We start from the raw sequence: 144,179 nt of genomic DNA on the forward strand, positions 1-144,179 counted from the left end.
TTGTACATAAGAATAAATAAACCAACGCATTTTGAAAGGTATTCCAGACATTAACATTAGCATATATACAGTTGTGCTCAAAGTTTACATACCCTGGCAGAATTTTTGCTTTTTTGGCCTTTTTTTTTCAAAGAATATGAATGATAACACCAAAACGTTTTCTCCACTCATGGTTAGTGGTTGGGTGAAGTCATTTATTGTCAAACTACTGTGTTTTCTCTTTTTAAATCATAATGACAACCCAAAACATCCAAATGACCCTGATCAAAAGTTCACATACCCTGGTGATTTTGGCCTGATAGCATGCATAGAAGTTTACTGGCTACTAAAGGTAACATCCTCACCTGTGACCTGCTTGTTTGTAATCAATGTGTGTTCATAAAAGTTAAGTGAGTTTCTGGGATCCACTGACTCTTGCATCTTTCATCCACCTCGTACTGGCTGTCGACCTGAGCTTGACAGCTGCATAGAAATACATCATACTGTCCTGCTCAGGTCAGGAGAGCCGACTGCCAGTCCAGCAGTCTGAGGGTAGAACACTGTGCCCTGCGGGAACGGTAACCTAGTTACAGTTCTGGATAAATCTACCCTACTGTGTGTAAGAATAGACGGTAATGAGCATGTCCAATCATTAAAGAAAGACAAAAACAAAAAAGTAAGGCTTGCAAAATATTTTATTAGAAATGATAAGAAATGTTAAAGAAGAAACCTACGAGCTGTCCACACAGCCTGGAAAATGTCCTAGACCCAGATGAAGAGAAGCACATACGCCATTCAATTCTTATAGTACATACTACGTCTACCCCATCAGGTCGAATGCTGCGAGAGCGGAAACTTTACATCAAATCGATGGAGGAAAAAAAGACAAACTATATATAGATAGAGTACCAAAAATCCGGATATATACAAAAAAAAGTCATCTTCATAACATAGCAGTAGTGATATAAAGCACAAAATACTATTGCTTAGGACAGCGAAACACTGTTTAGTGTGTGGTGATTCATTGGGAGAAGGCATGCACTGAGCAGCGTATATACAGTGTGTATATATATATATAACTTTAAAGGAGGTATCAACTTTTACATTTTGCTCACCTCCCTTGGCCTATTAATAATGGGTTATCCAGTAGTGGACAACCTCTCTAATCAAATCAAGCATATAAAAAGTTCAAAACAGGTTGTACAAAATTAGAATAGTTTAACTTAACCAGAATCAGCGTCCCCCTTTGTCCAAGGGTTGTGTCTTGTATTGAAGCCCAACCCCATTAAAATAAATGTAAGCTGTCCTATTACACACCGTTAATGTGCAAGAGTAACGCTGTTCATAAATAAAAGACAAAATGCTTTTTCTAATCTTTTACAACCCCTTGAATATAAAGGGGTCTTCCATTTTCAGGAAACTTGTGTCCCCATGTGCAGTTTGTAGTAAAAAATAAACTGTACTTTACTCCCCGTTCGGGGGGTTTAGAGCTGCCTCTCTGCTGTTGCTTCCAGTGTTTTTTTTGTCTGGAGTGTTGATACCATGTCGACAGCACTGCAGCTAATCAATGAGGTCAGCACTATATGCTGTCTACACGGGCAGAGCCACTGAACTCAGTGATGGCCTACAGCGCTGTTGACATGTCCACCATGTACCCAGGTAGAGTAAGTAAATAACAGTTTGTTTGTGGTTACAAATAACTGTGTCTGGGGACACAACTTTCCTGAGTTATCCCCTTTAATACAGATATTTGGGCACCCAAAACATTTCAAAGTCCTCAACTATAGGAACCACACTTGTTATATATAGTGGATCCATGAATGAGGTAGGCATGGACTGCATCTGCCCCATTTGCCATAGATAAAATTTGCTCTTGGGTACCAAATCACTATGAAAGCTATATGTTGAGCTGTGAAAGAAAATGAGAAAGCCCTTTATCATTTGGCTTGGATTATTTATTGATCAGTCTTACCCGTCTCCCAATGAAACTTCTGAGGAGTGTGGTGACATCAATGTCATGACATTTATTACTCTAGAACAAGGACAAGGAGCATGTTCCAGTAGACCTAGAGATATTGCACTAGGCATCCAATGTACCAAGGCTCTGTCTGCTGACAGCACTGTGTCGTGGGAAGTATCACTGCATACAGTAACCGTCTCATTCTAGTTTACCACCATGATAGCCCTAAAACTTCACAACACTCTCTATTACACCAGTCTAGGGACATGCATTTCATATTGCTTCAATCAACAGAAGACGCTACATGTTGTATAGTTTCAGCTGCTCCTTCATTTCTCCTTCTGACATCGTTCCAAAGGTTTCTTCGTTGCTTTCCATCATCTTAAAGATGGCACCCAGTTGTTCCCTCTGTATCCTGGCAATGAAAACACATGATGTATCTCAAGTTAGGCAGACTAACTATGGGAGAAGGTTCTCACCTGCTGAACCTGCAGAGCTTGCAATCTAACTTTGGCTGGGTGGAAGGCCAATATGGAGTCATGTGAACTGCACAGTTAGTATACTGTATGGTATATGGAACATTTGAGAGAACAATTTTTGGCTTTGCAAATTTTGGGACTGATGAACACACATTAATATCAAGCTGTTGATATTTGTTCTTGGCAATGTGAATTACCTGCTGTTTTACCAACTATAAAAATGGCAAATTCCCTGTTCTAGTCCCATGCAAGCAATTGGGGTCATGAACCTATAATAGGGATTTAAAGAGGACCTTTTGTAGAATTTTTTTTGGGGGGGTTACTACTAAACTGATTCTGGAACAGTTTTTGCTTTCCTTCTGTGTCCTTCCAGTCCAAAGTTATGACCCTGGTAATAAAGATGTAAATTGTCCCGTCATCCAACTTTGCGTGTAACAAAGAGCTTCTAATTGAGAGTTTTGCTTTATCGCCTGTGATGGAGGCCAATCAATACACGTCCGCGACCACAGATAAGTTCTGTACTAAATGCCCAGTTGCCCGTTGAAGGGACATTTTGCACCATTATTACCGATTTGCATAACTTTGGACTGGAGGGGCACAGAAGAAAGAGAATCAGAGGGGCAACACAGCTTAGAAGAGTTTCATTGGAAAATTGTGAAAGGTCCTCTTTAAATGGGTGACTGGCTTAAAGATGGAATGGCAACCAAGCACATACAAGTTGTAAACACTTCATTACTCCATTCAGTAATAACGGTGAGTTACAACAGCCAGAAGACAGTAGACAATGTAATACATGGGTGGCTATCAAAAATATTTTGACAGATGTTTTTAAAACTTGATTATCCAATATGATTTTATCGCATTTGACACATATCTGTCAACTCATCCCTCTTCCCTGTCAACTCATCCCTCTTCCCAGACACCCAAGATGAATATTTTGGATTCATTTCATGTCAGAATCATTGATGTAAAGCTACAGCCCAGGTATCTCTTGAACATCAATGACATATTGTCCATGGGCAGTTTTAGATCAAGAAAGCGTGAAGGTCCCATAAGCAACGTTCAGTGCAGTCATGCAGCATTTTACGACGTATAGAGCAGTGTAAATGATTGGCAGTACAGGGGGTGCTGGGGACACGTGGAAACACAAGGCCTTGTCGTAGCTTGTTATGTTCTTTAGAGGGTACTAAACTTTACAAAGCCCACCTAGCCCATCTCAATTGTATGTAAGCTTCAACGAAGGGGGCTGGCACTGCAATCTGTTCCCTAGTATGCCTTTTAGACATTACGCTAAATATATATGTCAACATAAGGCATTGCTTGCATAGTTTTAAGACAGATATTGCACTTAAAGTTACTTTTAAAGCAGGGATACAATCTAATCCCCTTAAAATGAGTTATGGATGCCAGGCAGTCTTGCAGATTCCCTTAAGCCTTTGTAAATCTTTTCTATATAGTGCTAGGAAATATTACTAGAAGAAAATAAAATGTCACTATTCACAATATACATGTCTCTGTAGAAGACCACGCATTGTGTTTAGGGATCCCATCTTTCTCTCAACTACATAGGATCGGTTATAAAGGTATTTATTTTCCATTTCCCCCGTATTGGTTGCCGTTTTTGGATTGCTGACATTATAGTGTTGGATTGGGCAGATCTGATCCTTTCTGTAAATCTCTTTAGCTGGACTGTAAGGGTAACTTCTTATCATCTTCGGCTCTGTAGAAAAACAAAAACAAAAGGGAATGACTAGATATATGTGACATATTTTTAAAAGCAGGGCAGTCTTCCAATATATAAGGCCTCATGCACATGACAGAGCCATGTACCCCGAGGTTCCATAGAGGCACACAAAGTCCCTGCAGCTCTATACTTAGGAGTAGTTGGCAGTCAGGGTGCTGCCTTATGGCGCCACAGTACAATGACATGCTACGGTGATGGTCTCACCTAGAAGATATTTTTCCTCTAATGGAAGATAGCTTTGTATGCTATTAACGGCTATTAACTTCAATTGATTTAATTTCCAATGATCGCTGTTAGCACGCAAATTCCTAAAATGTTATAATAGCCTACATCTATGTCCATTGCTTATAGTTTGATGATTTTATAAAATGTAGGTATAACATCAACCAAGGTTGTAGTAATATCCAACATAGAACACAAAGAGCAAATTGGGATTTTGGAAGTGATAAGTGTATGGTGTGTCAATATGATGGTGGGCACTAGAGATCTGGTACTGTGAGAACTACACTGCTCAAAAAAATAAAGGGAGCACTAAAATTCCACATCCTAGATATCACTGAATGAAATATTCCAGTTGTAAATCTTTATTCATTACATAGTGGAATGTGTTGAGAATAATAAAACATAAAAATTATCAATGTAAATCAAAATTAATATCCCATGGAGGTCTGGATTTGGAATGATACTCAAAATCAAAGTGGAAAATCAAATTACAGGCTGATCCAACTTCAGTGAAAATGCCTCAAGACAAGGAAATGATGCTCAGTAGTGTGTGTGTTGTTGTCCCCACAACACTTGGACATGTTCCTGCTGAGGTGGCGGATGCTCCTGGATAGTCTGTGGTGCAACATGGCGTTGGTGGATGGACAAGACTGATGTCCTAGATGTGCTCGGTTGAATTCAGGTCTGGAGAATGGGCAGGCCATTCCAGTCGCACTGTTTCTAACCGTCGTTGACATTTTTTCATTTTCTAAATCAATAGTACAACTCCAGCTCAACCTCAAGCTATATATCTCAAACAACAGCTCTAGCATTGAAAGTTTGAGCCGTAATAGAAACAACTGCTCTACACTTAAAGGGCATCTGTCAGTAGGATGAACTGTCCTAAGCCATCTATATGGGCATGTAGGTCATTGGAAGCTGAATAAAATGATACCATGATATCTGCGATTCTATATCTTATTTCAAAGAAATCCATGTTTTTCTTAATATGTAAATGAGCTGTTAAGATGTTTGGACTGGGCACAGATCTCCTGGAGAATCTGCCTCCAGAGCTTATTATAAATGAAAGGGGGTGTTATCAGTGTGAGACATGTAAAGCATTAGAGCAGACTGTCAGTCTTTTCATATCTAACACTCGTAATGCCCACTTTCATTTATAATAAGCCCTGGATCCAGATTCCCAGGGAGAGATGTGTCCCACTCACAGGTCATAACAGCTCATTTACATAGAAAACCATAGATTTCTCTGTAATGGGACATGGGATCACAGCTATCAATGTACCTTTTTATTCAGCTTCCTATGACCTACATGTCCATATAGACAACTTAGGAGGGTTGATCCTACTGACTGATGCCCTTTAAGTGTAGAGCAATCATTTCTATTACAACTCAAACTTTCAATTCTAGAGCTGTTGTGAGAGATACAGATCTTTATGTTGAGCTGGAGTTGTACTGTTGATTTAGGAAATGAAAAAATGTAAATGACGGTTACTTGTTGTTCAACCATCATCTGCCTCTAATAGCTACGAATGGAGCGGAGCTCTGCCCAATGCTGTTAACCTGTTAAATGCCACAGTGGCATTAACAGCATGTGGCACGGGCGCGCTCTGTTCCATGCTTCCTTCGCCTTCCCACCTCTGCAATGCAATAGTAGGATGCCGATACAATGATGTTGCAGTATATAGTGTAGGTGATCAGATGATCAAAGGTTCTAGACCCCTAAGGGTACTGCAATTAAATTTTTAAAATATATTTAAAATATATTACATAACTTAAAAAAACATACAAATTTGAATCACCCCAGCTTTTCCCCCATTAAAAATAAAGATAATAAAAAAGTATTTAGAATCACCACGTCTGTAAAAGTCTGATGTATCAAAAAACTGAGTAACCTGATCGGTAAAATATGTAAATAACAAAAATCTGAACAACAGAATTTCGGAAAAAAAAAGGCAACAATATTTAATCAAAACATCGTACCATCCCATGAGTCTTATCTATAAAAACACGAGCTCAAGGAAAGAAAAAAAAAACAATCGCAACACAGCTCCATTGAAAGAAAAAAGAAAACATCATGGAAAATAGCGACAAAACCAACAATTTTGTTTTGCTATTTAAATAAAAAAATAAATTAAAATTTGGTATCACTGTAATTGCACTGACCTGGACAATCGTATTACCAGGTGACGTTTACCAAACAATGGATGCTTTAAAAAATAACACCTAAAAGCAATTATTGAAATGTGGTGGTTGTTTTTTTTTTTTTACCACACTTGGAAATTTTTCCTGTACATCACATGGTAAAAGTTACTTCAAAAGTTTTACTTGCTCTACAAAAAAACAAGAGTACATATGGCTACATAGCTGGGAAAAAAAAAATCATGGCTCATAAAGATGAGGAAAAAAAAGAAAGTATGAAAATGTATCATGGAATTCCAAGTTGTGCAACCACCTTCCATAAGTTAGCTCTCCAGCACTTAGAAGACCCCATACATTACACAGCTAGCCCAAAGTTTTTGAATGGTTGCTGTTTAAAGAGGTTGTCCACTACCTGATCACCCTCTTTTTAAATAAAGTAGGTAGTGGACGATCCCTTTAATGCTATGTTTTCTCAGTAGTGATGCTACAGGAGAAGTGAACCAGAAAAGAAAAAGATAAATCTTTTAGTTATTTTAGACATTTTATGAATATTTTATGGCTATTGAATGACTTTTTAAATATGACCCATGAGTTTATATGAGCCATGAGATCATTTGTAGTACTAAAGCTCTTCAGACTAGACATTGTTCTTAATCCTGGAGGAATAATTAGCTAACAAGTACAACTCCAATTCCCCAAAAAGGTGATATGTTGTGTAGCAAATAAAGAAAACAAGAATGCAATGATTTGGAGATCTCTTATAGCCATATTGTAATCACAAAGAAAAAAAAAACAGAACTCAGATCACAATGTGAAAGTTTGACATTTTTCCATTTCATTTGAAAAAATGAAATCGTGTAGAAATTGATGACAGCAACACATCTCAGAATACTTGGGACAGTATTAACAAAAGGTAAATTTGAAGAGATACTAATGAAAAACAGCTGGAGGATCAATTTCAACTAATTCACATGACCTGACATAAAAAGAGCACGTTACAGAGGCAGAGCCTATCGGAAGCAAAGATGGTCAGAGGGTAACCAATCTGTTAATAACTGCATCTAAAAATTGTGGAGCAATTACAGAAAAATGTTCCTTATTGTAAACTTGTAAAGCCATTAACCCCTTTCTGACTGGGTATATTTTCCATGTTTATGTTTTTATGTTTGTCCTCTCCTTCTTCCAAGTTCCATAACTTTTTGTTATAGACCAACCTGGCAATATGATTCTCCAGGTCAGTACAATTATGCTGATTCCAAACATGTATAGTTTTGTTTTATTTAAGCAGTGAAATTTTTTTTTTTTTAAATTTGTAAACAAGAATAAAATAAAAATTCCATTGTCGCCATTTTCCGAGACCCATAGCATTTCCATTTTTTGCGTCCTGAGCTGATGTTTTTACTGATACCATCTTGGGGTAGATATGATGTTTTGATCGCCTCTTTTTGTGTTTTATTGCAAAAAAATGCAACTCTGGCATTTAAATTTTTTTTTTCATCATGCTGTCTACCAATTGGATTAATTTATGTCATATTTTGATATATTGGGCTTTTACAAATGCAGCTATACCAAATATGTGTATTTTGGGGGGGTTTAATTGCTTTATTTTTAAATGGGGCAAAGGGGTGTGATTTCAACTTTTGTGTTTTTTTTATTTTCAGCATATTGTTAAATGCTGCTGTCAGAGATTATCAGCGGCATTTAACAGATTTAAAAAAAATCAGCCATCATTTGCCTGGAAAGATGAGGGTTTGACATGCAACCCGCATCAAAGTCAGGGAGCTGGCATATGACGTACCAGTACGTCGTATTTCAGTAAAGGTACCGTCACACTAAACGATATCGCTAGCGATCCGTGACGTTGCAGCGTCCTGGCTAGCAATATCGTTTAGTTTGACACGCAGCAGCGATCAGGATCCTGCTGTGATATCGCTGGTCGTTGAACAAAGTTCAGAACTTTATTTGGTCGTCAGACCGGCGTGTATCGTCGTGTTTGACACCAAAAGCAACGATACCAGCGATGTTTTACACTGGTAACCAGGGTAAACATCGGGTTACTAAGCGCAGGGCCGCGCTTAGTAACCCGATGTTTACCCTGGTTACCAGTGTAAAATGTAAAAAAAACAAACTACATACTCACCTTCGCGTCCCCCGGCGTCAGCTTCCCACACTGACTGAGCGCCGTAAAGTGAAAGTGAAAGTACAGCACAGCGGTGACGTCACCGCTCTGCTGTTAGGGCCGGCGCTCAGTCAGTGCAGGAAGCGGACGCCGGGGGACGCGAATGTAAGTATGTAGTGTTTGTTTTTTTTACATTTTACACTGGTAACCAGGGTAAACATCGGGTTACTAAGCGCGGCCCTGCGCTTAGTAACCCGATGTTTACCCTGGTTACCCGGGGACCTCGGCATCGTTGGTCGCTGGAGAGCGGTCTGTGTGACAGCTCTCCAGTGACCAAACAGCGACGCTGCAGCGATCGGCATCGTTGTCTGTATCGCTGCAGCGTCGCTTAGTGTGACGGTACCTTAAGGGGTTAACCATTTATAGTACATAATATCATCAGAAGATTCAGAGACTCTGGACAAACACATGAGCACAAAGGACAAGTTGGAAAGTTAATATTGGATGGCCTTGGTCTACGTGGTCTCACTTGGAACTGCATTAAATAGAGTCAGGATTCAGTCATGCAAACCTGTACAAGGGCCAGGAACACGGCCAGACCTTTCAATAGAAAATATTTGATGTTGAGCAGCTGAGAGTCCTACATCAGACAAGAATGGGACATTCCTCTCCCAAAACTCCAGAAATTGGTCTCCTCACTTCCCAGATGGTTACAGACTGTTCTAAAAAGAGGAATGGATGCTGCACAATGGTAGACATGGTCTGCCACAACTGTTTTTTTAGCTTATTTGCACCTTGAAATTTCTAAGTTAGTTTCTTAATTTTTCTAATAAAATTGAAAAATGTCCTTCTGAAATGTGCCACTTCTCTGTGATCTGTGGTGCATAAAATATGCTTAGGAGATTCTCAAATCATTGGCTTCTTGTTTTCTTTACATTTTACACTACGTCCCAACTTTTTTGGAATTGGGGTTATGCAATGAACACGTATGTTTGTCTATTTAGTAACAGTGGTTATAACCACAAGCTGACAATGGCTTCATGATTTCAGCTCTGTAACGTCAAGTGATCATCGGATCTCGGCAAAGAATCAGGTTACTGAACAAAGGTTTAAAGGTGCCCATACACAGAAGAGCAAAGCTAGCCAAGTCTACTGGTTTCAATGGGATTGGTCAACTATCTTAAGTGTATGGGGGTGTGCAGACCTTCTACTGATAGAAGATATTGGGGGGAAAGGATCAAACATGCTGGATTTCATCAAGCCTAATCCTTTATCTTCAAGGAAAATAAGAAGATTCAAAGGTGTCTAAGCTTGATCGGTCAAACCAGGTAGAGAAGAATAGCAATAGGTCAAATAAGTGCTGTTGAAGATATACGGCCAATGGTCTAAGCAAGTTATCACCATTTTATTATCATTTATAGGTGAAAACTGTGACATCGCCATGGGTCCCACTATTAGGACTCCCAATGATGGACACAATGGGGGACTTCAGCAAAGCCACCGAAAGGAGGAGTTGAACGCTCCATTCAAGCCTGTTGTGCTGAAGAGTAAATAGAAATAGCAGAATTCTGCACTGTGCTAGATTTAGCTATATCTCTCATAAAATAAATGTAGGATCAATCATGTTCCCACATAGAGGCATAACTTGAAGCACTTATACCCTTATGTAAAATCTGCACCAAGGCGTGGCCCAACAAACTACCTTGTCCACTTCTTACATACATCTTCTTCATCTTGGCAGATGGGCTGATGGCTCATGGTTTATTTGCCTCTCCAGGTCCCGTACTTACACCACTGATCTGGGACAAAACCTTCACAAAAGGCTGACTTTGTCACCTTTGTGTATTGAATAGGATCACACCATCAAGCAATAGTGTGACATGTGATGTGTCAGGATTGCTGTCTTCTCCATGCAATGCATTAGTTTACACTGTGCATATTGTGATCAATGGCCTGATGGTGATTTATCCTACTATAAAAGTGTACATAATCAGTCTAAAAACAAAATTAATTATAACAATTAAAAATAAGTAAATCACTAGTATACCTTGTTTATTAAGATGGGTTGCATGGGTATTGATTGGGGCACTGAAGTGGTAAAGGTTCTCTTTAATTTCTTCAGAAATTTTTGTGTAGTGACACATAGTAAACACGTGGGGGTGATAAAGCATCACTTATTCATCCCGCTAGAGGCGTTTAGCAGCATAATAAGAGATACTGCCTTTAAGTACTATGGTAGATTGTGGCCACAACAGCACCCGGGGTTGGTATATTTTGCAACACACATGGTTATTTGTCCATGTAACAGTCACTATTCACTGAAAAAGGATAGTCTACAGACAGTATCTACGCGGAAATTAACATAATTCAAAGTGACTGATTCCTATAATAAGATTATAAAGGAAATTGCCAGAAGCGTACTATGCAATGGGTAGATTCACAAAGCTTCATTGCAGGTACTTCGCTATAGAAAATGAGAACCTTTAGCATTTCCAATTCTAGAGATATAGTAGTAATGGTCATAAATGGAGGGTAGGGGGGTACAGGGTTATGTAACAGACACGTTAATGAGTTTTACTGGAGGCTATTTACTAACACATGGGTTGTAATGTCTTACCACATGTAACAGTGCGTGGGCACTGTACGTGTTACAGGGATGTGAGATCAGAGGTCAACTCAATCCTGAAAGGCAAATGCACGATGCTTACCACAACGTTGTGCATCTCATCGGGTGCACATATCAAACAAATATTCATGGACATGACAATTATGGAATATCAGTGTTACAGCCATTATATAACCCGGAGAGGGGAGACCAATAGCAAAAGTCATAGTGGGAACCCCTTTTGTTATCAACCCCTATTCCAGGAAAGAAGTACTTGGTATATAACGACTTCACCCTTTGGTCAGTTTATCATCTTATATGTTATGTTACCTAGGTGACTGTGTGCATTCACACAACCTACTGAATAGGGGATTTGGCCAACGTTATTTGGGGTCTATCCCTCCATGTGCCCTACAGCAGTTATATAAAGCCCCATTTATGTTGTAACCAATTTGGAAAGAAAATTGTAAATTGGTAGCCTAAAGACTTTTCCAGTCACATAATATCTGTATTCATCTAGTACCACCAGGCACACTGTACCATAGGGCCCTTGCACATGGCATTGTTGGTATCATGGGTCTGTATAATCTGTAATATGATATGGATACCCTGCAGGTTTGCTGTAATATGGCACCCAATGGAGCATATTATGACCCATGTGTGGCTTTGTAAAATAAGATCGGGCCGTTTTTTATCAGCCTGAGGGTATGTTCACACTGAGTTTTTGGAATTTTTTAAACAAAAACTGAGCACAAACTTTCCAAATCCTCCTGAAAAACTCACAATTCTTCAAATACTTGGAGTTTATGCTTCCAAAAACTCAGCAAAAAGACTCATTGTGAACATAACCTTTAAAAGGGTTCTCCAAGAATGAGATAAAATGGCATCACTGATATAATTCAAACTGCAGATGGGCTGCTAGCTTTCCACATCTTGCCACTGGGATTTTTGCCCATTTCTCAAGGCAAAACTGCTCCCACTCCTTCAAATTAAATGATTTCCTCTGGCGAAGAGCAATCTTCAAGTCTGACCACAGATTCTCCACTGGATTAAGGTCTGAGCGTTGACTAGGCCATTCCAAAACATTTACATGTTTCCACAGTATGCTTTGGGTCATTGTCTTGTTGGAAGGTGAACCTCTGTCCCAGTTTTAAATCACTTACAGACTGAAATAGGTTTTGCTCAAGAATATCCCTGTATTTTGCAACATCCATCTTGCCCTCGACTAGGACATTTTCCCGGTCCCTGCTGATGGTGTTCTTTGGGTGATGAGCTGTGTTGGGGCAAAACATAGCGTTTACCTTGGTGGCCAAAAAGTTCAATTTTGGTCTCATCTGACCACAGCACCTTCTTATATACATTTGGGGAGTTTCCCACATGTCTTTTGGCAAACTCAAAATGATTCTTACAATTATTGTGTGTGAGTAAAGACGTTTTTCTGGCCACTCTTCCATGAAGACCTCTTCTATGGAGTATATGGTTCATTGTGGTCATTTGGACAAATACTCCATTTCTTACTATTTGATGATAATGGATTTCATGGTGCTCTGGGGAATCATCAGAGATTGGGATATTTTTCTACAACCCAAACCTGACTTGTACTTCTCAACAACTTTGCCCCTGACTTGTTTGGAGATCTCATTGGTCTTCATGGTTTTGTTTGGGTAGTGGTGCCTCTTGCTTAATGGTGTTGCAGCCTCTGTGGCCTTTCAGAAAAGGTGAACATGCTGACAGACCATGTGACACTTAGACTGCACACAGGTTTTCTTTGTCTCGCTAAGCTTGTGACTTCTGAAGGTAATTGCTTTCACCAGAAGTTTTTAGGGGCTTCATAGCAAAAGGGGTGAATATATTAACATGCCAATTTTTATTTATTTTATCCCATAAATGTAATTTATGCCTATAATTTTCTCACGTCACTTCACCAATTTTATCTATTAGTGCTGATTCATCCCACACAAATCGGACTACAAAAATATTTAAATGCAGGTTCTAATGTACCAAAATAGGTTAGAAGCCAAGGGGGTGAATACTTTTGCAAGCCACTGTATGTGTGATGCTACAGATCTTGTCAGTTGAGACACACATCTCCAGAGCTGTATGTCTTTAGTCTGAAGCCCGCACTAACATGTGACTAGGACGGGTTGCAGTTGGAATAATATCAGGACTCCATTTTATCTCACACTTAGAGAAGCACATTTAATGGACTACTTGTACCACACAGCATTTACTGACATTTACTGAATTATTTACTGACATGTATTATTTAAGTCAGGGACATATGTGTAAATGAATAGCTGGAAATTCGTCAGTATTCAAGTTGATTGCAAGCTCTTGTGCAGGGTTGTCAGCATAACAGAATACTTTCCTTATGCTAGGCCATATATCAAAAAGAATGGTCTACAAAAACCAACAAAATCTGATATGTCTCTGATTCGCAACCATCCATCTGAGTCAAGTTTAGTGCATGACATGCAAAGGGTTCCAGCAATGAATGGACTTACCTCTGCTCCTCCTCTAACTCCTCCTTTGTTAGCATGCTCTCATAATCACTACCTCGCAGTTTTCCTGGTTGATATTTAAAGGAGAATGCCTCATCATCTGAAAATAGAAAGACAAAAAAGAGCGTGACATGGAACTTCCCAAAAATATTCCAGTTATTTCATACCAGATTTGAGAAGCAAAGAACAAGTGGTAATATAATATGGAAATACATTAGAAAAAACCTTACCTCAAGTAGATCATTTGCTAGAATTAGAAAAAAATCCTAGCCACATGGGCCAACTTGGCCAACTGGGCCAAGCTAAGACTGAATCATTGATGACCAAGTCAATACATACCAGAACGTCAGGTTTGGAAGTATCATTACAATGAGGTCCTGCTGAGTGTTATGTTTTCCCATATAGAAAAATACTGAGCTGTAGACCACTGGGGGACAGGCACTGGTAAAGCATTTGTACTGCGCCCAATGACTTCTGTATGGGTCAAAACCAGTATTCTCTGTTTTATATCACTCACATTCCTTCAGAGTCCTTTTCTTTTTTAAGTCTAAGTTAATGTTCAGTGGTTTTACATTAGTCTTTGATTTCACATCTCCGGGGATATAAGACATGATATTCCACCCTTTTGTGCCCTGTGATGTGATAACTGAAATAACTTTACAAAGCTCCAAGTCTATCAACTGTCTAATAATATCCAATTCACTAGAATCATTATAAGTAGATCAGTGCCATATGAAATCCAAGCTCACAGGTTCTCTAATAGCAGAAACACACACCACTCAGAAATAAGGGGTTAACTAGCGCTGCGGGTTTTTTGCCATGTTCCTTCCCTGGATAGAGCAATACTGCATAGCCCTAGATAATGGGTGAATGGGTACTGCACTGTACAGCCAGTGGGACATTCACACCTTTGTCCTCAGGATTGAACGGGACACCAGAGGTTAATCATGAAAGAATGGAATATCCTAGTATCTCCAGACTGGATTTACACTATATGGATAACAGTATGGGGACACCTACACATTACACCTACAGGGACTTTTATGCCATGCCATTATAAACCCATAGGCAATAATGTAGAGTTGGTACTCTCTTTGCAGCTAAAACAGCTTCCACTCTTCTGTGAAAATTTTCCTCGAGATTTTGGAGAGAATCTATGGGAATTTTTACCCATTAGTACAGAAGAACAGTTGTGAGATCAAACACTGATGTTGTAGGAGATGTCCTGGGTCACAATTTCCTTTCTAGTTCATCCAAAGCTGTTTTTTGCTGGAGCTGACTTCAGGACTCATGTCATGTTCTTCTACAGAAACCTGGTATCGGGTTGGAGAAGGATCTTTTCTGTTCGAGCATGCCTGGTACCCCTGTGTACAAAGCTGGAAGCATGCAATTATCCAAAATGTCCTAGTATATAAAGCCTTTAAGATTTCCAGCAATGGTAGTAACCATGAAAAACAACCCCATAACATCATTATCCCTTCTCCACCTAATTTTACAATTGGCACAATGCAGTCAGGCAGATAATGTCCTCCTGGCATTCGCCAAATCCTGATTCTTCCACCAGATAATGTATTATGATTCGTCACTCTACAGAACACGTTCATGGCCTCATAGAACCCATTCATACAATAAAAACACAAAACGCTTTAATTGTGGATAAAAATGGCCGTGTAGTTTATTTAGGGTTACATAAATTAATTAATCACCAATAAATAAACTCCATAAATTATAAAACCAAAGTACCAAACTTTTCCAATAAACCAATCCACCCAGACATGGGTGATTTTCCCACAATTAAACTACACGACAGTAAATTTACAAGAATTCAGGGGAGGGAGGGTGGGGTCTTCTTTATCTTCTTCCGCTGACAGAATGACCAGATACCACAAAACAGGTGTTTATATATTCAAAAAAAGAGCGGCAAAGCTGCTTACAGCCAATAGAAAACCGTTTCAATAGCTGCCAAACATACCAGAAAAAACTGGATAAAACCAGTGTCACACTTTCAGAGATGACTGACCTGACCTTTATTTGACCTTTCTTCTGACAGAAAGTCATATTAAATGACAGGGTCCATGAGGCCATGAGACCCCCGCTATATTTCTTTCAGGTTTACGCGGGGGGGCTAACATTCTACTCCTGAGTGTAGTGGTGGCTTTACACATCCCCATACGATGCCTGGCATTGTGCTTGATGATGTAAACCTATTTCGCAGCTGTTCATCCATGGAAACCCATGCCATAATGCTCCTGCCATCATTTTTGTGCTAATGTATAAGCTAGAGGAGGTCTAGACTAAGTGATTGAGTCAGCAGAGCGTTGGTCACGTTTATGCAATATGCTCCTCAGAACTTGGTGACCATGCTCTGTGACTTTTATCAGGACTGTTACTTTGTGACTGAGATGCTGTAGCTCAGAGGTGTCAAACTGCATTCCTCGAGGGCTGCCAACAGGTCATGTTTTTAGGATTTCCTTGTATTGCACAGGTGATAATTTAATCACCTGCACAGAATGATTCCAGCACCTTGTGGAATGCTAAGGAAATCTTGAAAACACTCATGGTTTGAGGCCCTCGAGGAATGCAGTTTGACACCTCTGTTGTAGCTTTAAACTCTTTCACTTTTCTATGATACCGCTCACAGCTGACCGTGGAATATTTAGGAGGGTAGAAATGTCATAATCTGACTTGTCACAAAGATGACGTCCTACAAGGCCACAATCAAATTCACCGAGCTCTTTATATTGAGCCATTCTTTCATAAATGTTAGTAAAGACAAGGAGTGTTTTTTTTTACACATGTGATTATGGAACTGAATGAAAACCCTGAATTCAATGATTAAGAAGTGTATCCCAATACTTTTGTTCATGTAGTGTACATCTTTTAGGTAATTTTTAAGGCTCATTTAAATTAACACATTTTAATTCTCTGTTCCCTTCCATATTTTCCATCAAAACAAAGAGTATAACCTTTTCAAACATTTAGTTTTCTTACTTTTACTTTCAGATTTCCATTTTAAATACCAAAATGGATCCCATATATTGTTTACGACACTTAGTAGGGGGTCAATATAAAAAAAAAATGGAACCCCAAAGGGTATTGAACAATATTATTATCATTGTCATCCAAACTTGAGAGGAGAGCAGCAGATTAAAGGGAACCTGTTGTGTAAAATAACACTATTAGGCTAAGTTCACATTAGTGTTTGGGGGCTTTGCGGAGGGCTGCGTACGTCCCTGCCTACAGCATGATATAGCCATTTATAGTCACATAGGACTGAGCTTAGGGGAAATACTGACTCAATCATTTATATTGCTTCATCGATGGCCATATAATACAGCCTGAAGTATTTGGGCGACAAACATTGTGGGTTGTTGGTTATCACCAGCTAAATACAATTTTTTAAAACTTGACAGCAAACGACAAATGATTTCATAGATGAAGATTTTACCTGCTAATGTAAATGTGCTTAGTGTGATTATGTTTCTGGAAATGTGCAGGATGTACGTCACTTCCAGTAACATCACCTGCGCACAGTCCAAACCACAAGGGATTCACACAAATAATTAGTGTTAGCCTAGCAGGGCCTTCACTGGTGGCCATACACAGTGAAGGATAGTGGTTCATGAACAGTCAACATCAAGCCTCCTCGGGGAGCTGCCTCAATCATCCATTGTAGTTCATTTCATTTCCAATTTTCCATCAGATCCCACTAGAGTATAACTACTAATCAGCAGCGTTGCTATGGGGAGGTGGGACACCCCCAGCCCATGCCCATCGAGGGGTCCACCCGGAGGGACTTCCATTAATAATTGTATGGGTGTGTACAGCACACTAATACAGTTAGACCTTGCTGTAGCCTGAGATGGGCTGTTGGAGGCTGTATACATATTTTTTTATTTTTTGATGCATTATTACTTTTTAGTGGTAGAACTTAGGTCTTTTTTGCTGTATGATGAAGGGGGGACTCGGAGGACATTATCAGTTTACTGTATGTGGGTGGGACTCTGGGGGAATTATTAAATGTTAAGTGGACAACTTTTTCTCATACCTCTTGCTTGGCCCCCATAAAATAATAAAGCTTATACTCACCTCCCATGCTGGGGCCATTCCTGCAGTGTTGGCACTCCATCTACTGGGGCTGCAGTGCTGTTTTTGTGACATGTGATGCCGTCGTTCAATCAGCGCTGGCGTCATTGTCCCCACCTTCTGTTGATTTGAGCAGGAACAGGAAGTCATGTATCATCTGCAACCCTGACTTCCACTTCATGTTTGATTTTTTCGATGGTGGAGACCGTGACGCTGGCTCGTTATTCCCTTGACGAAGCCGTGGGTGACGCGGCAATACGCGTGAGGTTGGCTCCCAGACTGGTCAGATGGCCTTTGCAACTTTTGGCCTGCTATATCGTGGTTCTTATATATCGTGGTTCTTAGGTGCATCTCTCCAGGCAACATGTACCTCTCTCTACAGGTACCTTCTGGCTATGGCCAGTAACCTCTCCCATGCACACTTCATGAACTTCAATTGGGCTGTTTTTTCTTATTTTGGTAGCAGCCCCATCTACAGATCTTTTAATCTTGAGGTACTATTGCTAGTGTTTATGCCACACCCGCTAGGGCCGTGGAGTACTCGGAACCGAGTCGCACGGCTCTTAAAGGGGCAGTCACGGCATCAGTGACCTGGTCCATGGCCCTGGGGGTGCAATTAAAGGGGATTGGAAAAGAATAAATAGGAAAAGGGCATTATTTGTGACGCCACCTGTGGTACTCGGCCAGTGATGGCCGAAGCTGCTTAAAGGGACCGCTGGGGACGATGGTGTTGTAGCTGAGATGGTTTGACTCCCCACAGGTGGAGCGGGGCCCCGAGGTTACCAGAACAGTCTATGAGGGGTTGTGGATGTTGGGGTGCAGGAATACTTGGAGGACACAGGTAACAGGTGGCATTGGAGATCCGGGCAGCCATGAAGCAGTTCAGAATTCCCCTAGCCAGATGGGGTTGGAAGCCTCCCTACTGCGCTGCTCTCTGGGTTCCTGATGCTTGTAGTTCTCCTCAAGTCCCTCTCTCAATCTGTCCACTTAGTGAAAAACTACCCGCATGGCAGGCAGCTTGAGCCTTTTCCAGGTGTCACTCCCTCGTGGTGACTCTGGGCTCTGATATGTGGCTGTGCCTTCAGGTGTCAGTTATGGCTTGGAGACCTGCAATCTCCTGCCCTCCGGATTTGGTTGCGGGGCATGTAGTTCCCACACCACCACGGACTCCGGTGTCTGCTCTGTTGTGCTCAATCCTGGGGTGAGCTCAGTTGCAGCTCCACTCCCAGGCTCTCCTCACATGCTTCCTCTCCATTCACTGTCTCACACTGAACTCTCTAACCCAGCCTCCAGGCAAGAACTTATCACCCCCTGTGAGGGAGGCAATGCCACTGTGGCAACCGGACTCATGGGGTGCCACATTTACCATATGGCTTATTGCATTAGTGCAGCCTCAGACACATAGACACTGTTTCAGCAGGTCTTCAGTATCAGTACCTATTTTTGTATCTTTATCCAGCTGTTATTTTGTGTATTTGATAATAATATTGTTTGATACCTATTTATTGCAATATCTTGTAGCCTCTATACATATAATATCCCATGGGCATCTGGGTCTGTGATCCCATCGTTATGCTATTTTAATTGCTTTTATATTCACTTGTTTGCTGTGTCAGTATTAATAAAATTATTTCATGTTTTTATATTGTAGTGTGCATATCCATTGGGTAGTCGTTTTTCGTCTTGCTTTGTTATTCATTACTACTACCTATGTGGCTCCTCCTCTTAATACCTATCTGATTATTTTTACTCTGTGTGGTGCACCCTTACTCCATTTCTACTTATATCAGCTCATTGACACACTGACAACTTCCAGTTTTGTAAATGAAATATCACTTGATGAACAGTGTTATGTCCATTGGCCAAAATCTTAATTGATAAATATTCCTGTGACTGTCAAAAAAACAAATGTTCAATTTAGAAGGAAAAAAGTAATCTATTGGGCAGCTTTAGCCAATTTTGCAATTGTCTGCTGTCTAGACACACTTTAATTAGTGTCATTGTATTTGCCTTTACAACATTTTCTTTTAGGATATTATGAAGCTTGATTCCTCTTACTGTCTGAGATTTTTGTACAGTTCACAGACCAATTTTTATTTTTTGACTCCCCATACAGAATATATATATAAAAAGTCACCTCTAAGATTTCCTTTGCTCCAAGTTCAACTAACGCCATTTTTCTGTCCTTTTCTTTAAAGTAGTTGTCCATAACTCGGACAACTGGTTCTCAATTACTATATTTCCCTTTGTTAAATAAAAACAGGCTGTAATCACTTCCATTGCTGGCACCTTTCCAGTGATGTTGGTATCGATCTCCCAGGGCTTGCATGACATGACATTGGCTGCAGGGCTCACGTGACATAACAATCAGAGGACCTAATGGTCTGCTTCACTCTCACTTTTTTGTAATAAATTGACATCTGGAAGAAGTGAGAGAGCAGCAGCTGTTCTGACTTCCTCAAGATGTCAGTTTCTTCTGAAGGAAGTGAGAGTGAAGAGGAACATGAGCGACCGATAATTGGCTGTAAGGCTCAAGTGACAGCATCACGTGAGCCCTGGGAGACAATGCATGACATCACTGGAACAGTGTCGGCACTGAAGGTGAGTACAGGCTATTTTTATTTTAAATGGGCAAATACAGTAATTGAGAAGGGGTTGTTCAGATAGTGGACAACACCTTTTAGCACATTCACTGTACTATTTCAATGTATGTGTAGCGCCCCCACTGCCGCAGGGCCGAGGGGTACCCGGTACCGGGCCTCTGAGTCTCTGTTCTGGGGTTGTCACGGTGGCTAGACCCGGTCCGTGACCCTGCTGAGGGGCGTACAATGAAGGGTGTGGATGGAATGATGATGATGTGGTGGTGCGGTGCAGGTCGCAGTAAATAACAAGGACACCAGGTTGCAGTCTCTTTACCTCTTTACTAAAGGTCCCAGGATCCTCAGTCCGGAATACGGTTAACCGGGCTGCGCAAGTCCGGCCGGTCCGATGGCACCTCCAGAGTTCCCTTTGCAGGTGGAAATCTGTGCCTACCTTCTAGCGCTTGTGTGTTGTGGTCCTCCCCTGCTGTGCTTACGGGATAGTCCCCACAACTGTTGTGTCTGTTTCTGAAGTTCCCTCACAACTCGATTATGATGTTCTTCTTCGTCCCCCAGATGATATGGCTAGGACGCACCCGTATGACGGGTAGGCTCGGAGTTCTTCCTGGACCCTAGGGTCGCCCTTCTCCTATTGTTGCCCCCTGTGTCTTCGTAGGTGATTTGTGTGAGATAGCCCGCCTATAGCTGACTGTCCTGCCGTAGGTTTGAAGTATTGCTTGGAGCCTAGTACTTCCTCGGCGTTCCGGCCACCAGCTACGCGCCTCAGTAGGATGTTGCCTCGTCTTACAGCACGACTCCTACTGGTATTTCTCCTTGTTGCGTTGATCTCGTTTCTCACTCAGCACAATATACCTCGCTTCTTGTCCTTTCTTAGGGTACCGCCGCGATCAAGTGCAGGCGTGGTCCCGTAATGTTCTCTCTGTTCGCTAGGCCTCTGTCAGGATCCCACCCCTGACAGCGACCCCCCTGAGTCTCTCCCCGCAACACCCTCTGCCACAGGGTGTTGCCTGTTCGATTCCCAGTCAGCTTCTGTCTAACTTTCTGCCTAACCCCCAGTTTTACCAGATTGTGAGGAGTGGCCTAATACATAGCACCCTTAGCTCCCCCTGGAGGCCAGACTGTGAAGTGTATTGGTGACTGTGATACCTGGTCAGAAGAACTCCTTCAGTGCCATCAGACGTACCATAGCCCCCCTTAGCGGCGGAGCATCAGTACTGCAATGACCAGGACTCTGGGGCGCTGCACTCCCCCCCCCGGTTAAATCCAGTACTCTTGGACTGGGAAGAAAACAACAATACATATCAGCAAAAAGACATACAATTTTGAAATGCAATAACAATAAGCAAGTTTGAACAGAGCTTCCCTTTATGGGAGATGAGGACACTTGAACGTTACAAACATGGTTAAATACTTTAAATAACATACTATAAATAACTTTTCTTACCCAACCGGGTATTCTACTTAGTGCAAATTTCTGAATAATAATTTAACATTGCCTTTAAGGACGTACACGCTGAATCCACTAAAGACCTTCTTATAAAACATTATAAGGCTAATCAACTTTTTCTTCATTTTCCATCTTTACATCTGCAGGACCGCCTGTCTATCTGCCCCAGGCCTACTGCCTCTCGTTCTGTTGCAGGACCGCCCGTTTCCGCCCGGGCCTACTGCCTCTCTGCTACTATACACAGTATAGAACGTATCATCCATCTCTCAGTTCAAGATCTCTGAGCCATCTCTGTATGGCTCCTAGGAGGACTCACCGATTAACCCCGTATGGGTTCACTTCCTGTCCTCATTCTTCTAGCAACATCATTAAACATTTCTCACAATTAACTAGCTCACTACATATAACTTTTTTATACGTAAGCATTATTAACACTTTCTTTTAAAGCATCATCATTCTTTAAGCGCTATCGATGAACGTTCCCTTTAAGAAGGAACCAAGTCTCTATGAGGTAGTGAAACTTCTCAAGCTGCAAGTCCGTACGCAGCAAGGACTCCGGTACTGCTTCCAGGAACAGTTTCTTCGCAAAGAGTCCTTTCTTTTCTAAAACCAGTAGAGGGCACCTTTAAGAAGGTGCCAACTATTTACAAGGAGTTTGTAATCATGCAGTGTTCATGATCCAGCAGTTCTTTCAACAATGATAAAACAGGAAACAAAAACAAAAAGCAGAAGAAGGGATCCCGGGTAAACAAAGGGATCCCTTTAAGAGTTACCCTACTCGGGTCATAGCAGCAAGAGGGCAAACAGTTAACTATTTACATGTTCGGAAGATTAGAACATTTACTTGAACCACTCAGGAGGCAGCACCGGCGGAGGCAACCCCTTTGGATATTGTCCGCCGCCTGGTACTGCGTAAGGGGGAGTGTTGTCCCATCTGGGTGTCTGCGTACCCACCGTCTTCCGTTCTGGGGCAGCTGGTGCACTGACCACCTGAGAAGACGCCCCCTTGGCCACGACAGTGGTTGAGGTGACAATGTTGCAGGTCGTGGTTTTGATGATGGTGTACGTCGGAGTGACCTCGGTGGTCTTGGTGATGATCATGGGCTGACCACAAGGGGGCACTTTTACTACGGGGGTCAGCTTCACTGGCCCCTTAGTCGGGGGTGTCACGAGGTTTTGCTTCTTATGGACATTCAGGGCGAACCACCCCTTTTCCCCAAAGTGCCTGGTGTAAGTAACTTCGTCCCCCGGGTAGAGATCCCGGTCTGGGTGGCCCTCTCTGAGATGAGACTCCACATCCCGCTGGTTGACAAAGACTTCGGCGTACAGGCCCGGCTCCTTTATAAAGCCCCAGCCTCTGCGGAGCTTGAAGGCGACAACGGTGCCCTGCCTGCGCGGGGCCTGGTGAGCGATGGGGTCCTTGCGGGCCCGGTCCTTGACCGCCGAGTCCTTTTGGTGGTAGGCCTCTAGCCCGGCCTGGTACGCCCTTTCCTTCTCCTCCCACTGCTGTTCCAGCTGGACCTGGTATTCCTCCCAGCTCAGGGCCTGCACCATCTCCCCTTCCTGTGTCTCCACCCCGGGGAACCCCATGAGGTTGGGTCCTGGGTTCACCAAGCGGCACACTGTACGCTCCGCATGGACCTCACTCAGCGGGGTAATTGGTGGAATCGGGGCCTTCAAGAAGTGTTCCATACCCGTTGTCTCCTCCCACGGTAACAAGCGCTGGAGTCTATGGGTCCCAGGGAGAGGGGGTGCCGCGACGGGGCCTATCAACAGACCCTCAGCCAGCAGGACAGGGTCGGCGGACTCACCAGTCGGTGCGTGCCCCTCCTCGGTCGGCTCCGCTGGCGGTATGGTCAATGGGAGCGTCGGCTGGGTTCCGGCAGCAACGCAGGGTCCGACGTTAGAAGGTCCTCCGCTGGCGTCCCCGTCCGCAGCTGGAGGAGTTGTTCGATCAGGCCCTCCATCTCCATTTGCAGGAGGCCGGCCCCAATCGCGGAGAGCTGGCCGCTGGGCTCATCCGGGTGGCTGGGGGAGTCTTCGGCTTCAACCCCGCATTCCTGGTCTGAGCGACTCGTCATGGCGTCCTCCGCATGGGTCGCTTCCTGGTCCTTTTCCCGCTCTCTCCTTCGTGGGCGGTTTCGTTTTCTCTGTCTCCGCCCACCATTGAGAATCAGGAGGCGGATCTCGGCTGCTGACGGACACGTCCTCACAGTGCAGAAATATTTAGACTGGGCGGCCATTGTCTTTCGCGCTCTTCAGCTGGTCCACGCCTACTCCACGCCCCTCTTCTTCTCCTGCGCTCTCCTCAGCGCTGTAATGGCGGCGGTTTTTGGCGGCAAGTGGCACTGCACAGTCTTTGCAACAAGTCACAGTCCAAGCACAATAAAGCACAGTTCCAAGGCACACATGACCTGATTCTTCAGGCTTAAGTAGATCCTGTTCGTGACGCCAAGTTGTAGCGCCCCCACTGACACAGGGCCGAGGGGTACCCGGTACCGGGCCTCTGAGTCTCTGTTCTGGGGTTGTCACGGTGGCTAGACCCGGTCCGTGACCCTGCTGAGGGGCGTACAATGAAGGGTGTGGATGGAATGATGATGATGTTGTGGTGGTGCGGTGCAGGTCGCAGTAAATAACGAGGACACCAGGTTGCAGTCTCTTTACCTCTTTACTGAAGGTCCCAGGATCCTCAGTCCGGAATACGGTTAACCGGGCTGCGCAAGTCCGGCCGGTCTGATGGCACCTCCAGAGTTCCCTTTGCAGGTGGAAATCTGTGCCTACCTTCTAGCGCTAGTGTTGTGGTCCTCCCCTGCTGTGCTTACGGGATAGTCCCCACAACTGTTGTGTCTGTTTCTGAAGTTCCCTCACAACTCGATTATGATGTTCTTCTTCGTCCCCCAGATGATATGGCTAGGACGCACCCGTATGACGGGTAGGCTCGGAGTTCTTCCTGGACCCTAGGGTCGCCCTTCTCCTATTGTTGCCCCCTGTGTCTTCGTAGGTGATTTGTGTGAGATAGCCCGCCTATAGCTGACTGTCCTGCCGTAGGTTTGAAGTATTGCTTGGAGCCTAGTACTTCCTCGGCGTTCCGGCCACCGGCTACGCGCCTCAGTAGGATGTTGCCTCGTCTTACAGCACGACTCCTACTGGTATTTCTCCTTGTTGCGTTGATCTCGTTTCTCACTCAGCACAATATACCTCGCTTCTTGTCCTTTCTTAGGGTACCGCCGCGATCAAGTGCAGGCGCGGTCCCGTAACGTTCTCTCTGTTCGCTAGGCCTCTGTCAGGATCCCACCCCTGACCGAGACCCCCCTGAGTCTCTCCCCGCAACACCCTCTGCCACAGGGTGTTGCCTGTTCGATTCCCAGTCAGCTTCTGTCTAACTTTCTGCCTAACCCCCAGTTTTACCAGATTGTGAGGAGTGGCCTAATACATAGCACCCTTAGCTCCCCCTGGAGGCCAGACTGTGAAGTGTATTGGTGACTGTGATACCTGGTCAGAAGAACTCTTTCAGTGCCATCAGACGTACCATAGCCCCCCTTAGCGGCGGAGCATCAGTACTGCAACGACCAGGACTCTGGGGCGCTGCACATGTATCACTTTTAAACACCAGTTCTCTTGTACCTTTTTGAGAGTGAGAGCACCAAAAAATGCAGGACCATATTAAAGATTTTTGGTGCTTCATCTACCTAAATATACAGAACACCTTCAATATAACCAACCAATTGTGGTGATAAATATACAACTAATACAAAGTGTAACACAATAGATTCAATATGGTGAAGTATAGAAATAATCAACTAAATTTCTAATTAGAAATAAACTGCAGCAATCAGTAAAAGCCACTACACAACAGGCAGCGGTGGTCCGCCCTATACATTGCTTACATCTAGCCACTTCCATACCAAATATCAGCTGACCAGTCGGATGGCTGGAGTTGAACCTATAGATCCATTTACACTGCATGTTTATGCAAGGAGTGTCCTAGGAAATCCGTAGCGTAGCTACTGGGGGGTAGAGGCGGTAGTCTCCATGGACCCTGCGCTCTGAGGGGGCCCACCTCAAGCTACACCACTGTAACTGTATCGGCGAGCGCAGCACACCAATACAGTTACATTCTGCGGCAGAACAGGGAGAATCGATCTCCCTGCTCTGCCACCCGGCCGCTATGGGCCTCTGAGCAGGTGGGGGGCCCGGTGCCAGCAGTGCACTCCCCCGCCCTTGATCGCAAGATCAATTGTATCGGCTGGATGTCGATACAGCTGACCGCATTGATGAGAGAAGGAGCGTTATGCTCCCTCTCCCATCATCCCCCTCTCAGCGTCTGACGTCACCGATGCTGACGCTGACACTGACAGGGGGTTGCAATGACATCACTACTCGGTGCCTGCGGTCCGGAGATGTGCGGGCGCTCGGAGCAGCGGAGGAACCAGGATGAAGAGAGGTGACTATTGGATTTATTTTTTTAATGGGGCTGCATTATACTATACAGTTTGCCTATGAGGGTGCATTATATTAAGAGCTGCATTATGCTATAGAGCCTGTCTGTGGGGGTGCATTATATTAGGGGCTGCATTATACTATAGAGGCTGCCTATGGGGGTGTATATTATATTAGAGTCTGCATTATACTATAGAGGCTGTTGTGAATTCCGTTCTTGGGCTCCCTGTCATGATCTCCATGGCCAGAGAACTAGCATAAGCCTCTATAGGAACAAGCTCTTGGAAGATGTAACTATACTGACCATGAACTAAACCTACCGCATCATCTAGAAGTAGCCAGGTAGCATGTCCTACTTTTTATCCCTATATGCCCAGCGCCGGCCGGAGAACTAAATAATGCTAGCAGAGGGAAATATAAGACCTGACTCACCTCTAGAGAAATGCCCAAAAAGGAGACAGAGGCCCCCCACATATATTGGCGGTGATATGAGATGAAACAACAAATGCAGCAGGAAAATAGTTTTAGCAAATTTGAGGTACGCTTTCTAGATAGCAGAAGACAGAAAGCATACTTTCATGGTCAGTAGAAAACCCTAACAAAACACATCCAGAAATTACTTTAGGACTCTGGCATTAACTCATAATACCAGAGTGGCAATTCCTGATCAACAAGAGCTTTCCAGACACAGTAACGAAACTGCAGCTGTGAACTGGAACCAAAATACAAAAACAAAACATGGACGAATGTCCAACTTATCTAGTAGATGTCTGGGAGCAGGAACAAGCACAGAGAGGCTTCTGATAACATTGTTGACCGGCAAGCATCTAACAGAGAAGCCAGGTTATATAGCGACACCCAGATCTAATCAGAACAGGTGAACAGGGAAGATGATGTCACAAGTTCAATTCCACCAGTAGCCACCGGGGGAGCCCAGAATCCAAATTCACAACAGTACCCCCCCCTCAAGGAGGGGGCACCGAACCCTCACCAGAACCACCAGGGCGATCAGGATGGGCCCTATGAAAGGCACGAACCAGATCAGAGGCATGAACATCAGATGCAGTGACCCAAGAATTATCCTCCTGGCCATATCCCTTCCACTTGACCAGATACTGGAGTCTCCGTCTGGAAACACGGGAGTCTAGGATTTTTTCCACAACGTACTCCAACTCACCCTCAACCAACACCGGAGCAGGAGGCTCAACGGAAGGCACAACCGGTGCCTCATACCTGCGCAATAACGACCGATGAAAAACGTTATGAATAGAAAAGGATGCAGGGAGGTCCAAACGGAAGGAAACAGGGTTAAGAATCTCCAATATTTTATACGGACCGATGAACCGAGGCTTAAACTTAGGAGATGAGACCCTCATAGGGACAAAACGAGAAGACAACCACACCAAATCTCCAACACAAAGCCGAGGACCAACACGACGGTGACGGTTGGCAAAAAGCTGAGTCTTCTCCTGGGACAACTTTAAATTGTCCATCACCTGCCCCCAGATATGATGCAATCTCTCCACCACCGCATCCACTCCAGGACAATCCGAGGATTCCATCTGACCGGAGGAAAATCGAGGATGGAACCCCGAATTACAGAAAAACGGGGAAACCAAGGTGGCAGAGCTGGCCCGATTATTGAGGGCGAACTCCGCCAATGGCAAAAAAGCAACCCAATCATCCTGGTCAGCAGACACAAAACACCTCAGATATGTCTCCAGGGTCTGATTAGTCCGCTCGGTCTGGCCATTAGTCTGAGGGTGAAAAGCAGACGAAAAAGACAAATCTATGCCCATCCTAGCACAAAATGCCCGCCAAAATCTAGACACAAATTGGGTTCCTCTGTCAGAAACGATATTCTCAGGAATACCATGCAAACGAACAACATTTTGAAAAAACAGGGGCACCAACTCGGAAGAAGAAGGCAATTTGGGCAGGGGAACCAAATGAACCATCTTAGAAAAACGGTCACACACCACCCAGATGACAGACATCTTCTGAGAAACAGGCAGATCTGAAATAAAATCCATCGAGATGTGTGTCCAAGGCCTCTTAGGAATAGGCAAGGGCAACAATAATCCACTAGCCCGAGAACAACAAGGCTTGGCCCGAGCACAAACGTCACAAGACTGCACAAAGCCTCGCACATCTCGTGACAGGGAAGGCCACCAGAAGGATCTTGCCACCAAATCCCTGGTACCAAAAATTCCAGGATGACCTGCCAACGCAGAAGAATGCACCTCAGAGATGACTTTACTGGTCCAATCATCAGGAACAAACAGCCTATCAGGCGGACAACGATCCGGTCTATCCGCCTGAAACTCCTGCAAGGCCCGCCGCAGGTCTGGAGAAACGGCTGACAAGATAACTCCCTCCTTAAGAATACCTGTGGGGTCAGAGTTGCCAGGTGAATCAGGCTCAAAACTCCTAGAAAGGGCATCCGCCTTAACATTCTTAGAACCTGGTAGGTACGATACCACAAAATTAAACCGAGAAAAAAATAATGACCAGCGCGCCTGTCTAGGATTCAGGCGCCTGGCGGTCTCAAGATAAATCAAATTTTTGTGGTCAGTCAATACCACCACCTGATGTCTGGCCCCCTCGAGCCAATGGCGCCACTCCTCAAACGCCCACTTCATGGCCAAAAGCTCCCGATTCCCAACATCATAATTCCGCTCAGCGGGCGAAAATTTACGGGAAAAGAAGGCACAAGGCCTCATCACGGCGCAGTCAGAACTTTTCTGCGACAACACGGCCCCAGCTCCGATCTCAGAAGCGTCGACCTCAACCTGAAAAGGAAGAGTCACATCAGGCTGACGCAACACAGGGGCAGAAGAAAAACAGCGCTTAAGCTCCTGAAAGGCCTCCACAGCATCAGGGGACCAATTAGCAACATCAGCACCCTGTCTAGTCAAATCGGTCAATGGCTTAACGACATCCGAAAAACCAGAAATAAATCGACGATAAAAGTTGGCAAAGCCCAAAAATTTCTGAAGACTTTTAAGAGAAGAGGGCTGCGTCCAATCACAAATAGCTTGAACCTTGACAGGATCCATCTCAATGGAAGAGGGAGAAAAAATATATCCCAAAAAGGAAATTCTCTGAACCCCAAAAACGCACTTAGAACCCTTGACACACAGAGAATTAGACCGCAAAACCTGAAAAACCCTCTTAACTTGCCGGACATGAGAGTCCCAGTCATCCGAAAAAATCAGAATATCATCCAGATACACTATCATAAATTTATCCAAAAAATCGCGGAAAATATCATGCATAAAGGACTGGAAGACTGAAGGGGCATTAGAAAGACCAAAAGGCATCACCAAATACTCAAAGTGGCCCTCGGGCGTATTAAATGCGGTTTTCCACTCATCCCCCTGCCTGATCCGCACCAAATTATACGCCCCACGGAGATCAATCTTAGAGAACCACTTGGCCCCCTTTATGCGAGCAAACAAATCAGTCAGCAACGGCAATGGGTATTGATATTTAACCGTGATTTTATTCAAAAGCCGATAATCAATACATGGTCTCAAAGAGCCGTCTTTTTTTGACACAAAGAAAAAACCGGCTCCTAAGGGAGATGACGATGGACGAATATGTCCCTTTTCCAAGGACTCCTTTATATATTCTCGCATAGCAGTATGTTCAGGCACAGACAGATTAAATAAACGACCCTTTGGGTATTTACTACCCGGAATTAAATCTATAGCACAATCGCACTCACGGTGCGGAGGTAGTGAACCAAGCTTGGGTTCTTCAAAGACGTCACGATAGTCAGACAGGAACTCAGGGATTTCAGAGGGGATAGATGATGAAATGGACACCAAAGGTACGTCCCCATGAGTCCCCTTACATCCCCAGCTCAACACAGACATAGCTCTCCAGTCGAGGACTGGGTTGTGAGACTGCAGCCATGGCAATCCCAGCACCAAATCCTCATGTAGATTATACAGCACTAGAAAACGAATAGTCTCCTGGTGATCCGGATTAATACACATAGTCACTTGTGTCCAGTATTGTGGTTTATTATTAGCCAATGGGGTGGAGTCAATCCCCTTCAGAGGAATAAGAGTTTCCAAAGGCTCTAAATCATACCCACAACGATTGGCAAAGGACCAATCCATAAGACTCAAAGCGGCGCCAGAGTCGATATAGGCGTCAGTAGTAATAGATGACAAAGAGCAAATCAGGGTCACAGACAAAATAAATTTAGACTGTAAAGTGCCAATGGAAACGGATTTATCAAGCTTTTTAGTACGCTTAGAGCATGCTGATATAACATGAGTAGAATCCCCACAATAGAAACACAACCCATTTTTCCGTCTAAAATTCTGCCGCTCGCTTCTGGACAGAATTCTATCACACTGCATGCTTTCTGGCGTCTTCTCAGTGGACACCGCCAGATGGTGCACTGGTTTGCGCTCCCGCAGACGCCTATCGATCTGAATGGCCATTGTCATGGACTCATTCAGACCCGCAGGCACAGGGAACCCCACCATAACATCCTTAATGGCATCAGAGAGACCCTCTCTGAAAGTAGCCGCCAAGGCACACTCATTCCACTGAGTAAGCACAGACCATTTACGGAATCTTTGGCAGTAAATTTCAGCTTCATCTTGCCCCTGCGATAGGGACATCAAAGTTTTTTCTGCCTGAAGTTCCAAATGAGGTTCCTCATACAGCAAGCCCAAGGCCAAAAAAAACGCATCCACATTGCGCAACGCAGGATCCCCTGGTGCCAATGCAAAAGCCCAGTCTTGAGGGTCGCCGCGGAGCAAGGAAATCACAATCCCAACCTGCTGTGCAGGGTCTCCAGCAGAACGAGATTTCAGGGACAAAAATAGCTTACAATTATTTCTAAAATTCTGAAAGCTAGATCTATTCCCTGAGAAGAATTCCGGCAAAGGAATTCTCGGCTCAGATACCGGAGCATGAATAATAAAATCTTGCAAATTTTGTACTTTCGTGGTGAGATTATTCAAACCTGCAGTTACACTCTGAAGATCCATTATTAACAGGTGAACACAAAGCCATTCAAAGATTATAAGGAGAGAGAAAAAAAAGAAAGACTGCAGCATAGACAGACTGGCAAGTGATCCAATTAAGAGCACAGAGAAAAAAAAAAAAAAAAAAAAAAAAAAAAACTCTCAGCAGACTTCTTATTTCTCTCCTTTCTCAGCCAAGGATTTTAACCCTTTAGCGGGCCGGTCAAACTGTCATGATCTCCATGGCCAGAGAACTAGCATAAGCCTCTATAGGAACAAGCTCTTGGAAGATGTAACTATACTGACCATGAACTAAACCTACCGCATCATCTAGAAGTAGCCAGGTAGCATGTCCTACTTTTTATCCCTATATGCCCAGCGCCGGCCGGAGAACTAAATAATGCTAGCAGAGGGAAATATAAGACCTGACTCACCTCTAGAGAAATGCCCAAAAAGGAGACAGAGGCCCCCCACATATATTGGCGGTGATATGAGATGAAACAACAAATGCAGCAGGAAAATAGTTTTAGCAAATTTGAGGTCCGCTTTCTAGATAGCAGAAGACAGAAAGCATACTTTCATGGTCAGTAGAAAACCCTAACAAAACACATCCAGAAATTACTTTAGGACTCTGGCATTAACTCATAATACCAGAGTGGCAATTCCTGATCAACAAGAGCTTTCCAGACACAGTAACGAAACTGCAGCTGTGAACTGGAACCAAAATACAAAAACAAAACATGGACGAATGTCCAACTTATCTAGTAGATGTCTGGGAGCAGGAACAAGCACAGAGAGGCTTCTGATAACATTGTTGACCGGCAAGCATCTAACAGAGAAGCCAGGTTATATAGCGACACCCAGATCTAATCAGAACAGGTGAACAGGGAAGATGATGTCACAAGTTCAATTCCACCAGTAGCCACCGGGGGAGCCCAGAATCCAAATTCACAACAGCTCCCTCCGGTGGTTGTAAATGGCACTTTTGTGAATTCTGCCCTTGGGCTCCCTCCAGTGGTTTTGAGTGGAACTGTTGCTCCTTGGGTTTAGCATTAGCAGCTGCTTCCACTGATCGTCTCTCCTGGCTCTGCTATTTAGCCTGGCTCTAGTCTTCAGCCAGTGCCAGCTGTCAATGTTTCTTGGTTGGATTCAGATCTCTCCTTGGATTTCTCTGATAGCCTGCTTCAGCAAAGATAAGTCATTGCTTGTTCTTTTGGTTGTCCACTTGCTGTGGACTTAATCGTTCGGCTCATGTTATGTTTTTTCTTGTCCAGCTTGTCAGTATGAAATATTCTGCTTAGCTGGCAGCTCTGGGGAAGCAGATTTGCCTCTCCACACCGTGAGTCGGTGTGGAGATTATTTTTGTAAACTCTGCGTGGATTTTTTAGCTTTTAATACTGACCGCACAGTATCCTTTCCTGCTTTGTCTATCTAGGTAGTTTTGGCCTCCTTTGCTAAATCCTGTTTTCATTCTGTGTATGTCATTTCCCTCTCCACTCACAGTCAATATTTGTGGGGGGCTATCTTTCCTTTGGGGGTATTCTCTGAGGCAAGATAGCTTTCTGTTTCCATCTTTAGGGGTAGTTAGTTCTCAGGCTGTGACGAGGTGTCTAGGGAGTGACAGGAACATCCCACGGCTACTTCTAGTGTTGGTGTTAGGATCAGGAACTGCGGTCAGTACAGATACCACCTCCTCAGAGCTTGTCCCATGTTGCTCCTTAACCACCAGGTCATAACAAGAGGAAGCCTATGGGGGTGTATATAATATTAGGGGCTGCATTATACTATAGAGTCTGCGTATGGGGGTACATTATATTATAGAGTCTGCATATGGGGGGTACATTATACTATAGAGTCTGCCTATGGGGGGTGCATTATACTGTATAGAAGCTGCCTATGGGAAGTGCATTATACTATATAGAGTCTGCCTATGGGGAGTGCATTATACTATATAGAGGCTGTCTATGGGGGTGCATTATACTATATAGAGGCTGCCTATAGGAAGTGCATTATACTATACAGAGTCTGCCTATGGGGAGAGAATTATACTATATTTAGGACTATGGGGAGTGCATTATACTATATTGAGGACTATGGGGAGAACATTATACTATTTTGAGGACTATTGAGGATCGTCTGTGTTATGACCCCAATGGCGAGGGTCTCAGAGGAACGTGGTAGTCTGCAGAGTACAAAAATCCAGCTCATAGGGCAGTGGTAACTGGGTTGACCATATATCTACTCCTAACGCCAACACTAGAAGTAGCCGGGGATCATTCCTACGTTGATTCTAGATGACACGCGCCAGCCGGAGAATCTAGCTACCCCTAGTAGAGGAAAACAAAGACCTTTCTTGCCTCCAGAGAAGGGGACCCCAAAGCTGGATAGAAGCCCCCCACAAATAATGACGGTTAGGTAAGAGGAAATGACAAACACAGAAATGAACCAGGTTTAGCACAGAGAGGCCCGCTTACTGATAGCAGAATAAAGAAAAGTAACTTATATGGTCAACAAAAACCCTATCAAAATCCACACTGGAAATTCAAGAACCCCCGAACCGTCTAACGGTCCGGGGGGAGAACACCAGCCCCCCTAGAGCTTCCAGCAAAGGTCAGGATATAGATTAGGAACAAGCTGGACAAAAATACAAAACCAAAACAAATAGCAAAAAGCAGACTTAGCTGATATAACTGGAACCAGGATCAGTAGACAAGAGCACAGCAGACTAGCTCTGATAACTACGTTGCCAGGCATTGAACTGAAGGTCCAGGGAGCTTATATAGCAACACCCCTAACTAACGACCCAGGTGCGGATAAAAGGAATGAAAGAAAAACCAGAGTCAAAAAACTAGCAACCACTAGAGGGAGCAAAAAGCAAATTCACAACAGTACCCCCCCCTTAGTGAGGGGTCACCGAACCCTCACCACGACCACCAGGGCGATCAGGATGAGCGGCATGAAAGGCACGAACTAAATCGGCCGCATGAACATCAGAGGCGACCACCCAGGAATTATCCTCCTGACCATAGCCCTTCCACTTGACCAGGTACTGAAGCCTCCGCCTGGAGAGGCGAGAATCCAAGATCTTCTCCACCACGTACTCCAACTCGCCCTCAACCAACACCGGAGCAGGAGGCTCAACAGAAGGAACTACAGGCACAATGTACCGCCGCAACAAGGACCTATGAAATACATTGTGAATAGCAAACGACACAGGAAGATCCAGACGAAAAGATACAGGATTAAGGATTTCCAATATCTTGTAAGGCCCAATAAAACGAGGTTTAAATTTGGGAGAGGAGACCTTCATAGGAACAAAGCGGGAAGAAAGCCATACCAAATCCCCAACGCGTAGTCGGGGACCCACACCGCGGCGGCGGTTGGCAAAGCGCTGAGCCTTCTCCTGTGACAACTTCAAGTTGTCCACCACATGATTCCAGATCTGCTGCAACCTATCCACCACAGAATCCACCCCAGGACAGTCAGAAGGCTCCACATGACCCGAAGAAAAGCGAGGATGGAAACCAGAGTTGCAGAAAAAAGGCGAAACCAAGGTGGCGGAACTAGCCCGATTATTAAGGGCAAACTCAGCCAACGGCAAGAATGTCACCCAATCGTCCTGATCAGCAGAGACAAAACACCTCAAATAAGCCTCCAAAGTCTGATTGGTTCGCTCCGTCTGTCCATTAGTCTGAGGATGGAAAGCAGACGAAAACGACAAATCAATGCCCATCCTACTACAAAAGGATCGCCAGAACCTGGAAACGAACTGGGATCCTCTGTCTGACACAATATTCTCAGGGATGCCGTGCAAACGAACCACGTTCTGGAAAAACACAGGAACCAGATCGGAAGAGGAAGGCAGCTTAGGCAAAGGAACCAAATGGACCATCTTGGAGAAGCGATCACATATCACCCAGATAACGGACATGCCCTGAGATAGCGGAAGATCAGAAATGAAATCCATGGAGATATGTGTCCAAGGTCTCTTCGGGACAGGCAAGGGCAAGAGCAAACCGCTGGCACGAGAACAGCAAGGCTTAGCTCGAGCACAAGTCCCACAGGACTGCACAAATGACCGCACATCCCTTGACAAGGAAGGCCACCAAAAGGACCTGGCCACCAGATCTCTGGTGCCAAAAATTCCCGGGTGACCTGCCAACACCGAGGAATGAACCTCGGAAATGACTCTGCTGGTCCACTTATCCGGGACAAACAGTCTGTCAGGTGGACAAGACTCAGGCCTATCAGCCTGAAATCTCTGCAACACACGTCGCAGATCCGGAGAAATAGCTGACAAGATAACTCCATCTTTAAGAATACCAACAGGATCAGCGACTCCAGGAGCATCAGGCACAAAGCTCCTAGAAAGAGCATCGGCCTTCACATTCTTTGAACCTGGTAAATACGAGACAACAAAATCAAAGCGGGAGAAAAACAATGACCAGCGGGCCTGTCTCGGATTAAGGCGTTTAGCAGACTCGAGATACATCAGATTTTTGTGATCAGTCAAGACCACCACACGATGCTTAGCACCCTCGAGCCAATGACGCCACTCCTCAAATGCCCATTTCATGGCCAACAACTCCCGATTGCCCACATCATAATTTCGCTCGGCAGGCGAAAACTTCCTAGAGAAAAAGGCACAAGGTTTCATAACAGAGCAACCAGGGCCTCTCTGCGACAAAACGGCCCCTGCCCCAATCTCCGAAGCATCCACCTCAACCTGAAAGGGAAGTGAGACGTCAGGCTGGCACAAAACAGGCGCCGAAGTAAACCGGCGTTTCAACTCCTGGAAAGCCTCCACGGCAGCAGGAGCCCAGTTAGCTACATCGGAGCCCTTCTTGGTCATATCCGTCAAAGGTTTCACAATGCTAGAAAAATTAGCGATAAAACGACGGTAGAAGTTAGCGAAGCCCAAGAACTTCTGAAGACTCTTAACTGACGAGGGCTGAGTCCAATCAAGAATAGCTCGGACCTTGACTGGGTCCATCTCCACAGCAGAAGGGGAAAAAATGAACCCCAAAAAGGGAACCTTCTGTACACCAAAGAGACACTTTGAGCCCTTGACAAACAAAGAATTTTCACGCAAAATTTTAAAGACCAACCTGACCTGCTCCACATGCGAATCCCAATTATCAGAAAAAAACAAAATATCATCCAGATAAACAATCAAAAATTTATCCAGATACTTCCGGAAAATGTCATGCATAAAGGACTGAAAAACTGAAGGCGCATTGGAGAGCCCAAAAGGCATCACCAAGTACTCAAAATGACCTTCGGGCGTATTGAATGCGGTTTTCCATTCATCACCTTGCTTAATGCGCACAAGGTTGTACGCACCACGAAGGTCTATCTTGGTGAACCACTTGGCACCCTTAATCCGGGCAAACAAGTCAGACAACAGCGGTAAAGGATACTGAAATTTGACAGTGATCTTATTTAAAAGCCGATAATCAATACAAGGTCTCAAAGATCCGTCCTTTTTTGCCACAAAAAAGAATCCCGCACCAAGAGGGGAAGAAGACGGACGAATATGTCCTTTCTCTAGAGACTCCTTGATATATGAACGCATAGCGGTATGTTCAGGTACCGACAGATTAAACAGTCTTCCCTTAGGAAATTTACTGCCTGGGATCAAATCTATAGCACAGTCACAGTCCCTATGAGGAGGCAGTGCACTGGACTCAGACTCACTGAAGACATCCTGATAATCAGACAAATACTCCGGAACTTCCGAAGGCGTAGAAGAAGCAATAGACACAGGCAGGGAATCCCCATGAATACCACGACAGCCCCAACTTGAGACTGACATAGCCTTCCAGTCCAGGACTGGATTATGGGTCTGTAACCATGGCAGCCCTAAAACAACCAAATCATGCATTTTATGTAAAACCAGGAAACGTATCACCTCGCGGTGTTCAGGAGTCATGCACATGGTAACCTGTGTCCAATACTGCGGTTTATTTGCTGCCAATGGTGTAGCATCAATACCCCTAAGAGGAATAGGATTTTCTAATGGTTCAAGAGTAAAACCACAGCGCTTAGCAAATGAGAGATCCATGAGACTCAGGGCAGCACCTGAATCTACAAACGCCATGACAGGATAAGATGACAGTGAGCAAATCAAAGTTACAGACAGAATAAATTTAGGTTGCAAATTACCAACGGTGACAGGACTAACAACCTTAGCTATACGTTTAGAGCATGCTGAGATAACATGTGTAGAATCACCACAGTAGTAGCACAAGCCATTCCGGCGTCTATGAATTTTCCGCTCATTTCTAGTCAGGATTCTATCACATTGCATTAAATCAGGTGTCTGTTCAGACAACACCATGAGGGAATTTGCGGTTTTTCTATCACATTGCACCGAATTAGGTGTCTGTTCAGACAACACCATGAGGGAATTTGCGGTTTTGCGCTCCCGCAACCGCCGGTCAATTTGAATAGCCAGTGCCATAGTATCATTCAGACCTGTGGGAATGGGAAAACCCACCATAACATTCTTAATGGCTTCAGAAAGGCCATTTCTAAAATTAGCGGCCAGTGCACACTCGTTCCAATGTGTCAGCACGGACCATTTCCGAAATTTTTGGCAATACACTTCAGCCTCGTCCTGCCCCTGAGACATAGCCAGCAAGGCTTTTTCTGCCTGAATCTCAAGATTGGGTTCCTCATAAAGTAAACCGAGCGCCAGAAAAAACGCATCAAGATCAGCCAATGCCGGATCTCCTGGCGCCAGCGAAAAAGCCCAATCCTGAGGGTCGCCCCGTAAGAACGAAATAACAATTTTTACTTGCTGAGCAGAATCTCCAGATGAACAGGGTCTCAGGGACAAAAACAATTTACAATTATTCACGAAATTCCTAAACTTAAACCTGTCTCCGGAAAACAGTTCAGGAATCGGTATTTTAGGTTCTGACCTAGGATTTCTGATAACATAGTCTTGTATGCCCTGCACACGAGTAGCCAGCTGGTCCACACTTGTAATCAAGGTCTGGACATTCATGTCTGCAGCAAGCATAGCCACTCTGAGGTAAAGGGGAAGAAGAAAGAAAAAAAAAAAAAACTCAGAATCTTCTTTCTTATAATCCCTCTTCTGCAATGCATTAAACATTTAATACTGGCCTGGCAAACTGTTATGACCCCAATGGCGAGGGTCTCAGAGGAACGTGGTAGTCTGCAGAGTACAAAAATCCAGCTCATAGGGCAGTGGTAACTGGGTTGACCATATATCTACTCCTAACGCCAACACTAGAAGTAGCCGGGGATCATTCCTACGTTGATTCTAGATGACACGCGCCAGCCGGAGAATCTAGCTACCCCTAGTAGAGGAAAACAAAGACCTTTCTTGCCTCCAGAGAAGGGGACCCCAAAGCTGGATAGAAGCCCCCCACAAATAATGACGGTTAGGTAAGAGGAAATGACAAACACAGAAATGAACCAGGTTTAGCACAGAGAGGCCCGCTTACTGATAGCAGAATAAAGAAAAGTAACTTATATGGTCAACAAAAACCCTATCAAAATCCACACTGGAAATTCAAGAACCCCCGAACCGTCTAACGGTCCGGGGGGAGAACACCAGCCCCCCTAGAGCTTCCAGCAAAGGTCAGGATATAGATTAGGAACAAGCTGGACAAAAATACAAAACCAAAACAAATAGCAAAAAGCAGACTTAGCTGATATAACTGGAACCAGGATCAGTAGACAAGAGCACAGCAGACTAGCTCTGATAACTACGTTGCCAGGCATTGAACTGAAGGTCCAGGGAGCTTATATAGCAACACCCCTAACTAACGACCCAGGTGCGGATAAAAGGAATGAAAGAAAAACCAGAGTCAAAAAACTAGCAACCACTAGAGGGAGCAAAAAGCAAATTCACAACACGTCTGGTGCATTATACTATATAGAGGCTATCTAGGGGGCCATCATACAGTGTGGAGATTACAGTGTTTGAGATTTCAAACAGTTTGGGGGATACTAAGAGGTCAGTATATATAAAATGAGGGGGCATTAGACTGTATATAAGAGAGCATCATTCTGTGTATAGGGGAGATGTACAAGGGGAGACTCGGGACATTATTAAATGTAAAGTGGGCACTTATTATTATAGGGGAACTCAGGTTACTGTGACTGTCAAAGGGGCACACAGGCAATATTTCTTTCTAGGGTGCACAATGTGGGCACTGTTTTCTAGGGCACTTGCTATATTCTAGAGGGTTGCTTTAGAATTTAGAGGGCACACAGAACCACACAGCAGGTGCAATAATAGGGACACATATGGCAGCAGCAGGTCAGCATTGGGGTATCAGCAGGATGAGGAGTTTTTGCAGGTTGGGAATAGATGGGGACGGTGCTGAAAATATGAGACGTCAAATGTGTCTTTGTTGTATTCTCTTCAGACGAGTCATGGCTGGAATAAGTTGTCAAGTCGGTCTGAGCCAGATGGAAAAGACTTGACAAGTGAACGACTCCTTCAGAAAGAATGGCAACTGTAACTGTGCTGTGATCTCTTATATGTTCTGCAGGAATGGTAGGTATCCACCACTGACCATATGGCGGTAATATCAATATTGGTCTTTATATAAAAACTATTTTCAGCAACAGGGCGGACATCTGCTGAGGTTCTCCTCCACTATTAGGGTGCGTCATACAGTTGTAATCAAGGTTACCCAGTTAGGGGCCCACTCAGAAGTTTTGCCCCCCCCCGAACCAAAACCCTAGCTACGCCTCTGTCTAAGATAATTGTTTCATGATAATCATGCGGTTTAAACATGATGAGCAAAACGGTTGTTCGTCGGGTGAAATGTCTTTTTGTGCTGTACAAAAGATCATCTTTCTAAACAGGACTTGCATTGCCGAAAATAATGGAGGCCTATGAGCAATGAACTATCTATCACTGATCTCTCAGTGCACATCTGATTAGCGGTCTGACTGTGTAAAGCGGCTATTAAATGAATACTGATCAGTAAATATTTATTGGTCGGCTGTCGTTCCATGCCACAAAATTGGTTGGTACAACTGCACCTTAATGCACTGATATGTAAGTCCCGGACAGTCCTTTTAACACATCAACAAAGATGCCATTGGCAGAATGGAATTTTTTTTCCTGTGAATTTAAAGTTGGCAGAAAAATGCTTGGCTAGGTGGAGAAAAGGTCTTATCAGTAATCAAATTCTGCATAGTAATATATCATAGAGCTGCAGGACTGACAAAGGCCCCATTGTTGGGATAAGAAGAGCTCTATACAGACACCTATGGTGAAAGCCATCTTATACACAAAAGCTTCAATTGAGCTTTCTCGTTAGTGTCTGTTTGTTAGCAAACACACTGGAAATGACAAAGAACCTGGAGCCATTTCCTTCTGTATCCGGCTATGAATGGAGATGGAGAGGAATTGCACATACTCGAACCCCACTCTAATCAGAAGAGGCTCAGCGGCACCTGCTTTTTGGGATCACTGAAGCGTATGACCCCCAGTTTGGTTGGCTGAAGTGGCGCAATTACTGTATAGGACACATAATTAGACACTGTATGATTTATATTGTTTGCAAAGTGTCAAAATATTCCACAGAAACACACACATTAGGGGTAATATTATAGGACGGCAATTAATTAGAGGAAATAAGATTCATGACATTTTTATTACATTTGCTTTTTTTGTGAAATATTTGTATTATTTCTCTGAATCTATAGTGTGCACAGTATGATTTGCAGAACTAAATCTATAACAAAAGGCAGCCACATAGGGGCCCAAGAGGTAAGGGGACCGCAGCTACCTCCAAAGCAGGTGGAATTCTGCATTATGATGATCTATTTGATTGCATAAGCCTCATATATTGTTCTTGCACAGGGGCTCCTTCTGTCTGAGCGTGAAGTCACTGTACATCTTTGAGAATCTGTCAATTTTAGCTCCTTTCCTGTACAAATGTATTGATTATTAGACAAAGTCATCCATTATTCATCCAATGAACTGAATAAATAATAAGCTTTCATTCTACAGAACACAGTCCTATTCAGAAAACATGCTGAAACCACGGCAGTCATCATGACACCCAAGAATGGATGTATAACGGGAGGTAGGATATGCGCCATGATTGCAACATCCAGGACAACTCACTCACCTGCGTCATCTGCTTCGCTGATCTTCAAAACCTTATCACTTTCTGTTTCAAAGTCATCTTCCTGCAAGATAAAAAGACATGGACGTTACTGAAGTAGTTCAAGGTCCATATCACAAAACCATCGATTCAGAAGAAAGCCCGATCCCACAGTAACATAGTAACAGAGTTATCAAGGCCGAAAAAAGACATTTGTTCATCCAGTTCAGCCTATATTCCGTCGGAATAAATCCCCAGATCTACGTCCTTCTAAAGTACCTAATAGCTGTAAGATACAATATTCTTACGCTCCAGGAAGACATCCAGGAATCTCTTGAACCCCTCGACTGAGTTCACCATCACCACCTCCTCAGGCAGTACAGTATCCTAGTGTTGATGGAGGCCCATCTGGTGCCACCTGTGTTATGCCCTCTACAGTTACCCTTTTATGATCCTCCAATTTATATGCTAAAACTCTTACACCACCATCTTAAATGTATGTACAGGGTTTATTTTAAGGTCATTGGTCTTCAAGTACCCCTAGATCCCAAACTTTATTTGCTCAATATCCCACCGTTTCAGATTACCCAGAAATCCAGACATCTTTTGCTACACATGACCACTACTAGATGTCTGATGGCATGTAAATGGAAGCTGAGTCAACCTCCATTAAATAATGTGTTACACATGCGTAACAACATGTGCGAAGCATGGAATACCTTACAGCCCTGTTAAATAACACAATTAAGGGGTCTTGACTCCTTTGGACAGATACCGGATACAAAGGGATTGCTAATGTACATTGTTATGAAAACTAGTTCATGTATTACCTGACTAATTAGAATTGTCCTTTACTTCCTCCCCCCATGGCCCCTGTCCTGTCTTGTCATTGTCCAGATCTAAAGGTACCGTCACATTAAGCGACGCTGCAGCGATAGCGACAACGATGCCGATCGCTGCAGCGTCGCTGTTTGATCGCTGGGGAGCTGTCACACAGACCGCTCTCCAGCGACCAACGATGCCGAGGTCCCCGGGTAACCAGGGTAAACATCGGGTTGCTAAGCGCAGGGCCGCGCTTAGTAACCCGATGTTTACCCTGGTTACCAGCGTAAAAGTAAAAAAAACAAACAGTACATACTCACCCAGCGTCCCCCAGCTTCTGCTTCCTGACACTGACTGAGCTCCGGCCCTAACAGCACAGCGGCTTTCACTTTCGGGCCGGCGCTCAGTCAGTGTCAGGAAGCAGACGCTGGGGGAGGTATGACGCTGGGTGAGTATGTACTGTTTGTTTTTTTTACTTTTACGCTGGTAACCAGGGTAAACATCGGGTTACTAAGCGCGGCCCTGCGCTTAGTAACCCGATGTTTACCCTGGTTACCAGTGTAAAACATCGCTGGTATCGTTGCTTTTGGTGTCAAACACAACGATACACGGCGATCGGACGACCAAATAAAGTTCTGGACTTTATTCAGCGACCAGCGACATCACAGCAGGATCCTGATCGCTGCTGCGTGTCAAACTAAACGATATCGCTAGCCAGGACGCTGCAACGTCACGGATCGCTGGCGATATCGTTTAGTGTGACGGTACCTTAAATATAAGATGTGAGCTCTTAAGTGTTGAGTTCCTTCATTGTTGATGATAGATTATTAAATGTAGTACTGCTTCCATCTTGAGTTTTGTGTTATTCTATAACTTTATTTTGAAAATTAAATAAAAATCCAGTTATAAAAAAAACATGCATGTATAGGGTTTCCATGAGGTGCATGTAAGTGTTTTGTCTTCTGTTCTTGGTCTACTTGACAGATTTATTTGCCTTCTAGACAAATATATAGTAGGAATTTCTACTGGTCTGAACTGGCAACCTGATCCATAATGTATTAACTGGGGCAAGGCTTCACATATATTCTGCTATCGGAGGTTTGCGACCACCATAAAGCTTAAAATTATTTGTATAGCAGGTTTTTTTTGCAATTGTATATTTCTGTGTGGAACTGTATGATGGTATTATTGAACCACTAAATGGTATCTAAGGGGTAATGTTTCTCCTTGTAGAGAGTGACAAGCCTGGCATGCCAAAGTGAGGAGGCTTAAAAGCCTTCCAATGTTCCTATGGGAAAATTAAATATGTAAGTTGCCTCTTCAGAAAGGAAGAAGACTTGAACTCTAGTGCCAGTTATTGTAAGTAGCAATCCTAAAAGTCAATAACAATCCTTTAACCAGCCTTGCCGTATGACTTACAATAAAAGCCAAACAAGAATCTCAATTGGCAGACACAGTGTTTCAGGGTACTGCCCCTCATCAGTGTATAGTATGAGATCTTATCTGGCTGTATGAGAGGCTTATTAGTGGGACCTAGCCTGGCATGCCAATGTGAGGAGGCTTATAAGCATTGTAATGAGCATCATATAGTATTGTTTGTAACTGCACAGTATATTACTTTTGCAGCGTATGGTATCATTGTAATATTAGATTGTTGACTCTATAGGTACAAGTGCTTCTCACTAAATTAGAATATCATCAAAACGTTAATTTATTTCAGTTCTTCAACACAAAACGTGAGTCTCATATATGATATAGAGTCATTACAAACAGAGTGATGTATTTCAAATGTTTATTTCTGTAAAAGTTGATGATTATGGCTTACAGCCAATGAAAACCCAAAGGACATTTTCTCAGTAAATTAGAATACTTTATAACACCAGCTTTAAAAATGATATTAAAATCCGAAATGTTGGCCTACCGAAATGTATGTTCAGTAAATGCACTCAATACTTGATCGGGGCTCCTTTTGCATCAATTACTGCATCAATACAGCATGGCATGAAGGCGATCAGTCTGTGGCACTGCTGAGATAATATGGAAGTGTGGCGCCCGAGAGTCCTGGTCGTCACAGTGGTATTGCTTTCCTCCCGGGGAGAGTGATGCAATGTTTGGAGGCAAGGAAGGATAACTGCATCCAGGTATCACAAACATGCAACACATTCACACTCCAGGCCACCAGGGGGAGCTTCTGACCCTATTTACTAGGTGACTCCCCATATATAAGGTAGTTTTGGAGGGAAAGGTCAGTTCAGTTCCTGTCAGAGAGACAGAGGGGAAGGAAGCAGATAGATGTGCTAGAGAAGAGAGACTGACAGAAGGGAGCTAGTCAAGGAACATCAGCTGAGGCGGAGCTGGTACGATAGGAGAATAGCTGAGCAGACGTGGGGGTCTGCAGCTCCTGGCAGAAAGAGGAAACAGAAGGATAGAACATCGTTCAGTTAGTTCCAGACAGCCGTCTGAGGATGACAGAGGTAGTAAGGACCTCTACGCCTTACGGCGTCATACGGGTTTTGTCCTATCCTATATGGGGGACAGAGAGAGAGAGACACCACGTCTGTGAGGCCCTTATTTGAAATTTATGCAGTAAGGGACTACACTACTACAGCGCAAGGGAAGGCTATTGATTTCCACCTGGACAAGGGTACTCTGGACTAATCATGTCATGATTAAGGGAGCTTAGTCTCCAGAAACGCGTTGAGATTCTTACCCATATGGCTTGTGCTGAAGTCTGTATCCTCTATGCTCAATAGTATGTGAATAAAGAAAACACTTTTTTACGGATTCGGTGAAGCTGGACATTCTTTTCTTTTTGGACTCTATACGCCTGAGCACAGCGGGTCCGTGCTCCCGAGGATTGGTTTATGCATCACGGGTGAGCTGGTTTATATTTCTACTCTGGACTTGCCTCCAAACCGGCCGGACTCTGCCTGCCCTGTGGTCTGGTGCTCTGGACTGTGGATGCTGAAGTTTTCAGTAAAGGTAAAGAGACTGCAACCTTGTGTCCTCGTTCTTCACTGCACCGCTCACCATTCTACCATCTACACACTGGGAAGCCCTGGGGATATACTTCACCTGTAGGAAGGTATACCATCTAGCTGCCATAACATCACCCCAGCGGACCCCTTAAAGCAGAGTCGGTCATCCTGACCGAATACCACAGGTGGCATCACGAATATAAACTTTATCCCTTTAAAGACCTTTCCCCTTTTACATGGACATCCCAGGGCCACGGACCGGGGTAAGCCACCGTGACATCCCCCTGTGAACCGCAGGACCCAGTTCCGAGTACCCCCTTGCCCTGAAGAGGTGCTCCAGAAGCCCAGGTTGCTTTGACAGCAGTCTTCAGCTCGTCTGCTTAGATTCCCGATGGGGTTAAGGTCAGGCAAGTTTGCTGGCCAATCAAGCACAGTGATTCTGTTGTTTTTAAACCAGGTACTTTTGGCAGTGAAGACAGGTACCAAGTCCTGCTGGAAAATGAAATTTCCATCTCCAAATTTCCTCTCTCAGCAGAGGGAAGCATGAAGTACTCTAAAATTTCCTGGTAGACAGCTGCGCTGACTTTGGTCTTAATGAAATACAGTGGACATACACCAGCTGATGACATGGCTCCCAAAACCATCACTGTTTGTGGAAACTTCACACTAGACCTCAAGCAGCTTGGATTGTGGCCTCTCCACTCTTCCTCCAGACTCTGGGACCTTGATTTAAAAATGAAATGCGAAATTTACTTTCATCTGAAAACAACACCGAGGCCCACTGAGCAACAGTCCCGTTCTTTTTCTCTGTGGCCCAGGTAAGACGCTTCTGGCGTTGTCCATTGGTCATGAGTGGCTTGACATAAGGAATGTGACACTTGAAGTCCATGTCCTGGACTGAATACGTCTGTGTGTGGTGGTTCTTGAAGCAATAACTCCAGCATTAGTCCACACCTTGTGAATCTCCCCCCAAATTTTTCAATGGCCTTTTCTTAGCAATCATTTCAAGGCTACTGTTATCCCAGTTGCTTGTGCACCTTTTTCTACCACATTTTTTTCCTTCCACTCAACTTTCCATTAATATACTTGGATACAGCACTTTGTGAACAGCCAGCTTCTTTAGCTTTTGTGGCTTATCCTCCTTGTGGAGTGTGTCAAGGACTGCCTTCTGAACATCTGTTAAGTCAGCAGTCTTTCCCATAATTTTAGAGCCTACTGAAACACACTAAAGGTACCTTCACATTAAGCGACGCTGCAGCGATACAGGCAACGATGCCGATCGCTGCAGCGTCGCTGTTTGATCGCTGGGGAGCTGTCACACAGACCGCTCTCCAGCGACCAACGATGCCGAGGTCCCCGGGTAACCAGGGTAAACATCGGGTTGCTAAGCGCAGGGCCGCGATTAGTAACCCGATGTTTACCCTGGTTACCAGCGTAAAATGTAAAAAAAACAAACAGTACATACTTACATTCGCGTCCCCCGGCGTCCGCTTCCTGCACTGACTGACTGACTGCCGGCAGTAGCAGGGCACAGCGGTGACGTCACCGCTGTGCTGTGCTTTCACTTTCACTTTGCGGCGCTCAGTCAGTGTGGGAAGCAGACGGCGGGGGATGCGAATGTAAGTATGTACTGTTTGTTTTTTTTACATTTTACACTGGTAACCAGGGTAAACATCGGGTTACTAAGCGCGGCCCTGCGCTTAGTAACCCGATGTTTACCCTGGTTACCAGTGTAAAATATCGCTGGTATCGTTGCTTTTGCTGTCAAACACAACGATACACGGCGATCGGACGACCAAATAAAGTTCTGAACTTTAACCAACGACCAGCGATATCACAGCAGGATCCTGATCGCTGCTGCGTGTCAAACTAAACGATATCGCTAGCCAGGACGCTGCAACGTCACGGATCGCTAGAGATATCGTTACAAAGTCGTTTCGTGTGAAGGTACCTTAAGGGACCTTTTTAAATGTTTAGGAAGGCTTTGCAGGTGCTTTTTTGTTAATTATTCTAATTTACTGAGATAATGACTTTTGGGTTTTCATTGGCTGTAAGCCATAATCATCAACAAAAACAGAAATAAACACTTGAAATAGATCACTCTGTTTGCAATGATTCTATATAATAAATGAATTTCACTTTTTGTATTGAAGAACTGAAATAAATTCACTTTTTGATCATATTCTAATTTAGTGAGAAGCACTAGTATGTTTTTTGTCACAATTTTTTGGGCACTATACCGTGTAGTACTTACAACTAGTCACTGTATAATATGACTATTTCTATACAGTATGACGGTATGCCATAATGGGAATGTCCACTGAAGATTATCAACAGGTCATCATCCAACATACGGCTAGCCCAAATCATTAAAATAACATGATTGCCAAAATAAAAGAAAAGTTCATACAATTTTTGGTTAAGTGGGGTAAGGGCTATGGCTATGATAAATGCAGGGTTGGACTAACCCTCCAGCAAAAACAATTCTGAGGTCATTTCTGTACAGAACATTGGCATGCCTCGTTTAAATTATATTATAAATCATATTGCTATTATGCTGCATATCACCTGGTTCTCCTTTACTGGATCTTTAGGACTCAATCATATCTAGAACATGAGGCCATTGCTGAATTCTTCAATTAAGGATGAGTCAAGTGAATCTTAGGCTAGGTTCACATTGCGTTAGTGGCATCCGTTTAATTGATCCGTTACTAAGCGACATTAACGCAATGTAACGGGTACATTAGGTCTAATGAACAGCGAACGGACGCGTTTGCTGTGCATAGACCTCTATTACTAACGCATGCCAACGCAATGCTACCATGTGTTAGCGCAATCGTAGAAAAAAGGGAATTTGGGCATCAGCGTTAGCACATCCGTTTAACAGATCCGTTAAACGGATGCCACTAACGCGATGTGAACCTAGCCTTAGAAAAGTTATTAGTGCACACAAAAACGGAAATGTACTACAAAAATAAAAAATCAATTGGTATAATTTCGCTACGCTGCCATGAAAAGGTAGACAAAGCCCAGCTATCACACTCTGTTGTCGGTCATTCTTGATCTTCACTGCTCATGGTATCTTGTGATATCAGAAGATTGACACATCATATATGCATAAATCTTAATTTAGTCAACCAGTATAGTTATTTAGAGCAGAAGATTCCTAGATTTTTTAATAAATTGCCCTTGGCATGCCTATGTGTTATCTGGCTATAAAGTCTTTTTAGTTAGTGAACAGCACAGACTTTCAGAATTATCTTTTTCTCACAAATGACATTTATTCCTCCTATCTTTCTCAAATTGCTCTCTGTATATACTCACTTCTAAATTTCAATTGAATTCTGTATAATTTGTTTCCTAATGAGATCAAAGAATAATGACCCTGGTTTGTCACAAGGCAGTTCACCTTGTTCTTCTGCTATTGTACTTGGGCATTCAGCTGTTACTTGTCCCAATAAATCCTTGTGTATATAAGAATGTTAATATCTGAACTAATGTCTCCTGGAACTTTTTGGATGCAGGTAAATAATCCTAGAAAGCAATGACGACAAACAGGGGTGTAACTATATGGGATGTGGAGGTTATATTCACTATACTGGAACTTGGGATGGTCCAATGGTCCTTCTATCCCAAGAAAGGACACCAGTAAGGTACCGTATATACAATAATATTATAATCCTGTTACAGATTTTACAATGCAACCTGGAATTTCAGACTACAGGAGTAACAGTGCGTCAGCTACCTACCATACTAAGGGCTCGTGTACCTGACCATCGGACGAGTGCTATCCATCATTTTCATGGATAGCATTTGCCCCCATGTTATTCTATGAGGCAATGCGATATTTACCTCTTGGTTCAAGGAACAAAATCGCAGCATGCATGATATGTCTCCGATTTTCAGACCACACTTGGCAATTTAAATATATGGGCCCATGGGAAACATCAGACCTCAATTGGATGACATCCTAGAATGGTCCGATTTTCACAGACAGACTGAATGCAGAAGATGGAGAAACTATTTTTGGTCCACGTCCAAGAAAATCTGATCACATTCTTATTACCCTCTATTCAAACTCTGCTCAGAGCGTGATTAGCACAATCAGACCATTTTTTTCCGATGAGAGAAAATCGATCATGTGACCCTCACCTAACATCAATCTATTAATAAAAGGAAAATGATCAATAAAAGTGCGACTGCAGAAATATTTTGGACTGATATTGGTGGAGGATGAGGCTATATGGTGACTTTGGCTATGACACCTGTCACGCAGCCATAGTTCGCTAGGTTCACTGCTACATTGCCATGCTATACAAGTAAATGAGGTCGAACAATCAAGTCACAAGAAGGTCAGCCTTGGGTGGTTGCAATGTGACTCCATTCAGTTATATTGCACTGAGATGTAGCAGTAACACCTAGCAAACTTTGGTCATGCAACAAGGGTCGTGACCAAAGTCACCGCGTAGCCCCAACCTAAGTGAATCTACGAATAACTGTAAATTTACAAGTCCATACAGCAAACATCTACCAGCATCTCCATGATTTTATCTGTTCCACTGGAGTATGGTGAACTGGTGCAAATGGGTAATCGATGTAGCAGTCAACATTTTCCAATAAAAATAGAAAGTATTCCAGCTTCATAACGTCCAAAGGTTTATTAAATCTTTAAAAATGTATTAGAATTTTGTAATACATATATAGAGATTTAATAATAAACCATTGGATTTTATGAAGCTGGAATACTTTTTATTTTTATGCACTGCAAGTGGAGCAAACCGTTTTTCCTTGCTTCTACACACCGAGCGCCGCTATAGGTGAGCTGGTTTAAAATCTCTCTCAACATTTTCCAATCTGTCTGCCATGGCTGCTGTGGATGCTGTGACATGGAAAGATTTGGAGAGTGGAATGTACTACAAAGATTTTGAAATGTTCAATATATGTTATCTGCTCGGTCAACAAGTGGCAGCAGCTGTGACAGCTGCCTTTACATGACCTATGGGTCCTATCAGAAGGCTTGTTACAAGCACAGGACAGCCAAAACAACAGAAGAATGTCCTAATGACAGCTGAATGCATGTGGCATCAGAGCAAGAGGGGAAAAAAAGCAGGAACCAAAACAATCCACAAATAGTTTCCAGAACCATGCATACATTATTTCGTAGGATATGCAAATCCTCTTTAGGCCGGGATCACACTTGCGAGAAACTCGCACGAGTCTCGCATCTCAATACGCGGCACTGCCGTCGGCACTCGGGACCGGAGTGTGCGGCTGCATGTATTTCTATGCAGCTGAATGCTCCGGTCCGAGTGTGGGCGGCAGTGCCGGGTCTTGAGATGCGAGACTCGTGCGAGTTTCTCGCAAGTGTGATCCCAGCCTTAAAGAGAAGCTATCAGCAGAAAAAGACCTGTCCTTAAAGCGAACCTGTCATCAAGATTTTGCTAAATAAACTACAGACACTGTCAAGTTGGCGCCGTTACTCTGATTAAAATGACACCTGGGGTGAAGAAATCCATCTTGTGGTTGTTGTTTAATCTGTATTTGAAGTTTTCAGTTAATGAGATTTTCGTGCTGGGCGGCCTGTGGGGGTCTTTACGTGGTAGTCTGAGAACATAATCATCTGTATGGGCTTAAATGACAGATCACTGATCCTTCAGTGACCTGCCCCTATGTTAAATACTGTATATATTAGTATTAGCTTTGAAAAAAAAATGACCTCTAGAAAAATGGAGCCATGGGCGGCCCCTGAGCAGTAGCATCTGTCTATTACCGATAGATGCTACTGTGCATGCTCTCAATTCCCCAGTGGAAGGGGCTTTTGCAGATTTAGAGCATCGCTTGATGATAGATGCTACTGCGCAGGCTCTGCCACCAGTGCCATTTTGCTGTAGGTAAATTTTTTTTTTGAAAGCCAACACTATTATATGCAGTATGTAAAATAGGAGGCAGGTCATTTAAGCCCATAAGGAGGCATATGTAAGCAGAGCATCAAATAAAGACCTGCCCCTTTAACTGAAAACTGCAAATACAGATTAAACAACCACAAGACTGATTTAATCAAAGTCATGTGACAGCTTCTTTTTTTGCGGGACGAGATGACGTTTTTATTTTGGGCACATGACTTTTTTTTTATTACTTTTTATTCTGATTTTTGGGAAGTAGAATGAACAAAAAACAGTAATCCAGGAATTGTTTTCTGGGGGGTCTTTTTATACCGTTCCATGTGTGGTAAAATTGATGAGGCAGTTTTATTCTTCGGGTCAGTACGATTACAGCGATACCACATTCATATTTTGTTTATGTTTTGGCGCTTTTACACAATATAAACTATTTTATAGAAAAAATTATTATTTTTGCATCACTTAATTCTGAGAGCTAGAACTTGTTTATTTTTCCACTGATGGAGATTTATGAGCTTTACAGTAGAGCTGACACCAGCACCCAATCGCGGCGCCGAATATACATTTCTCTTTGAGGGAATGCAGCCCCGCAGAGCAGTATATATACGGCGCATGTCAGGAAGGAGTTAAATCAAGATTTTTTGTGACATATATTTTTTTTCGTTGGTAGTGAGTTTTTTTTTCATATTTTTATATAAAAAAAATAGTAGTCTTGCAATTTTCACACTTATTCTTCGTGTCATTTCAAGAAGAGTTTACAGCAGTTTCCTTATCATCAGAGGCATGATAATAATGACAGGCAACACCTTTATACACAGCTGATAACACAAGATCCATCCATTACAATAGGTGATGTCACATCTGACCCTGCTCCTCCTCCCTCCACAATGACACTTGTACAGGCTTATTAGATACTTCAAAACAAAAGATAGGGTCAGGGTCTGATAATTTATTTATTTAACTCACTTATTTAGAGCCATTAATTCCACAACGCTTTACGGACAACATCATTGTGGCTATGCACGTATTATTTCCCCCCCAAAAAGGAAAAAGGCCCTATTGACCAATTTGTAAATTTAAATTTTTTATTTTGAATACAAATTCTCTATGTAAAGAAAAATAACTAGAAAATCTGATTTAATCAATACGTCATTTTCTGATGATAGCTTCCCTCCAACAGCTTTTGCATGGTCGATGTCTTCTGTAGAAATGGCATCGTTAGTCGGATAGAAACACTTCGGCCTCACCACTTGAAGCCGACGAGCCCATCATAGTTTTATTCTGAACCTCTGATTGTAAATAGATGATATTCTATTGCAAATAGGTAACATTTAATTTACTAAATGTGAATCGGATACTGATGCTAATTGTCCAAATGAATTCAGTCTCCTTGATGGAGGATAGATGAGTAGATTCCAGTTAACTAAGTGCCCCATTTACTCAGTAAGATTATCATGCCCAAGTAGTCTGTTTCCTGATAATGTTGTAGTCTAAACAGGCTGCTGATCACCCAATGAATGAGCCAGGAGCTTGTTGGTCCAATTAAATGATCTTTTACACGGCACAAAAGATCATCGTTTTCGGCAGCACATCATCCTGTGTCAACTAATGCTGCCGAGAACAACAGTAAATTATGCGCACGAAATGATCTATTACAGATTTTTCAATGGACATAGCTAAAAGTGATCTGCCTGTGTGAACAGGCTATTAAAAGCACTGCTGTGATTGGTAGATATTTACCGATCGTGAGTCGTTTAATACCGTAAATCGAGTGGTGTACACTCACCTTAACTCAACATTACTGTTCCCTAACTCCAGACCATATGGCTCCCAAAAGATCATGATTTCCTTAGGACTGCACATCGGATGGAATTATTACCTAATACTAATAAAATCCAGAAACCGTGATCTGCCGGCGGCTCTTGAGGACTGGAGTTGGGGAAACCTGTTCTACATTGTACATTAGTATATATGTTCAAAGAAACACGGCTGAATCGATGTGCATAAATTAGTCCCTGATGACACACTCACAGATACTGGAATAAATGGCTTGTCTGAGCACACCCAAAGCAAAAAGAGCTCCACATTCAATGTATACTCAAGGAAGGCAATCAATATAGAGGAATAAATGTGATATGAAGGAAGTTCCAAGAGAATGAAATCATTCTTTATTTCTCCATACACGTAAAAACAGCAACGTTTAAACCTATATCAGCTTAAAGAAGACCATATTGGTCACAACAACGCTGTTTTATGTGTATGGAGAAATAAAGAATTGCTTTTACTTCTGAAACTTCCTGGAGAACACCGTCTTCACTTGGCACACACTCAAAGGTGCTATCCTGACCTCAACTTTACGAACACAGCCCTGTGTACTCAGATTGTTAAGGGCGATCACCAGTAGACCATGGTATCTGCCCACGTTAGCCTGGTACTGTAGATGAGTAATTTATCATGCTCCTTAGACATGACGCTGACTCCCTTTAGGAACACCCTCGAGGAAAGTAGGTGTAATACTTCATACTTCAATATGAATATATTACACATGAGGCAGGACTTATTATCCTACAATCTACTCTTACATCGTTTTGCTTATTGTGTTCCATTTTTGGACTTGGCGATAAAAAAGGAACTAACCAGGAACAATGGTAGATAACATCGATGCCAGGGCGATTTGTTGTGTATTATATCAGGCTGGAAAGGGAGATAACCTGTACCACAATGACATGCAGTTCATTCACTGAGGCAGGGCAGATCAGCTGTAGATATATTTCGGGTCTATTACAAATATAGCGTAAAGCAAATAGCTGAAGTCAGACAAATAGGCATTGTGTATGTGATGACAGACAGGAAAATTGGGTGAGGTGGCGTTTCTTGGCGGTCAAGACTGTAAATCAGAGTATTGCCTTTCGAGTTTGTGCACAGAATGCAATACTAATCTGTGTGAAAGCAGATCAATTCCGAAAACCTGATCAATTCCATCCAAATATATACTAGCACAACATCAAGGCTCCTCTCTGGCCGAAGCTGCAGTCTGCCTCTCTTTTACAGCAAAGGACTCTTCTATAGCCATAGGCGCACACCCCATTGACACCTGACTCCTTATATCAGCTCCCCCTTTTCTCCTCTGACAAGGATGTCATAGAGAGGTGCCCCTTTCATTCTTCTTCCTGGTCACAGGGGTCCCACATGCTCTATTCCAATCTAGAACACCACCTTCACACAGTCAAGGCGCTCCAGGTAAACACTGAGTCCTTATTACTGTTCCAGTACTAAGTTTCCAATACAGATGATATTGAGAGAAAGATACGGCAACTGTGTTTTCTAACAGATGATACTTTAGTTCTTCGAGAGATAAGCTGCTGCCAGAAGAGTCTGCCAGCGCCTCTATAATAGAGAATACAACAGTGCTTGGCCAAACCAATTGTTCCTGGTATGGGTGAGCCATCCAGCTATCTATTGCATAATGGGGGCTTAAAGGGAACTTGTCAGCAGATTTTTGCTATGTAACCTAAAGAGAGCATGATATTGGGGCTAAAACACTGAATTCATTGATGTGTCACTTATTGTTTACATACAATAAATGTTTTATCACCAGGATATTGTCACTGCCAGAATCGGTGTTCACAATCCTGCTAGACCGCTAACATCCCCTCCTCTTATAAACAACTAAATGTTAATAGACAATATGCATAGAGATCCTGGTGTGGGAGGGGTTAGCTTTCTCGGCTCTGCTATATGCTACATATAAAACCTCTGACTGTATCACAACTGCTGCACCCAGTAAATTAAGTGATACATCATTGGAATCAGGGTCTCTTTTCCTACATTATGCCGCTCTCAGATTCAATAGCAAAAACCTGGTGACAGATTACCTTTAAGCTCTCATTTACACTAGTCGACTTGCGACATTAGACAACTGTCAGACGCAGGCAAAATTGAAGCTGTCAAGGTAATGTCAGCAGTATAATTAGATCATGTGATCACGCTGCTGATGTCACTTGCCGGTGCCACAGAGGAGCAATCAACATTGGTGGTAAGTGCTCCAGTGCAGCTAAAGGCACTGAAATTTACTGTAGGAAATGATATGAGGACACAGTTTGGGGAGCGAGGAATGGATGGGTGCAGACTGCAGATACATTATTGGTGAGCGGGACAAATTTGAGGACACAGTATGAGGAGCATGGTGGGAGATGGGGGAAATGTATGCAGGAACAACATGAGGGAAGATAAGTGCAGACACAGTATGGTGAGTGGGGGGATGGGTGCAGACACAGTATGGGGAGCGAAGGGGAAATGTATGCAGACACATGAAAGACAGAGAGGGAGGGGATGGATGCAGACACAGTATGGTGAGTGGGGGATGGGCGTGGACACAGTGTAGGGAGCGAAGGGGTGGAATGTATGTGGACACAGAAAGGGGAGTGAGGGAGGGGATGCATCAAGACACAGTATGGTGAGTGGGGAGATGGGGGTGGACACAGTTTAAAGAGCAAGAGGGGCATGTATACCAACACAGTATGTGAAGCGAAAGGTGATGGGATGGGTGCAGACACAGTATGGGAGTTGGGGAGATGTATGAGGAGGCAGTAAGGAGAGTGAAGAGGTAAATATATGAGGAGACAGTATGAGGAGAAAGGGGGAAATGTGTGAGGAAACTATTGAGGGGAATAGCGTGAGAAGACGGTATGGGAGATAAAAGAGTGAATGGGCACAGAATAGAGGCTGAGCAGTGTGTAGGGTATAGTAAAATGGGAGGACAGTGTAAGTGCACAGCCAGGAGGGGACAGTATTCCAAGGAGGGGGAGTGCAGATAAAAGACTGGGAAGAAAAGAAAGTGCAATAGGGTCTTAACCGATAAAAATGAGGTGACTGGAAAAATGATCCACTCACCTGGTGTGGTTGCTACAAGCAACCTGTAACTGGCACAGATATATCAGCTGCTGCAAGGACAGCAGTCACTGGAAGGAGATGTCGCTCATGCGCTGCTAATGAAGAATATACAATGTATCCAACGGATGATAAATTATAACACTTATTACAAGTTTTCACAGTCAACGTGTTTCGAGGCCACACAGGACCTCTTCTTCAGGACAGAAACCTCATTTTTTCTGTCCTGATGAAGCGGTTCTGCAAGGCCTCAAAACACGATGACTGTGAAAACATGTAATAAATGTTATAATTTATCATCCGTTGGATACATTGTATATTCCTTATCAGCAGCGCATGAGCGACATCTCCTTCCAGATTTTAAGAAGGGGGAGTATGATGAGGGGGCATGGTATAGAGACTGGGCCTTATAGGATGGGGACAGTGTGAGAGTTAATTGTGAAAAGGGGTTCCAGTATGGAAAGGAGAGGGCAGTGTGGAGGGCATGTACCATAAGAGGGACAGTGTGTGGGTGATATTTTGAAAATTAATATAGTGAGGGGCACTTATTTATTCAGGGGCACAGCATAGGGCAGAGATTTTTATTCAGTAACTTTATAATGACACTGCTATTGGTATTGTTTCGGGTATGTGCTGCAGAAGCCTGGAGAAGAGGGATGTCTCAAGGGATGAGCTGTGGCTGTAAAAAATCATCATGGTGTGTGGACAAAATGAAGAGAAGAAAAAGAACAACTGGATGTAAATGTTACCTGGATGTAAATGTTTTTTTTGTGATACTAATTGTTATCAGTACTGTGGTTTCTGTATGGTCCACAGTCTGATGATGACTGATAGCATCAACTCCAAGTATGTTGGTCCTATTGACGTACGTATTCATGCACTGATGGTGGTACTGGTGATTCCTGTACTGATGAGGGTTTTGAAGCTGTGTTTCTGTACTGATGGGGATTATACAGATGTATTTCTGTGCTGCTGGTGGTTCTGATGATGAATTTCTCTACTGCTGGTGGTTCTGGTGATGTATTTTTTTCTGATGAGGGTTGTGATGCTGTGTTTTTGTGCGGATGGGAGTTCTAGTGATTCTTGTGCTGTTATTGGTTTTGATCATGTACACATGTAACAACCGATAACTTGTAAGATTATGTGATACATTGTTATGTTAATAAAGTGTTGTGCCATCTGACAAATTAAAGGTTACTATTTTTTTATTTATATTGGGAACCTTTAAAGGGAACCTGTCACCTTGTTTTGGGCTATAAGATGCGGCCACTGCCTTTCAGGGCGGGCTTATCTACAGCATTCTGGCAATTTGCATACATGTAGTCACATGCTAACTAGACATGCGTGACCTCACTTGATGAAAATGAATTGTCCATGACAGAGGCTCATTAATGGCAGCTACTAATTATTGTAGCTCTCAAAAGGCAGTTAACTATTAAGTGTTCATTTTACCAAAATAGTACTATTAGCGGCTCAGTGGTTAGCACTGTTGCTTTGTAATGTTGCTGAGTTCAAGTTCCACCAAGAACATCTGCATGGAATTTGTATGTTATCCCTGTGTTTGTGTTGGTCTCCTCCAGGTACTCTGGTTTCCTCCCACACTGCAAACACATACTGATAGAGAATTTAAATTGTGAGCCCCAATGGGGAAAGTGATGTCAATGCTTGGAAAATGCTACGGAATTTGTTGGTGCTATATAAGTGTGCATAATAATTACATAACATGGTGAAATAAACAGATAATAATCCTGCTTATTTAGCATCACTCAATTATACAGTACATTTTGTTGATCTCAGATTGTCATAGAAGATCTAAACAGGTTAAGGGTGTATCTATGCTGGACCCCTTCCTTTACCAAACATTCCTACGACCTAAAATCCAAAATAATAAAGATGCACTAAAAACCTATATGAAAATCACGTATATTGGGTATTCATGTCCTCTCTATTTGCATTGGGTCATGCCCATCTTTACAGGAATATGGCGCCAGGCAGCTGCTGTTTGCCCCCTAGCTAGAGCCCTCTACATGAGGAAGCAATGATACAGGACAGGCCAGAGCGAGCCGTCCCCTCCCCCCACGGCCTTAGCGAAGGCCAGCGTGACAATGGGTTGGAGAGGAGGGGGTGGGCGGAATAGGATAATTAGGTGGGGGGGCTAGTGGTTGGAGGGGTAGAGAGGAGTCAGGGGGCGGGGGCCGGTCAGTTCCCGCTCACCTCTCTGTGAAGCATGGCCGGCGTGGACGCTGTACTAGAGAGCCTGAGGGCGGCTGCAGCTTCTCGCCCTCCTGGATGGTTGGAGGCCCAAGTGGCTCACCTGGTGGACGGCGGCGGTGGCGGATCCTTGTCAGCGGTCCCCCCTCTGGAGCGGAGAGCTCGGCGGTCACGGCCCCCCGAGCGGCTGTCTCCCGATTCCGGGCCACGTGCCTCCCCGCAGGCGTAGGAGCCCCTCCCGGGACCCTCCAGGCCGGGCGCCGGTAAGGGCAGCTACGAGCAGGCCCCGGCCTGGGAGGAATCCGTCGGCCAGGCGGGGCACAGCGGCGGTTGTGAGGCCCTCACCTTGTGGCGCGGTGGGGGCAGAGCCTAGACGCGCCGGGCAGCATCTGGGGCCTAGAGCATCGGGAGGCCGCGGCGGTGATGTGGCTGCCGCGCGGCCTGCCTCGGCAGCTGCAGCTGGGTCCGGAGGATCGGTCGATGGCAGAGGGTCGGGCGGCCCGAGGCTGGACTGCGCCAGGCCGGCCCCTGCAGCAGCGGCGGGGGGTCCCCCTGCTCCAGAGCTGTGGTGTGGACAGCCTTCTGCGGCAGCCGGCAGCTCAGCTGGAATCGGGCAGCTTGATAGATCCTCACCAGCCCAGACAGCATCATCTCCTGACGCGTGGAGTCCGAATCCTGTGCCCCATGTGTCGGCGTCGTTCCGGAACAGCGGGTCTGACGGGCAGGTCCGGGGTACAACCGTGGACAGGTCGGTGGCGGATTGGGCAGTCCGCGGACGTCTGGATACCAGCACTCCGGCTGGAGGGACCACAGATCCCTTGCAGCCCGGTGAGTATTCGTCTGTGTCTCGTTTTTGTCTCTCAGACGCGTGTTCGCCTGCGGTTAGTGGTGGGCAGGGGGCGCTTAGCAGTGTAGCTGCGGCAGGCGATGGTGAAGCGGCAGGGGTTCGGGAGCTTTTGGCTAGCGTGCAGACCCTACTAGCTAGATTGGATCGCGATGTGGGTCCGCAGGGATTTTTGGGTGCTTGGTCAGGCTCGCAGCGCAGACTTGTTAGTGCAGCAGCGGTGCAGGCTGAGGTCACAGAACCGGTTTCCGTTTCTGTGCAGACTGAGAAGGAAAAAGAGTGCAGGATCCACTTGGATGATAAGGCGCACGGCGAGGTATACGTGTGTTTTGAGGGCCCGTTGGGGGCGCATCTTAAGAAAGAGGTGAAGGAAAAGATAAGCAAAGATGAGTATGTGGAAATTTTTTCACTGCTTCCGCTAGAAAAATTTAACCTTGATAAGGGGAAGAAGGAGGATACTAAAAAGGAGGAGGAAGAAAAACGGCGTTGGCGTTTGATTCCCCAGACTTTTGCTAATTGGCTTCAGGCTTTCGCCATCCTGGCCAGTGTCATTGGCGAGAAGGCTCCCGAGAATTGCTCGGGGTTATTTTGTTACATGGATTCTATCAGCGAGGCTCACAGGGTGTATGGTGGTCAGGCGTGGCTTAGGTACGACGAGCAGTTCAGAGAAAAGCGGTTCGGCCGGCCATTAGGTGGGACCAGAAAGATATTGGTCTCTGGTTGCGGGTAATGGCGCAGTACAAGTTCGGCCATCCCTTTCAAGGGGGGGCTGGTGGTTCCGGCCATGGTTCTCAGTCCGGTGCGGCGGGTATCTCAGGTAATGCAGGTCAGTCAGGCGGACAGAAGTTGGGCGTCTGCTGGCAATTTAATGAGAGACAGTGCAAGTTTGGAGTCAATTGTAAGTTTAAGCATTTGTGCTCCCACTGCAGTGGTTCCTCCCACGGAGCCGCAAAATGTTTTAAGAAGGGCAAGGCAAAATCAGGTTCAGGTAATTCCCATGAGGGAGACTCCGGTGAAGGTGGAAAGGATGGCCCCTTATCTAAATAGATACCCGGATAGGGAGAAGGCGTCCTTGTTGTTGTCAGGTTTTACGGAAGGTTTTATTATTCCGGCCCCTTCATTTGCGGTTCCTTTTGTTAAGAAAAATTTGCGTTCAGCTTTGTTGCATGCTGAGGTGGTTTCAGAGAAGTTACGCAAGGGGGTGGCGCTGGGTCGCATGGCGGGCCCATTTGAACATGCTCCGTTTGAGGATTTAGTCGTTTCCCCCCTGGGGGTAGTCCCTAAGAAGGAGGCGGGAAAATTTCGCCTGATTCAGCATCTGTCGTACCCCAAGGGTAGGTCGGTAAACGATGGCATTGATCCTGAGTTGTGTTCGGTGGTTTACACATCGTTTGACGAGGCGGTGGTTTGGGTGCAGAAGTGCGGAAAAGGCGCTCTTCTTGCCAAGACGGACATAGAATCCGCTTTCCGATTGTTGCCGGTTCATCCGTCTAGCGTTAGACTTCTTGGTTGTTTTTGGGAGGATCGATTTTTTGTCGATAGATGTTTGCCCATGGGTTGTTCGTTATCTTGTGCCCTGTTCGAGGCATTTAGTTCCTTTTTGGAATGGGCGGTGCGGGATGTTTCTGGTTGTGATTCGGTTCTGCACTACCTAGACGATTTTTTGTGCGTCGGCCCGGCGGAGTCTGACTGTTGTTCTAGGATTTTGAGTGCAATTGAATGGGTGGCTTTTCGTTTCGGCGTTCCGCTGGCCCCTGGTAAGACGGAGGGCCCGAGTACGTGTTTGTGTTTTTTAGGTATCGTCATCGATACCGTTCGGTGGGAGTTTCGGTTGCCCGAGGACAAAGTGGCGGGCCTGCGGGAAGACGTTGGGCCGGCTGGTCGCTTGCGCAAGTTGCCTTTGCGAGAGTTGCAATCGCTGCTTGGCAAACTTAATTTCGCTTGTCGAGTTATGCCGATGGGCCAAGTCTTTTCTAGGAGGTTGGCTAGCGCCACGGCGGGAGTTAAGGCTCCTCATCATTTTGTGCGGTTATCGGCTGAGCACAAGGAGGATTTGGCAGTTTGGAGTGAGTTCTTGAAGACTTATAACGGCAGGTCTTTGTTTATCGAGGGTGTGATTGACAATGAGTCTTTGGAGTTATTTACCGACGCTGCCGGAGGTGCGGGTTTTGGAGTGTACTTTCAGGGGCAATGGTGTGCGTCAAAATGGCCAGCGAGTTGGATTTCTTCAGGTTTGGTTCGTAACATTGCGCTTTTGGAGATTTTTCCCATTCTGGTAGCGGTGCATTTGTGGCAAGGGGTTTTTTGGAACAGGCGAGTTCGGTTTCACTGCGATAACATGGGGGTGGTTTGCGCGATTAACAGTTTGTCTGCATCATCGCCTCCGGTGGTGTGTGTGTTACGGCAGTTGGTGTTGTTGTGTTTGACCTTGAACGCGCATGTTACAGCGTCGCATGTGCCGGGAGTTCATAATTCCATCGCTGACTCTCTTTCTCGTTTACAGTTCGATCGTTTTCGGTCGTTGGCCCCGGAGGCGGAGTTGATCGGGTTGGAGTGCCCTCCGGAACTTTGGCTAGTGGTATCCGGGACGCTGAGGTGTTGATTAAGGCGTCGTTGGCTCCCAGAACTTGGGAGGCTTACCAGACAATTTGGCGTGAGTGGGAGGATTTGTTAGCGACGGCGCCTCGTGGGTTGAGCCAGCAGGATCAGGTGGGGATCTTGTTTTCGTGGTTAAGTCGGGGTGCATCGGTTGGTTGGTCGTCTTCTAAGGTGTCGAGTCATGGCGGCTTTGGCATTTGGTTGCAAATTGCGGGGTCAGGATGATATCACCAAGTTCTTTTTGGTGCAGAGGGCTGTAAAAGGTTTCAGGCGGCGGCCCGGAAGGATGGATTCGAGTCAGCCGGTTTCCTTTAACGTTTTAGAGAAGTTGGGCGAGGTGTTGTCATCATTGTGTTTCTCGTTTTTTGAGCTTTGTTTGTTTCGGCTGGCCTTTTCGTTGGCCTTTTTTGGAGCTTTTAGAGTGGGTGAGTTGGTGGCACCTAGCAGGAAGGGGACGGGGGGCTTGTTGGCCAGGGATGTGTTGTTGGCTGAGGGCCAGGTGGAGCTATCAGTCGGATCAGGAAGGCCGGGGTAGCAGAATTGTTTTGGGTTCAGTCGCGGGTTCTATTATGTGTCCGGTCTCTTGCCTTAACAGTTTTTGGGGCCTTCAGCCTAGGTACGATCGGTCTTTGTTGTGTCATCAAGACGGTTCCTGCTTGTCCCGCTACCAATTTACGGCGGTTTTCAAAAAGGCTATTGCTTTGTTGGGTTTGGATGGGGCTTGTTTTGCCCCTCACTCTTTTCGGATTGGAGCCGCGACTGAGGTGGCAATTGGGGGGTTGGGGGCTTCCGCTATTCGCAGGATTAGCAGGTGGCGCTCTAACCGCTTTCGGAGTTATGTGGGGCCTCAGGGGGTGGTTGAGGGGGTTTCATAGGGCTTGCTGGAGTGGCTTTTCTTTAGTTGGTAACATTTGCTGAGTTTGTGTTTTGTTTTCCAGGTCACCAGGCTTTATTGGTGTGGATTCTCAGACATTCGTACGTGCATTGGGGAGCTCTGCGCACCGATGTTCGGACGGCGGGCAGGCAGCTTGGTTTTGACCGACGTGTGGCAGTAATCCGGTGGCTCGGTTTTCGGGGAATGGCCTGGAATCGAGTGTTGCGGGAGATCCATACCAGCGTGAGCTTGGATCGAGCCCCGGACGTTTTGGTTCTGCACGTTGGGGGTAATGACTTGGGGGTCCGACCTTTTCGGGAGTTGGTTCGAGACATAAAGCAGGATTGTTTGCGGTTATGGGTTTCGTATCCGGGTTTGAGTGTTGTTTGGTCAGAAATCGTGCTGCGAAAACGGTGGAAGCACATGCGGTCTTTGGAAAAAATTGATAAGGCCCGCATAAAGGTTAATAGGGCGGTGTCCACCTTTGTGTCTAGGAACGGGGGTGTGGCGGTTCGACATTTCGAGTTGGAATCAGGAAAAGGGGTGTATTGGTTGGCGGACGGCGTTCATTTGAATGCTGTGGGAATGGATTTTTGGGCTCTCGGGTTGCAAGAGGGCATCGAACGGGCCATAGCTTTTCGGTCGTGTGGGGCCTCGGGCCTTTAAGGTGTTCAAAGGCCTCTCGTGGTGGCGGCTGGGGGGAGTCCTTGGAGTTGGTGGAAATTGGTTTGGGGGTCCATCGGTATATGGCTCCTCTGTTTTGGAGTTTAATATGGTTCGGATCTGGTGAATGGTGGTGGGGAGTTCCGGCAGGGGTGGTCGGATCTCCAGTTTATTACCGTGAACAGTGAACCCTCTTGTGGGGTTTTTGGTGCTTCCGAGCCAGGGTTACAACGGCTGGGAGTAAAATAGGGTTTTAAGTTATGTTCACGGTATGGTTAAATCACCAGATTCTTGTGGGCTCCAAGGACTTCTCCTAGTTTTTAAATGTTATGCTTTTACATTCATTGTTAACTGTTGTTTGTTTAATAAAAAGGCTGCTGTGGCCTACACAATTCCAAAGAAATATTTGTCTCTGTCTTTAATTGGGGAAAAATGGTGGTCGAGTGGTCGGGTTGGGACGAAAAGGTAGGGTAAAAGAACGGTGGTGAGTAGGAGGTATTTCCCTCTTTCACATAGAGCGCCTTCGACAATACCAGGGTCAAGGACAGGCGGGAACGAGCCGTCCCCTCCCCCCACGGCCTAAGCGAAGGCCAGCGTGACAATGGGTTGGAGAGGAGGGGGTGGGCGGAATAGGATAATTAGGTGGGGGGGCTAGTGGTTGGAGGGGTAGAGAGGAGTCAGGAGGCGGGGGCCGGTCAGTTCCCGCTCACCTCTCTGTGAAGCATCCCTCCCTCCCGCCCTTTATTTTGTATTTTTTGGGTGGTTATATTTGCTCGCGGTGAGCGGGTTGTTATGGTATTTATTTATATGGTTGTTTTCTTGGGTCATTGCGGCCGGGGCGGCTGGGGGGAGTCCTTGGAGTTGGTGGAAATTGGTTTGGGGGGTCCATCGGTATATGGCTCTTCTGTTTTGGAGTTTAATATGGTTCGGATCTGGTGAATGGTGGTGGGGAGTTCCGGCAGGGGTGGTCGGATCTCCAGTTTATTACCGTGAACAGTGAACCCTCTTGTGGGGTTTGTGGTGCTCCCAAGCCAGGGTTACAACGACTGGGAGTAAAATAGGGTTTTAAGTTATGTTCACGGTATGGTTAAATCACCAGATTCTTGTGGGCTCCAAGGACTTCTCCTAGTTTTGAAATGTTATGCTTTTACATTCATTGCTAACTGTTGTTTGTTTAATAAAAAGGCTGCTGTGGCCTACACAATTCCAAAGAAATATTTGTCTCTGTCTTTAATTGGGGAAAAATGGTGGTCGAGTGGTCGGGTTGGGACGAAAAGGTAGGGTAAAAGAACGGTGGTGAGTAGGAGGTATTTCCCTCTTTCACATAGAGCGCCTTCGACAATACCAGGGTCATGTTCCAAGACATATCTAATCTGGTTGGTAGCTTTGGAATTACCATTTACGTCTTGTCTTTTAAACCCCAGGCCATTTTTGCATTTTCGTTTTTTGCTCCCCTCCTTCCTAGAGTCATAACTTCATTTATTTTTCGGTAAATATGGCCATGTGAGGTCTTGTTTTTTTGCAAGACATGTTGTATTTGTACTTTTGAATGACACCATTGGTTTTAACAAATCGTGTATTGGAAAACAGGAAAAAAATTCCAAGTGCGGTGAAATTGCAAAAAAGTGCAATTCCACAGTTGTTTACTTATTTTTTTTTTACCATTTTCACTAAAAGCTAAAACTGATCTGCCATTATCTTTTTCCAGGTCATTATGAGTTCACAGAAACCAAACATGTATAGGTTCTTTTTTATTTAAGAGGTGAAAAAAAATCCAGAATTTGTTTAAAAAAATTACACCATTTTCCAAGACCTGTAGTGCCTCCAATTTTCTTGATCTGAGGCTAGGTGAAGGCTTTTTCTCTTATTGTTTTGAATTGGGCGAAGGGGGGTGATTTGAACTTTTATATCTATACTAGATGGTGGCCCGATTGTAACGCATCGGGTATTCTAGAATATGTATGTATGTATATAGCAGCCACATAGTATATAGCACAGGCCACGTACCAAACAGTATATAACACAGCCCAAGCAGTATATAACATTGCCCACGTAGTATTGCCCACATAGTATATAGCAGCCACGTAGTATATAACACTGCCCACGTAGTATAAAACACTGCCCACATAGTATATAACACAGCCCACGTAGTATATAACACTGCCCACGTAGTATATAGCACAGCCCACGCAGTATATAACACTGCCCACGCAGTATATAACACTGCCCACGTAGTATATAGCACAGCTCACGCAGTATATAAACACTGCCCACGTAGTATATAACACTGCCCACGTAGTATATAACACTGCCCATGTAGTATATAACACAGCCCACGTAGTATATAACACAGCCCACGTAGTATATAGCACAGCCCACGCAGTATATAACACAGGCCACGCAGTATATAACACTGCCCACGTAATATATAGCACAGCCCACGCAGTATATAACACAGCCCACACAGTATATAACACAGCCCACGCAGTATCTAACACTGGCCACGAAGTATATAGCAGCCATGCAGTATATACCAGCCCACGTAGTATATAGCAGTGTGGGTACCATATCCCTGTTAACCCCTTCACCCCCAAGGGTGGTTTGCACGTTAATGACCAGGCCAATTTTTACAATTCTGACCACTGTCCCTTTATGAGGTTATAACTCTGGAACGCTTCAACGGATCCTGGTGATTCTGACATTGTTTTCTCGTGACATATTGTACTTCATGACAGTGGTAAAATTTCTTTGATATTACCTGCGTTTATTTGTGAAAAAAATGGAAATTTGGCGAAAATTTTGAACATTTCGCAATTTTCCAACTTTGAATTTTTATGCAATTAAATCACAGTGATATGTCACACAAAATACTTAATAAGTAACATTTCCCACATGTCTACTTTACATCAGCACCATTTTGGAACCAACATTTTTTTTTGTTAAGGAGTTATGAGGATTAAAAGTTGACCAGCAATTTCTCATTTTTACAACACCATTTTTTTTTAGGGACCACATCTTATTTGAAGTCATTTTGAGGGGTCTATATGATAGAAAATACCCAAGTGTGACACCATTCTAAAAACTGCACCCCTCAAAGTGCTCAAATCCACATTCAAAAAGTTTATTAACCCTTCAGGTGTTTCACAGGAATTTTTGGAATGTTTAAATAAAAATTAACATTTAACTTTTTTTCACACAAAATTTACTTCAGCTCCAATTTGTTTTATTTTACCAAGGGTAACAGGAGAAAATGGACCCAAAAGATGTTGTACAATTTGTCCTGAGTACGCCGATACCCCATATGTGGGGGTAAACCACTGTTTGGGCGCATGACAGAGCTCGGAAGCGAAGGAGCGCCATTTGACTTTTCAATGCAAAATTGACTGGAATTGAGATGGGACGCCATGTTGCGTTTGGAGAGCCACTGATGTGCCTAAACATTGAAACCCCCACAAGTGACACCATTTTGGAAAGTAGACCCCCTAAGGAACTTATCTAGATGTGTGGTGAGCACTTTGACCCACCAAGTGCTTCACAGAAGTTTATAATGCAGAGCTGTAAAAATAAAACAAAAATTTTTTCCCACAAAAATTATTTTTTAGCTCCCAGTTTTGTATTTTCCCGAGGGTAACAGGAGAAATTGGACCCCAAAAGTTGTTGTCCAATTTGTCCTGAGTACACTGATACCCCATATGTGGGGGGAACCACCGTTTGGGCGCATGGGAGGGCTCGGAAGGGATGGAGCGCCATTTGGAATGCAGACTTAGATGGAATGGTCTGCAGGCGTCACATTGCGTTTGCAGAGCCCCTAATGTACCTAAACAGTAAAAAAAACCACAAGTGACACCATTTTGGAAAGTAGACCCCCTAAGGAACTCATCAAGATGTGTTGTGAGAGCTTTGAACCCCCAAGTGTTTCACTACAGTTTATAACGCAGAGCCGTGGAAATAAAAAAAAATTTTTTTCCACAAAAATTATTTTTTAGCCCCCAGTTTTGTATTTTTCCAAGGGTAACAGGAGAAATTGGACCATATATATTGTTGTCCAATTTGTCCTGAGTACGCTGATACCTGATATCTGGGGGGGAACCACCGTTTGAGCGCATGGCAGAGCTCGGAAGGGAAGGAGCATCATTTGCAATGCAGACTTAGATGGATTGGTCTGCAGGCGTCACATTGCGTTTGCAGAGCCCCTAATACACCTAAACAGTAGAAACCCCCCACAAGTGACCCAATATTGGAAACTAGACCCCCCAAGGAACTTATCTAGTTGTGTTGTGAGAACTTTGAACCCCCAAGTGTTTCACTACAGTTTATAACGCAGAGCCGTGAAAATAAAAAAATAAAAAATTTCCCCCCAAAATTATTTTTTAGCCCCCAGTTTTGTATTTTCCCAATGGTAACAGGAGAAATTGGACCCCAAAAGTTGTTGTCCAATTTGTCTTGAGTACGCTGATACCCCATATGTGGGGGGGAACCACCGTTTGGGCGCATGGGAGGGCTTGGAAGGGAAGGAGCGCCATTTGGAATGCAGACTTAGATGGAATGGTCTGCAGGCGTCACATTGCGTTTGCAGAGCCCCTAATGTACCTAAACAGTAGAAACCCCCCACAAGTGACACCATTTTGGAAAGTAGACCCCCTAAGGAACTCATCTAGATGTGTTGTGAGAGCTTTGAACCCCCAAGTGTTTCACTACAGTTTATAACGCAGAGCCATGCAAATAAAAAATATTTTTTTTTCCACAAAACTTATTTTTAGCCCCTAGTTTTGTATTTTCCCAAGGGTAACAGGAGAAATTGGACCCCAAAAGTTGTTCTCCAATGTGTTCCGAGTACGCTGATACCCCATATGTTGGGGTAAACCCCTGTTTGGGCGCACGGGAGAGCTTGGAAGGGAAGGAGCACTGTTTTACTTTTTCAACGCAGAATTGGCTGGAATTGAAATCGGACGCCATGTCATGTTTGGAGAGCCCCTGATGTGCCTAAACAGTGGAAACCCCCCAATTATAACTGAAACCCTAATCCAAACACACCCCTAACCCTAATCCCAACGGTAATCCTAACCACACCTCTAACCCAGACACACCCCTAACCCTAATCCCAACCCTATTCCCAACTGTAAATGTAATCCAAACCCTAACTTTAGCCCCAACCCTAACCCTAACTTTAGCCCCAATCCTAAATGTAGCCTTAACCCTAGCCCCAACCTTAGCCCCAACCCTAACCCTAGCCCTAACCCTAACCCTAGCCCTAGCCCTAACCCTAGCCCTAATGGGAAAATGGGAATAAATACATTTTTTAATTTTTTTTAATTTTTCCCTAACTAAGCGGGTGATGAAGGGGGGTTTGATTTACTTGTATAGCAGGTTTTTTAGCGGATTTTTATGATTGGCAGCCGTAACACACTGAAAGACGCTTTTTATTGCAAAAAATATTTTTTGTGTTACCACATTTTGAGAGCTATAATTTTTCCATATTTGAGTCCACAGAGTCATGTGAGGTCTTGTTTTTTGCGGGACGAGTTGACGTTTTTATTGGTAACATGTTCGGGCACGGGAGATTTTTTGATCGCTTTTTATTCCGATTTTTGTGAGGCAGAATGACCAAAAAACAGCTATTCATTAATTTCTTTTGGGGGAGACGTTTATACCGTTCCGCGTTTGGTAAAATTGATAAGGCAGTTTTATTCTTCGGGTCAGTACGATTACAGCGTTACCTCATTTATATCATTTTTTTATGTTTTGACGCTTTTATACGATAAAAGCTATTTTATAGAAAAAATAATTATTTTGGCATCGCTTTATTCTGAGGACTATAACTTTTTTATTTTTTCGCTGATGATGGTGTATGGTGGCTCGTTTTTTGCGGGACAAGATGACGTTTTCAGCGGTACCATGGTTATTTATATCCGTCCTTTTGATCGCGTGTTATTCCACTTTTTGTTTGGCAGTATGAGAATAAAGCGTTGTTTTTTTGCCTCGTTTTTTTTTTTTTTTACGGTGTTCACTGAAGGGCTTAACTAGTGATATAGTTTTATAGGTGGGGTCGTTACGGATGTGGCGATACTAAATATGTGTACTTTTATTGTTTGATTTTTTTTTATTTAGATAAAGAAATGTATTTATGGGAATAATTTTTTTTTAAATTTATTTATTTAGGAATTTTTTTTTATTTTTTCTTTACACATGTGGACATTTTTTTTTTAACTTTTTTTACTTTGTCCCAGGGGGGGGACATCACAGATCGGTGATCTGACAGTTTGCATAGCACTCTGTCAGATCACCGATCTGACTTAGAGCAAAGCAGGCTTACCAGCGCCTGCACTGAGCAGGCACTCGGTAAGCCACCTCCCTCCCTGCAGGACCCGGATGCCGCGGCCATCTTGGATCCAGGACCTGCAGCGAGGAAGGAGGTAGGAGACCCTCGGAGCAACGCGATCACATCGCGTTGCTGCGGGGGTCTCAGGGAAGCACGTAGGGAGCCCCCTCCCTGCGCGATGCTTCCCTGTACCGCCGGCACACCGCGATCATGTTTGATCGCGGTGTGCCGGGGGTTAATGTGCCGGGGGCGGTCCGTGACCGCTCCTGGCACATAGTGCCGGATGTCAGCTGCGATAGGCAGCTGACACCCGGCCGCGATCGGCCGCGCTCCCCCCGTGAGCGCGGCCGATCGTGCTGGACGTACTATTCCGTCCTTGGGAAGTAGGGCCCATCCCACATGGACGGAATAGTACGTCCAATGGCAGAAAGGGGTTAAAAAAAATTAAAATAAAAAATAGTTCTATACTCACCCGCCGGCATCCAGCGAAGACCACTAAGTCTTCTGGGTAATTTTGCAATGCATCTCTGGGAACGGAAGCTGGCGGCAGCCGCGTGCGCCTCGGCGGACGATGGAAGGTGAGAATAGCAGGTTTTTTGTCTTTTTATTATTTTTAACATTAGATCTTTTTACTATTGATGCTGCATTGATAGCATCAATAGTAAAAAGTTGGTCACACAGGGTTAATAGCAGCGTTAACGGAGTGAGTTACCCGCGGCATAACGTGGTCCGTTAACGCTGTCATTAACCCTGTGTGAGCGCTGAGTGGAGGGGAGTATGGAGCGGGCGCCGGACACTGACTGGACGGGAGTAGGGAGGGACTAATTCTCGGCCGGACTGTGCCCGTAGCTGATTGGTCGTGGCAGCCAGGACAGGCAGCTGGCGAGACCAATCAGCGACGCGGGATTTCCGTGACGGAAGTTGCAGACAGACAGACGGAAGTACCCCTTAGACAATTATATATATAGATATTTTTTATAGATATTTTTAAAAACATTTTTTCTTTACTTTTTGCATGCTTCAATAGTTTCCATGGGAGACTAGAAGCTGCAGTACTTTGATCGCCTCTGCTACACACAGGCGATGATCAGATCGCCTGTGTGTAGCAGAAATGCTCACCTGCTATGAGTGCCGACCACTGGGCGGCGCTCATAGCAATCTGGCAATGACAATCGCAGAGGTCTGCTGCAGACCTCTGGTTGTTATGCCGACCCATCAGTGACCTGCGGTCATGTGACGGGGTCACCGATGGGCGGGATTAGTGTAAGCGCGCGCTAAATGCCGCCGTCAGAGATTGACAGCAGCATTAACTAGTTAAAAGCCGCGGGTGGAATCATGATCCACCCGCGGCTGTTACGGGCACATGTCAGCTGTCTAGATCAGCTGTCATAGCCCGGAAAGGTGCGGGCTCCGCCGCTGAGGAGGAGTCCGACATGTGCGTACTATTACGCCACACGTCGGAAAGGGGTTAAATGGGCAATGCTTTCTGACAATCATGGCACTAAACACTATATAGCCATTCTTTGACCTCACATAAAGTAACTTGCTCTCATTAGAATTAGCCTGCAGTGAAGATTTAAATGGTTTAATCTTTTCCAGTCTGTAATCTGCTTATTTCCTCTGCCAGGTTCCAGCCATACTTCAAATTGTGTAAGGGGCAGATAAGACAGTCCCACTGTAAAGACAACAATGTGACATTGAACACTGAAAAGGAGGAGGATTTTCCATGTTGTGAGATTGTACCACAACCAGGAAAGGCCCATACAGCACGACAAGGCACAAGGAGTCACAATGAAAGAATAAAAAAACCTGAGAATATGAGTTGGATCAGGACATGGGTCAAAGTGTATATATCATATGTGGAAAAAGAGAACTAGGAGTATTCTGGGTGATCATGAGTCAGGACCTAGTGAGGAGCTTTGCCTTGTAAGGCTGGATTGCAGCTGTAGTGACTCACTTGGGAATGACAGACATTAACCATTCATAGGCAGGGCAAGAAAGAAGTTATTTTAACCATTTCCAATTTCTACCCAGGATGTAAACTACGAGAGCGGTGATTTAAAGGTGAGAGTTGCAGCAATGCACAAACTAACAACTACACTTCTTAAATTTGCAACACAAAAATATTCAAGGGTATGTCCATCTTCAAAATCGATATTTCTTTTCATTACCTCAGTTCGGGAAATGATGCAAGTAGTCTTAATTAAAATTGTCTCATAATTTGTAAAGTGCTCTTATGCAGACCTAAGTGTTCCCATAGTTATAGACTACAAACAACCTGCGTAGCCGGATTTCTACCAAATGTACGTTGATAAGCAAGAAGAAGTAGACAGAATGGAGTATGACTATTGTAGGGGGTATGACTACTGTACATGGAGTTTTTTGTAGTCTTTAACCATGGAGACACAAAAGTTTGCATTAGACATATAGATATAAAGCAGCATTGGCAAATTTGATTCAATTTTAATTTTAGAAGAATTGGATGAATAAAAAAATAATAATGAATGTAGGCCTGTAAGCATTAATCACAATTTGCATAAAAACAGTATTTTTAAAGAATGACCACTATCTGCTTTGGCAATGCAGGTGAATGTAGGTACATCAGTGATAGTCTTTGAATATACCAATAAGAAAAGCACCAAACATAAGACAAGGTTGGCCACTTCACCATAGGTGGCAAACTTCATTGATAAGAGAAACAATTTAACTTTTAGCAGGGGTGTAACTACAACAGGTGCAGGGGCTGCAATCGCACCCGGACCCTGGAGTCTAGGGGGCCCTAAAAGTCCCTTTCGCCTGTAGAAAAAGACTATTGCTGTTAAAGATTTCAAATATTTGGGGGCCCGTTGGAGCTTTCGCATCGGGGGCTGGCCCATGAATTTCAAGTTATGCCACTGACTTTTAGCCTTAGGTAATCCATGTGATGAACATATACAGTGGGGCAAAAAAGTATTTAGTCATTCAGCAATAGTGCAAGTTCCACCACTTAAAAAGATGAGAGGCGTCTGTAATTTACATCATAGGTAGACCTCAACTATGGGAGACAAACTGAGAAAAAAAAATCCAGAAAATCACATTGTCTGTTTTTTTATCATTTTATTTGCATATTATGGTGGAAAATAAGTATTTGGTCAGAAACAAAATTTCATCTCAATACTTTGTAATATATCCTTTGTTGGCAATGACAGAGGTCAAACGTTTTCTGTAAGTCTTCACAAGGTTGCCACACACTGTTGTTGGTATGTTGGCCCATTCCTCCATGCAGATCTCCTCTAGAGCAGTGATGTTTTTGGCTTTTCGCTTGGCAACACGGACTTTCAACTCCCTCCAAAGGTTTTCTATAGGGTTGAGATCTGGAGACTGGCTGGGCCACTCCAGGACCTTGAAATGCTTCTTACGAAGCCACTCCTTCGTTGCCCTGGCGGTGTGCTTTGGATCATTGTCATGTTGAAAGACCCAGACACGTTTCATCTTCAATGCCCTTGCTGATGGAAGGAGGTTTGCACTCAAAATCTCACGATACATGGCCCCATTCATTCTTTCATGTACCCGGGTCAGTCGTCCTGGCCCCTTTGCAGAGAAACAGCCCCAAAGCATGATGTTTCCACCACCATGCTTTACAGTAGGTATGGTGTTTGATGGATGCAACTCAGTATTCTTTTTCCTCCAAACATGACAAGTTGTGTTTCTACCAAACAGTTCCAGTTTGGTTTCATCAGACCATAGGACATTCTCCCAAAACTCCTCTGGATCATCGAAATGCTCTCTAGCAAACTTCAGACGGGCCCGGACATGTACTGGCTTAAGCAGTGGGACACGTCTGGCACTGCAGGATCTGAGTCCATGGTGGCGTAGTGTGTTACTTATGGTAGGCCTTGTTACATTGGTCCCAGCTCTCTGCAGTTCATTCACTAGGTCCCCCTGCGTGGTTCTGGGATTTTTGCTCACTGTTCTTGTGATCATTCTGACCCCACGGGGTGGGATTTTGCGTGGAGCCCCAGATCGAGGGAGATTATCAGTGGTCTTGTATGTCTTCCATTTTCTAATTATTGCTCCCACTGTTGATTTCTTCACTCCAAGCTGGTTGGCTATTGCAGATTCAGTCTTCCCAGCCTGGTGCAGGGCTACAATTTTGTTTCTGGTGTCCTTTGACAGCTCTTTGGTCTTCACCATAGTGGAGTTTGGAGTCAGACTGTTTGAGGGTGTGCACAGGTGTCTTTTTATACTGATAACAAGTTTAAACAGGTGCCATTACTACAGGTAATGAGTGGAGGAAAGAGGAGACTCTTAAAGAAGAAGTTACAGGTCTGTGAGAGCCAGAAATCTTGATTGTTTGTTTCTGACCAAATACTTATTTTCCACCATAATATGCAAATAAAATCATAAAAAAACAGACAATGTGATTTTCTGGATTTTTTTCTCTCAGTTTGTCTCCCATAGTTGAGGTCTAACTATGATGTAAATTACAGATGCCTCTCATCTTTTTAAGTGGTGGAACTTGCACTATTGCTGACTGACTAAATACTTTTTTGCCCCACTGTATATGAAAACCAGCAGTACCCTGTCCACATCCCTGCAGCATAACTACCCAATAAAGCTCATCTCTCTCTTATAAGTGTTTATTCAGAAGATGACACCAGTGAGCAGATGATAATCCCACAATCCAGTGGGTACCGGCATGATCTCACTTCTGCCATTACACTGTAGCAGGTACCCCAAGCTAACTAATAAGAGAAGTTTAGGAACTTGCCCAATGCGTCTGGTTGATAATAATGGAGAGAAATCAACTGCTGAGTGACATGATCATTATGTGGCTGACAGCTGAAAGTTAAGCTCAACTTGTTTTAGGCCTTCATGAGTTTACACGTAAAATAGCTACAATCAACTATATAAAGTGCAAATGCCAAAAAAGATGAATTACAGAGCTTCAGAATAGTTGTTCTCTTCAAACCTGCCCAGAAAAAAATCCAAGCTTTCTGAACTGAAGTCATCATCAGTGCTGTAACGCATTGCTAGTCAAGTGATGCCTTCATTTTGTATGGTACACTAGCTGGGCAAATGTCCATCTATAGGCCTCATACACATGGCTATAGTTGAGATCCCAAACACATGAGCCATGCCATTTCTAAAGCACCATACTGTGTGTTTGAAGCCAGGATGCACATAGTTTCCCATGAAAAAAAATCATGGCATGCGTCAGAAGTCCCATGTTGCGATGCTGCGTAAGGGCTAGATAGAGCGCACCAGTGGATAAGGTAGGCCTGAAGTGCAGTCAAATGGGTTAAATGCACACAAAGGATTATAATGTGAAATTCAGAGGTACTCCATTTTTATTCTGAGTGCTCTATAGACAGGGTGTCGATTAAAGGAGTTGTTTACTTAAAATAAATTAGCTTACGACACATAGAACTAAAGGTACCTTCACACTGAACAACTTAACAACGATATCGCTAGCGATCCGTGACGTTGCAGCGTCCTGGATAGCGATATCGTTGTGTTTGACACGCAGCAGCGATCTGGATCCTGCTGTGACATCGCTGGTCGGAGCAGAAAGGCCAGAACTTTATTTCGTCGCTGGATCACCCGCTGACATCGCTGGATCGGTGTGTGTGACACCGATCCAGCGATGTCTTCACTGGTAACCAGGGTAAACATCGGGTTACTAAGCGCAGGGCCGCGCTTAGTAATCTGATGTTTACCCTGGTTACCATTGTAAATGTAAAAAACAAACAAACACTACATACTTACACTCCGGTGTCTGTCCCCTCGCCGTCAGCTTCCCGCACTGACTGTGAGCACCGGCCGGCTGTAAAGCACAGCGGTGACGTCACCGCTCTGCTTTACGGCCGGCCGGCGCTGAGACAGTGCAGGGAAGCTGAGGCCAGGGGACAGACACCGGAATGTAAGTATGTAGTGTTTGTTTTTTTTTACATTTACACTGGTAACCAGGGTAAACATCGGGTTACTAAGCGCGGCCCTGTGCTTAGTAACCCGATGTTTACCCTGGTTACCCGGGGACTTCGGCATCGTTGGTCGCTGGAGAGCTGTCTGTGTGACAGCTTTCCAGCGACCACACAGCGACGAAACAGCGACGCTGCAGCGTTCGGCATTGTTGCCTATATCGCTGCAGCGTCGCTTAATGTGACGGTACCTTTAGGCAGGGTTCAGATGGCCATTGCAAGAATAAAGTCGGTCAAGTGTGTGGATGGACCTGGCTCAATGTGCTCCTCCGCATCATAAACGAGTGCAGGAGATGCTCAATATTTCATGTTCTATTTTGGTCTGCAAAATAGACCAAACGCTCTTGTGCAGTGGACCTATGCAAAGCAAGTAATACTCTATGGATGAGAAATTTAATCCAGATACATTTTTGAATTTTGGGGGGGAGTTTTCAAACCATCGTAATGTACCCCAGAGCATGGAATACTCTATGGATGAGTAATTGAATACTTTAAAAAAAAATGTAGTGCTTTTTCAGACAGTTATATACCACAGAAATGTATGCCAGAGGACGTAATACTCTAGGATGAATAAGTGAATGCAGAAAAAATTTTGAACGCTTTTTTGGAGGGTTATTTACCACTGAAATGTACTTCAGAGGATGTAACACTCTATGAATGAGTAAGTGAACACAGAAAATTTTTGAACACTTTTTTGGAGGGCTAGATACCAAGAAATGTAACCCAGAACCCAGAGGACATAATACTCTATGGATGAGCAATTATATGACACCTAAATGTACCACGGACCATGTAATAGTATATGGATGAGTAATTGAATACAGAAAAATGTTTCAAGGCTTTTTTGGAGTGTTATATAGCACAGAAATGTTTCACAAAGTAGCAAAGTACCTAATACTCTATGGATGACATTTTTTTCACCCAAAATTAAAAATGTGGTCAACTGACGCAGCTATATATTTAGCAACGGACTGTAAAGCCCTAATCCTTACGTTGAGACTGCATTCAGGCAATGTCCCTGCTCCTGCAACTCTCTCTCTCCCTAGGCTAAATGTAGGTTGTATCACGATACAAACAGCAAAGCACAAAATTATCCATTACAAGAACTGTTAGTATGATGGTTCAGCTTCAGCGCCAGTATCAACACTACAGGACTCTGATTCGTTAAACTGTGCAAACACAGGCCTAGACAATCACTCTCTCCCTCCATTAACAACTGTCAGAAAGCTGCGCCTGGGGGCACCTGTCCTTTCATAGCTCCTAATTATGTCACACAGACAGCTAATCAAAGTAATGCCACTACCAAGATGGCTACAGCATTACAGTGAGGCAATCTCCTCATGCTTAATGGCTGTGTAAAAGGTGCCAAACATGGGAGGTGGGGATTCGAGCTTGAAATCGAGCACCGGTTAATGCTCACTTAGTAACAAGCACATCCGAGCACCCAGATACTTGAGTGATATCCAAGTATCACTGAGCACATTCGCTCATCACTTAAGAGGATCTGTCACCAGGTCAAAGTGACCAGTATTTGTTTTTATTGTATTCCTGCTGCTCCTTTGAATATGCCGTTTAATTTTTTCACTTTTTAAATAAATCCAACATAAGAGATCAGAGCCTCTTTTTTAATGCTAATCTTTATGGTCTTTACCAAGGGGTGTGGCTCACAGGATTCCTTGGGGGTGTATCTTTTGGCTGCACTGCATTATTATCTTGTGAGTAATATCTTCTTGTAAATACCATAAAAATTAGTACTAAATAGAAAGGTTCATATCTCAGGAATCGTAAGGCAGATTTATGTAATACAAAACTGCAGAACACACAGGGGAGCAGCGTGAATAAAATAGCGGCAAAAACTAGCCATTGGTCCTTTTTAAGTGATGTCACCACTGACAACAGAGTTTTTTAAGTAATTAATTCAAAATACTGATATTACACGGCATACTATATTACATAATTAGGTTTATTAATAGGTTTGTGAGAAGCCCATACAAGTAGAGTCACTGGAAGTTATGTGCAGGCTACCAGCTATGACCTAATGTTTAAAATCCAACCCAAATAAGGTATCTATAACTTTGACATGGTTATGTCATCATCTACGTCCTGCCAAAACATCTGTATTATGTATGCCTCCTCTGTGAGCACATGTGTGCTGCGCACGGACCTGGGTCAAGCATAGCTTTTTACCTCCTAATCCGAGTCACCTCCACCCACTGCTTGGCGTGTCTGTATGAGCAATATAGTCTACACTGTAAAACAAGTCCGGCCTATTATACAGAGCTTGCAGAATTAAAGAACCCTATGTAGCCTTCAGCTTTTTTTCTGGTACAGCTAGATGATCACAGATCTAATAGCCATTATAGTACCCACCGAAGCTGTATCGCAGGCTGCTATAAGGGAAGTTATATAGGGAATTAGCCAGAAATCCTGAATAGCGAGACAGATTTGTCTTTTGGGAATTCAAGAAAGTTTGTGACATTCCGTGGCGGAGCTGTAATGGCCGCCATTAGGATCAGCTAAACAAATTATATAAAAGACTTTGTAAAGGTGGAAAACTCATCAATATGGAGAAAACTGCAATGCCTCCTGGAGCCCTCTGACTGCAATGGGTTACAGGGCAGGAATGTGGACAGGAAATGAGCCTGCTACTGGGTATGAGACCAAAATTCCTAACTCAGAGGGCAGAATTCAAACGCAAACAAGGCCGAGACAGACTGCGCTAGCAGCTGGCAGTCCTACAGGTTACTTTATACCAACTGCGCCACATTCCAGGCTGTCCCAGATATCTATACACTGGCGCACAGATATAAACACTAGCACGCCCGGTACAGGATACACACACAGATCTGACACAGCTCAGGGTAACACGCCGTTATATTATGTGAGCTTTTCTATAAAATCTAATAAGCCCCAGAGAGTTACATGACATATTCAGCTCTACTACTTCTGCACAAAGACACGTAGAAGTTAATATATATCAATTGTATGGGGAATGTTCTCTGCTATACTAGCATACCTTCACGGCTTATACTACTACTCCTACGCATAGCAATGCATTTGTAGAAACCATAACCAGAACTAGAAGAAGAAATATACTAATAGTATTGTGCCACTGGGCATTAACAATACACACTGAAAATGAATATGCATTTGCAGCCAGCCAGGGCGGGTGCAGACAGCTGGATGCCAGTTACAAGCTGGCACCGAAAGTTCATCTGCAGCCATTTTTAAATTAATGTGTCCATGTTACCCACCTTGGATAAAATGCACTTTATACTACATTTTAGAGTTTCGTTAAGAAAATACAAACTGAATGACGGGCAAGACGTTAAGGTCCAGAGTTGATGCTCTCACTTTGACAACTCCATGGACTTTCAGACTGGCATTGGTTTGACGTACTTAGTGGAAAAGCTACGATAAGCAACGTAACTTCTTGAGATGTAAAGTTTTACTTTACTGATTGTGTTTAGCAAATTGCTGGCTTTGTAATCCACACTCTATTGTGAAGACACAGTGTCTCCAGTCTTACCTTACTGTCCTCCTCTTCTTGACTTGAGTGGCTGGATGGGGTCCTCTCTTTGGCAGCGCACTCTTCGGCTTCGCTCTCGTCCTTGGCTTCTGGTGACTCCTCAACAGTGCCAACTTCTTCCACTGGGATTGCCCCAGCCCTAGCTGTCCTTTCACCCACTTCACTCTCTGCTATGGGATCTTCTTTGTCTTTGTCTTCTGTCTCTGAGGGTTCTTCTGCTACTGTCTCTTTCTTCTCTTCTTGAGCAGTCTCAGATGGCTGCTTCTCCCTGGCAGCACGGAGTTTGACTATAAGGGTGGCAAGGATGACGGCTAAAGCTGTGAATATCAAGGGAATTGTCATTGAGAAGTCCCCTGCTTGCTCCATGCTGCCTGGGATGAGTAGGCTTTTGTTCTGTCTCCTGGTAGAAGCTGTACTGACTGATCCTCTCCTCTCTCCTCCCAGCTACCCTGCCACAAAACAGCTGTCATTGTCCTGGCCCTGCCTCTTCCACTAGAATCCATCTCCCTCCATCTCTCCGCCTACCCATACAGTACACAGCAGGCATGCAGGCAACAGAGACCCTCCAGATCTACCATGCCTCACTATTAGATCTAGTACATCGCCCCGTTGACTTAGTTATACCCACATAGTACCAAAATAATAATCAGGACCAATGTGTGTATCTATCACTATTCTCAGCCTTTCTATATGCTGGTTGTTTCATCTCAGCGAGTGCTATTAATTAAAGGAAGCACTAAACCTTAACAGCTGCTAATCTCATTCACAGGAATGTAGGTCAATGTTTCTGGAGGGTCTCAGAATCAGGGCAGAGCAGCAATCATGGGGGCGTGAGACATTTTTCTGGACCGCTTGTCTGTAATTCCATTAAAATACACTGCAGTTGGCATGTCCCCAACCTGAAATGCCGGATAACAGGGAGCAATAGTCTGCATTTCATTGTGCTGTAAATACAGAGGAGATTACACTTTAGGGCTATTGTCCCTTTAAAGGGAGCCGCCTGTCAGCACATTTTTATATATGAAAGTAGGGGAATATCAATAAAAGTGCCTGTCCCCATATAAAAGCTATACCTTTGTTGTAGATGCACTGGCATGTAAAAGTATAACAGAGGGTAACGTTTAAAATACTGTTACCCTCTGTTATCCTCTGCCACTCATTCCTGATCTCTACAACCAGCTGCTAGGAGTCATTGGAGAAGGAGATGAGTGGAAGATGGCATTTAACACACCAGAGGGTTACTTTGAGTATCTTTTTATGCCTTTGGACTAAGTAATGTGCTGGTTGTTTTTCAAAATTTTGTCAACGACTTATTCAGAGATATACTGTAAGTGGTCAATATGTGGTTATCTATTTGTATGACATCTTGGTTTATTCACCTGATGTTAATTCATATATCCGACATACACTACTGTGCAAAAGTTTAGGTCACTTAGAAATGTCCTTATTTTTGAAAGAAAAGCACATTTTTTTCCAATGAAGCTAACATTAAATGATTCAGAAATACATTCTATACATTGTTAATGTGGTAAATGACTATTCTAGCTGCAAACGTCTGGTTTGTAATGCAATATCTTCATAGTTGTATAGAGGTCCATTTTCAACAACCATCACTCCAGTGTTCTTATGGTACTTTGTGTTTGCAAACTGTGTTAGAAGGCTAATGGATGGTTAGAATACCCTTGAAAATCCTTGTGCAAGTATGTTAGCACAGCTGAAAACAGTTTGGCTGATTAGAGAAGCTATAAACCTGACCTTACTTTGAGCTAGTTGAGAATCTGGAGCATTACATTTGTTGGTTCCATTAAGCTCTCAAAATGGCCAGAAAAAAAGAACTTTCATGTGAAACTCGACAGTCTATTCTTGTTCTTAGAAATGAAGTCTATTCCATAAGAGAAATTGCCAAAAAACTGAAGATTTCCTACAACGGTGTGTACTACTCCATTCAGAGGAGAGCACAAACAGGCTCTAACCAGAGGCCCCACAGCACAACTGAGCAACAAGACAAGTACATTAGAGTCTGTAGTTTGAGAAATCGACCCCTCACAAGTCCTCAACTAGCAGCTTTATTAAATAGTACATGCAAAATGCCAGTGTCAACGTCTACAGTGAAGAGGCGACTCTGGGATGCTGGCCTTCAGGGCAGAGTGCCAAAGAAAAAGCCATATCTGACACTGGCTTATAAAAGGAAAAGATTAATATGGGCAAAAGAACACAGACATTGGACAGAGGAAGATTGGAAAAAAGTGTTATGGACAGACGAATCCAAGTATGAGGTGTTTGGATCACACAGAAGAACATTTGTGAGACGCAGAACAACTGAAAAGATGCTGGAAGAGTGTCTGACGCCATCTGTCAAGCATGGTGGAGGTAATGTGATGGTCTGAGGTTGCTTTGGTGCTGGTAAAGTGCGAGGTTTGTACATGGTAAAAAGGATTTTGAATAAGAAAGGCTATCACTCCATTTTGCACAGCCATGCCATACCCTGTGGACTGCGCTTGATTGGAGCCAATTTCATCCTACAACATGACAATGTCCCAAAGCGCACCTCCAAATTATGCAAGAACTATTTAGGGAAGAAGCAGGCAGCTGTTATGGGAGCAGCTAGACTGTATGGTATGCAAAAAGTGCCCATCAAGCCAAACCAACTTGTGGGAGGGGCGTCTGGAAGCATGGGGTGAAATTTCTCCAGATTACCTCAGCAAATTAACTGCTAGAATGCCAAAGGTCTGCAATGCTGTAATTGCTGCAAAGGTGAGCATTCTTTGATGAAAGCAAAGTTTGAAGGAGAAAATTATTATTTCAAATAAAAATCTTTTTTTCGAACCTTGTCAATGTCTGGACTAGATTTTAAATTAATTTGGCAGCTCATTTGATTAATAAAAGTATGAGTTTTCATGGAAAACACAAAATTGTCTGGGTGACCCCAAAATTTGGGCCAGTAGTGTATACATACTGTGTACTCCAAACACTCAGACAATTTTTAATTTGCTAAACTTGAAAAATGTTTTTTTTTTCTTGCAGAAGCAAATTTACTGAGGTATATTTTGTCAACTAAAGGCTTCCGCATGGACCCAACTAAGGTCCTACCCATTTAATAGTGGGTGCAGCCCAAGTCTCTGAAAGTCTTTCTGTGTTTTCTTGGGTTTGCAAACTATTATCATAAATTTTTTTTAAGTTTCCATGATTGCAGAAGGACTCACTGACTTAACTAGAAGGGGGCATATGTGGTTAATTGGACAGCTGAGGCAATCCATGCCTTCTCTGAGTTAAAGAAATGTTTTTGTCTGACCCTGTATTGGTTCAGTCCTGTTTGAGCGTCCTTTTATTGTGGAGGTCGATGAATCTGAGGTTGGAGTTGGAACGTTGTTATCGCAAGGTACCCAATCTCTCAGTCAACTTCAGCCGTGCGCCTTCTTTTCACAAAAATTTTCATTTGCTGAGATGAATTATGACATTGGGAATTGTGAATTGTTGGCAAATAAGTGGGCCTTCGAGGAATGGCGGCACTTCCTCGAGGGTGCGAAACAAAGTCACTGTTGTAATGGACCATAAAAATCTGAATTGGCTAAGAGACTGAACCCTAGGCTAGCAAGATGGGCCTTGTTCTTTTCAAGATATGATTTTGTGGTGACGTTCTGGCCTGGTACTAAGAAAATTAGCTGATGCACTCTCCTGGACTTTCTGTCTTTCTCTGTCTGAGGACTCTGAACCGGTTCCTATTCTAGCTTAGGGTATAGTTGTGCATTCTGTTTTTTTTAGATCTTGTGGAACAGATCCATAAATCCCAAGAGCAAGTCCCTGACCTCCCTCCTACACAAAAACGATTTGTTCCTCCCCAGTTTCCTCTACATAATGTATTCTTCAGGAGTCTCTTAATTCTGTGCTTGCAGGTCACCCTGGTATAAACAATACCATGCAGCTGATAACCAGGAATTTTTGGAGGCCAATTATAGTTAAAGACCATAAGGAATATGTGCTCGCTTGTGAAACTTGTGCCTGAGCCAAGATGCCCCAAATCTGTTCCGCTCGTTTTCTCCAGCCCCTACCCACCCCTAGGAGTCCTTGGACTCACCTCTCCATGGACTTCATTAATGACCTCCCACCCTCAGAAGGGAGGACTAGTTATCTGGGTGGTGGCTGATAGGTTTACTAAACAGTATAATTTTGTCCCTTTGTTTGGGGTGTCTAACTCTAAAACCCTAAGTAAGTTGTTCATTAATCACATTGTACTATTACATAGTGTTCCAGAAAATATAACTTCCGACTAGGGGGGTTCAGTTAATTTCCGAATTTTGGAGGGCATTTTGTAAATAGATCAACATTGAGTTGTCTTTTACTTTTGCCAACCACGCAGAGGCCAATGGTCAGACAGAACGTACTAATCAAACACTCGAGCAATATCTTCGGTGTTCTGTGTCTGCTCATCAGTCAAACTGGGTGGAACATCTGTCGTTAGCTGAATTTGCTATTAATAACACTGGTCAACAGCATTTTTGGTGCCAAAGATATTTCATCGAATTTAGGGTATTTTTGGGGTGCTGATTCTGAATATGTCATCAGTTTTGCCAGATTGGCTCAAGTTTTTGAGATTTTTGGTATCTTATTTATAGCACTTGTTGGTAAATGCGACGCATCATCTCATTAATTTCTTTGGATTAGTACTTGAACTGAGCAGTTCTCAATATAGTTTTGTGTTAATTAGTGTTCTAAAAGTTTGTTCATAGCTTGATTTTTGCACTAACTTTATGTTGTTGTCTGTTTTCCAGTGAAAAGCATGAACTCATCAAGAAGAAGTTGTCTTAACGATCCAGACTCATTCTGTTACATTTGTGGTGAATACACACTGCCAAAACATAGAAGAAACATAACAGACTTCGTAAAAAAAGTGTATTTTGCCTATTTTGGGGTTATGCTTGGGGACCAAGACAAGTTTTGGGCACCACACATAGTGTGCAAAGCATGTATCGAATTATTACGAAAATGGAGCAAAGGACAAAGAAAAAGCTTCAAATTTGGTGTTCCAATGGTGTGGAGAGAGCTAAAAAATCATCATGATGACTGTTATTTATGGTAAACACAGGTACAGGCACATCTTCACAATGAGGGACAGGCCTTCTTGCAGATTCCATGTTACTCCCAATTTCGTTTCTTATGCTTATTGAATCCTTGCACTTGCACTGCACAGAAATAACAGTCATCATGATGATTTTTTGGCTCTCTCCACACCATTGGAACACCAAATTTGAAGCTTTTTCTTTGTCCTTTGCTCCATTTTCGTAATAATTCGATACATGCTTTGCACACTATGTGTGGTGCCCAAAACTTGTCTTGGTCCCCAAGCATAACCCCAAAATAGGCAAAATACACTTTTTTTTACGAAGTCTGTTATGTTTCTTCTATGTTTTGGCAGTGTGTATTCACCACAAATGTAACAGAATGAGTCTGGATCGTTAAGACAACTTCTTCTTGATGAGTTCATGCTTTTCACTGGAAAACAGACAACAACATAAAGTTAGTGCAAAAATCAAGCTATGAACAAACTTTTAGAACACTAATTAACACAAAACTATATTGAGAACTGCTCAGTTCAAGTACTAATCCAAAGAAATTAATGAGATGATGCGTCGCATTTACCAACAAGTGCTATAAATAAGATACCAAAAATCTCAAAAACTTGAGCCAATCTGGCAAAACTGATAGCATATTCAGAATCAGCACCCCAAAAATACCCCAAATTCATTAAAATATTTTGGACACCAGAAAAAAAATTTTTTTTTGTTGACCTGTGTAATCAATATCAAGAATCAATTAAAACTTCTCAATTTTTCTCTAATCTGATTGTATCCTCGTTTTGATTCCTTTTCAGCCACTGTGATGGATACTCCAAAAGTTGAAAAATTTGTGGATAAATTAAAAGTTATCTGGTCTAAAGTCAGAGAGAACTTGAAGAGGGGTCAGGGTGGTCAGACCTTAGCTGTTAATAAGAAACATTCAAGAGGCTCAAGCTTTGGAGGTGGGGACAAGATATGGCTGTCTACAAAAAATATCAAGTTTAAGATTACTTCTGCCAAGCTGGGTCCCAGATTTACTGGTCTTTATGAGATAATCGAGGTAATTAACCAAGCAGCTTTCTGCCTGAAACTTCCTCCATCTTTTAAGATACCCAATGTATTTCATAAGCCCCTCCTCAAGCAATATCATTCCGTGATGCACTCAGTCAGAAATCCTCATCCTCCTGTTCTAGATAAAGGAAATTTAGAGTATGGGGTGCAGAGAACCCTGGATTTTAGTATGGCAAGAGAGTCTGTACAATATCTGGTGCATTGGGGTCCAGAGGCCCCTCATAACAGGGAGAGTATTCACATCTCCACCACAACCTGGTCCTGTGAGTTTTGTGATACTCTCACAATTGCCGTCACAGTAGGATGCCCCCCACATCCATTCACACATAATATGATGCCCCCACAGTGCCCTTATACATAGTATATCCCCAAAAGTCACCCCCTTCAATGTGATGCCTTCACCATGGTCCCCAAACAATACTATGTTGCAACAGCTCCTCAGACACGATTTGATGCACCCATATTCACCCGCACATACTATGATGCCTTCACAGTACCCACAAATACTTTGATGCCCCTACAGCTGCCCGCACACATTATGATGAGTCCACTGTCCCCCAAACACACACAGTATGATACCCTCACATGGGATAATGCCCCACACTACTCATAGTGCTATGCTTCCCATGTGCAGTGTGATGCACACGAAGTTTGTTCCAGCCTGTATGAAATGAGCGCTAGCTGAATTTTATGTAGTATATTGTCGTTTATTTGTTGGAAGAAATTTTCCCATTTAAATGCATTTTTAGAGTCTTCATTCAGACTAATGATTACAGTGGGCTGGATTAATTTTTTCTGTTTTTTTTTTTTTGTGTGTGTTCTTTTTTACCATCCATATCTTATCTCCTTTTTCCTATATGCAAAAAAAATATTTTCCAAGTTTTTCCTACCCGTTAACGTAACGCTACAGGACGTATACATCCGCCATAAGCACATGCCAGTTAGTGTACCGGTGTGATAACTGATATCCACAGCCAGACTCCTGCTGTAACTAGAATGGGTGCTCTAGACGAACCTAAAAGGTAGACCACTCGCATGCCGCTGTCAATATCTCTAGTTGCATATGAGATGTTTGACAGAGGGAGGGTGCTCCCACTGTTAGCCCTTCAATACAGCAAAGACCTTTTGGTTATACCATACTCTACAGCCTACAGGCATGATAAGCTAACTATAAGGCCGGGGTCACACACAATGTCTAAAAAATCTGTCCGATTTTGTCTGCTGAGAATCGCACAAATGTTCTCCGTATGGTGATCCGTATCTCATCTGTGTGCAATGCCAGGATGCGTTTTTTTTCTCAAAAAAGTATCCGTGTGTCATCCGTATGGTGAGATTTTCTCACACACTTGCAAAATGAGCAAATAATGGCTGAGCCTTTCCTGTCACCTGCCCAATGCCTAAGAATTTCTGAGCGGAGATACGCGGACAATCACAGCATGCTGCAATTTCACTCGCAAGTGTAATACAGACGAGAAAAAAACGGATAATAGGAGCTGCCCCATAGATTAACATTGGGCCGAGTGCTATGCCATTTTTTCTCGCTTAACACTCATCCGTATTACGCTGTAGTGTGACCCCGGCCTAAGTCAAAACACTAGCAGGACAGTGTAATATACAGCACTAATCAGGTAAGGCTGTGTAGTCCTAATGCGATCATAAGATTGCATGTGTAAGTACCTTTGGATTACTAAGAAATATTTTAATGCAAAAAATATGCTCTCCAATTGATGCAAAATTGTAAAAATATGGCGACCTAAAAATAAATTATTTTTTTTCAGCGTGTTTATTGTGCAAAAGTTAAAAAACATATGTGCAACTATCAAAATTTGGTATTGCCATAATTATGCTGACCCCCCGAATAAGGTTAACAACTTTTTTGTGCAGCACAGAAATAGCAGAAAATGTAAAACATCAAAAAACAACAAAACTGCTTTTTTATTCCTTTTTTTTTTTAGTTTAAGTGTATGTGCACACGTTGCAGATTTGCCTCTGGAATTTTCTGTGCCGATTCTGCATCTCTTGGCAGAAAAGGCAGGTGCAGATTTGATGCGTTTTTCTTGCGGATTTTATGCCGATTTACTGCGGATTTTGTGCAGATTTCATGCGTTTTTACCCCTGCGGATTTCTATTATTGAATGGGTGCAAAAACGCTGCAGATCCGCACAAATAAATGACATGCTCCTTCTTTTAATCCGATGCGTTTTCCGTGCGGAATTTTCCGCACCATTAGCACAGCATTGTTTTTTCCATTGTTTTACTTTGCACTGTAAATCACTTGCGGATCTGCAGCGTTTCTGCGTGGAAAAAAAATGCTGCGGATCCGCAGGAAATCTGCAACGTGTGCACATAGCCTAAAGAGTCAAGCAAACTTAAGTAATAAGTTATGCATACCCCAAAATACTGCCACTGACATAATACACTGTGTTCCAAATTATTATGCAAATTGGATTTAAGTGTCATAAAGATTTAATTGTTTTGTTTTTCAAATAAACTCATGGATGGCATTGTGTCTCAGGGCTCAATGTATCACTGAAATCAATCTTAAACACATGTGATAATTGGTTTTCCAGGTGATTCTAATTAAAGGAAAACTACTTAAAAATGATGTTCCACATTATTAAGCAGGTCACAGTTTTCAAATAACATGGGAAAGAAAAAGGATCTCTCTGCTGCCGAAAAGCATCAAATAGTGCAATGTCTTGGTGAAGGGATGAAAACATTAGAAATTTCCCGAAAACTTAAGCGTGATCATCGTAGTGTTAAGAGATTTGTGGCTGTATCTGAGCACCGATATGTTTATGCTGATAAAGGCATAATGAGGAAGATTTCTGCCAGGCAAGTTCATCGGATTAAGGGAGCAGCTGCTAAAAAGCCATTACAAAGCAGCAAACAGATATTTGAAGCTGCTGGTGCCTCTGGAGCCCCTCGAACCTCAAGGTGTAGGCTCCTTCAAAGGCTTGCTGTGGTGCATAAACCTACTATTCGGCCACCCTTAAACAGTGTTCACAAGCAGAAATGGTTGCATTGGGCACACATACATGAAAACTAATTTCTAAACAGTCTTGTTTACTGTTAAGCTTTGAGCAACCCTGGATGGTCCAAATGGATGGAGTAGTGGATTGTTGGTGGATGGCCACCATGTCCCAACAAGGCTGCAACGTCAGCAAGGAGGTGGAGGAGTCATGTTTTGGGCCGGAATCATGGAGAAACAGCTGGTAGGGCCCTTTAAGGTTCCTGAAGGTGTGAAAATGACCTCTGCAAAGTATACTGTATAGAGTTTCTGACTGACAACTTTCCTCCATGGTATAAAAAGCAGAAATGTGCCTTCAGGAGCAAAATCATCTTCATGCATGACAATGCACCATCTCATGCTACCAAGAATATCTCATTGGCTGCTATGGGCATAAAAGGAGATAAACTCATGGTGTGGCCACCATCTTCCCCTGACCACAACCCTATAGAGAACCTTTGGAGTATCATCAAGCAAAAGATCTATGAGTGTGGGAGGCAGTTCACATCAAAACAGCAACTCAGGGAGGGAAGAAATACAAGAAGAAACTCTCCAAAAACTCACAAGTTCAATGGATGCAAGAATTGTGAAGGTGATATCAAAGAAGGGTTCCTATGTTAACATGTAACTTGGCCCGTTAGGATGTTTTGGCGTTAAATAGCTTTTTTGTTTAGTGAATGTGACCTCCTAATGCTGCTAATTCCACAAATGAGCATTTTCAGTTCTTTAAAACATATCAAACGTTTAGAAATTCTACTGTGCCTAATAATTTGGAACAGTGCATTTTAAGTTTTTATTAATTTTGGAGATTATATTGTTATCATTGGGAGGTTTCTTCAATAAAATTTGATGCATACTCTAACGGGTGATGACTTTTATTAGACTGACTGTCATTTGCACCGACCATTTAGGAAAATCCGATAAAAATGTCAGTTGCATAATAATTTGGAACATAGTGTACAGCTCATCCTAAAAAATAAAATAAAAAAATCAAGCCCTTATACAGCTATGTTGATGAAAAAATCATTTATCCTAAAGGCCCCAAAATGGATAAGTCCTTGAGGTTAATCAGTAAAAAGATCTGAGTGCTGTTTCGTTTCACTGACTGATTCACTAGAATGGCTAATTTTGAAATTTTTATCAGACATGTCTCATTTTTATGGAAATCAGATATGTGGACATGACTACAATGGAAACATGTTCTATCTGTAAAAACCTCAGACAGCTGAATGAGGCCCAATGGTTACAATATTACCGTATTTTTCCGACTATAAGATGCACTTTTTTTCCTCCAAATTTGGGAGGAAAGTGTGGGTGCGTCTTATAGTACGGATATAGCATGTGGGGAGGGGGGGCAGCAGCGAGTGGGATCGCAATCATATCCCACTTCAGGATGTCCCCGCTGCCGGAATCAGCTGCTGGGGAAACCACATGGCCCCGCTGATTAAGTGCAGTGAATATTTATTAGCTGCTCCCCGCCCACCGATCAGCTGAGCGGTGAGCAGCAAATGAATACTGTACTTAAGCAGCGACACACAGTTTCCCCAGCACTGATTCTGGGGAGAATCTGTGTGTCCGGGGGAAGAGGAGGCAGCAGCAGCAGGGGCCAGGAGATCGCTGCCTACCTGCCTGTGCTGGACGCTGAGCTGTCTGTGGTGCACAAGGAGGACCTGTGTGATGTCAGAAGTGGGCGGGCTGGAGCATCACATGGCAGCTCAGAGCCCTCCCTCTTCTGACATCATCATAGGTCCTTCAGACTCCCACCTAGAATCTGCAGCTTCCTCTTATGTCCTGCGTGTGCGCTGTGGAAAGGCAACAAGAGGGAGGGCTCTGTGTGTGCAGCCATGGGATGCTCCAGCTTTTACCTCACCACAGGCTGGCTCCCACAATTAAGAGGTTAGTCTTTACAAAACACAATAAAGCACTCTGCCACTCCTTTGGTGAACTATAACTCCCAGCATGTCATAGGATCTGCAGGACATGCTGGGAGTTATAGTTCTCCCATGGGATTTTAAAGCAGCACTCCAGTGTTATTTTGCAGTGCTGGAGTGGTGCTTTCACTATAAGCCCTGTGCCCCCATTCTTATACTCACCCTCCAGCATCTTCATATAGTACTGTACAGACACCACACTGGTCCCGCAGCTTCCAATATAATAACATACTATTATATATAATAACACCACATATAATAGTATGTAATTTATGTTATTAAATATTTTACCACATTTTTTTTGCTTCAAATATTTTTTTCCCTATTTTTCACCTCTAAAACCTGGGTGCGCCTTATAGTCCGGTGCGTCCTATAGTCCGAAAAATACGGTACCTCTGTAGCTTCTTCCCCTTTGTCATACATGTGTTAATGAGTGTTATACAGGCTGTATTATCTGCATAGTGATCCCATCATGAAAGTAAGGAATGTTTGCTTAGTGTTACCAAGCAATAACTGTCAGATAGTGAAGGGCCATTGTTTCCCTCCCAGTGGTTATTGCCCCTGCTGTGAGAACAAGGATATTAGAAGTCAAAAAGAATTATGGTCATATGATTTTATTTTTTTTGCCACTGGAAATCAAACATCACCCACATACTATTGATGAAACAAGGGCAGAGCCGCTTCCTCTTTTTCCATATATTATTGATTTATCGATTGTTGTATTTGGATAGTTAGAAACACCATGACCTCAGGCTGTTAAACATGTAGGAGATGAGCAAGGTAATTAGTCCTATTTACACAATAGGTGATAAAAAGACTACACACCTCTGTTAAAAAGCCAGATTTAAAAAAAAAAAATCACACCAAAAAGAATAATTGTAGAGCTTTCTCCATTAATCAGTACAATTCAATTGAGAAGCTAATAATTTAGGATGGAAAATAGAAAAATAACTAAAATAATGTGGTTGCATAAATATGCATACCCTTAAATTTATATTTTGCTGAAGTATTATGAATTTATGGCAGCATTTAGTCTTTTTGGGTAGTAGTTTATCTGCATGACACAACTGTAGGATTGGTAATCTTTGCCCCCGCTCTTCTACAGATGAGCGAATATTTCCATATTCGGTTTGCATTACGATCGCAGTATTTGCAATATTCGCCGGACATAGCCAATCGCCATTGGAGTCAATGGGAGTGCAGATGAGCGAATAAGATCAGAAATGATCGTCAAATATAAATTTGGCACGAATATGGCAAATTCAGATTCGGTTAGATGATGATGATGCAGACACCACATTGCATTAGGAGAAGAAAGTTCAATTGATTCTGAAACATAACAAGGTGGTGAGAGTGATGAGGATGAAGAAGATATAGAAACATATTATATGGGAAGAGATATAAAAAAACAAAAAACAAATGGAGTAATAAGCCACCCGTGCAAACTAAACGTAGGAAACCTCAAAACATTATCACTCACCTTCCTGCAGTTAAAACTGCAAAGCAAAAGGTGGCTACTTTGAAGAACCTAGAATATAAGACATAATTTCAGTTGTTTCACACTTTGTTAAGTATATAATTCCATATGTGTTAATTCATTGTTTTGATGCCTTCAGTGCGAATTTACAATTTTCATAGTCCTGAAAATACAGAAAAATCTTTAAATGAGAAGGTGTGTCCAAACTTTTGCTCTGTACTGTATATATATATATATATATATATATATATATATATATATATATATATATATATATACATACACACTCACCGGCCACTTTATTAGGTACACCATGCTAGTAACGGGTTGGACCCCCTTTTGCCTTCAGAACTGCCTCAATTCTTCGTGGCATAGATTCAACAAGGTGCTGGAAGCATTCCTCAGAGATTTTGGTCCATATTGACATGATGGCATCACACAGTTGCCGCAGATTTGTCGGCTGCACATCCCAAAGATGCTCCATACAAGGCAGGATGGATCCATGCTTTCATGTTGTTTACGCCAAATTCTGACCCTACCATCCGAATGTCGCAGCAGAAATCGAGACTCATCAGACCAAGCAACGTTTTTCCAATCTTCTACTGTCCAATTTCGATGAGCTTGTACAAATTGTAGCCTCAGTTTCCTGTTCTTAGCTGAAAGGAGTGGTACCCGGTGTGGTCTTCTGCTGCTGTAGCCCATCTGCCTCAAAGTTCGACGCACTGTGCGTTCAGAGATGCTCTTAGGCCTACCTTGGTTGTAACGGGTGGCGATTTGAGTCACTGTTGCCTTTCTATCAGCTCAAACCAGTCTGCCCATTCTCCTCTGACCTCTGGCATCAACAAGGCATTTCCGCCCACAGAACTGCCGCTCACTGGATTTTTTTTCTTTTTCGGACCATTCTCTGTAAACCCTAGAGATGGTTGTGCGTGAAAATCCCAGTAGATCAGCAGTTTCTGAAATACTCAGACCAGCCCTTCTGGCACCAACAACCATGCCACGTTCAAAGGCACTCAAATCACCTTTCTTCCCCATACTGATGCTCGGTTTGAACTGCAGGAGATTGTCTTGACCATGTCTACATGCCTAAATGCACTGAGTTGCCGCCATGTGATTGGCTGATTAGAAATTAAGTGTTAACAAGAAGTTGGACAGGTGTACCTAATAAAGTGGCCGGTGAGTGTATATATATATATATATATATATATATATATATATATATATATATATATATATATATATATATATATATATATATATATATATATATGAAAAGCAAAGAGCGGCACTCAACTGCACTCCAAATGAGAATACGACCGCTTTTAAGTGGGGCTATCAGATGTGAACTACTGACTGCGCCAAAATATTGGACCTCGGGTGCTCCTCCATAGAAACAAAGTCTTAAACGAAAAGTCTTAAGAAAAAAGAATGTTGAAGGCACTCACCGGTCTTCTGTGAAAAAACTTCTTTATTGTCACTGATACCTCCAGAAAAAGGTGGAGGCCGGGGGAGAGAGGGAGCAGGGGAGGACGACGGCCGTTTCGCGCTGGTCCTGCGCTTCTACGGGTCGATTTGCGTTCAGGATCAGGAGCTGATATAGTGCACCAGCCTGGACACACCTCGCTACTCAGTCCCTGCCACAAACCAAACGATACAATAAGCACATGTTAAAAGCATTTAAAAACAATTATAAAATACAAAAAACACAGTTGAAGGAGTACATACTAATGCGGGGCATACTACGCTACTCGAAATTTATCAAAACCAAACTCAAAAATCCCGCTCTTTAACAGCCAATCGTGTTCATTTTACTAAACAGGGTATTCATACGCCACCTACAGGAAAATAGACATATCGACTCTGTCGTTGAAGCCAAGCGGACCCATAGCATTGCTGCGCAGGATCCACCTGGCCTCACACCTCAAGAGCAGATTGTCTAAATCACCACCCTGGATCGGTAACACAACTCTTTCTATGCCAGCAAAGGTAAGACAATCTGTCCTACCCTCATGTCTTTCTCTCATGTGTGTGATAAACCGCGGGACTCCCTTTCCTGTCGCTACAATGCTCTCGGAAGCGTACATACATAGGACGGATCGTTTTGCCGATGTAGAATCGCCTACAAGGACAAAAAAGAATATAAACTACGTGGGTGGTCTTACAGGTGATGAAATCGTAAACTACATGTGACACAGCACCTAAACGAAGTTGTCGATCTGTAAGGTGTTGGGGACAGTACGAGCAATGGCCGCACCTGAAATTACCCTTGGGGGACACCCCTTTTAACCAGTTAGTACTAGGTTTGACCGCTCGATTTCTCACCAATCTGTCCCGTAGCCTAGCACTTCTCCTGTTCGCTATTAAAGGGCCTCTCAGTGCCACTTCAGTTAACTCTTTATCTCGTTCCAGGAGGTGCCAATTCTTTTTTATGGCTAGTCTAATTTGTCGGTCCATATTGCTATATTTAAAGCAAAAGTTAAATCTCTTGTCACTCTCCTGTGTCCGACGACACGGTTTCCTAAGAAATTCTTGTGTCCTTTCATTTTTAACTCTATCCAAAGTAGAAGTTAACATATTTTCTGGATAGCCTCGGTTTCTAAATCTGACCCTCATCTCCTCAACCTGTCGAGAGAATCCTTCCTCAGTATTGTTCACCCTACTCGTTCTCAAAAATTGGCTGTACGGCACTGCTCGTTTAGTGTGCATGGGATGATAGCTGTTAAAGTGCATTAATGTATTAGCTGCTATAGGTTTACGGAAAAGAGAAGTACACACCTTTCCTTCTTTAACTTCTACCAAGACATCTAAAAACTCCAGCCGTTCCCCCCAAAAAACTGACGTGAAGGACATATTTAAACTGTTAGTCTGATTTAAATACAGCACAAAGTCATCGAACTTTCCTTTGGGACCATCCCAAATGATGACAATGTCGTCGACATATCTACGGAAATATTTGATATGTTGTAAAAAGATATTCTCATCTGAGTATACATATTTCTCCTCAAAAAATCCAAGGAACAAATTCGCAAAAGTACAAGCTACCGGGGTCCCCATCGCAGTCCCCTCTTGTTGCAAGTACCATTCATCCAGAAAAGTAAAGGTATTGTGGGTCAATACAAAATTTAGTCCTTCACAAATAAAATTAATAAAGTTATTACTTTTGTTCGTGGTACTAAGTATGGTTCTAATAGTGTCAACCCCGGCTGCCTGTGGAATCCTAGTATAAAGACTTTCGACGTCTATCGACGCCAAAGAGAAACCCTCCTGCCAATCAAAATTTTGTATACTTTTCAAAAAAGAATTGGTATCTTTTAAATAAGAAGGGATATTTTTCAACAAAGGACGTAATAACCAATCCACGTACTGGGATAGGGGCTCAGTGAGCGAACCTATCCCAGATACAATGGGGCGTCCGGGGGGGGGACGTGATGGACTTATGTACCTTCGGGATGTGGTACCAATGGGGCCTGGTGGGGAACCCCGGTAGCAACCTTTCGGCTTTCTTCTGCGAAATTGTTCCTAGCTCAACATACCTCCTCAAATAAGACCTCAACTCGCCCTTGAACTTCTGCAGCGGATTTCTGGGAAGTAACTTATAGACGCTGCTATCTGATAATTGTCTCTTGGCTTCGTTAATATAAAAGGCTCTAGGGAGTAAAACAATTTTCCCCCCTTTATCCGCAGCCCTCACTATAGTATCTTCCCACGATCTAATCTCCTGTAGGGCTTTTTCCTCTTTTATCGTGATGTTATTGGAGGCTTTATGATATACCAATGCCTCGACATCTTTTATGACTTGTGCTTCAAATAAATCTATCATATTACCAGGTGAGACAGTGGGCATAAACCTAGAGGGTACTCCTCCTTTGAAGGGTAATATATCTAAAGCCTCTTCAGGTTTACCTTTATTTAAATCTTCTGTCAACCCTAGCAATAATTCTGCCTCCTCCCTCATGTCGGCTAATGCACCCGTACCAGCCATGAAACCTAAAGGGCCAATCTTACAAGGACTCTCTCCTTCTAACACATTAACGGTAACACCTTTATTGCCAAAATTCTTAAAAAGATGTATTTTTCTGATGGATTTGAATAAATCTATCTTGAATTCAGTCAGATCAAAATCTTCTGGAATACTGTAGTTCAAACCTTTCGCCAACAGAGACAAATGATCCGGGGTCAACACATGGTCCGTCAAATTGAGTACCGTCTCTTCCAATGGGACAGTTAATATTTCTTTGTCCAAGCCACATGCCTCCGTTTCCGTTGTTTTCTTTGTTCTCCGTTGTTTCTTTCTTCCACCCCTCCGGGTCTTTCTCCTAAAGGGGTAGAGGCTCCTGCGGTTTCTATATCAACACCAGCCAACCCATCTAGTGAGCCTGTCACTGTACCCACACTATCACTCAGGCTCGACTCATATATATATGTTAAAAAAAGAGGCAGCACTCCATTATTCAGTGTAAAAACGTGCAGGGTTTAATTTACCCACATGTTCAGACAACGTTTCAGCTCACAATGAGCTTCTTATATATATAATAATTTTGGTTGATTTAATTTAATTTTCTTGTAATTGATTCACTGATTTGTCCCACACTTGCTTACCGTATATACTCAAGTATAAGCCGAGATTTTCAGCCTATTTTTTTAGGCTGAAAGTGCCCCTCTCGGCTTGAGTCATTGTCCCAGGGGGATGGCAGGGGAGGGGCAGCTGTCAAATCATACTCACCTGCTCCCGGTGCGTCTCTGCATGTTCCTGCTTCTCCAGCGTCCGCAGCTCTTTCTGTGTTCAGCGGTCACGTGGTACCGCTCATTACAGTAATGAATATGAGCGCAACTCCACTCCCATAGGGGTGGAGATCATATTCATTACTTTAATGAGTGGTACCAGTGACCGCTGAACACAGGAAAAGCTGCCGGCGTCAGAGACCATCGCATCGGAGAAGCTGCCAGGGACCGCACCGGGAGGGTGAGTATAACTGGGGAGGGTGAGCATTGCGATATTCACCTGTCCCCGTTCCACCGCCGTGCGCTGCTCCGTCTTCCGCATCCTCTGGCTGTGACATTCAGGTCAGAGGGCGCGATGACGTGTTTAGTGTGCGCGGTGGAACAGGGACAGGTGAATATCGCAAGTGCCGATGTCCCTGCCTGCTTAGGACTAGAGGCGAGTATGTCATTTTTTTTTTTAATCGCAGCAGCATATGGGGCAAATGTTTCTATGGAGCATCTTATGGGGCCATAATCAACCTTTGTGCAGTATTATATGGGGCAAATGTTTCTATGGAGCATCTTATGGGGCCATAATCAACCTTTGTGCATAATTTTATGGGGCACATTTTCTACGGAGCATCTTATGGGGCCATAATCTTTATGCAGCATTATATGGGGGCATATTTTTGTATGAAGCATCTTATGGGGCCCATCAAACTTTATGGAGCATTATATGGGGCATATTTTATTATGGAGTATCTTATGGGGCCCATCATGAACTTTATGGGCTCCTGAGTCAATATGGATATTCAAAAACACTTAACCTACTGATGTCTCAATTAATTTTACTTTTATTGGTATCTATTTTTATTTTTGAAATTTACCGGTAGCTGCTGCATTTCTCAACCTAGGCTTATAGTCGAGTCATTAAGTTTTCCCAGTTTTTTGTGGCAAAACCAGGGGTCTCGGCTTATACTGTATATATATTTTTTATGAATTTTTCCTCTTAGGCTATGTGCACACGTTGCGGATTGGGGTGCAGAATTTTCTGCACAAAATCCGCATCTCCTGGCAGAAACCGCAAGTGCGGATTTGCTGTGGATTTTGTGCGGTTTTGATGCGGAATTAATGCGGATTTTCTGCGATTTTTACCACTGCGGAATTCTATAATGGAAGGGTGCAGAAACGCTGCAGTTCCGCACAAAAGAAGTGACATGCACTTATTTTCAATCCGCAGCGGATTCAGTGCAGATTTTTCCGCACCATTAGCACAGCTTTTTTTTCTCCCTATTGATTTACATTGTACTGTAAATCACTGTGCGGAACTGCAACGTTTCTGTGTGGAAAAATCCGCTGCGGATCCGCACAAATTCCGCATCGTGTGCACACAGCCTTACACTTTTTTCTTTTGGAGCTGTTTTATGTAATCACATATGCTTTTTACATTTTTCTATATTGTGATCTGTAACCCGAAATACCTTTTATTTAATCTTTTTTCCATTTTGGTCCGCTATTTTTTACATTGAATCCACATAAATGACTGTATATTTATTTTAATTTTATTATATATTCTGTCCTGATACGTGGATATGTTTTTATGCAGTAGTACGGTTTGCCACTATCTGGTAAAAAAAGGCAATTTTATTTGAACATTTCTAGTCCATATTTTAGGATAGTCCACTGTTTCAGAGTTTCTCTTCTTGTTCTCCTATCTTGAGTGGTCTCCACTCCCCTCCACAGAGCACCTTGGACAATCACTATACATTGTTGTATTTTATATCTTTTATTTATACATATATATGTGTGCAGGCTCATAGGTGTGTCTGTTTGTATTTATTCCATCAATCAAGCAGGTAAAAGGTCTGAAGTCGATTCCAGGAGTGACATTTGAATTTGGAAGCGGTTTCTGTGATCCCACAACATGCAGACAAAGTAGCTCTAAGTTCAAGAGAAACAGTCCATCATTAGGTTGAATAGAAAGAAGAACTCCATCAGAGGTAGCAGAAATGTTAGGAGTGGCCAAACAAACAGTTTGGTACATTCTGCAAAAAAAGAGCGCACTGGTGAGCTTGGGAACTCAAAGGCCTGGATGTCCAAGGAAGACAACAGTGGTGAATGATCGCAAAATCCTTTCCTTTGAGAATAAAAACTCCTTCACAACACCCACCCAAGTGAAGAACACTCTCCAGGATGTAGGTGTTTCAGTATCTAAGTCTACCATAAAAGACAACTTGATGAGAGCAAATACACTGGGTTCACCACAAGATACTAAGCCACTAATCAGCCTTAAAAATAAAAAGGCCAGAGAAGACTGTGCCAAAAATCATCTAAAGAAGCTAGCCAAGTTCTGTTAAAGCATTCCTTGGACAGATGAAACCAAGATCAACCTGTATAAGGATGATGGGAAGAAGAAAGTATGGAGAAGGCTTGGAACGGCTCATGATCTAAAGTACACTACATCCTCTGTAAAACATGGTAGAGGTTGTATGATGGCATGGTCATGCATTGCTTCCAATGGCACTGGGTCACTTTACTGGTCACTTCACTGGGTGTTTATTGATGATGTGACTGAACACAGAAGCAGCGGGATGAATTCTGAAGTTTACAGGGCAATACTTCTGCTCAGATGCAACCACATGCAGTAAGGTTGATTGGACGGCGCTTGACAGTACAAATGGACAATGACCCAAAAACATACTACCAACACAACCCTGGTGTTTAAGGCAAAAAAGTGGAATATTCTGCAATGGCAAAGTCAATCAGCAGATCTCAACCCCATCGAGCATGGATTTCACATGCTTAAGACAAAACTTAAGGTAGAAAGACCCAGAAACAAGAAACAACTGAGGTCTACTACAGTAAAGGCCTGGCAAAACAATCACAAAGAAGGAAACAGCGTTTGGTGACGTCCGTGGCTACCAGACTTCAGGCAGTCATTGCCTGCAAAGGATTTTCTACTAAGTATTAAAAAAAAAAATGTATGATAAAAATTTGTCCAATTACTACCAAATCACAAAGATTCAGTCACTGTCCAAATATTTCTGGACCTAACTATACTGGATGGCATTGTCAATAATGGAGCGCATTTTACTAATGGGAATTGTACAGAAACTGGAATCTATACAAATAAAATTAATTAACGCAAGTCACTCTCTTTTAAAGTCCCTAAATCTCAAGGAACACACGTAATAGAAAGTCCTCTTCAGGTTTTTGAGCTATTTTTTATATTTAGCAATGTTTTTCCTTTTTTCACATCCTTATATTTATTAAAAAACTAATTTTGGTATCTTGCAAATTTCACACTGGCCACTAGGGTTTTTGTTAGTCATACTTTCTGTCCTTTCAGGAGGCTCCTGCTCACAGGCAGGAGAACACTTCTACATAAATCTGAAAAAGGATCCACTATTCACAATAGGTGATGTCACAACTAGTGATGGGTGAACCCATGGATGTTTGGCTGTGTTGGGCTTGGCCTAACATTTAAAAAAAGTTTGGATTGAGTACCAGAACAGTACCCAAACTCGAACCCGGACCTGTATGACAGCACAAGTAACACTGTCTCTTATCGGCAGTATGTTCTTAACGCCAGTCAGAGTGCTGCGTTTCCCACGCTGTCATACTGCTGACAGCGCATTAGCAAGCAACTGTGACCAGCGGTAAAAAAATGTTGCTGCTGAAAAAACACAGTGTGAATTTTCCCTAAGAGTGGCTGTGCATTATCACAAGAGCAAACACTAAGGCTACTTTCACACTAGCGTTAACTGCATTCCGTCACAATGCGTCGTTTTGCTGTTTTTTCACCATTGATTAACATTAAGCGACGCATTGTGACGGATTGCCACACGTCGCACCCGTCGTGCGACGGATGCGTCGTGCAGTGGCGGACCGTCGGGAGCAAAAAACGCTACATGTAACGTTTTTTGCTCACGACAGTCCGCTTTTTCCGACCGCGCATGCGCGGCCGGAACTCCGCCCCCACCTCCCCGCACTTCACAATGGGGCAGCGGATGCGCTGGAAAAATGCATCCGCTGCCCCCGTTGTGCGGCGGAGACAACGCTAGCGTCGGGAACGTCGGCCCGACGCTAGTGTGAAAGTAGCCTTAGGGTATGTGTCCACGGTCAGTAAACGCTGCTTGTTTGACGCTGCGCAGAGCTGCAGCGTCAAACACGCAGCGTCCAGATGTTCCAGCATAGTGGAGGGGATTTTATGAAATCCCGTGTCCACTATGCGTGGAAACACGCATCCGACTTCCCTGCGACTCCGGACATGCTGCGCGTCTTTTCAGATCGCAGCATGTCCATGCTACCTGCGGCGACGCTGCGTCACCGTAAGTAATATCACAGGGCGCTATGCGAGAGTGCGATGATCCCGGATGTGTACAGTTAACACATCCGGCATCATCGCGTCCCAGAAAGGGGGCGGGGCTTAGCGCCGAGCGGCTTCGCCGCTCCGGCGATACCGCCGGCCATCCTGACCGTGGACACGTACCCTTAGGGTATGTGTCCACGTTCAGGAAACGCTGAGTTTTTGACGCAGCGTTGAGCAGCATGCATAAAAAACGCAGCGTCCAGATGTTACAGCATAGTGGAGGGGATTTCATGAAATCCCGTCTCCACTATGCAGTAAAAGACGCATGCGGCACACCCGAGAAAACTCACATGCGGCGCATCTTTTAAGAATGCAGCATGTCCTTACATTGCAGAAAAAACTCAAGGACAACGCAGGTGACCTGCCAGTGACCTCAGGTGCAGATTTGGTCAGGATTTTACCTGACCAAATCCTGAAGCAAAACTGAACGTGGACACATACCCTAATAATACTGGGTGCCTAAAGTCTTCATTTTGGTTTCTTTTGGGCAAGATTGGTCTTTAACCCCTTTCTGACATCTGACGTACTATCCCGTCGAGGTGGGGTGGGCCCGTATGACCACCGACGAGATAGTATGTCATATGCGATCGGCCGCGCTCACGGGGGGACCGCGGCTGGGTGTCAGCTGACTATCGCAGCTGACATCCAGCACTATGTGCCAGGAGCGGTCACGGACCGCCCCCGGCACATTAACCCCCAGCACACTGCGATCAAACATGATCGCAGTGTACCGGCAGTACAGGGAAGCATCGCGCAGGGAGGGGGCTCCCTGCGTGCTTCCCTGAGACGATCGGTACAAGGCGATGTACTCACCTTGTACCGAGCGTCTCCTCCCTGCAGTCCCCGGATCCAAAATTGCCGCGGGGCTGCATCCGGGTCCTGCAGGGAGTACTTCCGGGTCCACAGCAGGAGCTGGTAAGCCTGCACGGCTGTATGTCAGATCGCGGATCTGACAGAGTGCTGTGCAAACTGTCAGATCAGCGATCTGTGATGTCCCCCCCTGGGACAAAGTAAAAAAAAAATTGCCACATGTGTAAAAAAAAAATAGGGATTTTTGTGTGTACTCACCGTAAAATCCTTTTCTCCGAGCCACTCATTGGGGGACACAGGACCATGGGTTATGCTGCTGTCACTAGGAGGCTGACACTAAGCTGAGACAAAAAAAGGTTAGCTCCTCCCCTGCAGTATACACCCTCATGCTGGCTTCCAGAGACCCAGTTCAGTGCAAAAGCAGTAGGATAATAACAACAATATAACAAATAACATTAGCATATAACATGTCAAACAAACAGTCAAAGACCAAAAAGAAAAAAGGCAACGAGCCGTAAGGCTACCAGGGTGGGTGCTGTGTCCCCCAATGAGTGGCTCGGAGAAAAGGATTTTACAGTGAGTACACACAAAAATCCCTATTTCTCCTTCGCCTCATTGGGGGACACAGGACCATGGGACGTCCCAAAGCAGTCCCTGGGAGGGAAACAATACAACCAAATAATACCGTGTACCATCTGACTACAGGTGCGCAACGGCCGCTTGCAGGATACGCCTGCCAAGGGCCGCGTCCGCAGAGGAGTGAATGTGGACATTGTAATGCTTTGTGAAGGTATGCAGGCTAGACCACGTTGCGGCCTTGCAAACCTGCTCCGCTGTTGCCTGGTGCCGGATGGCCCAGGAAGCACCCATCGACCGAGTGGAATGAGCTCTAATCCCCGCCGGGATAGGACTGCCTCTGACCCGATAGGATTCCTGGATAGCAGATCGGATCCATCTGGCTATCGTGGATTTAGACGCAGCCAAACCCTTTCTGTGACCCTCTGGGAGCACGAAAAGGGCGTCCGATTTCCTGAAATGAGCCGTTCTGGAAATGTACCTCCTGAGGGCCCGTACCACGTCCAAAGTATGGAGAGCCTTCTCGACCCTATGCTTGGGCTGCGGACAAAAAGAAGGAAGGATGATGTCCTCGTTAAGATGGAAAGATGAGACCACCTTCGGAAGAAACGCCGGGGAAGGGCGTAGGACCACTTTGTCCTGATGAAAGGCCAGAAACGGTGCCCGGCAGGACAAAGCGGCGAGCTCTGAAACCCTTCTGATGGACGTCACCGCTACCAGGAAGGCAACCTTCCATGAGAGGACAGAGAGCGGAACGTCTTGAAGGGGTTCGAACGGAGGCTCTTGAAGAACCCCCAGGACCAAGTTGAGATCCCAGGTTTCTAACGGCATCCTGTAAGGAGGAACCACATGGGAGACTCCCTGAATGAAGGTCTTGACTTGAAGGTTGGCGGCGATCCTGCGCTGGAAGAGCACGGATAACGCTGAGATCTGGCCTTTGAGGGAACTCAGAGCCAGTCCGGAGTCCAGACCGGACTGAAGGAAACTTAAGGTGCAAGGAATAGAGAAAACGAGCGGAGGGAGCCCTCGGAGCCTGCACCATGAAAAGAAAGATTTCCAGACGCGGTGGTAAATGGAGGCGGAAGACGCCTTTCGAGCACTTAACATGGTGGAAATGACCTGCTGGGAGAAACCGGCACGAGTTAGAATCCAGGTTTCAACAGCCACGCCGTTAAACGTAGGGCCCCTGAGCTCTGGTGGCAGATCGGACCTTGGCGAAGTAGGTCTGGGCGGTGTGGTAACCGCCAGGGGACGTCGGCTACGAGCTGAACGAGTTCCGCGTACCAAGCGCGGCGAGGCCAATCTGGGGCGACTAGAATGACCGGAACCCCCTCCGTCTTGATCTTTCGGATCACCTTCGGCAGTAAGGGAAGAGGAGGAAACACATATGGGAGTTGAAACTGATGCCACGGGAAAATCAGCGCGTCCACTCCGATAGCCTGGGGATCCCGAGAACGAGCAATGAAGTTGTGAACCTTGGCGTTCAATCTGGACGCCATCAGATCCACGTCCGGGGTCCCCCAGCGAAGACAGATCTGTCGAAAAACCTCTGGGTGGAGTTCCCACTCCCCCGAGGCAAGGCCCTGGCGGCTCAGGAAGTCCGCCGCCCAGTTCTCGACTCCCGGAATGTGCACCGCAGAGATGATGGAATGGTTGGTTTCGGCCCAACGAAGGATGTGGGAGACTTCCTGCATCGCCGCCCTGCTGCGGGTACCCCCCTGGTGGTTGATGTAAGCCACCGCCGTGACGTTGTCCGATTGGACCCGTATTGGGTGACCCGCGAGCAGGGTGTGAAAGCGACTCAGGGCAAGTCTGATAGCCCGAATCTCCAGGATGTTGATGGGGAGTCTGGATTCCTGAATTGTCCAACGGCCCTGGGCAGAGTGGTGAAGAAACACCGCTCCCAAGCCGAGAAGACTGGCGTCGGTAGTTACCACTAACCAGCGGATAGGGAGGAAGGACTTCCCCTGGAGAAGAGATTGACCCAGGGTCCACCATACGAGGGATTGTCTGACCCGCGGGGACAGGGGACAAGGGCGATCGAGGGATGGGAGGCTCCTGTCCCAGTTGCCCAGCAAAGCCTGTTGCAAGGGGCGGAGATGGAGTTGAGCGAAAGGGACCGCTTCGATTGCTGCAACCATCTTTCCCAGGATCTTCATGGCGAACCGAATGGTTCGCGGGCGAGGATGGCAGAGCGTACGGGCTCCCTGCTGAAGCGCTTGGGCCTTGGACCGAGGAAGCAAGACCAGACCCCTTGAAGAGTCCAGGATCATTCCCAGAAAGGAGATCCGACGGGCAGGAACGGGAGAGGACTTGTCCAAGTTGATCAACCAGCCCAGACGCGAAAGAGAATCCAGGGTAATGTGGACACTTGACTCGCAGGCCTGAAACGACGGGCCCTTTATGAGGAGATCGTCTAAGTAAGGTAACACGACGACTCCTCGAGAATGAAGGATGGCCATGACAGCCGCCATGACCTTTGTGAATACCCTGGGCGCTGTGGCAAGACCGAAGGGTAAGGCCGTGAACTGGAAGTGGTCCTCTCGAACGGCAAAGCGGAGGAACCTCTGATGAGGCGGGAATATCGGAACGTGAAGATAGGCATCCTTGATGTCTATCGATGCCAGGAATTCCCCCCGTTCCATCGACGAGATGACCGATCTGAGCGATTCCATCCTGAAGTGCCGTACTCTTACGCACTTGTTCAGGAGCTTCAGATCCAAAATGGGGCACACTTTTCCGTCCTTCTTTGGCACGACGAAGAGGTTTGAGTAGAAACCTTTGAACCTCTCGTGCTCCGGGACCGGAACAATGACCCCGCTTTGGCGGAGGGAGTGAATGGCGCAAAGGAGGGCGCGAGACTGAGCTCCCGAGCTGGGGAGACGGGAGGGGAAAAACCGAGTTGGAGGAGGCGAGGAGAACTCTATTTTGTAGCCAGACGATACCAGATCCCTGACCCATTCGTCGTGAATGACGGAGAGCCAGGCTTGCTGAAAAAGGAGAAGACGTCCTCCTACTCTGGTGGTATCGACTGGCGCCGTTCCCGAGTCATTGAGACGGGAATCTGGGGGGTCTCGAACCTCTGGTTCTGGACTGCCTCGGCTTCCCTCGCCAGGAAGGATTCGGCCTGAAGGATGGACGAGCGTCTCTGTCTGTGCGGGCGGATCGGTCTGCTCTGGGAAGACCGGTAGGAGTGGACCAGGCTGGGCTGGTACGAAAGGGCCGAAAACGAAAGTAAGGCTGGCGCTGGAAGGCCGCCTTGGGCCTCTGTTGGGGAAGGAACTTGCTCTTTCCCCCTGTAGCGTCGGAAATCAGCTGATCAAGCTTTTCGCCAAAAAGGCGCCCACTTTGAAAAGGGAGAGAGATCAGTGATCTTTTAGAGGAGGAATCTGCGCGCCACTCTCTGAGCCAAAGAGCCCTCCTGATAGAGATGGCGTTAGAAGCCGCCGATGCTGCGCAATTCGCTGCATCAAGGGAGGCGTACATCACGTAATCGCTAGCCATGGCTATCTGTTTAGCCAGGTCCGCCATCTCAGACGGGAGGTCCTGTTCATGAATGGATTTCGCTAGAGCATCCGCCCAGGAAACCATTGCCTTGGTCACCCAAGCCGCGGCGAAGGAGGGGGACAGGGAAGAGCCTGAGGCTTCATACACCGAGCGAGCTAGAGAATCTAGCTGGCGTTCAGAGGGACTCTTAATTGAGGCTCCATCTGGGACTGAAAGAAGTGTTTTGGAAGCCAAGCGTGATACCGGGGGATCAACTATGGGGGGATCCGTCCAGTCTTTCACGAGATCTGCTGAGAAGGGATACTTTGAAACCAGATCCTTCTTACCCGAGAAACGCTTATCTGGACGCTCCCTGTGACGTCTGACTATATCCAGAAAAGCTGGGTGAGAGGCAAAAGTTTTGTGGGAACGCTTGGTTCTGGTAAAAGAGACCGCGTGTTCCGGAGTGGAATTAGAGTCATCATCCACCTTAAGCGCGTGATTGACTGCGACAATGAGGGAGTCAACCGTAGCTCTGAACTCCGGAGCCTCCGGGTCCCATGATACCTCGGACTCATGTTCAGAGTCGTGAACGCTGCGAGCCCCCAAAGAGGATGAGCGAGAGGTGGAGTCGCCAGAGTCTGAGTGGCGAGGTGAACGTTCAGGAGAGGTAGTACGGGTCCATTTTCTGGATGACCGTGCCTCTTTAAATGGAGAGCGGCCCCTGCCTGCCGACGATTCCCCTGCTGAGGAGGGGTCTCTTAACACCTGTAACGGATTGCCTCGTTCCCCGGGAGGATTTTGAATGGATTTGATGGCGTTGGCTAAAAAATCCACGGACTGCGAAAGAGAAACGGCCCACGGGGGGGGACTAGGAACGCCGGAATCGGTGGCGGTGGAGGGCTCCTGGGCACATGGAGCATCGCAGGCAGAGCAGAGGGGAGAGCTTTGAGGCCTAGGGAGTGGGGCCTGGCAGGTGGTACACGCAGAAAAAAAGGTCGTATGCACCTTAGAGGATTTTTTGGACCTTGACTGGGACATGGTGTACACTGATGCCAGATAGGGTCTAGCCTAAGGAAGCGAGGGCGACGCTGCAGGAGAGAGCTGACGGTCTCCTTACCCTGGTCCTGTGTCCCACAGAGGAAGAAGAGAGAGAGAGGCGGCAGGAGGATTAGGCGACCGCTGGCGTGCACAGCGCTGCACGTGGAGGACGCTGCGGTTGGAAGACCAGGAGCTGCCGGCGTGCAGAGAATCCAAGATGGCCGCCGTGACCTGGGGAAGAGATCTCGCACACAGCGAGAAGCGCCAGGACCGGGGGCGGAGCCGCGCGATGACGCGAAAAAGGGGGCGGAGCCTATCGGGAAGCGCCAGATCCCGGCCGGCAAGGCCGAAGCCGGGGACTAAATTTGCGGCTTCGGCCCGGAGCGCGGCCGCCGATGCCGGGATCACAAAAGGGGCCCCAGGGAAAAAGTGCCACTAGACAGGGGGAGCCCTCCGAACCGCAGAGCCGGCGCCACCCCCCCCCATTCCACAAGACACTTACCCTGAAGGAGCAGCGCACCAGGGGCTGAGGTAGGAGTGTCTGGGGTGAAGAAAAAAACAGGGACGGTGCAGGTGTTGGGAAGCCTCCATCCACCAGCCCCAGAAAGGGGGGTGGAGAGGAACCGTCCACCACCTGAATCAGCTGCATGCAGTGGTGATGCAGGGAGTGCTGCACGGACGCCACGGGTACTAGTGCCTCTGTACAGCCGAGGGTGAAACCTGGTGGACAGGGCAGTCCGGCAATAAAAAGGCCTGGCTGCAGAAGAGGGTACTGGAGGTAAAAACACCAGTGCTCGTCTGGACAAAAGTGGGGAGATCGGTGCCCTATTGGGAAAAAAACCGTCGCCCCAAAAAGGTCAGCTCAGGCAGTGGCTCCCCCGTCGAAGGAGAGGATACGGTGAGGTGAAACTCCCGTGCTCGCCTGTTGTTGGTTCGGGGGAGATCGGACCATGAAAGAATCCGTCGCCCCCTTCGTCCGGGTAGAATTAAAAAACAGTGTGCCTCCTAAGCTTGAACTGGGTCTCTGGAAGCCAGCATGAGGGTGTATACTGCAGGGGAGGAGCTAACCTTTTTTTGTCTCAGCTTAGTGTCAGCCTCCTAGTGACAGCAGCATAACCCATGGTCCTGTGTCCCCCAATGAGGCGAAGGAGAAATAATAATTCCTAAATAAAGAAAAAAAAAATATTATTCCCATAAATACATTTCTTTATCTAAAAAAAACAAAAAAAAACAATAAAAGTACACATATTTAGTATCGCCGCGTCCGTAATGACCCACCCTATAAAACTGTCCCCCTAGTTAACCCCTTCAGTGAACACCGTAAGAAAAAAAAAAAAAAAAACGAGCCAAAAAAACGCTTTGTTATCATACCGCCGAACAAAAAGTGGAATAACACGCGATCAAAAAGACGGATATAAATAACCATGGTACCGCTGAAAACATCATCTTGTCCCGCAAAAAACGAGACACCATACAGCATCATAAGCAAAAAAATAAAAAAGTTATAGTCCTCAGAATAAAGCGATGCCAAAATAATTATTTTTTCTATTAAATAACTTTTATCGTATAAAAGCGCCAAAACATAAAAAAATGATATAAATGAGATATTGCTGTAATCGTACTGACCAGAAGAATAAAACTGCTTTATCAATTTTACCAAACGTGGAACGGTATAAACGCCTCCCCCAAAAGAAATTCATGAATAGCTGGTTTTTGGTCATTCTGCCTCACAAAAATCGGAATAAAAAGTGATCAAAAACTGTCACATGTCCGAAAATGTTACCAATAAAAACGTCAACTCGTCCCGCAAAAAACAAGACCTCACATGACTCTGTGGACCAAAATTTGGAAAAATTATAGGTCTCAAAATGTGGAGATGCAAAAACTTTTTTGCTATAAAAAGGGTTTTTTAGTGTGTGACAGCTGCCAATCATAACAATCCGATATAAAAAACGCTATAAAAGTAAATCAAACCCCCCTTCATCACCCCCTTAGTTAGGGAAAAATAATAAAGTTAAAAAAATGTATTTATTTCCATTTTCCCATTAGGGCTAGGGTTAGGGCTAGGGTTGGAGCTAAAGTTAGGGTTAGGGTTGGGGCTAAAGTTAGGGTTGGGGCTAAAGCTAGGGTTAGGGTTGGGGCTAAAGTTAGGGTTTGGATTACATTTATGGTTGGGATTAGAGTTAGGGGTGTGTCAGGGTTAGGGGTGTGGTTAGGGTTACCGTTGGGATTAGGGTTGTGTTTGGATTAGGGTTTCAGGTAGAATTGGGGAGTTTCCACTGTTCAGGCACATCAGGGGCTCTCCAAACGCGACATGGCGTCCGATCTCAATTCCAGCCAATTCTGCGTTGAAAAAGTAAAACAGTGCTCCTTCCCTTCCGAGCTCTCCCGTGCGCCCAAACAGGGGTTTACCCCAACATATGGGGTATCAGCGTACTCGCGACAAATTGGACAACAACTTTTGGGGTCAAAGTTCTCTTGTTATCCTTGGGAAAATAAAAATTTGGGGGGCTAAAAATCATTTTTGTGGGAAAAAAAGTTTTATTTTCACGGCTCTGCGTTGTAAACTGTAGTGAAACACTTGGGGGTTCAAAGTTCTCACAACACATCTAGATAAGTTCCTTGGGAGGTCTAGTTTCCAATATGGGGTCACTTGTGGGGGGTTTCTACTGTTTGGGTACATCAGGGGCTCTGCAAATGCAACGTGATGCCTGCAGACCAATCCATCTAAGTCTGCATTCCAAATGGCGCTCCTTCCCCTCCGAGCTCTGCCATGCGCCCAAACAGTGGTTCCCCCCCACATATGGGGTATCAGCGTACTCAGGACAAATTGGACAACAACTTTTAGGGTCCAATTTATCCTGTTACCCTTGTGAAAATACAAAACTGGGGACTAAAAATCATTTTTGTGAAAAAAAAAAAGGAATTTTTATTTTCACGGATCTGCGTTATAAACTGTAGTGAAACACTTGGGGGTTCAAAGCTCTCAAAACACATCTAGATAAGTTCCTTAGGGGTTCTACTTTCCAAAATGGTGTCACTTGTGGGGGGGTTTAATGTTTAGGCACATCAGGGGCTCTCCAAACGCGACATGGTGTCCCATCTCAATTCCAGTCAATTTTGCATTGAAAAGTCAAACCGCGCTCCTTCCCTTCCGAGCTCTGCCATGCGCCCAAACAGTCGTTAACCCCAACATATGGGGTATCAGCGTATTCAGGACAAATTGCACAACAACTTTTGTGGTCTAATTTCTTCTCTTACCCTTGGGAAAATAAAAAATTGGGGGCGAAAAGATCATTTTTGTGAAAAAATATGATTTTTTATTTTTACTGCTCTGCATTATAAACTTCTGTGAAGCACTTGGTGGGTCAAAGTGCTCACCACACATCTAGATAAGTTCCTTAGGGGGTCTACTTTCCAAAATGGTGTCACTTGTGGGGGGTTTCAATGTTTAGGCACATCAGGGGCTCTCCAAACGCAACATGGCGTCCCATCTCAATTCCAGTCAATTTTGCATTGAAAAGTAAAATGGCGCTCCTTTCCTTCCGAGCTCTGCCATGCGCCTAAACAGTGGTTTACCCCCACATATGGGGTATCAGCGTACTCAGGACAAATTGTACAACAAGTTTTGGGGTCCATTTTCTCCTGTTACCCTTGGTAAAATAAAACAAATTGGAGCTGAAATAAATTTTGTGTGAAAAAAAGTTAAATGTTCATTTTTATTTAAACATTCCAAAAATTCCTGTGAAACACCTGAAGGGTTAATAAACTTCTTGAATGTGGTTTTGATCACCTTGAGGGGTGCAGTTTTTAGAATGGTGTCACACTTGGGTATTTTCTATCATATAGACCCCTCAAAATGACTTCAAATGAGATGTGGTCCCTAAAAAGAAAATGGTGTTGTAAAAATGAGAAATTTCTGGTCAACTTTTAACCCTTATAACTCCCTAACAAAAAAAAAATTTTGGTTCCAAAATTGTGCTGATGTAAAGTAGACATGTGGGAAATGTTACTTATTAAGTATTTTGCGTGACATATCTCTGTGATTTAAGGGCATAAAAATTCAAAGTTGGAAAATTGCAAAATTTTCAAAATTTTCGCCAAATTTCCGTTTTTTTTTTCACAAATAAACGCAAGTTATATCGAATAAATTTTACCACTAACACGAAGTACAATATGTCACGAGAAAACACTGTCAGAATCGCCAAGATCCGTTGAAGCGTTCCAGAGTTATAACCTCATAAAGGTACAGTGGTCAGAATTGTAAAAATTGGCCCGGTCATTAACGTGCAAACCACCCTTGGGGGTAAAGGGGTTAAGGGCTTATCCTCAATCTTCCTGGAAAGGAAAATGGAGCACAAATTACACAGCTTTAAACAATTTTAATTTTTGTTAGAAAACATTAGAAAATGAAATACAAATTAAAGAGGGAAAGGATTTAAATTAACGGCGATCACAGTCTGTAATTTAAGAATACACATTTCTTGTATATCTATATAATTAACAAAGACACCCGCGGCTGACATTCGTTTAGATTGAATCATTTGGCTGCTCAGGGAAATCTGCAGGACTATGCGATCACAGAAAAATTGTATTTTTCTCATTCCTCACTCCTGGAGGGTAGTAGATTTGTGGGCATGTTTTATGTTCTGGATTTATAGGGGAATAGTTAATTAAATTACTTGAAAGCTGCAGCCTAAAAAAAACAAAATTTACTGTCGACTAAAGGATAAGGCCATGTGCACACGTTCAGTTTTTTTCGCGTTTTTTCGCTATAAAAACGTGATAAAAACGCGAAAAAAACGCTTACATATGCCTCCTATTATTTACAGTGTATTCCGCAAAAAGCAACATGTTCATTAAAAATGCGGAATTGCGGGGATTCCGCACACCTAGGAGTGCATTGATCTGCTTACTTCCCGCACGGGGCTGTGCACACCATGCGGGAAGTAAGCAGATTATGAGCGGTTGGTACCCAGGGTGGAGGAGAGGAGACTCTCCTCTATGGACTGGGCACCATATAATTGGTAAAAAAAAGAATTAATATAAAAAATAGTCATATGCTCACCTTCGATGGCCCTGGAGGCATGCTGCCGCTTCCGTTCCATTAGATGGTCTGTGTTCAGGACCTGCGATGACGTCGCGGCCTTGTGATTGGTCGCGTGACCGCTCAGCGACCAATCACAAGCCGCGACGTCATCGAAGGTCCTGAACACACACAGCATCTATAGGAACGGACGCCTGCAGGTGAGTATAACCATTTTTTTTATTATTTTTAAACATTCTATCTTTTACTATTGATGCTGCATAAGCAGCATCTATAGCAAAAAGTTGGTCACACTTGTCAAGCACTATGTTTGACAAGTGTGACCAACCTGTCAGTCAGTTTTCCAAGCGATGCTACAGATCGCTTGGAAAACTTTAGCATTCTGCAAGCTAATTACGCTTGCAAAATGCTAAAAAAAAAAACGCGAAAAAAACGGGGAAAAAACGCAAAAAAAAAAAATGCGGATTTCTTGCAGAAAATTTCCGGTTTTCTTCAGGAAATTTCTGCAAGAAATCCTGACGTGTGCACATACCCTAAAGAAGGATTGTATAGTCCTGTGATGACAGTCCACTAAGTAAACAGGATTAATTATAAACTAATAAACTTATAATCTATGTCAAATGCTGAATCAGGTCTGTAGTAACCCTTTTACAGGGTTAAAAGGGACAGAGTAGACAATAAAGGCATTCGTATAGTAGGTCACATAGATTTCCCTTTTAGTATTGCCGAGTTGCAATACAGGACACAGCCCATAGACAAAGGTGGCGCTGTTCTGGTCTGGGACCGCTAGGGAACATTATTCATCAATATGCATTGGTCTAAGCCAATGTATACTTCTGTACAGTATTGTATTCAATGGCGTATTAAACAATGGAAATCTACATTGCCTACAAACATGTGGAGGGAATCTTGAGTACACTACAGAAATTTATACTCCAAGAAGTCAAGTGTTAGGAGTGGAACACTGTCCTCTATCGTAAGTGTAATGCAACTCAGTAGAGGTCCATGAGCTGGATTCGCTCCACTTAAAATGTATTTGTCAGCAGGTTTTTGCTATGTAATCTGAGAGCAGCATGACGTAGGAGCCTAGAGCCTAATTCCAGTGATGTTTCACTTACTAAATTGTGTGTAGTTTCAATAAAATCAGTGTTTTAGTTTCCCGCAGACCTGATTCACATGTGACGTACATAGCATTAACATCTAGAAAAAGAAACCATTTCAATTGCATACCGTTTTAGTGACATTATTGGCATTACAATCTTCATTATGAAAAAAAATGTAGTAACGATGTTCACATTGATCCCAAAAATAATGCAGCCGAAGGAGTCCAATAAGAGGTATTACATCAGAAATTAAAAACCAATGAGCAAAAACAATTGTAATTTGGGTATGGGGCTTGCATAGGGCAAGATCTTACAATCCTATAGACCAGGGACACTGCACACGGTTCCTTTAGTAATTATTCATTAGTGTGTGTAAAAGGTCATTTCTGTATACATACCATTTTTAGGAGCATTTGCTGTAACCGATGTGTGATCGGGATGTTAAGGGTTATTACACTTTGCGTTTCACTTAAGGATGGAGTTGGAGAAGCTCAGAGAAAGCAATAATAACCCAATGTGCCACTAGGCCAATGTTACAGGGCAAGTGGTGGCTTCAGCCTGCACAGACCTCATTTGCTGCAGGAGCTGGAATTAAAACCACTGAACTATTCAACCGAAGTGACCCAAAGGATGAATATTGTGAAATCCGTGTACACTTCATTTCCTTACATTCCAACTTAAAACCCAAGAACGATTCTGAGCATGCTCAATGAAGGCATTTTCACAATAAGCATCGCTACTCATTCTTCATCCATCAAAGGCCATTTGAGGCTTAATAATAATTTCACAGAAGTTAGGATTCATATCAGTAATGTCTGTGTGTGCAAAGTCCTTATAATGGTGGCACGGGGCTTGTTTGCCTACGTCCGAGCAGCAGATTATAGCAATCTGAACAAAGAAACCGTGTACAGGAGCCATGTCTGTCTCTGGCTGTCACCTGGAGGAGCTCCTTTCTTTGCTCACACAGTCATCCTGTGTGGTGCTGTCTCCGTTCCCCATCCCGCTGCACGTCCTCCTCTTCTTCTTTCGGTGTGACGTAGTCTCCGCTCCAGAGCTGGAGTTGTCCTGTGTGCAGAACCAAGTGGAATATGAGACACAGCTATAGCCTTTTACATGAAGACGTACTGTAGTTATCCCACGAAGGTCAAAACTGACCTGAGCAAAAATGTTATCTTGGGTAAAAGAACATTTGCCCATATGCTAACAAAAATATTAACTATATAACGGAGATCAAGGTATGGCACCAATGTATGATAACTGGGGGCCACCAAATTTGCAAAACCTGTCTACTTTGCTTGACTTTTTCCCCAGCAACAACATAGTTAACTAAAATGGATGGCCGTCCATGCGACCACCCAAAAAATGCAGATATGAAATGTCACCAATGTCTACCATTACACAACCCCTTAAAAGGGACTGTCAGCACAGGATGACTTCAAACTAAGTACAGGCGTTCAGTACATCATGGAGTGGTCAAACATTTAAGTGCTCCTTCCACCTGCTTGGTTTCCATCTATCTCCTCCCTTCTTTGGCTCTATGGAGTGAACTGAAATGTTTGGCCCCGCCATGATGCACCGAGCGTCTGTATTTGGTTTGATCAGACATTCTATGCTGACGTAGTCTCTTTAAATCAGAAATCGCTAAGATGTTTCCTGACTAGTGATGAGCGCGCGTGCTCAGGCGTGGTATAAGAATATGTTCGAGCCCCCGTGGCTGTTAGGCCATCCTCGCATGTGTTGTGCCTGTCTACCAGCTGCGAACCATTCAGTGGCGGGAGCTTGAACATATTCTTAGACCTCGCCCGAGATACTATGATAAAGCCCGAGCACGTTCGCTCACCACCATTCCTAACGCTACAGTACATCAGCCTAAGCTACCTTAGTGTCCTACACTGGCAACAAGTAGTCGCAGGTGGTTATGACAAGTCAGGGACTTCTATTTCTAGCTAGGACTTCTTTACATTTGGGCAAAAACATTCCTTAAAGCCTATAGCTGTCTGACATCCATACTGGAGCCACAAGCTGAGTGTGGAAGCTACTAATCACATTACTTCCACTTGTTGCAGCTTTTAGATGCCGGATTTAGCTTTACAGGAGATCTGTCACAACAAATCAGCCTGCTGCTGCACACAGACTTGTAGAGGCATCAAGTCGGCTAATGCTTATTACCATGTGCTGCCAAGTAAATGAAATCTATGCCAACTACTTGTGGGCATGGAGGGAGGAGAATCCTCATGCGATACTTTAGAACCTCACCTCTGATCCAGATTCAGAAGAGCTGGAGGATGAGGAGCTGGACGAGTCACTTGAAGAGTCAGACGCGATCCCGGTTGATTCCTGTAAATCCACAGTGTCTGCCAAGGCAGCTAGCTCAGGACGCTCCTGCTTCAAGATCCTAGAAACGGAAAAGAAGAAGTTGCTCATCAATAGGAAAATAACCCTTGTCAAGGTACAAATATATATTGGAATATTATTTAACCCAGCGTAGGAGTTGATATAAAATAAATAATCAATACTTACCATTTGAGTCTGTAGCCAGTCCAGTAGTCTCCCATGAGATCAAAGGTAATGGCATCCAAACCATCAGTCACCAGATCGCGGCTGTCAACTGCTATTCATGCACACAAGACTGGGATTGGCTGCTGCAGTCAGATGACCGATGCTCATGATGTCATTCCCGCAGCGGGAGATTAAACCATGATTTCTGAATTTTAGGATAATCCATAAGTTCCACTACACACACTCATTGTAGTTCGAAGTAAAATCTGTTTCTAAAATTGATTCTTCCAACACAGAACTCACTTGACAGTAATGATCAATTCAAAAAAAGGTGAAATAAAACGTAATTCCGTTACTGTTGTTTTGACGTTTGTTGTTTCACACTGTCCTCCATGTTAAAAATTACCTGTCATGCCTTTCCAGGTCAGTACAATTACAGTCATATCAAATTAGAAAAAAAAATGGAGTAAACCAGAAACACCAAACACATAAAAAGTATAAAATAAAAAATAAAATTCCTTCACCAATACATTAAAACAGTAACGCTAACATTTTACAGAAGGCCAAACATAGCACAATTAGATAAACGACTACCATTGTCAAAAGTGGCATGTGCATACAAATTGTATAAGGGATACCTGAAGGGTGCCTATCAAAACTTCTATCATGCAGTAATAATCATTGTAAAGTTTTTCTCACTTAGCCTGAAAGTCTAGGTCAAATCTCAAACACATGCAGCCAATGCAGTGAAGCCACCAAATGCAATGAATCACTTACCCATAGTGGAAGAAAGGAGACCACCTGCCCGAGCCCCGACGCGCGTTTCAACTCTTGCTTTTATAAAAATAAACCTTGATCCTTCCACAGTCCGCCCTCTTTTGGAAAACTTCCACTTATGCACCACGTCCTCACCAATCACACAATAACAGGTCCCATCAAACACCAGATCACATACATAGCCAGCAGCTTTCGTTTTGACCAAAACATTTTTTAAACCTGCCACCACGACAAGGTAGACTCTTTTGGCAGGGCCCTACTCTACTCTAACATGTCACATATATGGAGCTGAGGTGTATTATAGGTTTGGATACACTGACCTACTTTTTTTTACATATTCTAAAACTTTGAACAAAAACTAGAGAAAACATCATCAAGTTTTAACGTTGTTACTTATGACTGTTGTGTTTGAAACTGTTAAACTGTAACGCGCTGCGGAATATGTTGGCGCTATATAAATAAAGTCCCATCTGTTAGAATTCACTTGTACTACCATTTTCTTCTTACCTATACCACTTTCTGGACAGTTTGGGCCTCCCTCGCACAGTCTTGTGCCAAACAACCGGGAAATTCGTACAACTGGCGAAGTTCTGGGTAATGGCGATAGCGGTGTCCAAGTTCAGTACAACGTGCCACCAGCCACCTGGTGAAACAAAAGGAGATATTTTGCAGAACGTCAGATTTTATTCCTACTATGAAATAACTGACAATTGCATCATGGAGGAAATTGAGGCTGCCAACATGGCACAACAATAGTAAAGAAAAGCTGGTGAGAACGTATATTACGCATTATAGTTTTCTTTCAATAAGAAAAATGCTCCTCATTTTCTTGAGTCATTTTAAGACTGGACCATTTTCCCTCATTCTTGACTGGGAACATTTTCACTTTTTCTTGTATTGTGTTTTTAATAGTGATAAGCGAACATGCAATAATAAGTTGACGAGCCGTAGTTTTGATTGACTTTACTCACTGTACCATTTAATGAACTGAAAAACAGGTAAAAAATTAAAGTGGGATAAAAAAAACACCCCCTTCCCTCAACAAGTCTCCTTTATTTTGTGTTTATAGCATTCGTTTTACAGTAAAAATGGCTGAGAGCTTCTTCAGGTCAGGGTAATCATGGTGATACCAGACAAAGTTTTTATTGTATATTTTAGTGGTGAAAAAAAAAATAATTCAAATAAAAAAAGTAAAAAAAAAATAAAAATTATACAAATTGTGTGTCAACATTTCCCAAGACTTATAATTTTTATTTTTACATCATTGGAGCGGTTTGTGAGCTTGCTTTTCGCAAGGCGAGCGGTTTTTATTGGTATCTTTTTGGAGTATAGAGAAGCTGCAGTGACAAAAATGGCAATTCTGGCATTTGATTTTCTTTAGTGGAGTTTACCTTATTGTTAATGAACCAAGTTGCATGCCCTGATGTACATGTACGTCATAGTTAAGTGTCATTTATAGCACCATTCCATGTATGCATGGCACAGAGGTTATGCCATCCAGTGCACAAGCCAGCTGTTACACATAGCAACTCTTAACATACGTGGTCAGTGCAACCCTGGCATGGAAAGATTTCACAGAATCAGATTACTCTGTCAGCCCACTGTCACCCCTACAAAACGATCGCGGGGTGCCAATGGGTTGCCATGGAAGCTGGAAGACTAAGAATAGCCCCGGTTTCTGCCATGCATAGTAACATATCAGACCCAACTGTCACGTGATCCTCGGGAGACCCAGTGCCAACACCGCTGGAACAGAACTGGAGACGAGTATGGGTATTATTATTTTACAAGGGAGAAACAAAGATTGAGAAGCGGTTGTCTGAGTAGTGGATAACCCCTTTAATTTTTGCATTAGGAACAAGGGGGTGAGTTAACATATTTTTTTTTTTTTTAAATACACAAACCATTTTTCTTTATTAATACTGCAATACGCCAGTAACGATCTTCTAAAAAGGAGTATAAATATTGTGTAGAAAATATAAATATCTCCTCAACAAAGATAGAGGCATTGGGGGCCTAAAGGACACCCAGATTGCATCAATGGGGGCCAACAGGAATCAGGCTGCATGTCCACATTGGGTCATGCCCCGTAGCATCTCCATTTTTCGCCATCTCGGGTCGGGTGAGGGCTTATTTGTTGCGTGCAGAGCTGATGTTTTTATTGATACCATTTTGATGTAGATATGATCTTTTGATTGCCCTTTATTGCATTTCAATGCAATGTTGCGGCTACTAAAAAAACGTAATTCTGGTGTTTTGAATTTTTTTCTCGTTACGCCATTTAGCAATCGGGTTCTTTTTTTTATATTGATAGATCGGGCAATTCTGAATGTGGCGATACCAAACGTGTATATTTGATTTTTTTTAATACTTTATGTTGAATGGGGCGAAAGGGGTGATTTAAACTTTTTTTTATATTTATATTTTCAATTTTATTTTTTTTTTTTAATTTTGGTATGATTCAATAGTCTCCATGGGAGACTAAAGGTGCAAAATTCGATCGGCTCTGCATCATACAGGTGCATCAGCCTGGGATGAGACTCTTGATAAGTACATCCGCACCCCCATTTTCCGCTAAAATCTTTTTGGAAAAAAGTGCGTCTTACAGTCCGAAAAATATGGTACTTCTCGTAAATTAGAAGGACGTCCAGTCCAGTAAGGTATTGTCGCTTTTATGCCAAATTTAAGACACTTCTAGTTGACCATCTTCACAGTGTTTCAAAGTATACCTAATGTCTTTGAATCTTTTTTTGTATCCTACTCCTGACTGCTGACTGATAACATTCAACAATAAGAAGATCCCTTTGCTGTGTTGTAAGCTGTCAGGAAAATGTCAAGAAGATTACTATTATTATTATTAGACATTTTTATAGCGCCATTTTTCCATGGTGCTTTACATGTGAAAAGGGGCAAATATAGACAAACACAATAAACATGAGCAATACAAGGCACACACAAGTACAGAAGGAGAGAGGACCCTGCCCACGAGGGCTCACAGTCTACAGGGGATGGGTGAGGATACACTAGGAGAGGGTAGAGCTGGTCGTACGGCAGATTAAGGATCACTGCAGATTGTAGGCTTGTTGGAAGAGATCCTCCTAGAACAGCTAAACTTTTTATGGGGTTTATCATAATCACTGTAAACCAGACCTGGGCAAAGTGCGGCCCGCAAGCCGCATCCGGCCCTTTGGCTGTCTAAGTCTGGTCCGCGGACCGAGACAGCCGAGGAGCTGGAAAAGAGGTCCACGGGCAGCACTGTGCCCGCCCACTCGCTGTCTCCATCTGTGCTGACTTCATTGGTGGAGGAGGGGCCTCCGGCCACTTCCTCCATCAAATCAGAGTGTGAAACAGCTGATGTAGGTGCCGAGATCTCATTCTGCACATGAGCCACCTCTGGCGGCCATTTTCCGGGAGATCACAGCATTACAGCAATGGAAGTGCGGGGGCACCGGGCTTTCACAAAATGTCGGCAGAGCCCCCGCACAACCAAATCTGCCGCAGCAGCCTGGGATGAATCAGAGCATCGCGAGACCGCCAAACAGCTCCTGTGACCCTGCTCCACCAGCGCTCCTGATTACAACCTACTCCCGCTGTAAAAAAAGGCCCTGGGAACATGTCACGTGACTGTGATGTTACCAAAGGTCCTTGAACAGTTTTAACCTCGAATAGAAATGCTGTAGGCCGCTAAGAGAGTGTGGGCCCCGAAATATTTCCCAGTTTGTCTGCCCTTGCCTCTAATGCCGGCCCTGCATAACGACTTGCCTAGTCTTCAGTCACTCTAGACTCCTGCAGTCAAAGAACCTTTGGAGACATCATGGTACTGCAGCTGGGGCTTATATTTCAAGTTTACAAAAATCTTGTAAAATCAAGCTAGGTGTTCTTTTCGCGGAAACACACCTTTCAACTGACTTTGCAATATCCTTTGTAAACTGTGGAGCCCAAAACTGAATTTTACATGAATTTTAAATGAATCTGAGAAATCATGCTTCATTACTAGCTTTCTCATAGTCAACTGTGGATTGCTGACATCACCTACCAAATGTTATTCGGCAGTTCTTAGTGGCTTAACACGTTAGGCTATTACGATGAGCAGAGTCAGATAAACTCAGATTCTCAGCACCAATAAACCCAGCTTTGCTATATCTGAAGGTGCCCGAAATGTGCATTTACCTGGTACAAACACGGTTTCTCCAGGCTTCTGCAAGATCTCTAACGGCTTGAACTCAGGAGGCCAAGTGGGAAGCAGCGTACGGGGATAGATGACATTAAACCAAGTGATGGCCTCATCCTGCTGGTTACCTCCTTCGTCTCGGGTCACTTTGATTAGCTCACGTGGGGTGTTGGTAGGAAAGAGGCACCAGCGCTTGTGTCCATGGACCAATGCATTCCATGCACTGGTTCCTAAGGGATCAATGTGGATGCCTGTTCCAGAGCGAGGAGGCCCCATCACAAACCATCTGGAGTGGGACAGAAGCACAAGTCATATTAATGACCATCCAAAATAACGAAACGTACATTTCAATAATCGCTAAAAATAATCCTAGCATTAATGCAGACCAATGGCCTCCAATTTAAGGCTTTCCAGCTTTTTAACCACTTCATATTCACTGTATATATACGGAACATGTCAGTGTCCAGTGTATGGAGCGGGCTGGCGACTGTGGCTGTATATTACAGCCAGGACCTGACGCTAACTTCTTCTGAGTTTTTTTTTCACCACTAAAGTAATAAAAGAACTGGACATGTTTGGTATCGCCATAATAGTATTGATGAGGCGAATCACACAGCAAGGTGATGTTTACCATAAAACGTACACCGTAAATACAATTCCCAAAAAACAATGTCAGAATTGTGTTTTTTTTCAGTTTCACCGCACTTGGAATTCTTTAAGCGTTTTTGAGTACACTATGTGGTAAAATCAATGATGTCATTCAAAGGTACAACTTGTCCCCCAAAAAGCAAGCCCTCACATGTCTATGTGGACACATAAATAAAAGAGTTATGGGTTTGGGAGGAAAAACGGAAATGCAAAAACGGAAATTGGCTGCGGGGTGAAGAGGTTAAAGGGGATGTGCGGGCTTAGGACGACAGTCTGTGTCATCATTTGGCAGCTGAAGACATGCAAACTCACTTGTCCCAAGCTTGGGACAGAAGGCAGGATAATTTACATTTGACAGCATTTATCAGCACTGTGTGATGTACCCCATAGTAATAAACAGCAGCAAAAAGAAGGTTGATGTGTGCTATACCGGTATGGTGGTCGTCTCTTCTCTCCAGCAAACTGGAAAAGGTCATCTTGAAAATATCTTGGCACCTCGTAATCTTCCAGTAATTTGCTTCTTTTCGGGTGCTCCCCGTAGCTGCTATCAAAGATGTACAAGGGACTGTCATCCCGTGTCCCTTCCATATACTCTATGTAATATTTCATCTTCATCTTCACAGAGTAGCCGTCATTGTCTTCTCCACACTTGAACTTCTGGTTGCGGTACTTGCGTTTGAGCCTTTCTATTGTCCACTTTTCATGCGCAGGCCATGCCAGTGTGCCATTGATGATCACCACCGGCTTGTAAGGCTTCTCATAGCGTTCAATGAATTCCTGCGGAGTGAGCTGCACCGCATCAACTCGCTCTACATTGTCCTAGAACATAAGAGACGGAAAAGACGCAAAATGTACACGTCAACAAAATCAGCGTGGAGATCAGACCACTGACATTTACCGACCCTCACATGCTGAACTAAAGAGGGCTTCTACATAACTCGGCTGTATCTCCACCTGTAAATGCTTGGCCACAGAACCTAACCTCCAGCACCAACACTCAGTAGGATGGAGGAGTTCTGTCTGCAAAACAGACCACAGGAGGACATGTCTCCCATTTTTTATGCAGACCGTCGGCCAAAAAATGAAGATGGAACATATGAAGCTTCCCATAGAATACAATGTTACTGAGGAATAAACAGATGGCATGCAAGTCTGAATTAACCCTTACTGTTATACAGTAAAAAAAAAAAGAAAAAGACGTATAGTAAAAACCTTCTAAATTTCCCATATTTGTGTCCATGCTGTGAGCATGCACATGACAGCAGCCAGTCACTGGCTTTGGCGGTGACGCCATTACAGGGATGTTTCTATAGCATACATTTCAAAAGATATGTGATAAATGTATAGCAGACGCAAATCCCACCTCCAAGTGATTAGTCAAAATGGTCACACGTCTGCACGCCATAATCATAAACATAAATAGATCACTCTGTTTGTAATGTCTCTATATGAGTTTCACTTTTTGCATTGAAGAACTGAAATAAATTAACTTTTTGATGATATTCTAATTTTGTGAGAAGCACCTGTATATATATCTTGGGGGAAAAAAAAAAATCTTTCTGCAGGCAGGCACCGGCGATAGCAAATGATTGCATTTGTAATTAATTATAAAAACATTTGTTTGATGTAATCCTGAAGCTCCTAAAAAAAATAAAATCTGTTTGAAAATGGCGCCAGTCACGCCTGTGCAGTTATTGGTGACCTGATAGCTGCTATTGCTAAGGTGTCGCCATCTTGCAAGAGAACAAAAAAAATTTCCTCCTCCAAGATGGCGCAGTAGCGGCTATCAGGTCACCGATAGCTGCTATTGTGCAAGCAGAGCCATTTTCAAATGGATTTTTTTTATTTTTAGGAACGTCAGGATCAAAAACGTGTATATACTTCATCATGCTGCAGCACAGGTGCCACCGCTGGTACCTGCCTGCAGAAGGGGATTTTTTTTCCAAGAGATATATATATATGCAGTCTGCATTTTGAATAGCTAATCAGAACACCACATGAAGACGCCCCCCCCCACAGGCCGCCCCAGAGCACAACAACCACAAGACTGATTTCATCAACCAAGGTATCCTTGCAATCAGTATAGCGGCGCCGACCTGACACTGTCTGTAGGTTACTGTGCACAATCCTGCTGACAGGTTTCCTTTAACAGCTCCAGAATTTCCCCAGTTCTACAGCCTTGGTGTAACTGGCTCTGCGCGATCCTTCAAGCCTCACATTCACTCCCTTATTACCACACGCTGACAAACTAAAAACATTTCTTGAATCCATTCTCTTCGCAGCTTAGAATCAACAAAAATGTTAGTGCAGACAGCCAGTATGTCCCGACTACTTTATCATCCTCCTCTGTGGCCTTCCATCTCGCTGTCCATCCTTGTCTCTGCTGCCTGATTAATCCAACTGTCTCCTCTGCCCAGGGAGCGCAGGTCACAACATTAGCAGTGACTTACAAGCCCATATACACTGCTCAAAAAAATAAAGTGGACACACAAATCCCACATCCTAGATATCACTGAATGAAATATTCCAGTTGTAAATCTTTATTCATTACATAGTGGGATGTGTTGAGAACAATAAAATCTAAAAATTATCAATGTAAATCACAACTAATATCCCACGGAGGTCTGGAGTTGGAATGATGCTCAAAATCAAAGTGGAAAATGAAGTTACAGACTGATCCAACTTCAGTGGAAATGCCTCAAGACAAGGAAATGATGCTCTGTAGTGTGTGTGGCCTCCAGGTGTCTGTATGACCTCCTTACAACGCCTGGGCATGCTACTGATGAGGAGGCGGATGGTCTCCTGAGGGATCTCCTCCCAGAACTCGACTAAAGCATCCGCCAACTCCTGGACAGTCTGTGGTGCAACGTTGGTGGATGGTGCGAGACGTGATGTCCCAGATGTGCTCAATCGGATTCAGGTCTGGGGAACGGGCGGGCCAGTCCATAGCTTCAATGCCTTCATCTTGCAGGAACTGCTGACACACTCCAGCCACATGAGGTCTGGCATTGTCCTACATTAGGAGGAACCCAGGGCCAACCGCACCAGCATATGGTCTCACAAGGGGTCTGACGATCTCATCTCGGTACCTAATGGCAGTCAGGCTACCTCTGGCGAGCACATGGAGGGCTGTGCGGCCCTCCAAAGGAATGCCACCCCACACCATTACTGACCCACTGCCAAACCGGTCATACTGAAGGATGTTGCAGGCAGCAGGTTTCTCTCCACGGTGTCTCCAGACTCTCACGTCTGTCACATGTGCTCAGTGTGAACCTGCTTTCATCGGTGAAGAGCACAGGGCGCCAGTGGCGAATTTGCCAATCCTGGTGTTCTGTGGCAAATGCCAAGCGTCCAGCACGGTGTTGGGCTGTGAGCACAACCCCCATCTATGGATGTTGGATACTCAGACCATCCTCATTGAGTTGGTTTCTAACCGTTTGTGCAGACACATGCACATTTGTGGCCTGGTGGAGGTCATTTTGCAGGGCTCTGGCAGTGCTCCTCCTGTTCCTCCTTGCAAAAGGCTGAGCTAGCGGTCCTGCTGCTGGGTTGTTGGCCCCCTCCTCGTCTTCTGGTATACTGGCCTGTCTCCTGGTAGCGCCTCCAGCCTCTGGACACTACGCTGACAGACAGCAAACCTTCTTGCCACAGCTCACATTGATGTGCCATCCTAGATGAACTGCACCACCTGAGCCACTTGTGTGGGTTGTAGAGTCCGTCTCATGCTACGAGTGAGAAAGCACAACCAACATTCAAAAGTGACCAAAACATCAGCCAGAAAGCATTAGTACTGAGATGTGGTCTGTGGTCCCCACCTGCAGAACCACTCCTTTATTGAGTGTGTCTTGATAACTGACAATAATTTCCATCTGTTGTCTATTCCATTTGCACAACAGCATGTGAAATTGATTGTCAAACAGTGTTGTTTCCTAAGTGGACAGTTTGATTTCACAGAAGTTTGATTTACTTGGGAGTTAGATTCTGTTTATGTGTTCCCTTTATTTTTTTTTGAGCAGTGTATAAGCAGTCCCTCCATACATCCCTGATCACTTGATTTCTTGCCACACTTACGGGTAATCTTTGGTCCTCAAAGACCTCCTTCTTCACTGTCTGCTCCTCACACAACTGTCTCCCTGCTTCTCCTGGAACTCAACGCATCAACCATTCAGGCTCTCCCTAACCTTCAAAAGGTAACCTAAAGCCCACCTCTTCAATAACGCCTACACCCTGCAATAATCCTGCTGCCTCCAAACTGCCATTCGTCAGCTGTTACCTTCACCTATGTCCTTTTCCATTCCCTTGTAGATGGTATGACCTCACAGGTACAGTCCTTGCTCCAACTGTACCTATGTGTCATTTACTTAGCTGTTTAGGTATACTTTTTACCTTGCTATGTGGCCGGCGTGCACTGTTGAGCGGAGGCCTGTGAGTGTCAGTGCGCTGTTAAGCGGGAAGCCTACCAGTGGTAGGTACGCACTGTTGCGCAGAAGCCTATGGGTGGCAGCACTGTTGAGCGGACGCCTGTGAGTGTCAGTGCGCTGTTACGCGGAAGCCTACCAGTGGTAGGTACGCACTGTTGCGCGGAAGCCTATGGGTGGCAGCACTGTTGCGCGGAAGCCTATGGGTGGCAGCACTGTTGCGCGGAAGCCTATGGGTGGCAGCACTGTTGCGCGGAAGCCTATGGGTGGCAGCACTGTTGCGCGGAAGCCTATGGGTGGCAGCACTGTTGCGCGGAAGCCTATGGGTGGCATGGAGGAGACCTGTGGGTGGTCGGTGCATAATGCTGCGAGTAAGGCTGTGGGTGGCCGGAGCACACTGTTGAGCGGGAGCCTGTGGGTAGCTGGCGCACTGGTCTCTGGGTGGCTGGCACTCATGGTTGCAAGGAGGCCTGTGGGTGACCGGCACGAACTCTAGGGAGGAGGGGGCAAACGTGTTGGGCACCAATGGCACAATGAAGAAATGGCAGCCCAATTTACAGTGGGTACATGTGGGCGCCTATCTCCAGGGCATGCAGTACTAGCCCCGCGCACAGGCGAGTACATTGGTGCCACCATGCCTGGTACCCTCCATCACTGCTGAGCAGACTCCTGCCCATGTGGTGGCGGTATAGTAAACACGGCGGCACGAGTACTACCAGCCTGGCACTTGTGGCCACTGACGCAATACCCGGTGTGATGGAGGGGCGAGACAGTGCTCACCGGCACGGTGCTGGGGCTCAGCCGGTACACCTCGGCGTAGTTATGGCGGCTCCAGTCCTGGGAGTCTTTGAGCTCCGGACGGGCGCTGCGCTTCGCCTCCTTAATCCGCTTCTTGCTCTTATGATTCATCCCGGTGTCTCCGGTAACGTCTTCCCGCGGATCAGCGCCCCGATGTCCCCGCAGTGCCCTCGCCCCGCCCACTCCTGCTAAAACCTCTAACTATTGGAGGCGAAAAGAAGCAGGAAGTATCGCGTGCAAGTGTCCCCGCTGTCTGCAGCACGCCGCCATATTGAGAAGGTCAAGGGTAACATCTGCTGGCAACGCGCATGCGTAACTACTAAGAGCGCCTTTACAGGGGTCGCTTATCACGTAAGAAAGCATAGTTGTTTAGTTGATACGGATTAAAATTTCCGACTGTATACGAGACACGTATCCGTCATTACGCGTAATTACTCTGTCCTGTGATGGCATGTATGAGAAGTTCCGGTGCCTCTACCAACATGGATGCCAGATTCAACCACTTCGAAGCTGCAATCAACATGCGACAGTATGGCGCCCACGTGTAGCCCACTGCTGCGATGTTTGGGAGTGAGAGAACTGGGGAGCCCCGGATCGTCTCTCGGGAGTACGTGTATCTGCAGGACGATGGGGGCGGTGGAGCGGAGCAGTCCCGGGAGCTCCGGCTCCGCATTCCCGAGGTGCTGGTTAGAGAGTGGCCGCATGGGGCGCCATAGCGTACGTGCGAGAGTGCAGGCGGCGGCTTAACCCCCTGTGCGCTGGGCATGGAGCAGAGAAGATGGAGCCGTTGTGAGCGCCGCACCGGCTGTTGGCATCAGTGTCCTCTGACCAGCGCAATGGAGCCTGCTGCCATATATTCACACTGACCCCAAAGAAGAGAATTCCAGGAGCCACGTGTCATCCTGCATTCCATCCACACCAGAAGGGTGGCGCTAGTGCGGACCTACCTGAGGCTCTGGTCACATCTGTAGTCTTAGCCCCTATCATTTCTCTCCCATCCACAGGATAGGTGATGAAATTAGTGATGAGCGAGTGAACTCGTTGCTCGGCTGGTCTCCGAGTATTTTTTAGTGTTCGGAGATTTAGTTTTCATCACTGCAGCTGAATGATTTACAGCTACTAGCCAGGCTGAGTACATGTGGGGGTTGCCTGGTTGCTAGGGAATCCTCACATGTAATCGAGCTGGCTAATAGCTGTAAATCATTCAGCTGCGGCGATGAAAACTAAATCTCTGAGCACTAAAAAATACTCGGAGGACACCCGAGCAACGAGTTCACTCGCTCATCACTAGTGATCACGTATTGCTCTGTGGTGGTCCGACCTCTGGGTCCTGAGTGATCCCCTGATCCGGGCACTTTTGACCCAATCAAAATGGAGCGATGGTCACGTGCTGGACTGCGCTCCCGTCATTCCCTATGGGGCTGCAGAATAAGCTTATACCGGCAGGCCCATAGAGAACGAGTGATGATTGGGGGTCCGGCTTACTGTTTCATTTTGTTCTTGTGAGAAGTCCCTAATTTTGTGGATTGGTGCAGGTCCTGGTGATGGCCCCCAGTGATCAGTAACTTATCTTTCCTCTTAGGCGATAACTTGTTTTCATTCTAGGAACAAAGAAGCTGAATTCATGTGGAGAATGGACCTAGTATATAACTGATGCAAATGACACTGAAAAGACCCCGGGGACTGTATCCGGGTCTGTCTGGTTTCCATTATGGTGGCCTTAGAAATCGCACCCTAGATCCCTTCATTGTCCAGCTGGACAAACCGCTGCTTCAAGTGTACGGTACAGGCTTGGGCCGGTCTTATCGCCTCGTGTTTCATAGTCCAAGTAAGGCTGCTATCACGTCAGGGCATGCATCCAAAATCCCCCAACAAAATGGAGTCCGGACACATGCGTCATAGACGGGGCCATAGACTGTAACGGCAGGGCGAGCATCCTCTCTGCCGTGCATCATTTTCAGGAGTGTACCCCTACAGGAGGCGTAGTAGACTGTACCTCAGTGTCCACCTCCTGTAGGGGTACACTCCTGAAAATGATGCACGGCAGAGGGATGTTCGCCCTGCCGTCACCGTTAGTCTATGGCGCGTGCTTCCAGACTCCATTTTGTGGGAATTTCGGACTTATGTCATAACAGGGGACACAGAACGCAATGTGGAAGCACACTAACCTGAACTCATCAGCTGGGAAAGCTGTGGTCGGGGATGTATGAAGCCAGCTTTATTATTTCCATAAAGAACACACTAGGCCAACCGGACGAGTCCCCCAACCTATATGTTTGCACGCATAGATATGAAGTGCAAGCATAGTGGTAAAGGGAATCTGTTATCTGGATTTCACCCCCAAAACTAGATAGATGTGCATGTAACTCATACAAGTCCAGCAATACCTTTCAATGGCCATGCTCCTCTATTATTGGATATGCAAGTGAGCCGGAAGAGCTATTTGTAGATCTGAAGCCTCTGTCACTCCAGCTCTATTCCGAGCCCACCACCATTTGCTTGGCTGACAGCCTCTATGCTGTGTGACTTTAGGCAAATAAGCTGTCAGTCAAACTGTAAGGCCGTGGCATTGGTTGTGGAATAGAGCTGGAGCGACAGAGGCTTCAGATCTACCATAGCTGATTTCTCAGGGATGGAGTAACATGCTGGCCATGTAAAGGTATTTCTGGACTTGTTGAAAGGGCTTCATGTGCACAGTTTAAGGGGTGAAATTCTGCCGACAAATAAGGGCTTCAGAACCTGAACAATTATGTTGAAGGGTGGATTAAATGAAGAGCCTATCGGGGAATGTGTTAGGCCTGCCTAAAAAGATGCATTCTTCGGGGCATGCTTAAAACTGTGGCTGTTAAAGTGGTTGGCTAGGACATGTAATGTGGTGTACTGTAGTCACTGTTAGGTATTGCTGCGCTCCCGGCGCTGGTCACGTGCCATACCTATCATCATGTGCTGTGGATGAGAAAGCGGTCAGCACAGGATGCTGAGTATGCAGATCACATCTGAGCGGTCACGTGACCAGCGGCAGTGTGCTGCAATACCTAACAGTGACTACAGGACATATAGTTAGTGTATGCAGACGCGGCATCTTTTATACGCTTGCATATCTGACTAGTTTGCAAGAAAGACTCTAGGGAAACACCATTGTTGTTTTTCCTGAAGCGTCTTTCTTAGGCTACGTTCACATTTGCGTTGTGCGGTGCAGCGTCGGCGACGCAACACACAACGCAAATGTAAACGCATGCACAACGCAGCGTTTTGTGACGCATGCGTCCACTTTTGCATGGTTTTTGGTGCAGAAAAAACTGCATCATGCAGCGTCCTCTGCGCCCTGACGCATGCACCACAGTGACGCATGCGTCACAAAACGCAAGTGCAACGCATGTCCATGCGCCCATGTTAAATATAGGGGCGCATGACCCATGCGTCGCCGCGGCTGCGCCTGACGCAACGCTAATGTGAATGTAGCCTTATCTGGATTGTCCTTTTCTGCTGCTTTGCCTCACCCCCAGATTTTTTTTTTCTCCCAACTTGTATGTATACAATGGTGAACAGCTATCTAGCAGGTATGGACAGGTCCTTTCTGTTAACTGCTTCGCAGCTTCCAAAGCCTGAAGTGGTTAATAGAAGCTCAAAATGACTGAACATGTGTACGGCAAGTAAGTTTGATCTTGCGATGTATATGTTTGTTGTTTTTAGAAATCTTTAAGCACTTTTTCAGGTGTGTTTTCGGAGAGGTCTCGCCTGAGAAAGATGTCATGTGGACATACCCTTAGTATTCCATGTTAAATTCTCTACCACATGATATAAATGGCCCAAATAAACCCTTTAATCTATTTGTCCTGGGTAGAGCATTCCAGAAAAGTGATGCAGCACAAGAAAAATCATAAAAGATATTTATATAACACCCTCAACTCAAAAGCTACTGTAGAATTATTTCATGGGACATGAGTATTTATGAAAACGTCCATATCCGAAGTGGTGCTAGGCATCCACTGTACATGATCTATGGCTATTTCCATTATCAGGCACGCATCTCCTTATTGGTTGAACAGACCGATAGCCGATGTGAGAAGAGGTTTAATATTTGTGTACCCGACTATTCTGGTGACTTTCAGAATAAGCTATTGTGTGTGTACATAAGAAGTAATACTATGTCTAAAATGATATTTTATCTTACATTTTTCATCAGTTTTTTCCTCTGCAGGGTCTTAGTTTTCAGTTCCCTCTGAGCTAGTGGGTGCAGACAAACTGCTATGACTTCTCCCATACACAGTTCACACAGAGATTAAGGATTCCTGCTTTTGTTTCTCTGCAGCAGGAGCATGAAAGAAATAATTCAGCAAAACTAATCTGTGTAGCTGTGAGTCCAGCACTAATTAGAAAAACAAGACCATACAAATTAAACCTGGCCTATTCAAATGACTCTTCCCAAAATTCATGAAAATACCAAAAAAGAAACCAGCGGAAGCAAATGTCAAAGGTATCCAAAATCAGCAAAAATTGTATTAAATGTTAATTTAAAAAGACAACTATCTTTTAGTATATATAAAAGTATTCTATACCGTCCTCTGGGAAATACACATGCAATATATAACCGCAGGCGCAAGGCCATATACAACAACCATACCATGTGTTAGCAGAATCAATATGCACAGAAACACTTAACATAATCAATTAATGGACAGAATATATTGCTGTTCGAGATCAATCCAGACTGATTACTATATGTCACTTGTTAGTAGGGGTCACCATCCCCTTACCATAATATGCATGGACCAATACCAGAAACAGGTAAGCAAAAAGTAAAGTGCTTAGTGCTTTGTAAGCCAGTTAACATTACTGCCATTGAATAAATAATTGCAATCATAAAGGTACTGTGCATAAGGGGCTGGTAATCACGCCATGCCCCATGTTAAGCTCATATTAACAATAGAGAAGATGGATGCAATACATAACCTGCAGGTGCAGTCCTGAAGGCCCCAACGCGCGTTTCGCGTCTTGCTTCTTCCGGGGGAGTGTATACGTGGTTATCAATGTAAGGGCTTTTTATAGCGTCGGACGGGGAAGCAGAGTGGTGATGTAGGACGCTGACCGGCGCGTGCGCTGTGACACCATTCAGCGATGTGAGCGCCATTACAACGCCGCTGCCACTAATGAAAGACAGGGCTATAAAAAGCCCTTACATTGATAACCACGTATACACTCCCCCGGAAGAAGCAAGACGCGAAACGCGCGTTATGATTGGGATGGTGACCCCTACTAACAAGTGACATATAGTAATCAGTCTGGATTGATCTCGAACAGCAATATATTCTGTCCATTAATTGATTATGTTAAGTGTTTCTGTGCATATTGATTCTGCTAACACATGGTATGGTTGTTGTATATAGCCTTGCGCCTGCGGTTATATATTGCATGTGTATTTCCCAGAGGACGGTATAGAATACTTTTATATATACTAAAAGATAGTTGTCTTTTTAAATTAACATTTAATACAATTTTTGCTGATTTTGGATACCTTTGACATTTGCTTCCGCTGGTTTCTTTTTTGGTATTTTTAATTAGAAAAACAGTTGAAGTTGCAGCACAATCTGTTTCTCATTGTTTTGAGTTTTTGCCCTCTACTCTCGCTATAGTATAAAAGGCTCTGTAACCTGACACCTCACCATGCTGACAATCCATCTTGCTTTGAGCAACATGGTTTTTCTCTGTTTTTTTTATCTGCAAGGATGACGCGTTCAGGTGGAGAAAGAAACAGAATCTGACATATTACAAGGTTTCTTACATTCCCCTGTAGTATAGATTTATGCAAGATTTGAAGTGACCATTTAAATATTTAGGCCTTCAGTCATTGTGGCCTTAGAACATTTTTACTCCAGATAAATGGAGCAAAGTGTGACCTTGTCAGTGACTGTATTCATAATTATTTTTTTTAAGTAAACTTTACTTATATACCGTATATATATATTTTTTTGGGGGGCTTCCTTGGTGCTATTTTCCTTAAACGTTTTGACTTAATTTGTAATTTATGACTACTCGAAACGTCGCTAATTTTTTGGGCCAACTGCGCTCAAGTACCCTACAAAATCTGTCTAATTTTATTAGAAAATGAATGTGCAACATTTTAAAGACTCATGGGATGTTTTACTCTATAAAGCGCAAAAAAGTAAAAGACAAAAAATAAAAAAGGCATCTTTGATTTTGTGCAAAATTTATCTCCCTCTTTTCTCCATTTTAAATTTCTGGCAAAAACATATGCTAAAAAAAAGACTCCGACTTCAATTGGATCTGTAATAACATGTATCTGTTCTCTCGTTATGCTGGAGGTCCTGGATTCGGAGTATGGAATGTATGTTTGGCCGAGTGCACCAGTTCTTGCCCAGTACATCTGGTTTCATCGAGCGTCAGTGAATGGAAAGAGAGTGTTGGAGGTCAGTCATGGCTTCATTTAGCGTAAACCTATTTCTTTGTATTTCTTTGTACTGGTGAAGCAGATCTTTGAAAATCCATTACAAAAAGTGGGGTATTATGCTGCAGGTTTAGGAAAGCATAGACATTTTTCTGTGGGAAACCATGATCTTCGCCTTTACACAAGGTTTATACTGTCTTGAAATTTTCCCCATTGATGTCAATAAATAAAAGTAACCTTAAAGGGTAACTCCACTCAACAGAACATAAGCGGCCCCATAAGGAGGCTTTTTTTTGGAGAGCTTACAGCATTGAGTCATATGATTATTTTTTTTTCTGGCTGTCCTGTTGGTCATCCTGTTGAGGGACAGACCAGATATCGGCCATGGCCAGTTGGAGAAATGCTAATAGGGTGCCAAAGGCGCACCAACTTTGCAGTTACGCTTTAGGTTTACTTTGTTCATCTGTCATTTTTTAGTGGATCAATGGGCACCATAAGCTCGAGGAAAAACAAGGTCATGTGGCCTGAAGAAGGGAGCAGTTTGCTACAGAAAAGTATTGTCAATAAAGCTGGTTTCTTTGAGCCGGTGGCGCGCCTTGTTCATCTGCCTCTTTCTAGATTTAGATTATATATTCCGAACAGTTGTTCCTAAATTGCACAACTTGGCAATATGATCGGAGACTCGCCATAGGTGGAGGGTGTATGAAATCCTCGTAACAGAATATATTTCCCCAATCTTACTTTTTTTGTATTGTTCTGTATGCTTTAGATGTGGTCCTCATTATACTTTTTATAAGACTTTCTACTAGCTAGAAACTTTTTATCCTAGAGAGCCAATGCTCAGAAACATCTCGCAGGCTATGCTCACACTATGTTCCAACCTTCCATCAACGATAAACGTAACCATAAGAGAAAAGATCCAGTATAACGTGCCGTTATTAAAATATACAATCTTTATTAAACAAACTCAACAAAGTTCATGAATAAATAGTACAACATAATTCCACCTAGAATGAATATCAAGGTCAATACTTAGCCATATCCTGGAAAAAATGTGCTATGACATCAAAGATCTACGTCAGGAGGATTTCCCACTATATTCCTCTTTTTTGTTCTTGGTTGCCTCAGCAGAAAAATAAATGTTACAGCTTCCCGTCATCTTGTTGCCTTTTCACTTCCGAACATGCCTCAAGATTGCTATCTTACCATAAGGCACTGCAGTGTAAGACTTAGAGTATAGAACATCAGTCTTAGAAGATTTCCTCAAAAAGAGGCTTACCATATAGATGACTTCTCCTTAGGGCGCACTCAGACGGAAAGATAAATCGGACTGAGGTCGGAACGCAGTGCACAGATTGGCTGGCGGCTCTCTCAATCCAAGCCTGACAGCTGCATTGAAATACATGATGCTGGTCAGTGGAGTCCAAAGGGTTACCATGTAATACATGGATCATACTATGGCTGTGTGAATGAAGTCTGAAGGCGAGGGCTTCTAGGAAGCGTTTCATTGTCTACTATGTCTTGCCGTTTTAGGTTGGCGCAGGAGTGAGCCTCCCTGGCATAGTGGCTGCTAAGTGTGGTGCCAGTGTCATACTGTCCGATTCAGCAGCGCTACCACAGTGTATAGAAAACGGTTTCAGGAGCTGCGCCCAGAACAACCTAATTGGAGTACCAGTGATTGGACTGACGTGGGGTGAGATCTCTCCAGATCTGCTCACTCTCCCTCCTATCGACATCATTTTGGGATCTGATGTTTTTTATGAGCCAAAAGGTAATGTAATCCTCCACCGACCATAAGGGTATTGTAAGCGCTACAAACGGCCTGCATTAACAGGATCTTTTTTGCAGATTTTGAAGACATCTTAGTAACCCTGCATTTTATAATAAAAAGGAACCCAGATGCTGAATTCTGGACAACTTATCAAGTCAGAAGGTAAAATTTACACTGCTAAAAAGGCAAACTGAGCAGATGTAGAAGATATACAGTCATGGCCAAAAGTATTGACACCCCTGCAATTCTGTCAGATAATACTCAGTTTCTTCCTGAAAATGATTGCAAACACAAATTCTTTGGTATTATTATCTTCATTTAATTTGTCTTAAATGAAAAAACAAAAGAGAATGAAGCAAAACATTGATCATTTCACACAAAACTCCAAAAATAGGCCAGACAAAAGTATTGGCACCCTCAGTCTAATACTTGGTTGCAAAACCTTTAGCCAAAATAACTGCGACCAACCGCTTCCGGTAACCATCAATGAGTTTTTTACAATGTTCTGCTGGAATTTTAGACCATTCTTCTTTGGCAAACTGCTCCAGGTCCCTGATATTTGAAGGGTGCCTTCTCCAAACTGCCATTTTTAGATCTCTCCACAGGTGTTCTATGGGATTCAGGTCTGGACTCATTGCTGGCCACCTTAGAAGTCTCCAGTGCTTTCTCTCAAACCATTTTCTTTGCTTTTTGAAGTGTGTTTTGGGTCATTGTCCTGCTGGAAGACCCATGACCTCTGAGGGAGACCCAGCTTTCTCATACTGGGCCCTACATTATGCTGCAAAATTTGTTGGTAGTCTTCAGATTTCATAATGCCATGCACACGGTCAAGCAGTCCAGTGCCAGAGGCAGCAAAAGCAACCCCAAAACATCAGGGAACCTCCGCCATGTTTGACTGTATGGACCGTGTTCTTCTCTTTCAATGCCTCTTTTTTTCTCCTGTAAACTCTATGTTGATGCCTTTGCCCAAAAAGCTCTACATTTGTCTCATCTGACCAGAGAACATTCTTCCAAAACTTTTAAGGTTTTTTCAGGTAAGTTTTGGCAAACTCCAGCCTGGCTTTTTAATGTCTCAGGGTAAGAAGTAGGGTCTTCTTGGGTCTCCTACCATACAGTCCCTTTTCATTCAGACGCTGGCGGATAGTAGGGGTTGACACTGTTGTACCCTCGGACTGCAGGGCAGCTTGAACTGGATTGGATGTTAGTCGAGGTTCTTTATTCAACATCTGCACAATCTTGCGTTGAAATCTCTTGTCAATTTTTCTTTTCCTTCCACATCTAGGGAGGTTAGCCACAGTGCCATGGGCTTTAAACTTCTTGATGACACTGCGCACGGTAGACACAGGAACATTCAGGTCTTTGGAGATGGACTTGTAGCCTTGAGATTGCTCATGCTTCCTCACAATTTGGTTTCTCATGTCCTCAGACAGTTCTTTGGTCTTCTTTCTTTTCTCCATGCTCAATGTGGTACACACAAGGATACAGGACAGAGGTTGAGTCAACTTTAATCCATGTCAACTGGCTGCAAGTGTGATTTAGTTATTGCCAACACCTGTTAGGTGCCACAGGTAAGTTACAGGTGCTGTTAATTACACAAATTAGAGAAGCATCACATGATTTTTCGAACAGTGCCAATACTTTTGTCCACCCCCTTTTTTATGTTTGGTGTGGAATTATATCCAATTTGGCTTTAGGACAATTCTTTTTGTGTTTTTTCATTTAAGACAAATTAAATGAAGATAATCATACCAAAGAATTTTTGTTTGCAATCATTTTCAGGAAGAAACTGAGTATTATCTGACAGAATTGCAGGGGTGTCAATACTTTTGGCCATGACTGTATCCGATAAGAGTTATCAAAGTTATAAAAAAAACAAAAAAAAAAACTTCATGGACTTTGGTACTGTAGTTTAGTTTTACTTACTGGAATTTAACATGCAATACCAGTCATGGCCCATGGACAAGAGCGGCACTGTTCTCAAGGGAAAAAAAATCGTAGCAAAGGATGGAATAGTGGAATGAGCAGTACACAGACTTTTGGTAAATTAAAAACAGCTCATTAGTCACTTTTAGATATTAAAGAGGTTTTACACTAATTTCACCCCCTTTGATATGATTTAAATCTACGTAACAATCAATTTTCTAATCTACTCCTATTACCCGCCGTTCCCCTTTAAGCTCATTGCTGGGTGATGTAGTACTCTGCTATGATTCTAGCTCTGATACTTCCAGTTCGGAAGCCGGAATCAGGCCAATGATGTGCGCTGCTCAGTTCATCCGATGCCAGTTTTCAGACCGGAAGTATCAGAGCTAGAATCACAGCAGAGTACTGCATCACCCACAGCGATGAGCTTACAGAACAGGGGGAGTATGTTAGAAAATTGTTAGGAAAAAATAGGACATATGAAAGGGGTCAGATTAGTAGTGGAAAACCTCTTTCACTCCGCGACTTACCATGGGTTTACACTAGCCAATGGCAACCGTTACACAGGCCAACTGCACATCCGATGTGCACAGAATTATTGGTAAAAGATCGTTTTGTGCAAATGGATTGCCATTACTCTCAGTAGCATATAACGTGTTTACATAGTATCAACGTGCTGCCAAGAACAATAACTTTATTTAACCCCATCACGACCTTGCCCTTTTCCATTTTTGCGTTCCCGTTTTTCGCTCCCCTCCTTCCCAGAGCCATAACTTTTTTATTTTTCCGTTAATATGGCCATATGAAGGCTTATTTTTTGCGGGACAAGTTGCACTTTTCAATGACATCATTGGTTTTAGCATGTCGTGTACTAAAAAACGGGAAAAAAATTCCAAGTGCGGTGAAATTGCAAAAAAAGTGCAATCTCACACTTGTTTTTTGCTTGGCTTTTTTGCTAGGTTCACTAAATGCTAAAACTGACCTGCCATTATGATTCTCCAGGTCATTACGAGTTCAGACACCAAACATGTCTAGGTTATTTTTTATCTAAGTGGTGAAAAAAAGATTCTAAACTTTGCTAAAAAAAAAAAAAAATTGTGCCATATTCCGATACCCGTAGCGTCTCCATTTTTCATGATCTGGGGTCGGGTGAGGGCTTATTTTTTGCGTGCCGAGCTGGCGTTTTTAATGATAGCATTTTGGTGCAGATACATTCTTTTGATCGCCCGTTATTACATTTTAATGCAATGTCGTGGTGACCAAAAAAAGTAATTCTGGCGTTTCGAATTTTTTTCTCACTAGGCTGTTTAGCGATCAGGTTAATGCTTTTCTTATTGATAGATCGGGCGATTCTGAATGTGGCGATACCAAATATGTCAAAATTAGGCTGATGGTATTAAATGGCGACATCACGTGAATAGGAAATCTGTTTACACGCTAGCCGGACTGATCATCAACTCAGTCGTAACTGCATAGTACGAAAGGGGGATGTGGAAACCACAAAAATACGACAAAAAAGTAAACATTGAACTATAAAACAAGCAATCTTTATTAATTACAATTACATGATATTAAAAAAGTCAGACCATGACATGAAACACAGTGGCGGAAACAATGTAACACCCAGAGGGACTGTTGTTGTGCGGAAGATAAAACATGCAGATCATAAACTGGCTCACAATTATAACCTAGTGGTGTAATCAGGAGGGGAAAATAGCTGACCAAAAGGAGCTCGTGCTAAGCGTATGTGGCTGGTATCAATATGTGTCTCATAGTTGAACCCTAAGGCACATAGTAAGATGTCTAGAAGGGACCCAGACCATTATAGTAGTGCATATAGTGGGCATGTAGAGTAACACAACTACCAGAGATCAAAAATGGCAAAGCCACTAATACCAATGAAGCCCAAGCCACTGCCCCATAACCGCTACCGCAAAGGTATAGAAAACACCCCATACAATAATTGAGCGCACATGGCTGCTCCAGAGTACATTACCTGATGCGGGCGGAAAGCTTTAGTCTGCCAGATCCTATGAACTGCACGTCAGCCCGACGCGCGTTTCGGAGTTAGACTCCGTCAGGTGGCGTGGAGTCTGTAAGGAAACCTCCGACTCCTCAATTTCCCTGACTCTGACTCCACAGCCCTGGTCACTACTGAGCATGTATATAAAGTGCAACACAGATTCATCTCAACTACGACTCCACAGCACTCGTCACTACTGAGCATGTGCATAAAGTGCAGCACAGATTCCTCTCAACTATGACTCCACAGCCCTGACTCACTACTGAGCATGTGCATAAAGTGCAGCACAGATTCATCTCAACTATGACTCCAAAGCCCTGACTCACTACTGAACATGTACATAAAGTGCAGCACAGATTCCTCTCACCTAAAAGCCGAGATACTTAGATCAGGAACAGAACAGACATTTATAGTACATTTCATAACTTTCCCAAATTCTTATGGAAAAATTGACAGCACATCCTGCATTGTACTACTGTACCCAATTTATTAGATATTTTAAGAGTTGGGAGTATTTTATACAACCCTCCAAAATGGACTCCCGACTCCATAGCCCTGGTTCCTTAGCTACGCTCGTGTACAATAGTTGGTGTAAGTGCACCCTTATAGGGAGGCCTAATATTTACACTAAAATATATTCTTACTAATATGTAGGTAGCTGTCCTTGTATTACCTGGACAGACATTTTTTTTTCCAATGCAGCAGGTTGCTCGTGTGCAAAGCATCATCTGCAGAAAAGGGGGTTGTTTCTTTTTAATATGATAAGTGCCAGTTCCTTCACATCGTGCACAATGATGGTGTCTATTGGGTTCATCATGGTGATGTGTATTTTGATGGTAACAACTGTGCTGGATGTTGCCACATTCTCCCTATCAAATATTGTGGACTTTTGCGTTACAGCCTCCGAAACAATTGTGAGCTCTGCCGTAAAGGGGTTGACCACTACTCATACAATCCCTTCTAAATTACCATTTTCTATTCGCCACGACAGCACCCACTGAGAGAGGGGATCCGCCCCTAGGAACAGGAAACCTACAGAGAGATAAAAGGGGCGGCCCCCCCTCACTCCTCAGTTGGTTTCCTGTTCTTAGAAGGAAGCCCACAGAGAAGATCTCTGTAGATACTGTACAGCGGTGTCTATGAAAAAAAAAACAAACAACTCTCGCCTGGATGCCGCCTGTACGTCTCTGCTGAGCGGCAGGGGCTCCAGAGTGAGTAGAGGCGGAGTCGGGGATTCCTGTTGGTTTCCTCCTCGTCTGCACCGGCCGAAGGATGGGGCCTGAAACGTTCCAACGATCTCCCTGCTGGGACATCGTTGTGGAAAGAACGACCATGGCATACCTGGTTGATCCCGGTCTGGAACGATGTGGCGTTGGACAGCGGAGGCTCCCCCCGGTCCCTCAGGTACGACGCGTGGGGTTGCAGTGCCGGAAAAATGCGGCAGACGCCGGCGCATGCGCAGTGCGTCCGGAATCCCGGATGTAGTATGGCCGACCCCCTGAAGGTCGGCATTGCATTTCCGGGGTAGCGGCCATATTGGATTCCTCCTGGCAGTGTTCGCAGGTTTTCCTAATGCAGGTAATTAAAAAAAAAAAAAAAAAAAAAGAGGGTGCAGCTGCGGGGGCTGAGATTGATAGTCCACACTATAAAAGTCCATTAGGAAGGGAAAACAGTGCGCATTATGTCGTCCCACGAGGAAGTCAGTGAGCACCCTGTAGAAGAGCCACTAATGCAAGGTGGTGATGCTGCAAAAAGGAATAGTGGACACTCCAGGAAGAGTGATTCCACCGATAAATCAGGAAGGAAATCATCCCGTTCCACATCCCAGACCGGACGATCCACCCAACGATCCACCCAACAATCGGTATAGTATGCTTCAGAATGTTTGGGTTCTCAGCTCCTTCAGAGCTTATATTGGTCTCCTCTGCTCATGTCCCTCTAGGCAAAAAGCAAGGAGAAGACCAAGCACAAGCAGTGTGCTATATGTATTGAGCCCCTGCCTGACTCTTATCCTAAGACGTTATGTCAGGCATGCATAGCTAACACCCTGCGGCAGGAGGAGTCCGTTAAAATGGACGAAATACGGCTCATGATTCGGGAGGAACTCCAATCGTTGAGTGGTGGTCCCGCGGGCAGTATTGAGAAAAGGAGTAGGAGAAGATCCTCGCCTAATGCTGACACGTCGGCGGAAAGTGGGGAGATTGATTCAGACGTTTCCCACTTGTCTGGTTCCTCAGATGAGGAGGAACATGTCTGTTTCCCGACTGAGGGAGTAAATAGTCTAGTTAAATCAGTGAGGAAAACGATGGGGGTGTCGGAGGTTAAAGAACCCCAAACGGCCCAGGAGGTTATGTTCGCAGGTCTATCTCAGCGAAAGGGCCACGTATTCCCAGTGAACCAGACTATAAAAGACCTCATTAAGAAAGAGTGGAGCAAGGGACAGAAGGGGTTTACACCAGTGTCCTGTAAGAGACGTTACCCCTTTGAGGACGAAGATTTAAATACCTGGACTAAAGTTCCAAAGGTCGATGCGGCTGTCGCATCCACTTCCCGCCGTTCTTCCCTACCGGTGGAAGATGCAGGCTCCTTATCTGACCCCATGGATAGGAAATCGGATGCACTTTTGAAAAAATCATGGGAGGCCTGTGTCACTGCGTTTAGGCCGGCAATCTCCACCACATGTACCAGTAGATCTATGCTGGTTTGGTTAGACCAGCTGGACCAGAATATAAAGAGTGGTATATCTAGGGAGAAATTGCGGGCATCCATCCCCTTAATCAGAAGCGCTGCGACATTTATATCCGATGCCTCCGTGGATTCTCTCCGCCTGGCGGCCAGGACAGCCAGCCTCGCAAACACTGCCCGCCGGGCCTTATGGTTAAAGAACTGGAAGGGGGATGCCCAGTCCAGATCCAAGTTGTGTGCCATACCCTGTCAGGGTGAGTACCTCTTTGGAACTATTCTGGATGAGATACTCACTAAGGCGGGTGAACGTAAAAAAGGTTTTCCTAATCCCTTTGTTCCTGCTTACAGAAGGGCATTTAGGAGGCCAGCATTTGGCAGAAAGGGAAGCTTTAAAGAGCAATGGAGGAACAAAGACTTCAGGCAGAAAGGCAATTTGTTTAACAAACGTCCCTTCAAACCAGCCGAAAAGTCCCAGGAACCTTATTCCACCAGTGGGCGGTAGACTACTGGGATTTATCAATCAGTGGAGAGAAATAACTGTTAACCCATGGGCCATAAAATTAATATCCTCAGGCCTCACCCTAGACTTCATCCGAAAACCTCCGGATTCCTTTCGGCTCACCTCCCTAAAATCCAAACTACAACAAGAAGCATTGGAAGTAGAAGTTAAGTCCCTTCTTGCAAAACGGGTCTTAATAGAGGTTCCGTCATCTCAAACGGGGCAGGGGTTCTACTCCCCCTTGTTTCTGATTACCAAACCTGACGGATCCTATAGAACTATATTTAATTTGAGAAAACTAAATATGTTCATAAAACCCACAACATTTAAAATGGAATCCATTCGATCAGCCATTAAAAATTTATTCCCTAACTGTTACATGGTAGTACTTGATCTCAAAGATGCTTATTATCATCTTCCCATACACCAGTCACACCAGCAGTTTCTTCGGGTAGCAGTAGTTATAGACGGTCAAGTTCGTCATTTTCAATATAGAGCAATGCCCTTTGGTCTATCTATGGCCCCTAGGGTCTTTACTAAATTACTTTTGGAGGTAATGTCCTTTCTACGGTTAAGACACGTTTGTCATCCCATATCTGGATGACCTACTAATTGTGGGGAAAAAATTTTTACAGTGTGAGCAAAGGTTAGAGGAGGTGGTATCCTCTTTACAAAGGCTGGGATGGATTGTTAACTGGGAAAAATCCAGACTCCAACCCGTCACTTGTCAAAGATTTTTAGGTCTCCTCCTGGATTCAGTATACCAAAAATGTTGGTTGCCTGATGATAAAAAATTTTCAATCATTAATAAAGTAGATTTGGCTATCAAAAAGCGTGATATATCACTAAGAAATGCCATGTCGTTGTTAGGTTCACTATCATCATGTATCCCTGCGGTTAAATGGGCTCAATTCCATACCAGGCAGCTGCAGAAATTGGTATTACAGGAGGACACTAAAAATAGGGTACACTTAGACCGAACAATTTTCTTAACGGCAGAGGTAGTACACTCCCTTACATGGTGGTTAGATTGGGGAAATCTATCAGAGGGGGTACCATGGGTCATTACCCCTTCTACCATAGTGACCACAGATGCTAGTCCAGAGGGCTGGGGAGCGCATTTTGGTGATCAGGTGGTTCAGGGCCTTTGGTCCAGGTCAGAATTAGCTAATTCCTCTAATGTAAAAGAATTAAGAGCCATATATTATTCCCTACTCCACTTTCTTCCCCAGCTACGAGGCTCTCACACAAGGGTCCTCTCAGACAACACCTCGGCAGTAGCCTATTTAAATCGTCAAGGAGGTACACGGTCAGAAAATCTTGTGAAAGTCTCTTCGGACATCATGACGTTAGCCGAAAGTCATCTGTTGTCCTTATCAGCGGTGCACATCAGAGGTATAGACAACATTCGTGCCGATTTCCTCAGTCGCCATACCCTTCATCAAGGGGAATGGATGCTCAGCAGAGAGATTTTCCGGCTGATAACAGACCGATGGGGCGTGCCACAAATAGACCTATTCGCAACAAGGTCCAACCGTCAGGTCAAAACATTTGCTTCCCTTTGCAGACTGGACAACCCCGACATATTCGATGCCCTTCAGGTGCCATGGACATTCGACCTGGCCTACGCATTCCCTCCATGGAATCTATTACCTATAGTAATAAGAAAAATAAGGGAGGAGGGGGCAAGAGTTCTGTTGGTAGCCCCATTCTGGCCCAAGAGGCCATGGTTCTCCTGGCTCAGGGCGATGTCGACTACAGACCCTTGGATCCTGCCTCAGACCAAGGACCTGTTGTCTCAGGGACCGTTCTTCCATCCTCGGGTAAAAGGCATGAATCTGACGGTATGGAATTTGAAAGGCACTTACTAACTCTAAGGGGTTTTTCTAGTGGGCTTATAGATACTCTTATGAAAAGTAGAAAGCCTTCCACTACCCAAATCTATGTCAGGGTTTGGAAGAAATTCCTTCAATTTCATACTGCACAACTTTCCGCTAAAGTACCTATATTTTCAATATTAGAGTTCTTGCAAAAAGGACTTGAATTAGGACTGTCTGTAAATACTCTAAGAGTCCAGGTTTCAGCTCTAGGAGCCCTCTTCAGTTATGATGTGGCGGGAGATAGATGGGTTTCTCGTTTTATATCAGCATGTGAACGATCAAAACCTATTCATATACCACAGGTGCCTCAGTGGGATCTATCTCTGGTCCTAGATGCCTTGACACAAAGCCCGTTTGAGCCTCTACATGAGGCCTCATTAAAGAACATCTCGCTAAAAACAATACTGTTAGTAGCGTTAGTATCCGCTAGAAGAGTGAGTGATCTCCATGCCTTATCAATTGACCCTCCTTATCTATCCGTGACATCTGATAGAAGATTCCAGAGTTACAAAGAACACGCTATCACGCTGGATTAGAGATGCCATAGTCCTGGCGTATAAAGCAGGAGGAAGAGATCCTCCAATGCATGTGGGAGCTCACTCCACAAGAGCCGTGTCAACCTCCTGGGCAGAGAGGGTGAATGTGCCGATAGACCTTATATGTAAGGCTGCGACTTGGTCTTCACCAAACACCTTCTATAGACACTATAGATTAGATCTATCTGCTGCTTCTGACCTAACCTTTGGGGTTTCGGTTCTTGATTCAGTTAACCCACCCAGTATATAGTCTCTGAAAATCTCTCAGTGGGTGCTGTCGTGGCGAATAGAAAATATCGGATTACTCACCGGTAATGCTCTTTTATAGAGCCCACGACAGCACCCATTCGAATCCCTCCCTTTTTCTTTATTTAGTTGCACGTGGTGTCTTAATAGGGAGATGTATATAATAGAGTAATATGGTACGAGGTTGTAAATATGTATATATGCCTAAAACCTGTTA

General features: G+C 44.2%; 3 protein-coding genes across 9 annotated transcripts in view; 1 reads left to right on the forward strand and 2 right to left on the reverse strand.

Moving 5' to 3' along the window:
- Positions 1-656: 656 nt before the first annotated feature.
- Positions 657-79,448, reverse strand: MXRA7 (matrix remodeling associated 7). Of its 3 annotated transcripts, XM_077251837.1 has the most exons (5): positions 79,004-79,448; positions 41,440-41,500; positions 13,752-13,848; positions 11,260-11,324; positions 3,965-4,138 (listed from the first exon to the last, which is right to left on the reverse strand). In XM_077251837.1, the coding sequence occupies exons 1-4, from the start codon at positions 79,367-79,369 to the stop codon at positions 11,291-11,293; spliced, it is 558 nt and encodes a 185-aa protein (XP_077107952.1). In that variant the 5' UTR covers positions 79,370-79,448; the 3' UTR covers positions 3,965-4,138; positions 11,260-11,290. The 3 variants fall into 3 exon arrangements, with proteins under 3 accessions (XP_077107950.1, XP_077107951.1, XP_077107952.1); XM_077251835.1 differs by lacking the exons at positions 3,965-4,138; positions 11,260-11,324 and adding an exon at positions 657-2,354; XM_077251836.1 differs by lacking the exon at positions 11,260-11,324 and having other exon boundaries at positions 657-4,138; positions 79,004-79,447.
- A 31,451-nt stretch (positions 79,449-110,899) lies between these two features.
- JMJD6 (jumonji domain containing 6, arginine demethylase and lysine hydroxylase) lies at positions 110,900-126,234 on the reverse strand. Its single transcript, XM_077251838.1, has 6 exons — positions 125,976-126,234; positions 121,208-121,596; positions 120,129-120,415; positions 116,466-116,601; positions 114,939-115,077; positions 110,900-113,747 (listed from the first exon to the last, which is right to left on the reverse strand). The coding sequence occupies exons 1-6, from the start codon at positions 126,102-126,104 to the stop codon at positions 113,616-113,618; spliced, it is 1,212 nt and encodes a 403-aa protein (XP_077107953.1). The 5' UTR covers positions 126,105-126,234; the 3' UTR covers positions 110,900-113,615.
- The window catches only part of METTL23 (methyltransferase 23, arginine), a 20,297-nt gene continuing 2,333 nt past the window's right edge, over positions 126,216-144,179 (forward strand). The window contains exons 1-4 of one of the 5 annotated variants that reach the window (XM_077251841.1): positions 126,216-126,344; positions 132,317-132,421; positions 133,933-134,170; positions 134,248-134,332. In XM_077251841.1, coding sequence (XP_077107956.1) covers positions 132,338-132,421; positions 133,933-134,170; positions 134,248-134,332 — 407 coding nt within the window. In that variant the 5' untranslated portion in view covers positions 126,216-126,344; positions 132,317-132,337. Of the gene's footprint in view, positions 126,345-126,408; positions 126,674-127,248; positions 127,822-131,469; positions 132,422-133,700; positions 133,812-133,932; positions 134,171-134,247; positions 134,333-144,179 lie in introns of those variants that run through there. The other 4 variants (XM_077251839.1, XM_077251840.1, XM_077251842.1 and 1 more) reach the window with 4 other exon arrangements.

This window comes from Ranitomeya variabilis, chromosome 4 (genome assembly GCF_051348905.1).
Source record: "Ranitomeya variabilis isolate aRanVar5 chromosome 4, aRanVar5.hap1, whole genome shotgun sequence".
NCBI classification, from domain to species: Eukaryota; Metazoa; Chordata; class Amphibia; order Anura; family Dendrobatidae; genus Ranitomeya; species Ranitomeya variabilis.

What these genes read in the sequence shown, in the direction of transcription:
- MXRA7 (XM_077251835.1), bottom strand. Translation starts at nt 79,369, where the DNA reads ATGGAGCAAGCAGGGGACTTCTCAATGACAATTCCCTTGATATTCACA. An exon ending in AAGAAGAGGAGGACAGTAAG is followed by an intron (nt 41,501 to 79,003) that starts GTAAGACTGGAG and finishes TTTATCTTGCAG; the next exon opens with GAAGATGACTTTGAAACAGA. An exon ending in GAGTTAGAGGAGGAGCAGAG is followed by an intron (nt 2,355 to 13,751) that starts GTAAGTCCATTC and finishes TTTCATTGCCAG; the next exon opens with GATACAGAGGGAACAACTGG.
- JMJD6 (XM_077251838.1), bottom strand. Translation starts at nt 126,104, where the DNA reads ATGAATCATAAGAGCAAGAAGCGGATTAAGGAGGCGAAGCGCAGCGCC. An exon ending in TGAGCCCCAGCACCGTGCCG is followed by an intron (nt 121,597 to 125,975) that starts GTGAGCACTGTC and finishes CTTATGTTCTAG; the next exon opens with GACAATGTAGAGCGAGTTGA. An exon ending in CTGTCCAGAAAGTGGTATAG is followed by an intron (nt 115,078 to 116,465) that starts GTAAGAAGAAAA and finishes TTCCGTTTCTAG; the next exon opens with GATCTTGAAGCAGGAGCGTC.